We start from the raw sequence: 144,179 nt of genomic DNA on the forward strand, positions 1-144,179 counted from the left end.
TCAGACTTACATTTTAGTCTGGGACTAGGCTTAAGCCCTGTCTGTGAAACCGGGGGATAATGTTTTGGCAGCTAATCTATTGGTGATTAACATAAAATAAAGCTAAAAACTCTGTTTTGTCAGTGTTGCATAGTCTCATATAGCCTACTGAGAAATAAAGTTTAATAAATGCAAAACAATGAATCCAGCATATAAACAGGTGTCCTGGTTGAATTTTGGGGCGGGGCCACAAATCCGTGAGAGCAGTTTACAAACTGTGGGAACGGATTGCGAAAGCGTGCGCACGGATTATGAATTTGTGGGTACGGATTCAAAATCCGAGGGTACGGTTTACAAAATCTGAGCGCACGGATTGGAAATTCGTGGGCATGAATTGTTAAACCGAGGGAACAGTTTAAGAATTCGTGAGTACGGTTTATAAACTGAGGGAACGAATTGCAAAACCGTCCCCACGGATTAATTATTTTTCTTCTACAGGTGACGTAAGGGGCTCCGTACAAATCCTTTGTGGAACGTTCGCTGAAAAAATGTAGCTGGATTTTCGTCTAATGAGTTTAAATTAGAAAATGCCATTCCGCGAAGAATAACTTAAAGTTTTGAACGTTCGGAGAACATTCAGTACAAAACGTTCACAGCACATATTTTTCTTAGCTGGTTGAGTAATCGTTCAAGTGTGTGTCTGTACTCATCTGTCTTGATTGTAGATTATGTTCTCTTGTCTGCACACACTCGCGCTCTGGAGGCGGAACATGTGTGCGTTTCTCTCTGCGTTCAGAGCCGTTCAGCTTGATCCGGCTGGCGATCTTCCTATGAGTTTATCGTGATGGGATCTATGTTCATGAGGTGACTTTAGAAATAGGGACTGAACGCGTGCAGATGGAGAGGTTTGTGCTGCTGTCAGCGCTGCTGTGCGTTCAGACCTCCGTCAGCTCTCCAATCTCCACAGCTGCTCAAGCTCAGGTAAAATCGCCTATCCACCACTCATTCTGTTCTTATGGCCCAAAATTCAGATGTAGATAGCCTACGTTTAAATACGGAGAAGGACTGTAGAATGTTTTCTGACATAAATGGTGTTTTGCTTGCATTCCAGGTAAAAGTATAGCTAATAAAAACATATAGTGGGAACATTATTTCGTGTTTCTAAAACATTATAATGTCCAGTTTTCTTTTCGTGATTATAGCCTACCGATATTTGAATATTGCAGAAATGTTTTTACAGCGTTCTACTAACCTTTTCATTCAAAACATAACGTTCGTTTACAGTTTCATTTAATATTTAAACGTTAGAATATCTTTAGTTGTTGTTGTTGTCTTGAGTATAAAGTTAAGGTGAGACACTGCAGGTGAATAGGGTTCAAAAATGACTAATAGTTCTCACCTTACCCTGTTGATTGATTGCATTGATAATTGCATTTTTTGTATGACAAGTTTTCTAAAATGTTACGGTTAAATATGCAAATGAGGCATTATTTAATGGAACATGCGCTAATTTGCATAAATTTCTAGTATAGAACTGGATAAAGTCAGATTCAAAATTCTTGTTTAATTTTTTTGACATATTAGAGTCAAATGTTTTTACAGAGGGGATTTTGGGAATCTCATTTCGCCACAACATAATTCAGAAAAAACATGCAGATATATATTTTTACCATTTTTTTGGGGAAATAAAACGTTATATAAAATCAAGCAAATTATATATGAACAAATCCCGCTGTAAAAACCTTCAGGATATAGACAGGAATAAAAATGAAAAGTGTGGTGTGTGTAAGTGCTACTAGAGATTTATGGCTCAGTGTAGGAGAAAAAACTAATTTTGAGAAAACGGTCTTTAAAAATATGGGTTGTAATGGAAATCTAATGACACAAATAGATAAAGTGCCATAAAAGTCAAACTTAACAGTGTCTTTTGGGTGTTTTCTTTCCACTAGTCTGAAAATAAAAACGCTTTATGAAACTAAAAATCTCAAACTTGACAGGTGCATGATAATACAATGTTTTTGCCTGCAGTGTCTCCTCCTAAATGTTAAATAACATTTATTAGAACGTTTATAACTGTCAAGTACAAATAACATAAGGATGTTCTGAGAATTTAGTTCTAACAATACTTCTTTCAAAGTTATGACAGTCTATATCAAATATTGAGTGTTCCACAAGAACATTTGCTCCTATAACATTTAAATAACTTCTGAAAACCTGTAGTGACATACACTTCTATCGGCGCTACACCGCAGGATCCTGATGAGTTCTCTACAATCAGACATTGGTACAAACTGCTGGTTTGGTCTGGCCAGAGGAGAACTGGTCCCCCGACTGAGCCTGGTTTCTCCCAAGGTTTTTTTCTCCATTTCTGTCACCTGTGGATATCGTATACTATTTGAACTGAACTGGATGATGATGATATCACTGAATTCATTGATGAATTGCCTTTCACTGAAAATTGATTATTTACAATAATGCGTAACTTACACACTATTGTGCTGTTTAAATACTGTGCAGTTGCTTTGACACAATCTGTATTGTTAAAAGCGCTATAAAGGTGACTTGACTTGACTTCTAGGATATAGCCTGAATATAAAAGCATCTATGCCTCATTTAGGATTCCAGTGAATTTGTGCTTTTCAGAAAAGTCATGCTTTTAGTCATACAAAAGCATGCATACATTTTGGAGACATGTATTGTCCTGCTGTGCCTTCCAGCTATGGAAAATGAGCTGTTTGGTGGTCACAGCCATAAACTCTGAAATGATCCCACAGAAGCATTTTCATTGTGTGAGGACTGTCATTACATGCTCAACTATGCTTATATCTCCTGAACTGACAAACATTTACATGACAGTCGCACAATCAAACAGTAAATGCATCAACAGCCACTGATAATAATTGATGGTTTAAGTGTTAGACTTGTTCAAAGTCTAAACAATAATTCTGTACACTTGTTGCATTCTTAGGTTTTCTATAAAGTTGTTTCCATGACTTTAATTATGTATTTCCTCAGATCTGTCAACATATTCTGTACCTGTGACCTCCGGTTGAAATCTACACTACAGACAAATATGCAGTTTACATGCCAGTACCTGACAGAGACATTTCCTCTCATGCACAGAATCCAAAACTGATGTAAAGCAGAACATTTCCTTTCATTTATCCACAACCCATTGTTTGAAATGAGGCACTGACAGATATAAATTTACACATTCTCAAAATGTCACTGAAACAGCTTTTTCCCTTCTGGATGGTCATTCTTTATTCTAGTCTAGGGATTTCAGAACACAGTTAAGGCCATCTTCTAAAGCATTGCAGAGGCACGAAAGCCCATATCTTCCTACAGATCTTCCTGTTTCATGCAGGGAACAACAACTGCTTCTGACTAACTCAATCAGAGCTCATGTGGGTATTGGCTGCTGTTGTGTCTGTCTTACAAATGCTACTTAAGTCATTGTTTTGCAAGTCGTAAGTAAGTCTTGAGTCTTTGCATTCAAGTCCTGAGTCAAGACCCAAGCCAAGACAGGCAAGTCCAAGTCGAGTTGCAAGTCCTCAACTTTAAGCTACACTGTAAAAAATTTGCTGTAGTTCTGCAGCTGGTTGCCAGTAACTTACTGTAGATTTTTAATTTATGTTATTTACTGGCAACAGTTTGTTCAAAGTTAAATGAACATTAAACATTAACAAGTCTTTGTCTTTACAGAATAAAACTATAAAATAACAACCTACTGCAAAGCATTCTGGGAACCAGAAACCTTCATCAACCTTTTTCTGTTTTTTTCCTTCAGATTTTGGTTCCCAGAATGCTTTGCATGAGGCTGTTATTTTAGTTTTATTCTGTAAAGATAAAGACTTGTTAATGTTTAATGTTCAATTAACTTTGAACAAACTGTTGCCAGTAAATAGCATAAATTAAAATCTACAGTAAGTTACTGGCATCCAGCTGCCAGTAATACTGTAATTTCTACAGATTTTGTTTACAGTGTAAGCTTCAAGTAAGCAACAAGTCATTAGTGCTGTTTGCCCAAATTAGTGTCTCTTTATTCATTACTACAGTACATTTGAAGTCAATAATAGTCTAGGTATAATTATTAAAGATAGCCTATAATAATTAGTGGTGTTTCATTAAGGAATTATTCATTGTTTATGAACAAATATAGGCCTAAATGAATGAATAATTTGTTTTAAGTCCACTGTTTAATTTGTTAAAGATTTAGTGATTTTAATGAATCAGTTAAGTCAAATATTTAATAACTTGCTAATTCATTTATAATGAATTCATCTATTTCTTTAAAGACATGAAAGTAAGTGGCTGGTAAACAGGAAGAATAGAGTGAACTTTATATGTAGGCTATGTAGATATGTAGATATTTCATGTGTTTGACGTGAAAAATAAATCAAATTATGTTTGAAAGGTTTAGCCAATTATTAGGCTACTGCTGTATCAATATATATCGGCATTTCTTCGAATTATTAAGTGGTTTATAGTCATCATTTGTAATTAATTTAAATGTCTAAAACATTAAATATCCTAAACATTTTCTGAATAAAACAATAAAAGCGCTCACTTAGTAAAGTCCTTCTCTGGCTCAGTGTCAAAAGCTGCACTAATCATACAAGTGTGATCATACGCTTCAGTAACCAGCCTATATTGATCAAAACTTATTTTATTTTGTAGAAGGTAGGCCGTAAAGACTTGCCAAGTCTTAGGGTTGAAGTCCAAATCAAGTCTTGAGTCACTGCAGTCAAACTCTAAGTCGAGTCGCAAGTCTTCTTCGATTATGTCAAGTCAAAAGTCAACGAATTTGGGACTCGAGTCCACAACTCTGGTGGAAACAGTGTAAATGCCCTGATATATCACAGGGCTGATGGGAGTAATGATAACGTGTGTGTGTGCAGGGTTTTCTGGAGCGATATGGATACCTGCACCAGGAGAATGAATCTCACAGCTCAGCTGAAGTCCAGTCTGCCATCAGGTAAAGCTGTCATGTTTTTAACGCCATGCTTTAGTTGAGCTACAGGGCCTTTGGATTTTTTCAACTGTTGAAATGAACTAAGCAACGAGATGGCAGTATGAAACTAGATCTGTTGTGTTTTTGTTTGTTTTTCTGTTTGATCATAACTATATGGGTGTCAGTTCACTACCCATCGATATGCAAATGTAATTTAAGAAAATTCGATATTGAATTTCCATATGGGTGTTGCGATACACTAGTATTGGTGATAACCATATTTCGAAATGAAAATACATAGCGCTCAAGTGTAATTTATGTTTCATTTATACCTGACAATATTTTTTTCTAATTTTTTAAAAAGATTTATATAGGTTGTTATACAATATATCATTATTCCCCAGTTTCGCAGACAAGGCTTAAGCTAAGTCCTAGACTAAAATGAAATAATAATATTTTAATTTCTCAATAAAATAAAAGGATTTATATTTTAATCTCTCAATTAAATAATAGGATTAATATTTTAATCTCTCAAAAAAACTGAATTAATATTTTAATCTCTCTAGTTGATTAATTGGATTTATATATTAATCTCTTAACATAATAAATAATGAATCATATTGATCTATTCAGAGATTATTTTATTGAGAGATTAAAATATCAATTCAATATTATTAATATTTAAATCTCTCAATAAAATAATAGGATTAATATTTTAACCTTTCAATAAAACAATGGAATTAATATTTTGATCTCTCAGGTGTATAATAGAATTGATATATTAATCTCTCAAAATAATAAATCTATTTAGAGATTAAAATATCAACCCTATAGTTTTATTGAGAGATTAAAATATAAATCAATAAAACTTTAGAATTTATATTTTAATATCTCAATAAGACAACAGGACTGATATTTTAATCTGCACAGTCAATGTACATTGATATATGTCAACATGATAATATAATACCAACTATCAAAAGCACTGCGGTTGAATGATGTTAGTGTGAGCCATAGCACTAGTTCAGAGGAATCGTGTTAGTGGTGTGTGAAGTACTCTCTTGTGTTTCAGAGAGTTTCAGTGGTTGTCTCAGCTGCCCGTCACTGGAGGACTGGACAAGGTCACTCTGGAGAAGATGAGGTCGCCCCGCTGCGGGGTTCAGGACGCAGGAAGCCACAGTGCCTGGGGTCAAAGGGTCAGTAGCATCTTCACAGGACAACATCTACGAAAGAAGCGTTACGCTCAGACAGGTGAACACATTTCATCTATTTCAATGTTTATTTAGAAACATATCTAGAAGTGTTAGGAATACCCTAACCTTCTCATGTGTGCCATCAACAAAAAACTTTCAATGGACCATTTTTGTATTTCACAAAGTTGTCATAGTTGGGTAAAAATAGTGGTGAGTGGAACCTACTTCAGCAACAATTTGCTCCAACAGGAAAAAAAACAAAACAAGATAGTGTTTCCACAGTGAGGGAAAAAATTATCTGCTGATTTTGTACGTTTGGCCTCTGACAAAGAAATTACCAGTCTATAATTTCAATGGTAGGTTTATTTGAACAGTGAGAGACAGAATAACAACAAAAAATTTTTTTTCTCTTTTTAAAAAAGTTTGAAATTTGATTGGGAAGGATGTCTGAGCCAAGATTTGACGGTACATGGCCCTGTCTATTATCCCTTTGATGCGGTGCAGTTGTCCTGTCCCCTTAGCAGAAAAACACCCTAAAACACAATGTTTCTAGCTCCATGTTTGACGGTGGGGATGGTGTTCTTGGGGTCATAGGCAGCATTCCTCCTCCTCCAAACACGACGAGTTGTTTGGTGTCAAAGAGCTTGATTTTGGTCTCATCTGACCACAACACTTTCACCCAGTTCCCCTCTGAATCATTCAGATGTTTACTGGCAAACTTCAGACGGGCTGAACATGTGCTTTCTTGAGCATGGGTGTCCTTGTAGGCACTACAGGAGTTCAGTCCTTCATGGTGTATTGTGTTACCAATTGTTTTTTTGGCGACTATGGTCCCAGCTGCTTTGAGATCATTGACAAGATCCTTCCGTGTAGTTCTGGACCGATTCCTCACCGTTCTCCTGATCATTGAAACTTCACGAGGTGAGATCTTGCATGGAGCCCCAAACTGAGGGAGATTGACAGTTATTGTCACAAAATAATCGCACCAACTGTTGTCACCTTCTCACCAAGCTGCTTGGCGATGGTCTTGTAGCCCATTCCAGACTTGTGTAGGTCTACAATCTTGTCCTTAAAATCATTGGACAGCTCTTTGGTCTTGGCCATGGTGAAGAGTCTGGAATCTGATTGATTGATTGCTTCTGTGGACAGGTGTCTTTTTTTTAGATTAGGATTACTCCCTTTAAGAAAGAGCTCCTAATCTCCGGTATTTATCTGTATATTTATAAGGGATCAAATACTTACCACTCATTAAAATGCAAATAAATTTTAAACTTTTTTGAAATGCTTTTTTCTGCATTTTTTTGTTGTTTTGTCTGTCTCTCATTGTTCAAATAAACCTACCAATTAAATTATATACTGAGCATTTCTTTGTCAGTGGGCAAACGTACAAATTCAGCAGGGGATGAAATAATTTTTCCCTCACTGTGTGACTCTGCGAATCAGGAAAATAAATATTGAGATATTACATAGGTAAATCATAAAACACAAAGTACAGAGTTATAAATGTACATGAAAAAACAAACAAAAAACTGGTTAATAACTGTGGAAATGCGTTATTACATTTAAAATCCGAAGCAAATTGTTGTGTTCGGAAGGTCTATGAACTATTGCCTTAATAATTGCACTAAATAACATTGGTTTGTTTCGTCAGTTTTAATTAGTTTGTTCTCCAAATGGAAAATGTCTAATTCAGCCAATACATTCATCGAGACTAAATTTCTTGGGGTGCAATGCATGTGTCCCACAGACAAACACATGACACAGACACATGATTTACAGACCTCCTAAATATAACGCATGTTTCCTTTCTGAGTTGACTGAACCTCTCACTCTCGCCTGTGCCCAGCATGACAGAATCATAATGCTAGGTCACTTTAACATTCATGTTGATTCTGATTGTAATATTGCAAAAGACTTTTTGTCTGTTGAGGATTACTTCGATGTATCTCTGCATATCGATTTTCCCACGCATTCACGCTCTCATACCCTTGATTTGCTTTTCACTGTTGACAATGTTGGTGCTCGGGGTCATGAATTGGGCATCTCTGATCATAAACTTACTGTCTTTGGCTTTTCTCTCCCTCTTGTAAAACCAAATCTACCATATCTTACCGTAACCTGAAGTCTGTAACCATTGACAATTTTTCCGCTGCTATTGCTGCCTCCCCTCTCTTATCCGCACTCAACCTTCTGAGCCCTGATGAGATACTCTTAACCTATAATGAAACTCTTTGTAATGTTTTGGATGACCTTGCTCCACTAAAAACTAGAACTGTCCCTTCCGCTCACTCCTCTCCTTGGTTCACTCCTGAACTTAGAGTAAAGAAAGCTGAATGTAGGCGTCTTGAATGACTTTATAAAAAATCCTCCCTTGTAGTGATGCTATTGCTTTTTCAGATTCAGTAGTGGAATATGAAGAAGCACTTAACATTGCACGCTCTACCTAGATCTCTGTACACTTGATCCTATTCCAACATACTTACTCAAAAACCTTTTGCCTTCACTCATCCGAACTATTACTTGTATAATAAACAGACCTCTTGCCACTGGTTGTGTTCCACAAGACCTAAAAGTAGCTGTCATCACCCCAATTCTTAAAAAACCTGGTCTTGATAACACAGTTCTGAACAATTTTAGACCAATATCAAACCTCCCATTTGTTGCTAAAATACTTGAGAAGGTAGTTGCAGCACAATTGCAGTCTCATTTAGAGAAACACGATCTTTATGAGCAGTTTCAATCTGGTTTCCGTCTTTCTCATAGCACAAAAACGTCACTTTTAAAAGTGGTTAATGATCTCCTTCTGGTTTCTGATTCAGGTGCCCACAGTATCCTGGTTCTCCTGGATCTAAATGCAGCCTTTGATACTGTTTGCCACTCTGTACTTCTTGCCCGACTAGGTATCACTGGTGCTGCTCTTCAGTGGCTTACTTCATATCTATCGGATAGACAGCAATTCATAAGGATAGATAAGAATAGATCTCGCACTGTCACTATTTTCCATGGTGTCCCCCAAGGTTCTGTACTTGGTCCACTTTTTTTTTTTTTTTTACGTGCTGCCACTAGGGAAAATCATCAGACATCATGATCTCAATATTCATAGTTATGCTGATGATATTCAAATCTATTTTACGGTTTAACCCAACTCACTTTGTCCACCCCTTTCTATTGTTTCCTGTCTTCAAGAATTTAAAACCTGGATGTCAGATAACATCTTACAACTAAATGCAGATAAAACTGAAATCCTACTCATCGGTCATAAATCACAGCTTTCCTCCCAGCATGACATTTTCATAGATATCAATGGCATCCAGATTAGGCCCTCAACAACTATGCGAAATTTGGGAGTATTGTTTGACTCTGCGTTATGCTTTTATTTGCATATTCATCAGACTGTTAAATCATGCTTTTACCAGTCACGTAATATTGCTTGTATATGTCCCTTACTTAATTTTGGAGATGCTGAAACAATTATCCATGCTTTTATAACCTCCAGACTGGATTATTATAGCTCCTCACATAGCGGCTTACCTGCCAAAGCTATTAATCGCCTCCAAATGGCACAAAACTCTGCCGCTCGAGCTCTTACATCTAACAAAAAATCTGCACATATCACACCCATCCCCCACCAACTTCACTGGCTTCCTGTATCCAAACGTATTCAGTTCAAACTTAGTTTATAAGGCCTGTCATAGCCTCGCACCTCAATATCTAGCCGAGTTATATCTAGCCCAAGTATAAACTCTCTAAGATGGGTGGTAAGGCTTTTTGTGTTATAGGCCCTAAGCTATGGAATAAGCTGCCCCATAATATTCGGGGCTGCCTCCGCTTTCCAAATCTTTAAGTCTCATCTTAAAACTCATCTATTCACTATACCTACATAACTCTTTTCATTCTCTGCTCCACATTTTCCCACCTTCTGTCTGTATGTCACAGGGCCATTTCTTGACATAATTAATGTTCATCATATGATTGCATGACCTTTTGTTGTTAATTATCTATAGTTCTTTGTTGTCAACACTTGCTTGTCTGAATGTCCCCTCTGATTTTCTGATGTATCTTGTTTGCCAATTGCTTGTGTTATTTGTTTTTTGCTTGTATTATTTTGTAAAAGTGACCTTGGGTTCTTGAAAGGCACTATAAAAATCAAACATATTATTATTATCTTTGTTTATAAAAGAGCTATTATCCTACAAAGTAGATATATCAAGGACAAACTTTTAAATAGTTGAATGTACTTTAGGCTTCAACACACCAACCGCAGGAATGATGACAGTCAACAAATATAAAAAGATGAGCTCTTGACAGCACAACAAACAAATAACTAGACACCATTTCTTAAATAAAAATGCACTCTGAAATCTGTGTAGATCTGGTGAATGCTGCATTTGTAGAAGGTTAGTGTTCCAAGCAGGTGTTAGCTAGTATATTTAAACAAAAAAAAAGTAAATGTGTGAGACTACAGACGTTTCTGTATTTATACATTAATAATTTGATTTTGGTGCAATTTATTCTTAACTTTTTCAATGAAGCAGTGATGAAAACTGAAAGAATGCGTGCAGTTGCTTGTTTTGTTTTTTTTACTAAAAAATGTGATTTGATAAGAGGCAGACACAACATTTTCAGTCAAACTGTGGTTTGGTTTAACAATGTTTTCTCAGGAGTTGTGAGGTGATTCTGTTGCTGTTGGGTGGAGTGTCATTCTGAGCCTAATAATTACCGTCTACACTGAGCAAATGCACATCTATCAGCTTAAAACATCCACTTCTGAAAAGACCCTAAACACAACTCACACCTCACCTTATGTTTACACTGAGACTACAAGAGCAAAATACTCATTCACTGGAACATACTTGTCTGGTGTTTTCATCCAGGTCCAATGGCTTCAGTTAAAAGCTTCTCAAAGTGTTTATAAAGAACAATAAAATAGCAAATAGTCTTTAGTAAACATGTAAAATACAGAAAGTCATGAAGAAATAGATTGTTTACTAAAAGCAATCTGCTTATTGTTTTTTCTTCCCTTGAAATCAAATAATTTTTTTTAATCAACATCAATTTATGTTATATTTTTAATCAACTTATGTGATGATCTCTCAAATATTTCAGTTGTATTGAAAGTTCAACATTCAAGATGACTTTTATAAACTAGTGAAAGAAAGATAACTGCAGACATGGAGGAATATTAAGAATCGCCCCACCTCAAAAACGTTTATTTTCTTCTTCTGTTGTTATTTTGCACATTATCAACATATTAGTGCACTGCTGCCTCTCACTGCTTTATTAATGTTGTTGGTTCCTTTGTGGCTACTTGAATATTTTAAGTAAGCGTTACTCGAAGCAGTGAGTAAATTGTTTTACTTGCCTTGAGAGTAGCTGTAACTTAATAAAACCTAGTCAGTATAGCAACTAAATATTGGATTTTACAGTGTGGTTGAATCTTTTGGTTGACAGATATCTCAGATTATCAGGCAGGTGGACAGAGGATCAGTAATATGACTAACAGAGGCTACACCGGTGATATTTTTGGAGCTGCACTGTGTGTGTGTGTGTGTAATTTGGCAGGGGTATGAGAATCGTAAATTCAGACCTGTCACTTTGAAAACCCGCTAATACATCAGGAATGCAGCAGTGTTGCTCTGAGTATGTGTTCATGTCAGTACCTGAAGTCTGTAGTGAGCATAGGTTCATCATGAGATCATGTAGACGGGTTAACTAGTAGACTTATTAGTGAAGAAAACATTTCACACATTGTCAGTTAAATCATATGTTTGTTGTCAGTCACAATGTAAAGCACAACCTGTCTTATCTCTGTTGCATTTTGTACTTATATTCATTTTGATTAAATCTTGAAGATAATCTTTTAGATGATTGGCTATGTCAGGATTTTAGACAATTTTGAATGATCTTTCAAAGACAAAACTGTAAGCACACACTCTCTACAACAATATTTTTGCATTGCAAGAGGTTCTTCAAGTGATTTCAAAGACAAATAGATCAATGAACGAGAAAACACTTTCAAAACAACAAACTGAGATGATTTTTAAGTGTTATAAGTTTATAATTTTTTGGTTATACTATGCTCTAAAATATGAAGTAGGAATTATAATAGAGTAAAGCCATGCATGTTATCCTTCTGGCAGCAGTGTTATTATTGGAAGTCTGTAATTATGTTTGCTATATTAACAAAACCTCAGTCACATGTTGAGCTAATTTCTTACTTATCTTAGCTCTTGTCAGTTCAGGACGTTTTGGAGCGAATTCATCTAATTTTTGCAGAGTGTGTAAAATACATTGGATATAATTTTAATTATGTTTTTTTTAAAGCCGTCATAAATGTATAATATAAAATTAACTTTTAATTAAGTCTAAACTGGGGTTGAAAATATTCAGTAATATCATCAGATTAGAACTAAACTTTGTGATTTAGCAACAACAACACTGGTATAGAACTGAATTGAATCAATATTGAACTAAATTGAGCTGAATAACGACATTGATGCATTGATGTCATCTGTAGAGCTGCTTTTCGCTGAATTGAACTTCTTTTAAAATTGAACTTCACACTGTTATTGATCTGAACTGAATCAACACCGAACAGGCTTGAACTGAATAATGAACTGATAATGTAATTTTAGTGCTGCTTTACAGCAGAAATTGTATTTGCCTCATTTGAAGTTTGCATTTATTTTGTTACTGTCCGGTTTAATACTGTGAAGCTGCCTTTAAAAATCTGTATTGCATAAAGCATTATTAAAAGGTGACTTGACTATGAACATATATTAAATATAAGTAAATAATAATTATAGTAGTTATTAACTGTGTTTAATAGTGTTTAATAATAAACACACTAGCAACAGCATTGTTCTGGGTCTTTTTTGCACTATACTTTTTATTAACTTACATTTTTACGTCAAAATTGAACTAATTTGTTATCTTACAAATCTAAATGAAATGCAGCATCAGTTGAAATGTCATGATTAAACATTGGTTTGATACATGTCTGTACTTCCACAGGAGAGAAGTGGCACAAACGTCACCTGACGTATCGTATCATGAATTGGCCGCGTAATCTGTCTCCCAGTCAAGTGCATCTGGCGGTGAAGACGGCGTTCCAGCTCTGGAGTAATGTGTCCGGACTGATCTTCCTGGAGCTCCAGCATGGTGCCGCTGACATCCGGCTGGCCTTTTTTGAAGGAGAGCATAATGATGGGACAGGAAATGCATTTGATGGGCCAGGTGACACTTTTTCATTCTTTCTTAAAACAAATACATTAAATGAATTATTACATTAAAATTAAAGTGTTTTTATGCAATAATAATTGAACAGAAAGATTCAAATTAGAGGTTGACCGATATTGGATTTTACCGATACCGATAGCTAGGTTTGACCACACTGGCCGATACCGATTATTGAAACGATAGTTTTAAAGGAGAAGTCCGGTGTGATATTGACCTAAAGTGTATTGAATCATGATGCCGAGTGTGAACGTACCTTGCATATCTCATCTCGGTTTGTGTCCTGCAGTCCGAAATCTGGGGACAGTTCTCCAGCAATGTCTAATGAGTTTGGAGAACACATGACAAGAGATCAGAGACCATTCCTTCATACAGAATCTCTTTAGATTCTTGAGAATCTCTCTCTTCCCAGCTTCATGTTGGTGGTGCTTCTCTTCTATACAGGGTTCAGGTCAGGGAACTGGGACTGTCATGGTAGAAGCTTTATTCTGTGCTCAATGACATAATTTTGTGTTGATTTAGATGTTTGTTTTGGATCATTGTCCTGCTGGAAGATGCAACCATTATAAGATTTCCAACAGGGGCAGTCAGGTTTAGATTTTTTATCTGCTGGTATTTGATAGAATCCATGAAAACATGTATCTAAACAAGATGTCCAGGACCTACAACATTAAAGACCCAGCAGTATTTTTAACTGTGGGAATGGGGTACTTTTTCATCCCTGTCTGCACCAAAACCATCTGGATGGTTAGCTGCCAAAAAGCTAATTTTTAGATTTATCTGACCACAGAAGCCAGTGCTGTTTGAAGTTCAAATCATGTCTGACAAGTGAGTATGCATGTTTGTTTTTGGATGAGCAAGGAAGAACCCTCTGGAACAACATGTGATGTAGGGGCTGTTAGATAATTTTATTTTAGGCTTTCTGACCCCAACATAATAATATAATCCTCCATATAATCCTCTAAAGCAAGATGGCGGCTTCTCTCTCTCCCGACCAAACAGTGTTTTCGTGTTTTTCGTCCTGTAAGTCACCGGGTTTTTGTACGTCTTCCTCGCGTTTATCTGCCCTTGAGCGCGTTTATAGCTGAACATTTTTGCTCGACATCTGCAGAAACAGAGTTTTTAAGTTGAACTCTGTGGACGCTGAAGAGCTGAATGATCTGGGTCTGCTCCGGAGGCCTACTCAATCACCGACCTCCACTTCTGCCCACAATGGAGGCGCCTCAAGTGGTGTGAGAGGAAGCAGAAGAGGGGTAAGTGTGGAGGTATCAGATCTAGGCTAGCAGCTAGCCCACACAAACCCGCTATCCCTTCCATCGTTATGGCCAACGTACGCTCATTAGACAACAAACTGGACTACATCCGACTACTAAATTCATTTCAAAGGAATGTAAAGGACTGTTGTATTTTTGTGTTCACGGAAACATGGCTCAGCCTATCCCGGACCGTGCCATTCAGCTCGACCAGCTGACATGCTATCATACCGACAGGGTTGTCGTCACGGGGGGTAAGACCTGTGGTGGCGGATTTTGTATTTATATCAGTGACGCTTGGTGCCGCGATGCTGCAAATACTGCTCACCAGTGTTGGAATTTATGGTTATTAAGTGCCGGCCGTTCTATCTACCGAGGGAATATACAGCTATACTGCTGTGTGCTGTGTACATCCCTCCCACCTCCAACAACAACAGGAGTGAGGCACTATATGAACTGTATCAGCACATCAGTGAGCAGCAGACAGCCCACCCAGATGCTTTTCTCATCTAAGCTGGGGATTTCAATCATGCAGACTTAAAGATTGTTTTTCCAAAAATACAGCAACACATTGACTTTCCAACACGGGGAAATAACACACTGGACCTTGTTTACACCACCCAGAGAAGAGCTTACAAAAACCTTCCCCCTCCCCCACCTTGGCAACTCTGATCACAACACTGTTATGCTAATGCCCTCTGACAGACCGCTTGTTAAAGTCACCAAATCGGTTCGTAAGCAGTTCGTAAGTGTGGCCAGAGGGGTATTCAGAGGTTTTACAGGACTGCTTTACCACCACATACTGGAATATGTTTAAGCAGGCTACCACCTACAACAACACCACTGACCTCCAGGAGTACATAGAGACTGTTACAGCCTACATTAACAAATGCACTGAGGATGTAACTGTCACCAAAACCATCACTGTCCGTGCCAACCAAAAGCCATGGATGACAGGGAAGGTCTACAGGCTGCTGAAAGCTCGGAACGCTGCCTTCAGCGCTGGATGACGAGCCGAGCCTGAAGACGGCTAGGACCAACCTTTCCCGTGGCATCAGAGAGGCTAAGAGACAGTACTCCAGAGGAATATCTCTTCGCTTCAATGACAGCAGAGGCACACAGAGCATACAGACAATCACGGATTACAAGCCCCCTCCACAGACCTGTGACAGCACCATCTCCCTGCTGAACACCTTCTTTGAAGTGCAAAACAGCACCACAGCACAGAAGACCCCACCCCCTCCTGGTGACCAGGTGATGACTTTGTCCCCGGACAGTGTGAGGAGATCCCTCAGCAGGATCAACGCTCGCAAAGTTCCGGGTCCTGACAACATTCCTGGTCGTGTACTGAGAGACTGTGCAGTGGAACTCACTGATGTCTTCACAGACATCTTTAACATCTCACTCTCCCAGGCTGTCATCCCCACCTGTTTCAAAGCAACTACCATCATTCCAATCTCCTTCCTGCTTTAATGACTACCGTCCAGTTGCACTTACCCCCATCCTCATGAAGTGCTTTGAACGTCTAGTCAGCACATTAAGTCTGTCCTTCCCCCTTCACTGGACCCCTTTCAGTTTGCATATCGGCCCAACCGCTCGACCGATGATGCCATCTCCACTGCACTCCACTCTGCACTCACACATCTGGACAAAAAAGACTCATATGTCCGAATGCTGTTCATAGACTTTAGTTGAGCATTTAACACTATAATCCCCCAACAGCTCACACAAAAACTGATCCAGCTGGGGCTCAACACCTCACTGTATAACTGGCTGTTGGATTTCCTCACAGGAAGACCACAAACAGTACGGGTCGACAGTAACACAGTCAGCACTATCACTCTAAATACGGGGGCCCTTCAGGGATGTGTGCTGAGCCTCTTCATTCTGCTGACCCACGACTGCACACCGTCACACAGTTCCAACCTCTTCATCAAGTTTGCGGATGACACGACTGTGGTGGATCTCATTAGCAACAGGGATGAGACAAACTACAGAAGCAAGGTTGTTGTTGACTTCAGGAGAGTGCACACTCAGAATGCTCCTCTGACCATCAACGGTGCATATGTGGAGAGAGTGAGCAGCACCAAGTTCCTGGGTGTGCACATCACTGAGGATCTCTCCTGGACAAACAACACCACTGCACTGGCCAAGAAAGCACAGCAGCGTCTCTACTTCCTCCACAAACTAAGAAGAGCAAGAGCACCAACCCCCTTCATGTATACATTATACCGAGGAACCATCGAGAGCATCCTGTCTAGCAGCATCACTGTGTGGTTCGGAGCCTGCAATGTGTCCTGCCAAAAAAGTATCCAACGCATAGTCAGAGCAGCTGAGAGGATCATTGGTGTCCTTCTCCCTTCCCTCCAAAAAATCCCTATGCATAGCAGCCGATCCCACCCACCCAATGCAAAGCTTCTTCAGCCTGCTGCCATCAGGGAGGAGACTGTGGAGTCTCCAGGCCAGGACCAGCTGACTGAAGGACAGCTTCACCCATCAGGCTGTCAGGAAGCAAAACTATCTCCCTGCTCTGCCCCCACTCCCCATACTTCCCTCTTCTACCCCACAAACTTTCTGAACTCTGACACACACACACACACACACACACACACACACACACACTGACCTGCATCAGTCACTTTGTGCAGCATTGGTCTGCCATCTACCCCACACTACTCATAATACAGTTACAAGACTGCTCTTACACTTTTGCACATTTACAAGCTGTGTTGCACTATATTGTTTACATGGTTTGCACTCTCTACCATGTGCCCTTACTTGTATATTGTGTTTTTCATTTTATATATTATGTTTATTAGTATTTATTCATATATTTTTTTCATTCTACCTTTGTATTTAATGTTACTGTTTGTATTTAATGTCACTTGTATGCACCATGGGTCTGAGAGTAACGCAATTTAGATTCTCTGTATGTCCTGTACATGTGGCAGAATTGACAATAAAGTTGACTTTGATCCTTTGGAACAGAAAGTCATGGCTGGACAGTTTTATACTCCTAACCACCCTGGTGTGCTAAAAGAATTGTAATATTACTTGGAGTATACTTCAGATATATTTTACTTAGACAAATTCTTAGGGGTGCCAATAATAGTGGTCAACGTGAACTAGAGAAAAACATTTATTTTCAAAATAAGATATTCTCCCCAGTTTCCATCGTTTTGCTTCAATAAAAGGTTAGAATTTTTTTTTTAAATCTTCGAATAAAAGATCTAAAGGATAAATGATGCAGATTCATTTTCACAGTCACCTTTTTTCATATTTACCAATTTATTGATGATTCCATCGGGTTGGAGACTTTCCCACAGAGAACAACCAGACTTTCTCAACACCTAACCGCCTGCCAGCCCTCAGAAACCGCTTCTCAGTCCGCTACGGTGGCAGCTTGCTCTCCAGTAGCAGAACCCATGCAAGTTGATTCAACACGCTTATCCTGGTCTGAATATCAACGCAGAATCACACCCGAACTCTGTCTATATTGTGGAAAACCTTGTCATCTTCTATGGAACTGTCCCGTCAGACCCCCATACCAAGTGGTGAGTACTATCCAGACTATCAGACATTGAAACTGCTCATGTCACTTTGATTCCTGTGACCATTCATACTGATAAACAAACCCTATGTCTATCTGCATTGCTTGACTCAAGTGCATCCGGAAACTTGTCTAGACCTCTTTCAACTACCTCATCAACGCCATTGCCCTGAACTCGCAGTTAAAACCATACAAGGAAAACCACTTGGACGTGGGCGAATTCGCTACTCTTCACCATTTGTCACCCTACAAGTTGGATTATTTCACCAAGAACAGATTAAACTTCTGGTATTGGAGAATTCCACTGTTGACATAATCCTAGGACGCTGGGATCCATGTGACATCATCGGCTGGAGTAAGCATCGTTTGAAGAAATGTTTTACTCGCTTACCATCTCCAGTTTCTGTTCCTCTATCCATAACTTCCACCAAGATCGAGAGTCCGGACTTGGACAGTAAAGTAGAGATCCCAGCGGAGTACTTGGACTATTCGGATGTGTTCAGCAAGAAAGCTGCCACCCATCTTCCTCCACACTGGCCATGAGACTGTGCCATAGATCTGCTACCTGGTGCTCAACTACCAAAGGGACGCGTCTATCCATTGTCCAATCCGGAGCGCCAAGTAATGGAGGAGTACATCCTGGAGGCTCTAAAGCAGGGATTTATTCCACCATCCACCTCACCAGCTGCTTCCAGGTTCTTCTTCGTGGGCAAGAAGGATGGAGGTCTCCGCCCCTGTACCAACTACAAAAAGCTAAACTCCCAGATCATTCAACAGCCATTTCCTCTGCCAAACGTTCCTGCCACCTCTGTGGGGCTCGAATTTTCTCCAAGCTGGACCTGCGGAGTGCATACAACCTTGTTCGTATTCATGAGGAAGACGAGTGGAAAACGGTTTTTCATAACACCTACAGGCCACTACGAATATCTGGTAATGCCCTATGGTTTGTCCATCAGTCCCTCAGTCTTCCAAACGTTTATGAACGAGGTGTTCCGGGACTTTCTTCACAAATTTGTGGTTGTCTATATTGACAAATTTTTCATTTATTCCCGGAACCAGGCCGAACATTGCCAGCACGTCCGTCAGGTCCTCCAAGTTCTACGTCACCAACAACTCTGTCTGAAGCTGGATAAATGTGAGTTCCACCAAAAGGAGGTTCAGTTCCTGGGCTATAACATCAGCCACGAGGGAGTGCAGATGAACCAAGACAAGATGCAATCTATCCTGAATTGGCCCCAACCCAGTACAATAAAAGAACTTCAACGATTCCTCAGATTTACCAACTTTATTGTCGCTTCATCCAAAACTACAGCTTCATTACTGCACATCTGACCTCTCTACTATGTGGCCAACCCAAGCACCTTGTCTGGAACAACTCTGCCCACAAAGCTTTCCAACAACTTAAGAAGATCTTCAGCACTGCTTCTCTCCTATGTCATCCCGATCCAGACCGTCTCTTCTTAGTTGAGGTTGATGCATCTACCATCGGCGTCGAAGCTGATTTGTCACAAGAAGCTGGTGAATCCATTCTCCTCCATCCCTGTGCCTATTTCTTGAAGAAACTGTCTCCGACGGAGCAGACCTACGACGTAGGCAATCGTGAGTTACTCACCATCAAACTTGCCTTGGAAGAGTGGCGTCATTGGCTGGAAGGGGTTAACCATTTCCATGCTCCGCCGGAATGTCCAGAAGGTAAAGTCTACATATCCATCTCCCAACATCAAAACCTTCTAGACACAGTTCATCAATCTCCGGGCTCTGAACACCCAGTTATCAGACGGACCCTCTCGCTCATCCAACCTTGTTACTGGTGGTCCAGTATGAACCGAGATGTCATCAGGTACGTCCAAAGCGGCTCACTCTGTGCTACCACTAACACTCCTCATCATCTGCCTACAGGAAAGCTGGTTCCATTACCCATGCCACAAAGACCCTGGTCCCATCTCGGGGTAGACTTTGTGACGGATATTAAGGACTCCGAAGGTAACACCTGCGTGCTGGTAATAGTAGACCGTTTCTCGAAGGCCTGCAAGTTCATCTCCTTGTCAGGCCTACCTACGGCAATGGACACAGCTGAGCTACTATTCCAGCATGTATTCCGTCACTTTGGACCTGAGGCAGATAAACAAAGTTACATATCAGCTTCAGTCCCACCCAGGTACAGAAACCATCCCACATTTCATGTTTCACTCCTAAAACCCTATTTTCCCTCTGCCACAGACAACCCCGGAGCTGAAGCTGAGCCTCCTCCTCCTGAGATCCTTGATCAACCCTCAGTCTACATTGTTCGAGAGATTCTGGATTCACAACTTCCAGGTGGTCGCCTGGAATACCTTGTAGACTGGGAGGGGTACGGACCTGATGAGAGATCTTGGGTGACCAGAGACGACATCCTTGATCCCCAACTCCTGACGGATTTTCATCTGAGCCACAAAGAGTGTCCTGCCTCTCGTGGTCGAGGTCGCCCTCGACATCCGAGAGGGGCGTCAGGAGCCGCCCCTCGAGGAGGGGGTAATGTCAGAGTTCTACCACAGCTGGACACACAGACCACGCCCTCTGAAGACACATACACATGTTCACAATCACATGACTATTGATATCACCTGATCCCACTTACCACACCCCTATAAATACCTGGACTGTTCATTCAGCTAGTGTCTGGTCTACAGATCACTACCTCTGCATTCGCTGATCTCCATGACTGCCCTGGACTCTGTGTGTCTCCATCGATTCTGTTGGATTTGCTTACATGTGCATGTGAACTTCTCAGATAAGAATTCTCACCTCAGATCCTGCTGCATACTACTTACCATTCTGTCAATAAACTTACCGTTGCTGTTTTATACTTACCTCAGTCTCTGCCTCTATATATATTGTGACAAGGGCACTGTATATATGTTTAAAAAAATTACTATTTATGACAACACCTTTAAGAAACTTAAAAGATTCAAGGCTTTTAAATTAAGATTTAGGGCTGGAGCCCCAGAAGCCTCTGCCCACTCCATCTTTGTGGGATAGAATCATGTACCAACTCTCTTTTTGCAAAGTAATATCTAGTCTTTCATCTATAGAATACTGGAAGGGACATGAAAGCTGTGTGAAATAACTATTTATTCCTAATTTCTTTTTTCTGTTTAATAGGTGGTGCTCTGGCCCATGCGTTTTTCCCTTTCCGTGGTGAGGCTCATTTTGACAGGTCTGAACGCTGGACCCTGGGCGGTCTCAAAGGACACAACCTGTTCCTGGTGACAGCCCATGAAATTGGCCACACTCTGGGATTGGTGCATTCACCTGTCCGACATGCTCTAATGTCACCATACTATAAGAAGACGGGCTCGAATTCGCTGCTCAGCTGGGATGATATCACTGCTGTACAACAGCTGTATGGTAAACAAAATTCTAATTTCTTGTCTGAACTTCTGAAAAGCTTTTTTCATTTGGAATTTTGTAGGCTTTTAGCAGCAAAGAACAGGACACTGGCCTACAAATTCCATGCCATTCTGCTTTATGCAGTAAATTCCATTTTTATAGCTGGATTCCATCCATGTTCTCTACAAATCAGAGAGCCCTACAGGCACAGATAGACAATAAGACAATAAGAAAAACTCAAATTCAGTTAGAGGCTGGTAAAGCTGTCAGCTGTTTCTCAAGCATGTGTCAGACAGGTTTACACACGCCGCACAGAGTAAACCTCCACACCATGGGTCACCAAACTTGATCCTGGAGGGACGGTGTCCTGCAGAGTTTAGCTCCAACTTGCCTCAACACAGCTGCCTGGAAGTTTCAAGTATACCTGTTAAGACCTTGATTAGCTGGTTCAGGTGTGTTCGATTAGGGTTGGAGCTAAACTCTGTAGGGACAACGGCCCTCCAGGATCAAGTTTGGTGACCCCTGCTCCACACCATCTCCAGTGCATGAGAAGAGCCACATACCAGCGCTAGTGCCTGATCATAACTCAAAGAGTACATTTCAGTTTGCCAGGCAGATCTTTCTTTCAGCCTTCTAGGGAAAAAAAAATCTGATATGATTTGAAACCTTTCTTTTTGGGCATGTAGGTTGGAAAATGCTGGATAATCTGATAAAACATAAACCTTTGCTGTGGAATAAAGAATTAACTTTTACAAGTGATATCCAAATGATACTGTACAAACTGTATTTTCTATCCCCTTACCCTAACCCCACCCCTAAACCTACCAATCACAGAAATCTTTCTGCATTTTAAGATAAAAAAACCCTGTTTAGTATGTACAGTATTTAAGTTGCAATTGCTATGTCATTATGAACATCTGTGTCCTCATAAACCATGTGCACACACATGCTACACACAAAGTGCTTGTTGACAGCACCAATATATTACAGAGTTAACGTAGATCACTCTTTAGTAAAATGATACACTTTGCATGCATTCATCTTTAAAGCAGCAGAGGCCAACATGACTCCATGTAGATGGATCATCACAAAAAACACTTCTTCAGATATTATCTGCTTCTAACACAAATGTTTGTTTGGGTGTGTTCATGTTTATCAGAGGAAGCATTGTTGTTCTGCATTCTTCCACCACAACGGCAGACCTTTGTGTACAATAGTCATTTTATATCACAATAAAACATTTTTTTCTTGGAATTCTTAAAAAAAAGATCTTTCAGAATTTCAGGACGTAACTCAAAATTGTGAGTTTTTGCAATTCTGAGAAAAGGGCAAGATGATAACTCACAATTACGAGGTATAAAATCGCAATTTTGGGAAATAAGTCAAAATTGTGAAAGAAAAAAGACATGATTATCTTTTAATTTTTTTTATTTCATGGCAGAAACAAAAAGTCAGAATTGCGAGATCTAAATTCAAAATTCTGAAAAAGAAAGTCAGAATTATGAATGTACATCTCAGAATTATCAAAAAACGAGCTACCATCAGTTTTATTTTTTTTATTTTATTTCAGACAAGCTGAAATCATTGCATTACATATAAAGGAAAGACAAGAATGTCTCAGATTGAGCAATTGAGACGTTCTGTTGTTGAATGTCATAATGAACATAGCAGTCGTCATTTACTCCCGACATCTGAGCCACTGAAGACGCAGAGGATTAAAGTTACTTTCGTTTTTTGAAAAGAAAGTGCCTATCCCAATCACATATGTTCATGCAAATCTTTTGTGATGCAGCTTCACCCACAGCAGAAGTGAGTATAACGGTTTTAATGCATCTTTGCAAATGGCCTTTCTTAATAATATGATAGTTAGCAAGTTTTACACCTAAACGCGGCTAATTATCATTTAAAGGAACATGCAACAGAATAGCTCACTGTAAAAAAGGGCTGATTTAGACAAGGTAAAACATGCATCACATATTTTTGTTTTTGTTTTATTTAGTAATGTTTCCTGAGGTCACTCACAGTATGATGTTTCTAGTCTGTATTTTTGGTCTTTTATTTTTTAAAACACTCAGTTTTAGGGTTGTGTCCCCTTTTCTAACTCTAACACTGTTATGTCATGGTCACACTAAATTTCGAGCAAGTGAAATTTCTATAAACTCCACATTGGTATGACATTACTCTCTGTGGCATCTTTTAAAAATCATTCAAAATGTACAAATATGTAATCAACTTCACATTACTGCAATACTCTAATCCTGCAGAATTAATTTTATGTTCTTTTAATTCAGCCAAGAGGCCACATCGATCTTCTATTGGTCATGTGAAACAAATTTTCAAGTCAGAATTCACCAAACTTAGCAAAATTTCTGTCCTGCATTCACATGTGTCTGAATGGAAGTCAGTAGAAATGAAAAGTGTGGTGCTTTCATGATTGGGTCACATGTTTGTGTTATTCTGCATGTGTGTGCAGGTAAACCAATTGGGAATTCAGTGCAGCAGTTGGCGGGACGGGCTCTGAGATGGGCCATGCAGGATTGGCAGATTTCCCAAGACCCTAAAGAAGGTTTCCTGATACCCCGCTACTGCCAGGGGTTCTTTGATGCGGTCACCATGGGTAAAAACAAGAAGACATGCAAATTCTTCTGTCACTTATTGACATCAGTTTTTCTGGAGCAGTGTAAAGCTGTGTTTTTTCTGTAGATGAGAATGGGACAGTGCTGGTGTTTCAGGGCCATCGTTTCTGGACGGTGTCTAATGGCAGTGTGAGCGATCCTCTTCCTCTTCAGACGCGCTGGCCACAGATGTTGGCTATTGAAGCGGCTGCCTTCTCCCCACTCGACAAAAAACTCTATTTCTTTAAAGGTAGGCTAAACTTCAGACAGTGGTAACAGAAGTGTCATGGGTTTACTCAATTACAAAATCCTGTGTTTGCCGAAAAAGTGAGTGTGCATGTCTTTCTGTGATAGTACATTTCAGAAAATGTAAAAAATCTACTTTTATAAGGTTATTAATTAAAAAATCAGGCACTTTCGTCATTTCTTTTAGATTTTAAATCATGTTGTTTATGTAGAGACAGGCCCATGAGCCCCAGCTGCACTTAGCCATTAGTTGTACCACTGCTGTCAAGCTTCAAAAAGGGATTACTTAGTGCTGTTATGGTATCTTCTCAAGCCAGGAAATGATTTTGTACATGGAAAAGGTCCAAATTTTGTTCACAGAAAATCTCCCACTTTGCTTTGCTTTACTTTATATACCCACAAACTGTATTTACATTCAGGTAAAAGTGCACTCTGTGTCAATGACATATAAGGAGAAAAAGAAGTAAAAGCTTCATTGGCCCTCAGTGAATCGCTGTCGTCTGTGTGGCGCCTGCAGCTTAATGGGTTTAACTCATTGTGTGTACCATGAGCTCTCTGACTGGTCTGAGAAACACTTTCGCTGCAGATATTCCAGAAATTATGTCCTGTATTTCTGTCGACTGAACCAGAGATTAATCTTTCTTTTCAGTAAATTGGCCAAATGGGTTTGCAAAATGGTCTGAATTGGCTTGCAATTATTCAGACTGTTCTCTTGCTGAATCATCTGAAGTCAGTAAGTCATCAAGGGCACTCTCAGAGTGGATATTTAAAAATGATGTGATCCCCTGCTGATTTTATATGTTTGCCCACTGACAAAGATCAATCTATAATTTTATTCGTAGGTTTATTTGAACAGTGAGAGACAGAATAACAAGAAAATCCAGAAAAAAACGCATTTCAAAAAAGTTATAAAGTGATTTGCATTTTAATGAGTGAAATAAATATTTGACCCCTTCACAAAACATGCCTTAGTACTTGGTGGCTAAACCCTTTTTGGCAATCACAGATGTAGATGTTTATTGTAGTTGGCCACCAGGTTTGCACACATCTCAGGAGGGATTTTGTCCCACTCCTCTTTGTGGATCATCTCCAAGTCATTAAGGTTTCAAGGCTGGCGTTTGGCAACTTGAACCTTCAGATCTCACCACAGTTTTTCTATGGGATTAAAGTCTGGAGACTGGCTAGACCACTCCAGGACCTTAATGTGCTTCTTCTTGAGTCACTCCTTTGTTGCCTTGGCCGTGTGTTTAGGGTCATTGTCATGCTGGAATACCCATACACAACCTATTTTTTAATGCCCTGGCTGAGAGAAGGAGGTTCTCACCAAGATTTGACAGTAAATGGCCCTGTCCATCGTCCCTTTGATGCGGTGCAGTTGTCCTGTCCCCTTAGCAGAAAAACACCCCCAAAGCATAATGTTTCCAGCTCCAAGTTTGACGGTGAGGACAGTGTTCTTAGGGTCATAGGCAGCATTCCTCCTCCTCCAAACACGGCGAGTTAAGTTGAAGTTGATCAAGAGCTTGATTTTGGTCTCATCTGACCAAAACACTTTCACCCAGTTCTCCTCTGAATCATTCAGATGTTCATTGGCAAACTTCAGACGGGCCTGTACATGTGATTTCTTGAGCAGGGGACTTTTGCGGGCGCTGCAGGATTTCAGTCCTTCACGGTGTAGTGTGTTACCAATTGTTTTCTTGGTGACTATGGTCCCAGCTGCCTTGAGATCATTGACAAGATCCTCCTGTGTAGTTCCGGGCTGATTCCTCACTGTTCTCATGATCATTGAAACTCCACAAGGTGAGATCTTGCATGTAGCCCCAGACCGAGGGAGATTGACAGTTATTTTTGTGTCTCTTTCATTTGTGAATAGTCACACCGATTGTTAACACCTGTCAACACAAGGTGCTTGACGATGGTCTTGTAGCCTATTCCAGTCTTGTGTAGGTCTACAGTCTTGTCCCTGACATCCTTGGACAGCTCTTTGGTCTTGGCCATGGTGGAGAGTTTGATCTGATTGATTGCTTCTGTGGACAGTGCTCCTAATCATAGCTTATTACCTGTATAAAAGACATCTGAGAGCCAGCCAATCTTTGATTATCAAGTTATGATTTCGACTCACCGTCGCATAGGAATGCCAAAACGTTAGAAAAAGGCGGGGCCTATTTTACTAAAATGGCTATAACTCTTGAATAGAGTCAGATATCGTCACCAAACTCAGTATACATGTGTAAGAGCTCAATCTTTGGTCAAATCAAGAAATTTGCGGAGCTTGACCACTTGGTGGCACTATAAGAGGGAAAAAAAAACTAAAAACGGCTACAACTACACAACTGTTCGTCCAATCGCAGTATCTCTGTTCAATGTGGCATAAGGGTCTACGAGGACATTTGTGTATCTCAAAAAACATGGCCGCCATCGACCAATGCAGTTTGAGCACCTATTAGACAAGGTTATCGGAGGCTGATCAGAAAGAAACTCACTGGGCATGTTCAACTCATGGCCCTTAAGGTCTGCAAGAATTTTGAAATAAATCAGCCAATAGTTGGCACTAACAAGCTTTTATGGCTATGTAATCACATGGTGTTTCACACATCCACACAATATGCATATAATTTGATAGATCTCTTCATAACAAGCAACTTTGCCTCAAGAACTATTGCTGTCAATCAAAGTTTTGATTGCAGGGGATTAAATATTTTTTTTCCTCACTGTACATGCAAACAACTAAAACAAAAGGCTATCTTTTGATAAATGACTTTTGAGAAAATTCAGCCACTGCTATTGAAAAAGTGGCCATTCATACTTTCATTCATCCACTCAAAAAAAAAAAAAAGTGAAATCCTTGTTCTACCAAAATGTAATATGCACAGATGAAAATGAAAACTGAAAGTTGCCACTGTGTATGAGATGCATTTAGGATAGGACACAGCTATAAATATAATGCATACATTTTTGATTGAACAGCACAAGAGGGTTAAGATGCATATACTCCACTCATTTCCCTGATGATTTCTCCTGGCAGGACGGCGGGTCTGGCGTTACTCAGGCTCTGATCTGGACCCTGGATTCCCCATGAGGAGCCGTGATCTGGGTTTGCCGAATCACCCTGACTGTGCCTTCTTCTACCAGCCGCTGGGACGCATGGTGATCTTCAGAGGATCCCGATACTATGTCCTGAACCCAGAGTCTCTCAGCGTGGAGCCGTACTACCCTCGTGCCCTGCGGGACTGGAAGGGGCTTCCACGTGGGCTCAACGGGGCCTTGACCCGGCCGGACGGAAAGCTGTATTTCTTCAAAGATCAGCAGTACTGGAGGTTTGATCCTGGAAAGCTGTGGATCACTGCGACTGGACTGTGGACAGAGAGACTGCCGTGGATCGGCTGCCATACACCTCCATCATTACAGGGTAATGACATACTCTGACCAGCAGAGGGAGACCAGACTCACAATAATACACCACAGAAATCTCTTACTGTTGCAGTTTACAAATGCAACCAGAGATTTATGCTGAGTGCCAATGACCTCTAACATAATGACATTGCATTTTTGCAAAAAAAATCACAGTATTAAGTACATTTAAGCAGCTGAATATTAGCTAAATAAATAGTTTTTTAAATAATGTTACCAGAAAGATGTCACCCTTACCAAAAAGAAGTACTTCAAGTTTGTTATTAAGTATACATAAGTAAAGTTCAAGCATATTTGTATGTATACTTTATGTAGTAAGTATACAATTATCAGTGTACTAGTAGTATACTATTAACTGTACTATTTCAATACTCCTTGGGACTAAATTGTCCCACTTTCTAGTATATAAAAGTATACTTTAAGTATAACAGTAGTAAACTTCGAGTAAACAACTAGTTTACATCTATGTTTCTAGCTGGTTCTGCAAGTATACTAAAAGTGAACCTATAGGTATACTGGTTTACTAATTAAATACTTTTTTATGCATTTTAGTACACTTTGAAGTATAGTCTCAGTAAACTACTAGTTTAGTAGTGTTACACTGCAAGTATACTTGTAAGGTTTCTTAAGTTAACTTTACACCATATTATAAGTATACTAAGTATCTAAATATGTCCCTATTTAGATATTAATTTGTATAAATTTTGTTTTATGAATATCTGAACATACAAAACATCAAAAGAAAGAACGGGTGATCTGTTTGTAAACAAAAACATTTTATTCTCGCTTCATGTTTTTTTTTTCACAAACACTTGATTGTGGGTAAGTTTCATAAATAAAAATAAATAATTAAACAACATTTTGAACATTCAAAAAAAAAAAAAAAACTATAAAAAATTCATGATAATCAAAACGTTGATCAACACCCCAAAGCTTGACAGTCATTATTACCTCTTCGTGGGTTGAGATTTTATTCCATAACGTTACACAGTTTTCCATATCTGTGGTTTTGATGCTGTTTTATGTCTGATGATTGTGTTAGATTACATGTGGAAGCATCTGTTGTTTCGGTTTCTTCTTCACTTGTGTTTTGTTAATTCTGTACAGAAGATGTGTAACAATGAAAACACAGATTCTCAGAGCACAAGTAGAGCTCAAATATATTTAGACTTTTTCTAATTATAAGTCAAGTAAACTTAAATGTCATTTTAAGTATTTTTCTGAGAAGTATATAAAGCACATTTCTGAGAAGTACATAAAAAGTAGACTGAAAGTATACTTTTCTATTTTTTTTTTAAAGAAGCATACTAATAGCACACTTGAATAAACTTCTTTTTTGTAAGGGCAGTCAGAAATATATATATGTAGTCGAGTCAGTAGAAATTATATGTCTAAAAAATGTTTAACAGCATCAGCCAAATAACAAAAGTGCTGGGTTGAGTACCAATACCAACATCTATCTCAAATAAAATATTATCCTCAAATGCATCAGTCGCCATTACAGTTGTATTACATCCCTAAATTAAATATAGAGCTAGAAAAGCCAAAAACACACACAATAGGAATGTCACTAAAGCTTTTGTTTGCACAGAACTGAATGGCAAGGTTTACTATATTTTTAATGAAAATTAATATGTGATATTTTTGTTTTTGTTAACTTATTTAGAAAAGAATGTCAACCAAATAATTTAATATATACTTCGACTTGGGAAAATTTGTGTTTTAATAAAGCATGATGTTACTATTGTCTTATTAGAGGCATTGTTCATTTATTTATTTATTACATCATGTGTCTAGAGATTGCCATTAAATAAAAAGAAATGCCAAAGCAGTAATGTAAAATATTTTTACTATTTAAAATAAGTTTTCTCTTTGAATATATTTTAAAATGTAATTTATTCCTGTGACGCAAAGCTGCATTTTTAGCATCATTACTCCAATACATCAATATCAATACGTTTCTTATTATTATCAATATTCAGAACATTTTAATGCTTAAATAAATTAAAAATAGTCAAAAATTCTGAAATATTATTAGAATTTCAAATAATTATTTTCAGTTTGAATATATGCTAAAATATAATTTATTCCTGTGATCAAAGCTGAATTTTCAGCATCATTATTCATCTTCAGTGTCACATGATCCTTCAGAAATCATTCTAATATGCTGATTTGCTGCTCATGAAACGTTTTGTTTATTTATATGTTTTGTTTATTTATACATACATTTATAATGTTACAAAATATTTCAATTTCAGATAAGTGCTGTTCTTCTGAACTTTCTATTCATCAAAGAAACCTGAAAAATTATACTCAGCTGTTTTTATAATAATAATAATTATTATTATAATAATAAATGTTTGTTAAGCAGCAAATCAGAATATTAGAATGATTTCTGAAGGATCATGTGACTGGAGGAATGATGCTAAAATGTCAGCTTTGAAATCACAGGAATAAATTACATTTTAAAATATATTCAAATAGAAAGCAGTTATTTTAAATAGTAAAAATATTTCAAAATGTAACTGTTTTTACTGTACTTTGGATCAAATAAATGCAGGCTTTTAAAACGACTTACTATTAAAAAATCGTACTTTTAAAAAACTTGTGATTGGTAGTGTGTCATTTTTATTATTTTTATTATTTTAATATGTCGTGTTAAACTAAATATAAAGTGTGAAATGCTGCTGTGGCATCTAGCTGAATCAAAATGATGTCTTTTACTTCCGTTTATTCATTTTAGTTTTCTTAGTTTTAGTTAACTATAATAACTCTGACATGGAATGAATATGAAGTGAGGCTCCTTAGTGATTTAATACAAATCTGCAAGTATGAAGAGAAAAAAAATCACTCATGTATTCATATTTCAATTTCAATGCTTACTAAAAGACAACATAAGATGTGAGTTGGGGAAATACATCAAACTGGTCAGAAACAGTCCTGCTTCTGAGACTTCAAAATTGAATTGAATTTACAACAAAACAAATAAAAACAGTATATGTAATATTTAATGTGTTTAATGTGAAAGGAAAACTAAATGGAAAAAGTGCAATAAATAATATATAAATGATGTTATAAGATTATTGTTTTAAACACATTTATGATTTTACCAACAAGAAATGTTTGGGGGAATATTCGTTCTGTCCAATGAGTGTAAACATTCATTATGTCTGTCAGACTGAAGACATTTCAGCAGTAATGTGACCAAAAATATTTAAGAACCATCATATCTGAAATAAGACTTTTTAAGGCCTTTTATTAGGAAAAGGTTATTTAAGACATGAAATAAAAGAAGACGCAGAGAGTCTATTAAAGAGAATGAAACTCCAACTGATTTATTTCAGACGTCATTCATCATTTGACTACATAATTATTAAATTAATTTATTACCAACCTATATGACATTATTTTACAAGTAATAACTGTAAATACAAAGTACTATGTATTTAATACATTTCATAAAAATACATTGTCAAATATCAAAATACTGAGACACACTGCAAAAAAAAAAAAAAACCTTAGATTTTTTGTCTTGTTTCCAGCCAAAATCTTATATCAATTTCTAAAAATCTTTACATCAAGAAGGATCTTCTAGATGAGTAAAAAATATTGTCTTGGTATTAGAAAAAAACAAGTCAAAATTAAGTGCACTTCCTTGAAACAAGCAAAATAATCTGCCAATACGGTAAGAAAATTAATCTTGCTTTCTGTTTGAAATAAGATTTTTTTTTCTTACCCCATTGGCAGATTATTAACTTGTTCTAAGCAAAAACTCACTTCATTTTGACTTTTTTTTTTTTCTTTTTTTCCTGAAAACAAGAAAATAATTTTTACTCATCTAGAAAATCCTTCTTGATTTAAGATGTTTTAGATATTTTAGCTGTAAACAAGACATTTTTTTGCAGTGCAGTGCTGAGATAGTATTAGTACTACTAATAATTTAGTGGAAATACAACAATCAGTTCTGAGACAAATACAGTGCTTTCCCAGCAGACACCTTGATGTCAAATATTAGTCAAGACTTCATCAAGATGATGTAAAATAATTTTAAATTCAGTTTAGACAGTATAGGAAGTTAAATCCCACACTGAAATTGGTTTAAAGTATATGTAGGCCAATATGTTTGACGTTAAATTTACAGCAAATCAATGTTATGTCAAGTTTTTGATGTCAGTTTGATTATTTTGACTAATGTTTTGTCTTTTCCACATCAATTGCCCACTAGGTTGTGTCTGGAATAACATATTAACCTGCCTAACAGAGTTATGAAGCACCAGGATGATCATCTGCATTCGGCAGAATGTGATCAAGCAGCTAGTAAGCTATTATTGAAGTAGTATTCCTAGGACTAGTATTCCATTGCTTGAACAGAACATGTGTTGTGATTGAACTATCATCATCCAAGCATTGCATTATGTCTTTCCAATCTCACTAAAACACTAATCACAAAATGCTCATTTGTATTTGCTAATACTCCATTAAGCACTTATGGCGCTTTTATATGGTAAGAACTTAATATACTTCCTGACTGATCTGCAATCTGAATTATCTGGGCCAGACTCTTTCACTTGCTCTCAAAAGACAAACATTGTTAGAGTAACTCCTACTGTAAAGTGTATTTTGACAGAAATGTTGTAGCTCACTAGTCTTTTAGTCGTGTTTAGGCTGTTTTTTTTTTAACAAATACACAGTTTATTTGATAGAAACTGTATAATACTCTATGGAATGAGGTCCAAACTCTGGGATTCAAAATCTAAATTTGGAAATAAAAAGAACATTTGAGTAAGTAGTGAAAGAGTGTAAAAAGCAAAAGCATGTATAACAACAATGTGTCAAATAGTTTGAAAAATTTGCTGACAATTTCCTCACCTTCAGGCCATTTAAGATGTGGATGAGTTTGTTTCTTCATCAGATTTGGATAAAAGAAGCATTTAATCACTTGCTCACCAATGGACCCTCTGCAGTGAATGGGTGCCGTCAGAATGAGAGTCCAAACAGCTGATAAAAACATCACAATAATCCACAAGTAATCCACACCACTCCAGTCCATCAGTTAACATCTGGAGAAGACAAAAGCTGTGCATTTGTGAGAAACAAATCCACAATTTAGATGTTTTAACGGTTGCTTCTGGCTTAAATATTAGTTCATAATCCATAATAACATTTCCTCCAGTGAAAAAGTCCATCTCCTGTTTTCTCTCACATCGAAATCCACCCACATATTTGCTTAATTTTTTAGCCTGATTCAGACCAGACCACTTTTCTTTCACTGGAGGAAGCATTATATTATGGATTATGGATTTGTATTTTTGCCAGAATTCCTCAGTGTTAAAATATGTTAACTATGGATTTGTTTCTTCCAAACACATGGCTTTTGTCTTCTCCAGATGTTAACTGATGGACTGGAGTGGTGTGGATTATTGTGATGTTTTTATCAGCTGTTTGGACTCTCATTCTGACGGCACCCATTCACTGCAGAGGATCCATTGGTGAGCAAGTGATGTTATGCTACCTTTCTTCACATCTGAGGAAGAAACAAACTCATCTACATCTTGAACAAGTGAATTTTCAGCAAACTTTCATTTTTGGGTGAACTACTCCTTTTAAAGCTGAAGGGGACCAAATGCAATTCTGAAATTTAAATCAAATCCTTAACTCACTGAAATAATGTTGATCACAGAATTTGTATTGAGAAAGCTGTATTAAAATCCAAAATAGAGGCACTTTTATTTTCTTTTGAACCCCTCTGTGTATCCTATGCAAAAGATAAAATGCATTAGAGAATTCTAATAATTATTATTAACATTATGTAATCAACGTTGTGACGATCATGGATGAAAGTGACAGTATTGCTGTTTGATTCCCAGGGAGTGCATGAACCTATTAATTCACTGTAAGTAGATTTGTCAAATGCATTCATGTAAATGTGTGCTGCTTTTCCAATTGAGTAAGTGTGAACAGTCAGATGAAGAACTCGTCTACTTGTGCATGTTGATGCTGTGAAGCCTGTGTCTCTGCTAGGATGCTCTTTGCGCTCTCGTCAGAGATCCACCGTGCCTCATCCAGGCCTTGTTGCAGGTCTCTATACACAGTCTCCAGAGCAGACGCTCCTAAAGCGGCCTGTGGCTTCACAGCGCAACCCGTGTCCACATTCGTCTCCGGCTCCTCCTCTTCCAGCCGGAGGCGGGATAGGGAGGTTTCAGAGGTGATCGCAGGCTCGTACCAGTTCACCGACAGGCCTGCGGGGCTGCTGCGCTGGGACGAGTAACAAGAGCTTCCCGGAGGAGAGCTGCAGGTGCCGTCTGACCCAGCGCTCTCCCTGCCGCACGCGCCTGACCTCACGCTGCGGGGACAGCGGTCCTCAGCCTGATCCTTCAGATGGGAGTTCCTCCAGCAGGGAGAGGTGGAAGGGGGTCTGGCAACCGCACAGTTCCTCAGCAGCATCCTGGGACAGCTCAGAGGAAACGCAGACCTCAGGAATCCTTGGGCTTGAGCTGGGGCTTTCACCTGCGGAGAAAAGCCATGCTTTATTATTACTGCAAGTTCTGCAACCTTAATTTAATATTTAGGAAAATTCTATCAAATTTTGTGATGCTAGCACAAAAAATGCACAGATGTTAAAGAAAAAGTCTCCCTCAAAACCACCAGCCTCCCCCATTATGCATAGCGATAATCAGTCATTTTCATAAGAATTACTTTTTTTTAAGTTTTGGAAGAACTGAGCCTAAAATGAACAGCGATATGGAGGAAATCCGCAAGCGCTCAGCCATATGTCCGGGGAACTTCTCAAAGTCACCGAACAGCTGACAAAACTAATGCAAGTTATAGAAGAGGTGAAACAACTGAAAGACATGATAAGTGCAAAAGACAAAATAATCAATGAACTCGAGAGAAGGCTCGATAACATTGAACAACACATGCAAATGTAATAATTACTGGCCTGACTATTAAACCTCTGTCTTATGCGAAAGCTGTTGTAAGTGGAAGCAATGTCAGTGAGGATGCGGAGAAAGCTGATTTGCAAACACTGGAAAGGCAAGTTCTTCAATTTTTGACAGAGAAGGATATACGCGTGGATCCGAAAACCATCTCGGCGTGCCATACTCTACCACGCAAAGACAAGACGAGGCCTGCTATTGTCATGCGCTTCGTAAGTCGGAAATACAAAAATTTAATACTGAGCCAAGGAAAAAAGTTGAGAGGAATAGCGGTGTATCTGAATGAGCATCTAACGCAGAAAATGGCAAACATTGCAAGAGAAGCCCGCACCCTGCGGAAAACTGTAAAAATGAAGGCGAAACTAATGCAAGTTATAGAAGAGGTGAAAAAACTGAAAGACATAAGGTCAAAAGACAAAATAATCAATGACTTAAAGAATTCCTATAACGCTTTCATGACTATACTTATTAATTCATATGATAAAAATTGTAAACAAATCAAAATCCGTGCTCAAACTGCGAAAATATCCTTTGATAACCCTTGGATGACAAATGAGTTGAAAAAAATTATCAGTATAGAATGTTTCTTAAAAAAAAGAACAGAAGATGCAGAGTGCAGATATAAAAAGTATAAAAATAAAGTTGTATCGATTATAAGAAAACAAAAAAAGGATTATTACACCAAATTGATAGATAAAAGTAAAGGCAGTATCAAAAACACGTGGGGTGTAATAAATACAGTCTTGCATAAAGGCAAGGCCAAAATTACTAATCCTGATTTTATAACCAAGAACAACTCAGATATATATGCGACAGAAGTAATTGCAAATGAATTCAATAATTATTTTGCAAACATGGGCTCCAATTTAGTACAACACTTCCCAGATGAAAACACTGATTGTAGTATTATTCCACATAGTGTTAACAGCATTTTCCTTGAGAGCATACAAGCGAGTGAAATTCTGAAAATTGTGCATGAATTTGCAAATGAAAAGTCAAATGATTATACTGATATGAACATGTCTTTGATAAAGCAAATTATAGACGTCATTGTTGATCCTTTTACTTATATTTGTAATTTGTCATTCACTATAGGGAAATTTCCAGAACGTATGAAAATAGCCAAAGTGGTTCCACTTTTCAAAAAAGGAAACAAAAATGATGTTTCGAATTACAGACCCATATCTCTGCTACCACAGTTGTCTAAAATTTTAGAAAGATTATTTGTGTTTAGATTAAAAAAAATATGGATAAAAATAAAACGTTAAATAATCATCAATATGGATTTCGTTCTAATCATTCAACTGCAACAGCAATTTTGGAACTGGTAGAAGAAATAACCAATGCTATGGATAAGAAACATGTTACTGTAAGTGTCTTTGTGGACTTGCAAAAACCATTTGACACCTTAGATCATGAAATATTATTGAGTAAACTATATAAATATGGTATAAGAGGCAAAGCTCATCAGTGGGTCAAAAGCTATTTAAAAGAAATACAGCAGTTTGTTGAAATCAATAACACAAAATCAAAAAATTGTCAAATAACTTGTGGTGTACCCCAGGGATCGGTACTAGGTCCAGTACTTTTTCTTCTTTATGTGAATGATATTGCAAATGTTTCTAATTTACTAAAATGCATTTTGTTTGCGGATGATACTACTTTATTTTATGCTGGCAAAAATATAAATGACGTATTACAAGTTGTAGAGTATGAGTTTGGGAAAATCATGAGATGGTTTAACGCAAATAGTTTGTCTTTAAATATTAGTAAGACAAAATGTATGATTTTTAGTTGTACAAATAAGGATTTTGATGCAGCATTGTCAGAACAAGGAGTACAGATTGAAAGGCCCCATGAATTTAAATTTTAGGTGTTTTGATTGATAAAGTATGTTTGCTTGTAAGAAAATTTGCTTAGAATTTTTTTTCAGAAGTTTGCTTGGAAGTTCGTTCGGAAGAAAATTAGTTTGTTCGGAAGTTCATTTTGGTAGTTCATGCATAAGGATGGAAGGAAGTTCGGAGGTTTGTTCAGAAGTTCATAAGGAAGAAAGTAAGTTTGTTCAAAAGTTCATTTGGATGTTTGTTCATTCGGAAGGAAGTTAGTTTGTTCAGAAGTTCATTTGGAAGTTCGTTCATAAGGGTGGAAGGAAGTTCGGAGGTTTGTTCAGAAGTTCGTAAGGAAGTTAGTTTATTCGGAAGTTGGTTCAAAAGAAAGGAAGTTTGTTCAGAAGTCAGGAAGGAAGGAAGAAAGGAAGTTTGTTCGTAAGGACGTTCTGAGGTTTGTTCAGAAGGAACAAAGGAAGAAAAGTTCGTAAAGTTTGTTTGGAAGGATGTTTGTTCATTCGGGAAGATCATTCAGAAGTTCACTTGGAAGTTTGTTCGTTCATAAGGAAGTTTGTTCATAAGGAAAGCAGTTCATTTGGAAGTCCGTTCAGAAGTATGGAAGGAAGTTCGGAAGTTTGTTAAGAAGTATGTTCACTTGTAAGAAAGTTTGCTTGAAAGTTTGTTTGAAAGTTTATTTGGAAGTTCACTTGGAAGTTCATTCGGAAGTTCATTTAAAAGTTTGTTTATAAGGGTGGAAGGAAGTTTGGAGGTTCATTCAGAAGTTTTTTTGGAAGTTCGTTCATTTGTTAATAAGGTAGGAAGTTTGTTCATAAGTCAGAAGTGAAGAAAGGAAGGGAGAATGTTTTTTCGTAAAGTTTGTTTGAAAGGATGTTTGTTCATTCGGGAAGATTGTTAAGAAGTTTGCTTGGAGGTTTGTTTGGAAGTTCGTTCAGAAGGAAGTTTGTTCATAGGTAAGGAAGGAAGTTTGTTTGGAAGCCTGTTCAGAATTTTGGAAGGAAGTTTGGAAGTTTGTTTAGAAATACATTCGCCTGTAAGAAGGTTTGCTTGGAAGTTTGTTCAGAAGTTTGCTTGAAAGTTCATTTAGAAGGAAGTTTGTTTGGAAGCTCATTTGGAAGTTTGTTCATAAGGGTGGAAGGAAGTTCGGAGATTGGTTCAGAAGTTCATGAGGAAGGAAGTTCATTTGGAAGTCGGTTCAGAGGTTTGGAAGTTTGTTTAGCTTGTAAGAAAGTTTGCTTGAAAGTTTGTTCGAAAGTTCATTTGGAAGTTCATTCATAAGGGTGGAAGGAAGTTCGGATGTACGTTCAGAAGTTTGTAAGGAAGAAAGTTGGTTGGAAGTTTGTTCGTAAGAAAGGAAGTTTGGAAGTTCATTCAGAAGTTCACTTGGAAGGTCGTTCGTAAGTTTGTTCATTCAGAAGGAAGTTTGTTTAGAAGTTCACTTAAAAGTTTGTTTATAAAGGTGGAAGGAAGTTCAGAGGTCCATTCAGAAGTTTGTTCAAAAGGAAGGAATTTTGTTTGGAAGTTTGTTCATTTGTTAATAAGGTAGGAAGTTTGTTTGGACGTTTGTTCATAAGTTTGCTTAAAAGGAAGGAAGAAAGTTTTTAGTAAAGTTTGTTTGAAAGGATGTTTGTTCATTCGGGAAGATTGTTAAAAAGTTGCCTTCGAGGTTTGTTTGGAAGTTTGCTTGGAAGTTCGTTCAGAAGGAAGTTTGTTCGTAAGGAAGGAAGTTTGTTTGGAAGCCTGTTCAGAATTTTGGAAGGAAGTTCGGGAAGTTTGTTTAGAAATACATTCGCCAGTAAGAAGGTTTGTTTGGAAGTTTATTCAGAAGTTTGCTTGAAAGTTCATTTAGAAGGAAGCTAGCTTGTTCGGAAGTTCATTTGGAAGGTAGTTTGGAGGTTCATAAGGAAGAACATTTGTTCAGAAGTTTGTTTGTAAGTTCGTTCAGATATTCGCTTGGAAGTTCATTCATTCAGAAGAAAGTTAGTTTGTTTGGAAGTTCATTCAAAAGGAAGGAAGAAAGTTTGGATATTCGTTCATAAGGAAGGAAATTTGTTTGGAAGTTTGTTCATAAGACAGGAAGAAAGGAAGGAAGGAAGTTTGTTCGTAAGGCAGTTTGGCAGTTTGTTCAGAAGGAAGGAAGGAAGAAAATTTGTTCGTAAAAAAGGAAGTTTGAAAGTTCATTCAGAAGTTCACTTGGAAGGTCGTTCGTAAGTTTGTAAGTTTGTTCATTCAGAAGTTTGTTTGTTTAGAAGTTCACTTAAAAGTTTGTTTATAAGAGTGGAAGGAAGTTCAGAGGTTCATTCAGAAGTTTGTTCAAAAGGAAGGAATTTTGTTTGGAAGTTTGTTCATTTGTTAATAAGGTAGGAAGTTTGTTTGGACGTTTGTTCATAAATCAGGAAGGAAATGGAAGTTTGTTTGTTTGTAAGGAAGTTCAGAAGTTTGCTTAAAAGGAAGGAAGAAAGTTTTTAGTAAAGTTTGTTTGAAAGGATGTTTGTTCATTCGGGAAGATTGTTAAAAAGTTGCCTTCGAGGTTTGTTTGGAAGTTTGCTTGGAAGTTCGTTCAGAAGGAAGTTTGTTTGGAAGCCTGTTCAGAATTTTGGAAGTAAGTTCGGAAGTTTGTTTAGAAGTACATTAGCCTGTAAGAAGGTTTGCTTGGAAGTTTATTCAGAAGTTTGCTTGAAAGTTCATTTAGAAGGAAGCTAGCTTGTTCGGAAGTTCATTTGGAAGTTCGTTCATAAGATGGAAGGTAGTTTGGAGGTTCATAAGGAAGAAAATTTGTTCAGAAGTTTGTTTGGAAGTTCATTCAGAAGAAAGTTAGTTTGTTTGGAAGTTCATTCAAAAGGAAGGAAGAAAGTTTGGATATTTGTTCATAAGGAAGGAAGTTTGTTTGGAAGTTTGTTCATAAGACAGGAAGAAAGGAAGGAAGGAAGTTTGTTCGTAAGGCAGTTTGGCAGTTTGTTCAGAAGGAAGGAAGGAAGAAAGTTTGTTAGTAAATTTTGTTTGGAAGGATGTTTGTTCATTCAAGAAGATTGTTCAGAAGTTCTCTTAGAAAAGTTTGTTTGGAAGTTCGTTCAAAAGTTTGGAAGGAAGTTCAGATGTTTGTTCGCAAGGAAGGAAATTTGTTTGGAAATTTGCTTGCAAGTACATTCGGAAGTTTGTTCATAAGGAAAAAAGGAATAAAGTCTTTCCATTCAGAAGTATGGAAGGAAGTTTGGTCGGAAGGAAGGGAGGAATTGTATCTCACAATTGCAACTGTCATAACTGTAAGAAAAAAAGTCACTTTTTTAGTGGAAATAGGGTTACATACATTTTTTCTTCTTTTTACCTTAAAAATAATATTGTATAACAAGATAAATTTACAATATGGCATCCATGCCTATAGCCAGTGATGGTGTCCACATACGCATTCACACTAGTGAGTTTTAGCAAACTTTAGACAACAATCTGCTCAAAACTCCTGCTGAATATTAATGAGATGCCACATATGTCTGGTGAATGCAGTTGAACTGCTCTTAGATGCAGGATCTGGAGAAACACTCTGTGGATAGTTTCAGATTCCAGCAGTGTGGTGGAAAGTCATGTGGTGGAAAAGATGCGGTCATCTCCAGCAACACATGGAGGTCTAACACAGAGAGGGGCCTTCCAGTGGAGCTGTGGCTACAAGATCACTATAAATTAAAGCCTCCATCTATCCATGATTACTCTGTCAGTGCTGAGACATCATTACAGATATCACGGACTTGTGTGGCATAACACTGAACACACATCTGAACAACACAGATCAGGAAAATACAATAAGGGGAATACAAATAAATAAATGTTTATATAATGAACTTAAGGAAACAAGGGGATTGCTAGAAATAAAATAGAAATAAAGATAGTTCACACAAAACTGAAAATTCTGTCATCATTTACTTTAAACATGAACGACTTACTTTCCTCTGTGAAACACAAAAGAAGATATTTTGATCTCTTTTGTCTAAATGGTAACTTACCAACATTCTTCAAAATGTCTTGCTGTATTGTAAAATAGCTGCATTGTATAAAGTGCTGTAGAAATAAAGGTGATTTTGGACTAAGACTTATCTACTATGTAAAAGTTGAAAAAAAAACAGGATTTGCTTTAAAAAAAATACATGATAGGACCAATTGATTCTAAATTCAAAAGGCTTGAAACAAATAAAACACAGCCTATTTATACTTTGTAGATAAACCATGTGGTTCAAATGTGTAATACAACACAATCATACACTGATGATATTTTTCAGGGAATGCAGAGGCTTCTGTTGGCTTTGTGAAGGAAAAGAAAGACTTTTAAAGACCTTTTTAAGACCAGTCAAATAATAGAAAGGGGACAGAAATAAAATTGATCAAAATGTTTTTATGACTAGAAGAAAAAGAACAAATATTTGTCAATTGGGTCAGAAAAATGAAGTTGCTTTTCTTTTGAAAAGGTCTTTTTTCTGACCCTTAAAAATAAATTTCTCAGACTTCATGTCTTCATTTTGCATCTCAAGTTAATGTATCTTGAATTAAGGATGTTTAAATATTCATGCTAGAAAACAAGATAACAATTCTGAGGAAGATTTTAGAATTTTAGAAATATTATTTAACACCTTTTAAGGCCTTGATTTGTGGTGGGGTGAACTGAGACTTTTTAAGACCTTTTAAACCCAGCACTGACCTTGATATCAATTTGACATCAAATATTATTCAAGACTTGATCAAAATGCTGTAATATAATTTTATATTCAGTTGGGACGTCAGTTTCTTTCAGTGGTAATTAGGTGAAAAACCACACTGAAATATGTTTGATGTTCAGTTTACATCAAATCGACGTCATGTCAAATCTTTGATGTCAGTTTGATTTGCATATTTGACCTGTTTTATTTAGCTGAGATACAACTATTTGAAAATCTGGAATCTGAGGGTGCAAAAAAAATCACCTTAAAGTTGTCCAAATTTAGTTCTTAGCAATGCATATTACTAATCAAATAATTTTATTATTTATGTTAGAGAGAGATTTACCAAATATCTTTATGGAACATTATCATTACTTAATATCCAAATGATTTTTGGCATAAAAGAAAAATCGATAATTTTGACCCACACAATGGATTTTCGGTTATTGCTACCAATATACCCAAGGTCACATATATCTGCCAATACAGGACCAGAAACAAGTTTATTTCTCTGACCCCAGATGTTTGTTCTTGTTTTAGGCATATACTCACTTCATTTTGTCATTTCATTTTTGCCAAGACGCCATATTTTTATTTTGCATCTTGAGTAAATGTATCTTGATGCATCTTAAGGATGTTCAGATATGTACTGGAAAACAAAACAATGGCACTACATGCAACATTTATTGACATAACTTTTAACTAGAGCTCTTTTGAGGACTTAATTTGTGAAAAGGTTAAATTTTAACTTTAAACACTGTTTAAAGACCAAGTAAAGAAGATGTAATGAATAAATGAAAAGGGACACAAAGAAATTAATCAAAATTAAGTGAGTTTATGAACAAAACACAACTAAATGTCTGTGAATAGGGTGAGAAAAATGACAAAAATACTGAGGAAGATATTTTGCATTGCATGAACGTAAGACTTTCTGATTTAAGACCTTGTGAAAATGTAAATTAAGACTTTTAAAGGGGTCATTGGATGCAAAACTCACTGTTACATGTTTGAACATTGTGTGTTGGCAGTCTGTGAACACAACCACCCTACAATGATAAAATTCCACCCAGTGGTATTTTTTTAATCTTTAAAAGTACTATCCCCTTTTTAAAATTAGATCATTCTCAGCTTCTGTGGGTGTGACGACACACAGACAGAGGCCCCTCCCACGATAGTTGATTGACATGAGCGCCTTACCTTAGCCCCGCCCTCACCGAGCTGAAACAGTCCAACTCCGATTACTATTGTAATAATAAACCATAATAATGAACATAGCAGTCTTCATTTACTCCCGACATCTGAGCTGCTGAAGATGCAGAGGATTAATATTACTTTCGTTTTTGAAAGGACAGCACCAATCCCGATCTACATATGCGTCTATGTTCGTGTGAATCATTCGTGATGCAGCTTTACCCACAGCAGAAGTGAGTATAAAGGTTTTTTATACATCTTTGCAAATGGCCTTTCTTAATAATGTGCTAACTAGCAAGTTTCACAGCTAAACGTGGTTAAATGCGGCTAAAGTAAACATTACGGCTCATAATCCCATGCAGAGAGGGGCGGGGCGAGCAGAGCTCATTAGCATTTAAAGGAACATGCAACAGAATAGCTCACTCTAAAAAGGGCTGATTTTGACAAAGTATAAAGAGTGTTTTTTACACTACTATTGAGAAATTTTAACCAAAGTATGTTATGGACTTCGCATTAAGATTAAAGAATCATATCAACTTGTGGAAAATGGGCATCCAATGACCCCTTTAAGACCTGCACAAACCCTACTATGACTGTTCACTAAAAAAGTACACATAGAAACCAGAGCACATTTCCTGTGACCTACTTGAAAGAGCATCTTGTTTCCATCCAGGTCTTCGGTGTGCCATCGGCTGGCGCTGATGGGTGAGCAGGTGTTGGGCAGTAAGGGCACGAGCTGTCCGATCTCCCCTACCCTGAACTGCAGCACGGTGGAGTAACACGGCTCCACTCGCACCCCGGGCGCGAGCTGCTTGATGGCCAGCTGTAGGCTGAAGCCTGCTTCTGTGAGCAACGTAAACCAGCAAAAGCCCGTCTTCTGCTCCTCTGCCCTCCTCTGCAGCACCGTCTCATATAAACGCACAGTGTCCTCAAAGTTATCATAGGTGCTGTGCAAAGTCACCCGCACCACCTCCCCTCCGTAGTGCACCGGCCGCACGCCCCACAACGGCATCCCCGCGCCCAGGCTATAGAAGTCCCGGCTGGGCAGGAGGTAGGGCTTCAGCAGGGTGCTGGATGAGGTGCTCAGCTCTCCGCTGCTACAGCTCTCAGTGTGGTGGTACTGCCACGGCGGACACTGCAGGAAGTCCAGTACTCTGAGAATACGCTCCTCTCCATAGGACTCGTGTAAGAATATAGTGACGGCGTGTGAGGGGTGGCCAGCTGCAGGGCGCTGGTTAGCTCTGGTGTAGTCATGAACAGGACAGGCCCGCTCGGACACGTGGAAGAGGCGCAGACCGGGACGGACCCACTTGAGCAGGTGGTCCAGAGTGTGCTGGAGGAGCAGCGAGGCGCCGGGGTTGGTGAGCAGGTGCATGGTGAGCAGAAGGAGCTCCTGACCCGGGACGCCCGAGAGGTCAGCTGAACAAAGGGCAGAGAAAACGACAGACAAGGGGGTGAGAAAAAATCAAATCACAGATGGCAGAGCAAGCCTAATGGTTGATAGTACATGAAATAATGAAAATGGACTTACTGCTACTGCAGGACATTTTACTGCAGTCAGATCTACAAAAAAGAAAAAAACATACTTGTTATAATGGATGTAATGCTGTTTTAAATGATGTCCATAAAAAAGAGGTATCATTTGAAATATTACAGAGAATTTATCTAACGAATCATTTGAATTTTTCAAATTAAGACAACAAAACCAGTTTTTAAATTAAGATTTATACATAATCTGACAGTTGAATAAATACGTTTTTCAATGATATATGGTTTGTTAGGATAGAACAATATTTGGCATATTTGTCTATTTAAACAACTGGAATCTGAGGGTGACAAAAAAAATCTAAATACTGAGAAAATTGCCTTTAAAGTTGTCCAAATGAAGTTCTTAGCAATGCATATTACTAATCAAAAATTAAGTTTTGATATATTTACGGTAAGAAATTACAAAATATCTTCATGGAACATGATATTTACTTAATATCCTAATGATTTTTACCATAAAAGAAAAATCAGTAATTTTGACCCATACGATGTATTGTTGGCTATTGCTACAAATATACCCGTGATACTTAAGACTGGTTTTGTGGTCCAGGGTCACATATATTTAAATATGTCATCATACCATTGATACCATTGACTCTACAAGATATCGATATGATTCTAAAAATACAATTTATTTTATTTTAGTTGCTTAGGCAACTATTGCATCCGTTGGCTTTCTTCTTCTTCTTCTTCTTCTTCTTCTTCTGCTCTGGAAGTCTATGGCAGCCCATAGAACTACTTGTAGGAAAGTTATGAAATTTGGCACACAGTCTCTAACCCAAACTCTCTAGCGCCACCACTTTCATTCATGTTTATGCTAATAACTTTTGAACCATAAGATCTAGAATAAGAAGAATTTTTTTTTTTCTGAATCCTTGGCTCATGCTGAGTTGACTCCAAAATTTTAAATTCGTAAGGTCAAGTTTTTTTTTTGAAAACTAGACAGTTTATCTGATTTTCACCAAAATTACCTCAGATCATCTTTAGACCATGCTGGCAAAAAGTTATGGAATTCAAGTTGATTAGTCAAACTGTTCTCGAATAACGCACAAACGAACCTGATGAAGAGCTTGCAAAAATGGATGTGAGGCTATATCTCCATAACGGTTTGGCATATTGAGACCAAACTTGGTTTGTGTTATAAAAAACATGACATGAGGCTACCTTCACAGTTTCAGCACAGCGCCACCTAGTGGTCAAGAGATATGAAAATGGCTGTTTTTGCTTATAATTGGGTTTGGCCAAAAATCACAAAGCTCGGTCTCTTTAGATTTTAGATTTGGAGGAGCATGCCAAGTCAAGCCATACCTAATTTGTGCATGTCAGTCATTTTGAATGTTGGCCATTTTGAATTTTGTCGTAAAATGCTATATTTTATGAACGCATCACAGTATCATTCCGAAACTTGTTATGTGTCTCCGGCACCATGCTCTGTTAGCACTCAAAATGTTTGGGTTATAAAAATTAAAAAGAAATAAAAAAAATGCTAATAACATTTGATTAAATCAGCCAATTGTAATGAATTGTAATGCCTACTGTAATGTAGTGATATATTCTCAATTTATTGCCTGGGTTTTGCCATAGTCAACCAAACTTCCGGCCCTCCATTTTTATTTATGTTGAAAACCTAATTTTTCGAACTCCTCCTAGACTATTGGTCCAATTTTCACCAAATCTGTCTCCGATCATTTTCAGACCATACTGACAAAAAGTTAAGGATTTCTTGTCAGTATTTGAGACAGTTATTGTTTAACCCTGCTCCTGGAGACCCACTCTCCTGGAAAGTTTATTTCCAACCTGCTGCAGCACACCTGATTGCAATTTTCAAGCCTGAACGTCCTGACCGCCATTTTGATTTATGTTTTGATTTATGATTTATGTAGTGCCTGGCCCCTCAATTGCTGTGTGTTGCATATTTAGATTTTGATTTCAGTGCAACATACGTGTTTCATAAAATATTCTATTAAAATTAAACATTCTGACCTATCCTTGTTAATATATATCCCTTTAACTGATATCTCTAGGGTACGGTTGAGGTAATGATGATAGGGAAAATATCTATCAAAAGGAAGAGATGAGAGAGCACTCTTTCCACAGCTATACTCATCTCTGTGTCTGCTGTTTCCATGGAGGGATGGGAATTTCCAGTTTTTGTAGTTTACAAACTACAGTCAGTCACACAGAAGGGAGATTGGTGCTGGTCAGTCATCAGATAATAGGGTCAAACAAGCAATCAAGGAAGCAGGGATGAAACCATAAAGTTGTTGTGAACAGGGTAGAGGGTAAAGAACAGAAATATAGCAAAATATATGAGATATGCAGAAATGTTTATTTATAATAATTATCCAAATCAAGCGTGACCATATGGTTGATATGTCAATAAAAAACACGGTAAAGCATATGCATTGCCATACTGCGATATATATTATACAGACACTTAAAATATTTATATATATATATTTTAACTTTGTGGACCCTGAAGGTTATAAGATGTATCCAAGAGACTAATAAAGGTAAAGGAATGTTTATTAATGCAAAATAACTCATGAAATAGTTCTCTGAATTTAAAATGATATTTACCATGGACTGACATCTCAACCGTACAGTGGAGTTTTGTAAAAAACATAATTCGAAAAAAAAGTGCTTGAGGCTATTTATTAGATGTCTACTAATTAGAATTTTTAAAAATCATAAGCTCCTTTTAGGGGTGAAAGTGAATTAATTTATTTTAAATGATTAAAAACGTCTTGCTAAAATGGGTAAAACCTTTTAGTGGCAAAAGATTTAAAATGACAATTAATTAGTATTTTGTGGAAAACATGCTCTGGAGTATTTAATCTATGATTCTGGTTATAAATATGCCTGACAAGATTTTTTTTTTTTTTGGTCATCAGCTTGGTTTATTCTATAAGCAAAAGTGCTATTGTAACCTAAAGATCCTTAAACTTATGTATTTTCATTCACATCCCTAAAGAGAATTTATTTCTTTAATGGTTATAGTCAGTGTTGGGGAAAATTACTTTTAAAAGTAATGCATTACAATTTTAAGTTACTTCCGAAAAAAGTAACTAATTACCTTACTTAGTTACTTTTTATTGAAAGTAATGCGTTACGTTACTTTTGCTTTACTTTTTGAATCTGGGCAGGGCTTGCTTGTTTGTTTTTAATATAAAAAGTTCTATTTTTGGCAAATGTAAAAGCTATTTCACACCAAAAGCCTTAGGCTTAGAGAAAAGTAAATTGACGTCTGTACAGTAGACCGCAGAAGAAAAAATGTCAACTCTTCAGCAATAAAAAAAGGAAAACAAATGTTAGATTATCCAGAGTAATTTTTGCTTATTAGTATGGATGAATTGGATCATAGGTCGGCAGCAAAGACATTGCTTAATAAAATGGGATTAAATACATAAAGGGTAGGCTATTTGTATTATTTAACATATTTAATTATAGCAGGTTTGATTTGAACTGTGTTTTTATTCATTTTGAAGAACACTGTATCTGTTTTTTGAGTAAGTGAGATGAATTAATGCATGTTCACATTTATTCTAGAACTAAAGTAACATCTTACTCACAATTTCTCTCAACATGGGAACAGGAGAGCTTTTAATCAATAAATGAGGGAAAAAACGAACTGGCCTAACTTATTTGAAAAGTAACTCAGATATTTTCTTGTCAATTAAAGAGTAATGCGTTACTTTAGTTACTTGTAAAAACTATTATTACTAAATTGCGTTACTTGTTATGCGTTACCCCCAACACTGTTTATAGTCCTTCACCACTTGGTAGGTTGCATACAAATAAATAATAAATAGCTGTCTGATTTAGATTATGTATCTTAATCCACATTCAGTGGCGCGTATTTGAAGATCAAAAGTTGTTTGTAATGTTACAGTGTATCGTTTGTTGCTTACGTCATAAAGCTTTCGGCACTCACTGTTACTATGTTTCTCCCCCTTAGAGACGCAAACAAAAGTGAGCTGATGTTTAGCTTTTCCCGCTAACTCACCCCGCGGTCTCCGCGCCCGAGTCCGCCGTCTCATCCTCCGTTCTGCTACTCGTGAAGCGAAGCGGTTGTCGGAGCATAATCTGCCTTTACTTGAGGGCAAAAGGCGCTTTGAACATGCTTCAGATCTTCGCTTTGGCTCGCGGTATAAACCCCGTTTGCTTTCGCTGGAGTCCAGTTGACGCTGACTGACGTCACTTCATCCTCTATAATTTATGATGATGATCAGAGGGACTCTAAAACTAAGAATCTGAAATATCAATGGAAAAGCTTTTTTAGATCGAGTCTAGAAGTGTCTTTCGGGAACACCGCTGAAAAATGAGGAGTCGGGGGAAGGGCTTTCCTCCCCTCTCTAAAGAGGACAATAAGAGTCGAGGGGCCTGAACCCCAGCAGATGGCTGTCATCAGACCCGTGTGGGACACACACTTTAAACAAGAATCTTCTCAAGTGCTATGCAGTGCTGAACAATGGAGATTTTAAATGTACAAAAAAACTGAGCAATGTGTATTGCATGCCTACATGTTAATACATCAGTCATGAAAACCAATTCTGTATCAAAAACAAAGCACAATTCTTTCTATCATTCTGCAAAATGTGCATTTTTATTTGAAATTTAATATTTCAACCTTATTTTCTTGCATAAATTCATTTGAGTATAATTAAATAGTTACACTCAGGACTTTACAGACAAAAATGTTGCATTGAAACTCCTTACACATTATTTTTTAACTTTATTGAAACTTGCAATATTTCATCTGTGTCATTTAAGAAAAAAACAAAAACATGAATTCTTTGTTAATTGGCTTTTGTTCTGTCAGCAAGGCTTTAATATTTTTACTATTTGTAAAATGTTTACATTTTCCACCTGATAGCACCATTTTCTCAGCTTTGGCCTTTTGATTAAACACTTAACTAAAACTGTAATAACTTGTACTGCAAAAAATTAATAAAAAAAATAGATCATTGGTTTTAGTATTAATATTATTAAAAAATAAACAAACTGGCATATTAAGGGTAAAAAGGGACATCTCTTTGTCAGGCTGGAATTGGAAAGGGTCCTCAAACCAGAATAGTATCATTGTTTATGTAACCGGCGTAGACTTGTCCTGGAAAGAAATAACTGTGAAACAACAGCCAAACCTTTTAATTAGAAAAAGGTATATCCTTTTGGCCAATAATGTATTGAAAAAAAAAGTCTGTCATTTATTCATCCCCCATTCCTTTCCAAAATACTTTTATTTTCTTATCATTTTTAGTCCAAAAAAATCATAAAGACATTGTAAAAGTAATCCATAGGATGCAAGAAATTTAATCCAACTCTTCTGAAGAGACACGATTAGTTTATATGGTGAACAAACTTAATTTAACCTTTTATTCTCATGTATAAACGCTGATTAATATGGGGACAAAAGGCATTATTATAAGATACAAACTCTGAATTTTCTTCTGAATTCTGAGTTTATATCTTTAATTCTGCTTTTTTGTTCCACCACGAAGTGAAAAAAACAAAAACATAACTGCAACTTTTTTCAACTCACAATTTTGTTTGTATCTTAATTCGGAACGTGTTTTGCAAGAAAAAGAGTTGTGAGGAAATAAATTGCAGTTACATTTTTATTTTTTATTTTTTATCTGTGGCAGAAGCAGGCTACCATAGATTAGTGCTTGACACAAGAGAACAAATATCACTGTTTTCTGTGGAAGCTCAAAAGAGCTTGGGCTACACTGAGAGAATGTCTCAGTTTACACATGTAACCATGGATCCCTGCGAATGGGAACGAGACACTGCATCCTCTAGTGGACACTATAGGGAATGACTCTGGCATGACTGCTGTCTGAAGCATTCGTCTAAACATGACAATAAATTTGACATTGGCCAGTGACAGCCTATGATGTCAGTGCTAGTGCAACCATGAATATAAAAGGGCACCTTCTGAAAACATCATCTACTTCATGTCTGAAGGAGATGTGCACAAGAATACCTGAAGCATGGCAAGGAGATGCAGCGTCTCGTTCCACTTCTAATGGTTACATCAATAACCTGAGACGTTCCCTTTCGAATGGAGCATCCTCTAGAGCAGTGGTTCTAAATGGTTTTAAATGGCAAAAACAGCAAACAAACTAAGCAAAAGCGACAGTCCTTCAGGTGCGTTTAGTGTTTGAATTCACTCACTCATATTCATTCACTCCTTAGTGAACTGTATGAGTGGACTAATGTAGGGAATAGTGGATAGGGGGCGATTTCAGATACAGCCCTTGTCTTACTATAGGGAGATGAGAGAGTCTGTATTACTTACTGTTGGAGAAAGTGTAATGGCTAACTTGGATCACATGTCTCTTAATTACCAATTACATTACAACCTTGACATCATTGAATTTCAGTCAGAGTTGTACGACACTCAGTAGCCGTTTACGGATACCATAGGAATGAATATGAAGTGCTGTAAGCTGAATTCCACCAGTTGCAAAAAGTCAGTGATTTCTTTTATAAAACAGATTTTTTTAATTTTAAACTCTAGAAGTATTGTTTAGAGTAAAACATGTTTAAGATTAGCATATAGGCTGTCAATTCATTAAATGATAAGTTGTTTCCTCTAAAAAGCTCTTTATTCAGCGTAGTGAAGCCTCTCCTCTATTGACGTCCATAAAAAAAAATGGCCTATGGTCTCCTAAACAGCTTAATAGCTCTGCCTAGGAGGAGCTCTGAGGCCTCAGCAAGAAGACTCTCTGCCTGACAGATTTCAAAGAGCAAAGACTTCCTGGTCATCCCTGCTGAAAAAAAAAAAAAAAAAAAAAAACCCTTAAAAAAAAGTAGCTGTTTTTTTTAAGACCAGCCAATCAGCCTAGGCTGGTTTTAGCTGTTTTTTCAGCAGGGATAACCAGGAGGTCTTTGTCCTTTGAGATCTGCCAGGCACTTTTACTAAGTTGTTAGGCTCTCTGCAAGCCTCTTTGGCTACTGCCTATACAGAGGATTATTACAGAGGTTAGACCAGCCTGACCAGGCTGGGAAAGTGGCCAAAGCCCCTCTAAAACCAGCCTGCTGACCAGCTATGACCAGCTAAAACCAGTCTGGTTGACCAGCTAAAACCAGCCACCCAGCCTAGGGATGACTCCTAGAGTGAGATGAAACCTAGTTGTGCCTTACACTTGGGAGAGCTTCCAACAACTTGGAACTGCCATCCCAGTGGAGCTCTGGGAAATGGAGGTCTCGGAGGTCGACTCTCTATAATGAGAGGAGATCTAACTACACTTCACCCAAAAGACAGTTAGCTAAGGAGGCTCACAGAGAGTCTATCAACTTCACTATACTAATAAAACATTTGATCAAAAGGCTCTCAGAAGGCCATATATCTTGGATAAAAATGGAGCTCAGGGCCCTAAGACAAAAAGGAGACCTAGCGATGCCCCCAAAGGGACAAGCTCCAGAAACGGAGGCTCCAATAAAAATGCCTCTCAACCAAAAGGAGGCCTAACTACTTCAAGGTAAGTTTCAAAACCTCAGATTACAACGGTACACTTACAATAAAACCCAATCAGAAAGGCCAGTTAGACCTCAGTCAAGTAGTGCCTAAATCAGGTGTTCTGTTCTGTCCTGCGAGATCCATTCTCCTGCAGAGTTTAGCTCCAACCCTATTCAAACACACCTGAACAAGTTAATCAAGGCCTTTAGGATAACTAGAAAGTTACAGGCAGGTGAGTTCGATCAAGGTTGGAGCTAAACTCTGCAAGAAAATGGATCTTGCGGGCCAGAGTTGAGAACCCCTGGCCTAAATCATCACAGGTTCAGGCCTCAGGACATAATAAAAGATGTGTTGGAAGCTTCTAGAGGCACACTCCACCCAACCTCAGCTGAGAGCGCTTACACTGCATCACTTCCTCCACAAGTCCTGTTTTCCTCCTCATGGCATTGTGTCTCCTTTGCACCCTACTCCTTGAAGGAGGCAACACTCACATTCAGGGCCCGTCTTCGTCAAACTCCTTGACAAAAAGGACAAACAAGAATGGAGCCTAAGGAAGGCAACTAAGTACAATTGGCTAGGCAACTGTACTTAGTTAGCCTCCATTCTTGTTTGTCCTTTTTTTTCCCAAGAGAATTTGACAAAGACGGGCCCTGAATGTGTGTTGCCGTAGCTCTAAGAATGGAGGCCTCAGCATGACGACTTTCTAAAGCGAGAGGAAGCCTAACTACATTCAATGCTCAGGACAGCTTCAAGGAAGCTCACAGGGAGCCTAATAACCTGGCATATATATTCAATGACAGAGGCCTTAACATAACTCTATAAAGTGAAAGGAGGCCTAACTATGCCCTATGCCAAGAAGAGGGCACACAGAGACCCTAACAGCTTGATACTGCTGCCCAGGTAGAGCTCTGAGGCCTCGGAAGGAAGACTCTCTTTAGCGAGAGGCAACCTCTGTAATAATAGACAGTAAATTCTCATATAGCAGTGCATCCTCATCACCCACTGAGGAATAAGAAAGATCCATACCTTTCTCGAACTCTTCGGTGAGATCCACCTAAGAGTCATCAGCCGTACTTGCCTCAGCCATAGCAGGTCCTGATCCGTGAGTTGAGGATGGCTGTCCGAATTCTCTTGACAAAAAGGGACAAACAAGAGTGAAGCTTCTCCAAGGACAAACCATCGGAATGCATGCATTCAGCCCCTTCAAAGGAGTATGCATGCTTCTCGCCCATGCAAATAACACACAGGTCATGTGAATAGTCAAGTGTCAGATACCGCTGATACGCATAAAAACACCATCTGAAACACTAAGCACTAGCGCAATCCATAGATTGTCAGTAGGCAATATATCCCATTTGGAACGAAGCGATAATAGAAACTTCTGAGGCAAGTTGAAGCTAAACTCTGCAGGACAGTGGCCCTCCAGGACCAAGTTTGGCCATCCCTATCCTACCTACAAGGCTCCTCCATTGAGGAAATCAGAACAAAGACAAACAGTCTGACCCAAAACGGCCAATCCTTTTATTTTTTTTTCTGTATTTTTCTACATTTAATGATGAAAACAAGGCCCTGTACAGTTCACTTCAGCATTGAGTACAATAACAATTATTTTACAATTTATACACATTGAAATATAATAATGCTGAAAACACAAACTGCGCCCCATCCCTGTTTAAACTGCTCTCAAAGGACCCATCAAAATAAAACAGTTTTAAGTAATCTTTTACAATTGGCCATGTTAGACATGAAAAAAAAAAAAAAAAAAAAAAAAAAGCAGCAAGGGAAAAAAGACAGCCAAACCACCATATTATATGCTGTGTAAGTGTTCCTCCATCAGTCTTCAGTAAAAGCATGCTTTGAATCAAACGTTACACCTCTCTGTCACTCAGATACACATTTGACAATCCTACAGGTAAAGCACTGATGGCAAAAACCTGTACATCCAATAATGTGCCACAGAGGCACAAACACACTTACACAGATATAAGAAAACAAGTCAAGAGAATTTCATGATATGAATTTTTGTAATGATATCCAATGTTGGGAAATTATGCTGCTTACGGTATTAATTTGCTTGTAGGATTGAGGACACACACATACACACACAAAGAAAAAAAAAAAAAAAATCACTTCTCTCATAGAGACCAAGACCTTCTGTAAAAGTGTTGAATCTAATCCAGTGGAAAGCCGTGCGGGAATCGAAAAGAACAATTTAAAACAAGTTCATTAGAAGATGAGAGGTTTCTTCTCAGTTTATTCCCAGTACGAATGACAACAAAGGCAAAAAGGGCATAAAATAAAATAACATCCCATGTGAGGTGTGTAACAAAGTCCCAAAACATCGCTCGCTCACTCTCACTCTCACTCGCTCTTTCATGCCAGATTTAATTGCGCTCCTTGTTCATGCTACGTATGTGTACACTTTGCGATCTTCTGGTGTTCTTGCCAAGTATTCTCTCTCGATAAGTCCTTCAATACGCTTTTTAATGACCACAGGACTGGGGAGGAATCGTGCCCTCAGCTGCTGGGTTACCTAAAGGATAAAAACAGACAAGATCAAACTGGAGCTCTATAAACAACAGTCCAAAGAAACAAGAAAAACATTTGTAAATAAACTGATTTTGAATTTTATTTTTAAGTAGCACTCCCAGTCCCTCATAAACATCACTATTTTCAAATAATGTCTTTAAGTCTGGCTGAATTGTGGCTATTTCCACAAAATACGAGTCTCGTACCTCTGCTACTAGAACATTGTGCTGCATCTTCTTTCTGGACTTCATGATCCGAACGATGGCCGCCTCAATCTCGTGTTTCCTGTCATCATCCACTTTCTGTCGTGTCTCCTTCCTCTCGGGGTCTGATTCTCCCTGTTTGGCTGCAACTGTGGGGATGTAAAAACACAGAGGTTAGTTAAAAAATATAGTCTAAATTAACTAGGAGAATTACTGAAAAGTAGCATTAGTGTAAGTCTAAAAGATGCTGTGATATTGAGGTGTATAATGATACACATAATCCTGAAATACTGTATTTATAAGGAAAATTTAAATAAAGATTAAATATGTATTGGTAGAATAATCAGTTTCATAATAATTTCGAATTTTAAAGACTGTTAAATAAAGGTACTTCTTACAAAAATCATTAACAAATGTGACCCTGGAACACAAAAACCAGTCTTAAGAAGCACAGGTATAAAAATACATTGCATGGGTCAAAATTATCGATTTTCCTTTTATGCCAAAAATCATTAGGATATTAAGTAAAGTTCATGTTCGATTAAGATATTTTGTAAGTTTCATACTGTCAATATATCAACACTTAATTTTTGATAAGCAATTTGCATTGCTAAGAACTTCAATTGGACAAATTTAAAGGTTATTTTCTCTATTTTTTTGCATCCTCAGATTCCAGTTTTTTAAACAGTTGTATCTAAGGCAAATATTGTCCTATCCTAACAAACCATACATCAATGGAAAGCTTATGACTAGTTTTGTGGTCCAGGGTCAGAATGGGCCTTTCACACCAAAAATTATTGAATATGTGTCAGGCTGAAAGAAATGCAAATTAACGCTTGTACAATAGAGGACGCAAGACTAACATCAGAAGCTGCATTCTGGAAATCAGAAGAATAGGATGCAAGGAAATCAAGTTCAAAACAGCAGAAATCAGTGTCTGTCTTTTAAAAAGCGTTATAAATGTGGATTTTACTATCAGCATAATCCAAGTGAATTATTTCTGAATCCCTTTTTTCCATGAATCAGACTGGATGTTCTAAGGAAGAAATGTCAAGCATTTTCAAAAGTGATTTTTAATTTATGTGAAAAGTGCACGATTTAAATAGGCCTTTTCTAAACTTTCCAATCTCTAAGAACCCTTGAGAGAGATTTCTGTAGGATCATGTAACACTTGCTTTTACAAGAATAAATAAAATCTTAAAATACATGAAAAGGTTATTTTTAAACTACAGTAATATTTCACAGTATTATTGTTTTTGGCTGTACATATATATTTTTTTATCAAATGTAGGCAGCCATGGTGTTGAGGAGTCTCCAGGATTGGCTATACAGTGGTCCAAGGTAATAGCTTCTATAGATGGCTTTATTTTAATTGCAAACAATTTCAAAGATAAATGCTGAATTGTATTTGTATGGGTTTTCATTATTGCTGAACATCAAGTTCTACAGCATCAGTCAAAATGATGGTTACCTGTTTGAATCTTGACTCTGTGCAGTCTAGAGGTGAACTGGTCATTGACAGTGAAGACGTGGCCGCTCTCGATCTCTTTAGACTTGGGTTCTTTCGTGAGGACTCGCTGTGTGGGCTTTCCACAGGCCAGAGACTGCAGCGCCCGCACCAGCTCTCTCTCTGGGATATCCGTCTCCTGCTGAATCTCCTGTCAAGTGTGGAAAAACAACAAGGACATGTGTGAGAAGTACAGCAATAGAACTATAAGTGAAGGCCAGTACAACTGATGTCTATTCTTGTACCTCTATAATTTCCCCCCCAATTTTTTTCTCTAATTTCTGGGAATAAAATTAGTAATTATAGCCATTTAGCATTATAGTACACTTTACTCCTAAAGAGGGCATAGTAGTACCTAAATGTTACATTTTAGTATGTTTTTCAAAAGTACCACTCCATTGACAGCTGAAAGTCAGAACTCAACTCCACATTATCAAATTAAACTTTCAATTCAACAACATTCAAAACAACATTCACCTGAACCCGTTAATTTGTGTCACATTTAGCTGTGCCTTGTATATGGTGTGTTTGGTGATGTTTCTTGCTCTGTCAGCTTTCCATTTGAACAGAGCCCTCAGTTATTTTTCCCCAATTTGAAGTGTATTTTGCACATTCATTTTCATGATAAAAATGTGATAAAATTACAGGCTCTGTACAAATTGTTCAATTGAATTAAATTTCAGAACTTTCAAGGCACTACTTTTTGCATTTCAAAGACTATACTCAGAGATCTCATTTATCAAACTAATTTTCAATTGTGTTTAAACAGGGTTCCTGCAGATTTGAACAAGTGAAATTTAAGACTTTTTAAGACCTTTTTAATACCACCTTATATGAAATTTAAGACCTAAACCTGTAATGGAAATAGATATTATATTACATGCATACATGTAATATTTAATGTGTTTAATGTAAAAAGTAAACAAAATTTCATGGCTGTCATAAATTAAATTTATTACTATGATATACAGTGAACTTTTCATATCAGCAGATACTATTCCACACAAACTATCCCCATAAAAGTACCACTAGAAATATCTGATGTAAAAAACTTTTACTTTCGAAATGTATGCATTACCTTTGAAATTTATTTTATGAATTTATCAATAAATTCTAAATGGCTGTTAGCAGTGAGATCACATAATTTACACAGCAAAATTAAAAGTGAGATTAATGTTTTAAATACATTTATTGATTTATAAATATATAAATTAGAAATGTTGGGTGTGGGGGCATACTTTTAAACACACTGAACTACCAGCAGGTGGCGGTAAGTCACTTCATGAGCGAGTTATTTCAACTGATTCGACCAAACGCTGAATCAGAGCAAAACGTTGCTAGGAGAATGCTTCTGCTGCGATCCTTGTTTGGAACTATTTTCGTTGGTGAAACAGAATATTTTGTCTAATATGTAAGTAACTACTTGACTAACTACTTGTTTATTGAGCTAAAATTAATGTAACATTTGTAATTGTGAGAATTTTCAGCAAAAAGCTCACTTGGTATATTACTGAACTATATCATGTTATAAATAAACTATACATTTTAAATTTTTACCTCAGTGTGTTTCTTTAGAGTGCTGTTACATTCATTTGTTTTAAAGTATGTCACAAATAGACCAGAAATACACTATCCATTATCAATTTCTGTTTACGTTGAATGTATTAAAATAGAAATCTTTCTTGCTTTTCGATGCTTCGCTGGTTGTTTTTGTCACTTCAGTTTTAATCAGGCGGTTTGTTCGGTCGGGCAAGTAAAAAAAAAAAACATTTTAAAAGTATCTCGAAGGCTGGCGGTCAGCTAGCTCAACCTATATTTATTATTATTATTGAGAACATTATATACAGAAAAAGGTAGTTTGACCTGTATTCTGCTACTGCGATTCTGTCTGAAGACGCAGTAACTTCCACAGAGGGAGAAAAAAAATCTACAGATGTTAGCAACTGGCCTTAGCCAAGCCCTATATTCAGTTTTTTCAAGCCAAGTATCGCTAAACTTGCACTTCCCCATAGCTAAAAAGTTAAATCCATTTTATTTCTGTGGTACAATCCGAGAGAGACTCGCGCCATTAACAGAAAGCTGATTGGCTATTGCATGTTGGTCTCATTTGTAGTTTAAATACAGCAAATTATATTTGGAATAGTGAACTAAAGAACTACAACACCACGGAAACAACAAAAAGAGAATTTAAATGAGCATTAGAGGTAGCGTTACATGGACATCGGAAAAATAAGACCTGTGTAAAATTATTTAAGACCTATAACAGCGAATTTAAGACTTTTTAAGGCCTAAAATTTAGATTTTTAAATTTAAGACTTTTAAAGACTTTTTAAGACCCCGCGGGAACCCTGTCAAACCAAACTGAGATTTATGCAGCATCTGAAAGTTGAATATATAAGCTTTCCATTGATGTATGGTTTTTATGAGGATAGTACAATATTTGGCCGAAACCATTTAAAAATCTGGAATTTGAGGGTGCAAAAACAAAAAAAAACAAAAAAAAGAAAAATGCTATCAAACTAATAAAAATGTAGGTTTTGATATATTTACAGTGGGGAGTTTACAAAATATCTTCATGGAACATGATCTTTACTTAAAGATAACATACATAATATATGTATAGCATTTTTGACCCATACAATGTATTGCTGGCTATTACTACAATTATACCTGTGCTACTTAAGACTGGTTTTGTGGTCCAGGGTCACAAATAGATAAAAATATACTAATAAACAAAGCGGTATAAATAATGTGCAGCACATGCAAGGTATGCAACTTTAAATATGGGAACATTAACATAATTTAACAGCATAGAAGCAAGGATGAATTTGAAAAGAGCTATTAAATTGTCCATTACACTGCAAACTGATGATTTGTTCGCAGCAAAACTATTGTTCATATTTCAAAGTTATGTACAGCAAACATGTTTTTCTAAAGCTAAGAAATTACCCAAACTTCACAAAACGTGACACGAGTGAAGTACCTCAAATGTGGATTTGTCTCGGTTGTTAAAAAGCATGAGGATTGTCATCTGGAATGTGGAAACCTGTAAGATGTGTTTCCTGGTATTAGAGCCTGTAACCTGAGCCCCACCGACCATATCTGAGCCATCCTCCTGATAGGAAACACAAATCAGATCGTCACAGGTTAGATTGGTAAGATATGTAAATTCTTTTGACAGTTTGTGATGGCTTGTTACCTTTTTGATTGGCCCATAGAAGGTGGCATTGAGGTCTGCTGAACCCATGTGATGCTGCAATGTGAGCTGCCGACCGCTGTGCTTGGCTAAATAAAATCTGCAATCAAGGAGTCAAGAGTGGCTGTGAAGACACTACACAAAAACTCTTGAAAAGAGTTTGAAAGTCAAACTTCTTCTCAAACGAGTTTACCAAAAAAATACAACAATCAACACCTTCTAAAGACCTCGAAAGCATGTCTTGGTGAAGGGGGGATGCTACATTTGGGCGTCGCTGACTGTGTTGGCCAGTATCCTGTCGTTAAAACCCTCACCGTGAGGTCGACACCACCTAAAGACACCTGAGAAGAAAACACAATTAAACACCATTCAAACTGTCCACTCTAATTACTACACAGTCTAACACTTGCCAAGTTTCCAACCAGTTTTTGCGATGATTTGTTATAAAAAAAAAAGAATATGTCTCCAGCCTTTTTCCATCCAACTGGCATTTTGCCAATAAAATGGTGTACATGATAACCTCATCCCGAAAAAAAAAAAAAAATTGTCGCATAAGTTTTGGTGTTTCGCAAAAAAAGTTGCCCTGTGAGATGTTTCCATTCATAATTTCACCTAGTGTGCAAATATCGTAGACTTGTAGCCTGTTCTTTATCCATTTGAAACAAAACTTTATCATACAGGTTATTATTTAATTGTAGCCTATAGGCCTACATAAAATGATTTTTTTTAACAAGTGTTATTTTTTTGTAATTGGGTCTATAGACTATTTGGATACTTCAGCATCAAGTAATATTCATAAACAGGCGCAGTTACATTATTATTATTTTTCTGATTAAATTTATTAGACTGCATTGGAAACAGGAATGGTAATTTCTGTTATTTTATTTCTCCAAACTAACAATCAACGGTTGTTAAGCCATTATTAACCGTTAACAGACAAGATTATGTTAAATTACAATTAAATTACGTGGCTGTGATCCAATAAAATACCTATTTGTTTTCCAGGGATTCATTTTATACATGTAAAAGACAGCATTAACAACAAAACGTGAGGATTCACATGGTCACATCAAGCATTTCTTCGAACAAAGAAAAACATAATAAAGCTATATATAAAATAAATAAATAGGTTTATAGGTGAAATATATATTTTTCTAAATAATTAATAAATTAACAAATCGAAAGAAAAAAATAAAATAAAAGTAGCAGCCTATATGAAGATTTGTTTCATTTTTGTGATGCACTCACAGCGGCATACTGTTTGTTTCTGTCATTAAAAACAAAAATAAATAATTGTTTTTAGAAGTACCTATTGTAAGTTATTTCTACATTTATAAGGGAAAAAAAATGAAATAAGTTAAGCATTAGGCTCCTAACTGGACAACGCAGCGTGTTTATTGTCGTATTAAAATACAGCCAGCCAAACATATTGAAAATCCAAGCTATTTTACTTCCCATAACTCCACAACAAATCCTTTAAATTTAACGGTAGAACAGAACTGAGAACAAAACAAGAATGAAAATATAAACTACCAAGCCAAAACAAATAAATGTAACATTTTGTAGTTATTGTACAAAATGAATACATTTAAACTTGCAACGTATTAAAGAAATTACAATTGTATTGAGATGTGTATTTGAACTTGTCTTTTTCTTACCATAGGCCTATATAAACTAATAATTTTAGATACAATCTAATAATATAAATGATTTAGTGCACTACAGAGAAACGGTGCTTTAAAGTGAGAAACACCACAAACACAGATGCTGCCTATTGGCTAATTTTGTCCACATTTTTTTGCGTTAAAGCCCTTTTTCTCAACAATATCTGTTTCCACACTAATTTTTGTGACATTTAAACTATCGACAGGGCTCTGCAGCCCATTACAAAGGTAAAAATAAAATTCCCCTGTCAATCACTTTAAGGAGTCAAATATCACCTCGTAATGGGAAGGCTATTCTTTTAAATCAGATTATGTGATTATTGGTTATAATGTGCTCCTATATCTTTTAAATTAGGAGCATAAGTGCTCCTAAACAGAGAAGTAAACATAGAGCCCTGATCGACATTGAATTTGTGTGCTAAACATTTTGTCAACACTTGACAAACTTTATCGATAAATGGAAATTCCATCAACTAAATTCTGAAGTGCTAAATATTTTTTCGCCAAAAAATCCTTGGATGGAAACCTGGCTTCTGCTGTAATTTGCAGCAGTAGCTGAAGCGCTAATAGACTTATTCTGGTTAAGTACCATCTGCATCTCACCCCTGTCGACGTAAGGTGCTGCCGAAACTCATCCATGGTTGTGTTTGAGATGCTCATGTCCCTGAACATGCCTTCCAGTTTAGATGTGAACTGACAGCCACACTCCGTCTGTGGGACGAGAAACATAAAGCAAATAAGACAAACACAGTATTACGGCACGTTGAGACTCCACTCTGTGAAGCAGCAGATCTTGCCTTCAGCTTTGAGATCATGTTTTTCTCTGAGTCATCAGACACGCTCTTGTTGGTGAGGAGTCTTCTGGCCAAGTGCTGCTTGTAGTAGCGCTCAAACACGTCCTTCTCCTGCATGAACCTGAACAGCACCATGGCTTTATCCAAAATCGACTCTACCTCCTGCTCCGTCAGCTAAATCAGAGACAAACAAACATATGCTTTAGATCAACTACTGAATTCCTATATCTAGTCAAATCCGAAATTATTCATACCCCTGGCAAACTCTGACTTAAAGTTACTTTTATTCAACCAAGTTTTTTTTTATTAGAAATGACAGACGTCCCCCAGAAGATAAGATGATGTACAAGAGGAATCATTGTGGAAAAAATTATTACTCATCTCATTTGCATTTGAACAAAAATTTCCAAAATTATTCAAACCCTTTTCAATAACCAATAGAAAAGCCTTTATTGGCTATTACAGCAACCAAACACTTCCTATAATTGCTGACCAGCTTTTTGCATGTCTCCACTGGTGTTTTTGAGATTTTTCACAGTGCGGAACATCTTGTATTTTTATAATACTACTTTGCACTGTAGCCACAGGAACTTCAAAACATTTAGATATGGTCTTATAGCCCTTTCCTGACTTGTGAGCAGCCACAATGCACAGCCGCAGGTCCTCAGTGAGCTCCTTTGTCTTGGCCATGACTGTCCACAAACCAACAGCAGAGAGCTTGTGTTTTTCACCTGTTGAGTTGATTAAAACAGCTGTTCCCAATGAATCAGGGTCATTAGGATGCTTTACAACAGCTTGGACTATTTGGAATGGTATAGAACTTTGGATTTTCCCATAGACTGTGACAGTTTGCAAAGGGTATGAATACTTTTGGACATGTCACTTTTTATTCAAATGTAAATAAAAGATGAGTAATATTTTTTCCCACAATGATGCCTCTTGTACATCGTCTTATTATCTTTTCAGAGAAGCCTGTGTCATTTCCAGTCAAAAAAACTTGCTGGTTGAATAAAAGTAATTTTAAGTCAGAATTTGCCAGGGGTATGAATAATTTCGGGCTTGCTTGACTGTATGTATTCTTGATTTAATATCTACAAAAAAAAAAAACATTCTTCACTTTCAGTTATTCACAATCTATACTAAATAATCAATGTTAGGATTTTAAGAACTAATAATGGATTGCACACCTGAAGATTGAAAATAAAAAAATATAGAGCCGTATTTTCTATACAGGTCCGGAGCACAATCATGTGACTAGAGAAAACAACTCACTCCTTTCACTCCTTTTTTCAGCTTATCATCAATGAAGAGCGAGAGATACTCGGGTGAACGAGAGTTCAGGTTCAAGAAATACTCAAAGTCCCCTGCAATGGTCTGCTTGAATAAACGGTCGTTGTTGAAGGACTCTTGCAAGAAGCGATCAAACCGTGACTTCAGATCTAGAAGACCCTAAAGAAAGGAAGAGAGAAAGAGGGGGGTTTCAACATAACAATCTTTCCCACATCTCATGTGTTTTGTGAGTTAGAAATGATCCTGGTACCTGGATGTAGTCAACTGGGTTCTTGCCTTCTCCTTCCTCAGACACCAGAGCTTTGCCCTGCTCCCTCAGATAGGAGCTCATACACTCACACATCGTCTTCAGGCCATTCGGCACCCTGCTGAACAACTTGTACATGCAGGCCAGATCTGCACACACAGATAAACACACACAAGCATGAATATTATCTCTATAATATCATGAAAACACTTCCAAACCACTCAAGTCAATTAATAATCTTTGATTTAATGTTCACTGAATGTTTCATTAAATTAATTTAAATACATTTAATTTATCAAATGCGTTTTTCCTTTGATTGTGATAAATCAAAATTTATTTTGACCTTTTATGATTAATACATATTAAGCTGCAAAGACAGTTCTTTCAGAAACGTGTTTTTCCAAAGTCACAGCTATGAATACATTACCATGTGACTGGTCATGTATTTCGTGTTCTGCCTAGTGTAGCAAACTAAAAAAGGTCCATTGTGAATAGTGTGGTGATGCATGAAGTACTGCACGCAGAAATTACTTTCAAACTGGGCAATTTTACCATAATGATTTCATTAATCGTTATTTTTATCATTGATAAACAAGCCACAGAACAGCGGAATGGGAAAAATTATGAAACAAGTTTTAACTTGAGCACCACATTTTTTTTAAAAGATGCAAGATGCGAGCATGATATGCGAACTTGTCTGTCAAGAGCATGTTTACATAGAAAAACCTATGAAAAAGCAATGCAGTGAATTGCAAAAACCTGTAAAGAACTATTGCTATTTGTTTGACATTTCATTTTCGCATGATAGTCACAGGCTGAAATTTGCTGGTATTTTCTTTGTTTTTACAAAACATTTAATAGGGATGCACCGAAATTAAAATTCTTGGAAGAAGCCAAACAAAATTAGACACTGGGCCAAAGGCTGATTACCAAACACGGTTTTTCGGGGTTTTCCCCCCGTGTATTTTGCCATTTTTTTTTTTTTTTACCATTGCATATATTAAGTAGCCACTATTGGCTTTTTACAGTTTTGTCTTGCTTTTCAAAAAAAAAAAAAAAAATAAATTACAAAACAACAAGTTAAAAATATGTAACACTGAACATTTTTACATTCTAGTAGACATTATAGCCATTGTGCCAACAAAGCACAATTTAACTTAAAATTAATATTCTTTGGCCATTTTTAAGACCCCCTTCTTGAATCAGGCATTTGTTTTTAATGTACAAATAAATGCAACCTTGTTGAGCAAAGGAGAATGATGAATAGAGCTGATGTAATTATTGTTATCATTATTTTTGTCTTACTTTTTATTTTATTTTACAGAACAACAGTAAAATTACAATACTAACATTTATGAACGTTGACTTTTATTTTGGCGGAAAGCCACCAGAAGACCTCAGCACTACTTTTTGCTGACAGCAGCAGATTTATGAATGATTTTTATCACGCAGATTTTGCTTGCGCTTTGGACTTTGAACCCTGGCTAAGGAGCTGGTGCAGCGCTGTCAAAATAAATATAATGCATGCGTGTTTTAGACAACATAACGTTCTGTAGCTTGTTTACTAATGGTTTAAGGCCATTTGGCGATTTCAGCCCTAATACAGTAACCAGCCCTTTCTCTTCTCATGGAAGACATGCGATGTGATACTAAACAGTCTCTCGCTGTCGGTGCTTGTAATGATATTTGCGTGTTCCTCGGGCAGTTTCTAAACGCTTCCACACTGCCCAAATGTTTGCTGCATTAGTGCGCACCTCTATTTGATCATGTCACGTTGTTCGGTATAATTTATTCAGCCTTTTCGCTTATTCGAATAATTTTGGTTGCCGAACATTCGGTGCATCCCCAATTTTTATAATTGAAAAACTATGTAACTATGTAAAAGCAACGCAGTGAATTGCAAAAACCTGTAAAGAACGATTGCCATTTGTCTGACATTTCATTTTTGCATGATGGTCACAGGCTGAAATCTGCTGGTACATTTACTGTTAATAATACTCTACTGGTGTAAGACATTTTGACTTTGAGTTGACCTCTAAAACTCAAACGTTTACATTTTGGCTAAGAAATGATGAGTATTTTTTTTTTATTATATTATTTTTGAGCATATAGGACATGTTTTAGGCACGCTTTGACAACAATTTCATGCATCCTTTCTGCAAAGATATTAACAAATTAATTTGTTTTGCATTTACACCAGGGTCAGAAATTTATGAGGGCTTGTGGCAAAAATGCCACCAAAATTAATAAAAATGTCCCATAGTTTCAAGACAAAGGGGCAAAATGCCCCAGCACAATTAAACAAATGTATTACGGCTGTCACAATTAAAATGAAATGTGAAAATGAATAAAAAGTGTCAATTCCTATACCTGGAATACTATACCTACAGGACTAAGAAATATTACATCTTTGCTTCTTTCTCTGAATTCATACAAGGGAAGTTATTGGATAATCAAACATGTCTTCATAATTTGAAGTAGTGTTTTTTTTGCTTGCTTCTGGTTTTGTATGTACATTTTTTTTTACTTTTTCTTGTTTACTTATGTTAATTAATGTGCTTTGTCCTGTTTAAAATAATAATAAAGAAAATAAAAAAATAAACAAAATAAATTTACTAAATTTGGTTTAGATTTGGTCACACTTTCTCAGATTGTTTTAATGCAGTATTTTGTGCAGCGGTGAGCCTTATAACCAATCAAACGTGTTTCGATTGAACTTAGGAATGCATTGGCCAATCAGAGGCACTTAAATTAGTCAGTGCTGAAAACACCAGAACTGTTGGTAAGTGCAAATGCTCGCCAATTCTCTCATCATATACAACACAGCTGTAATAATGAATGACTGATAGGAGGAAAGTGCACCTTCTGTCTTTCCATTCTTGAGCATGTGCACCAGGCCCGAGTTCTCCATCTCTACGATGGTCTTCATGTGTTTGGAGATCAGCTCTCTCTCCACCACCTTCACAATCGGCTCCTCCGTTGTTTTATCCAGGCAGTGTATCACTCGCTCGATCTCCTCGTTTATCCGTGCCTCTACTTTCTTTATGTACACGCTCGCACTGTTTTCGGCTAAAAACTTTTGACTTTCCATCTAAAAAAAGAAAAAGAGAGACATATATTGAAAAAAAGAAACAAATGAACAAGTTTAAACTAAAACAATAAAATACTTGAAAGAAAACATCACATTAATGCTCAAATTAAAAATGATAGCTTTACAAACCTGAAAGAATTCAGCAGACATTTCTAAGAACGGGGCCTCAAAATCCTCTTCATAAACAGACCGTCCTTCCAAGCCCAAAATCATTAACATCTGGCACGCGTTACGAATGGCACCCCTGAACGAAGACAAACACTTATTACAATATACACCACAAAAGCTACCCTACTTACTATAAGCAGCAAATTAGGAGTTCATTAAGGCAAAAGTTTGTGTTCCCTAATGTGAAGTGTTACCAGGGTTTCTACAAATATGAACAAGTAAAATTTAAGACTTTTTAAAGGAACACTCCACTTTTTTTGGAAATAGGCTCATTCTCCAACTCCCTTCGAGTTAATAAATGGAGTTTTACCGTTTTGAAATCCATTCAGCCGTTCTTCTGTTCTGGCGATATCACTTTTAACACAGCTTAGAATAGATCATTGTCCAGTCTTCCTTCCTTCCGAAGTCATTTTTCGGACTTGTTGATAAGCTGTTATCTTCATTTTTGTGGGGTAATAAACATCCCAGAATTCGTAAAGTATTCCTTCAGAGGCATAAGGCAGAGGGGGGTATGGCTTTACCCAACCTGTTGTATTATTACTGGGCAGCAAATCTACAAAAAATAGTTTACTGGGTTCAAAGGCCAGATGTTGATTGGTGCCAACCAGAAATGAATGCCTGTATATCAACTTCACTTACTGCATTAGTTACTTCAAAGCTTCCCCTCTCGCCTAAACAACACTCCTCATGTCCTATTGTAATCTCCACCTTAAAAATTTGGTCACAATTTCGACAAAATTTCAATCTGACAGACTTCACTCTTTATAGTCCCATCTGCAATAATCATGTTTTTCTCCCAGCCAAATTAGATCCTGTCTTTGTCCAGTGGCAGAGGGCAGGATTAAGTAAATTCAGTGATCTTTACATAGACGGAACTTTTGCCACATTTGATGCTCTTTCCACCAAGTTTAATTTACAGCGCTCCCACCTTTTCCGCTATCTTCAGATTCGCCATTTTATTCGTACCATCAGTCCATGTTTTCCTAACTTACCTCCAAAAAAGGGAATAGATATCATTCTACAAATTCCCACACACTGTAGAGGTCTCATTTCAAAAATATACAATAGTATCACATCATTTAATAAAGTGACGCTCGATAAGATCAGAGCAGACTGGGTAGAAGAACTTGGAATAAATATCTCCGATGCAACCTGGGATGAGGCACTATATAGAGTAAACGGGTCAACTTCATGTGCTCGCCTTGGCTTAATTCAGTTCAAGGTTCTTCATCGAACCCATTATAGCAGAGCCAGACTCTCTAGGATCTATTCTAACGTCAGTGAAACATGTGAACGTTGTCATATAGCTAAGGCTGATCTGACTCATATGTTTTGGTCCTGTAATAAGTTGTATAATTTTTGGACTACGATATTTCAAACTCTATCTGAAGCTTTTAGCAAAGATATCCAACCTAATGCTGAAATGGCTATATTTGGAGTTCCGGGGGAGGGCTCATTAATGACAAATAAAATTAAAAATGTGATTGCTTTTTCAACTCTCCTTGCCCGGAGAAAAATCCTGTTAGAGTGGAAATCAGCACATCCACCCAAAGCCTCCTCCTGGATGAAGGACCTGATTCTATTCCTTAAGTTGGAAAAGATAAAGTATTGTGTTAGAGGGTCAACCCAAAAATTCTATGAAGCGTGGGCCCCTCTATTATCTTATTTTGAGAAACTTGCAGTTCTCCCACAAGATTAAAAAAAAAAAAAAAAGGGCAAATAGCCTACTTGTACTGTCTTGGTGTCCACCTTTCCTCTTAGTGATTTGTTTTTTATTTGCTTTTTTTTTTTTTCTCCATCTATTTTTCTTTATCTTTATGTATTTATTTATTTTGTATTACAGTATTATTTTAACCTTGTATATATTTTCATACCTGTAACTCTTTGTATAACATTTGAGGTGTGCTTCTCACTCACCAGTTTATTTTCATTATATATTTAATTTATTTTTTCATATTGGCAGCACGATGGGGATGGGTGGGGGGAAAGAAAATAAGAAAAATGTTGTATGTTGATTATCTGATCATTGTTCATTTCTTCAAATAAAAACATGTTAAAAAAAAAAAGAATAGATCATTGAATCCTATTAGACCAATATAGCAATGTGTTCAAAATGACGGCCGAGTTTCGATATTTGTCCTATTTAAAACTTAACTCTTCTGTAGTTATATCGTGTACTAATTCCGGTGGAAAATGTAAAGCTGTGATTTTTGTTGGTGTAAGCCATTTTTTCTAAAGCAATATTTTCAGTGTTCAATTAGCTTTTACATACTTTAATCTGCATTTTTATTTACCTTTATAAAGGCCCATTTTTTACACTTTTAAAATGTATGCATCACATTTTATGTTAAATGATTACAATTTATCAATAAAAAAGGAAAAAAATCTGTCCAATGATTGTAAAAAGTCATTAGGTCCATCATACTTAAGATATTTAAGCGGTAATGTGAACAAAAATATATCTGATTTTAAGACATTTTAAGACTTTTTATTAGGAAAAAAATATTATTTAAGACATTGTAAGACTTTTTAAGGACCTGCGGATACCCTGTGTTACCAATGATTGTTATTACCTTTTATTTAAGCTTTTTGAATTAGACTTGAGATAAATGAAATGGCAGTGGTATGTTTCATTGTAAGGGAAATAATGTTGCTTCTGTTATTTATTTACTCTTCTGTTGGTCATGACTTACTTAATTCTGTGAAACACAAAAAATATTTTGAGAGATGTCTTGAGGTATGGAGTCTTAATAAAATACTAATAAACAGCCAATATTCTAACAATATGCATACTAATAAGCATGGGCGACATTAGGGGGGGGCAAGGGGGGGCAGTTGCCCCCCCTGTGGTTAGTCATGGAATCCTCGACAGCCCCGCTGCAACTGCTTTAGCCAAGCTTAGGCTCGGTTGTACTTGGGAACTAGACGGTGCTATATAACCCTCAAACGAAAGCAAAGCAATTGAAGATCTGGCAAACTATCCAACGTGTTTTTGCAGCGTTGAGCAATGTAGTCAATCACAGACATATCTGTTGTTTCCGAACAATTAGAAACACTTGTCAGAATTCACTCACTGCTGAAAGCGCCTGATCGGTTTTTATTAAGTGCCGTTTTGTGCGCTCGTGAATCATCTTGAGTGTAGATGCGATGTAAATAAAATATTAATTGTGTAGTTTAGAGAGCTTTATTAATTATAACGGAATTTTGTTAGATCTCTATGAAATTTTAGTGATAATAAGGGGAGCGTGCTTTGCACTTTCCAGGCTATAATCCATTTAGAATTTGTATGAAACTTTCGTTTTTCGGCACATGCAAGCTGATATGTTTTGGGAGTGACATTTGCATATTTACGCTGGGTTTATTCTCGAAATAACGGTGAAGCAATAGACGGGATAAAAATATATTTTCCCCTTCTCCCAAAACAACTTACTGTTTCAGCTATAAAATAGTTCAGTTTTGTATGTAATGGCAAAATGTTTATATTTAGTTTCGTTTTTTATTTAGCTAATTTAGAAAAACGCTTGGAGCATTTTTTATTCGTTAAATATATATATATTTACCGAACAGCGCCCAGCGGAAGACTGATCATAGTCTGTTTGATCAGTTTGCCTTCTCAAATCATCACAATTGCCTAAAATGAAATCTATAGATATAAAACAGTTCAAGTATAAAACAATGGTAGTTTAAACGTTACAAATAAATGTGCGCTATATGCGCATAGTTTGTGCAGAAAGTGGAAGCTAAAGCTTGCAGGACATCGAGGCACCAGCGCGATCACTTGCATTTTTTTCATTGGAAGCAATTTAAAATTATCCGTCATTTTTGCTCACAAAGTACGAGTAATACATCGAAAAAAACGTTACAGCATTTTTATAAAACAAGGAAAACAAAAATTATGTGCTTTCTGCCGTCTGGTTCTTGAACAGGAGTGCTTAACAAAATGAAGCGAAATGCATGCCTCACAGACATAATAAATACATTTATAGAAAGCTTTAAATTATTACTTAACGAAATAAAACAAATCAAAAGCACAAACTCTTTCATGTAATCCGTAAAGATAAATTTCTCTCTAAAGGCGCGTCCAAAAAGGAGATTGCGAGTCAGGATCTTTGCGACACGGACTCAGAATACACAAAATAATTAATAAATAATTCATTTATGTCCTTACTCTTTCCTCGACACATTCATTGTTATTTATTTTTGCCGGTGCTTGGGGCGAGTTTTAGCCTATTGTGTGCGCTTGAACGTGGATTCAGTTGCGCTAAAGCACACTAAACGGTGTCTTGAGTCGGTCTCAAAAGTGAAAGCGAAAGTGAAGTTTCGTGTTGTTTCCACCAGCGCGGCATTTTTTTTCTTCACCATAATTGATGGATGTCTAAATTATGAAAATAAGGAGAAGCCTAAAACAGGCCCGATGCGGCCCGGGTCTGAACTATGACGTGAAAATTGGCCCGAAGCCGTAGCCCTGGGGTGTAAAAAAAAGTCAGGGCCCATCGGCCCGGGCTGAAGTGCAGCGCTTTAATTGACTGCTTTGATGGGCTGCAATACCCTAGGGCACTGTTTTAATGCTTACATCTGATTTTTTTTTCTTGCCCCCCCTGACTCAAGAGTCAAATGTCGCCCATGCTAATAAGTGACTAGTTAACAGTAAATAGTGTTTCCTAATCCAGAGTGTTACCAAATCATTAACTACAAGTAAAGACAGAAACTAGCTATTTTGTCTTTTAATAGCACAAAACTGATTTGACAAGATTTTTTGTAGAATTTCTCAGTGCTTTTTACACCCAAGCTCATTCAAAACTCAAATCTTGCTATCCAGAGGAACAAACCATGGAAAAGAAAAGCAAGCACTTACAAAGCACATATGAGGATTTGGCCAAAGAACTGGCATTAATATGTGAACACCAGGGTTTGATAAATAAAAAAAAAAATGTAGCAACATAAACTGCTGTATTGTTGAGATGAAGTCTTTATATCTGTTATGACACCCTAACAAAATAAAGACACCCACCTGTCCACCACCTCTCCTTTCCTTTCACGGGCAATCATGTCTAGTAAGGTCTGCCTCAGATGGTCCCGAATGCAGCCGTAACGAACCACCTGATCTCTGAAGATGATGAGACCTAGATTATAGACGTTCTCTACGTTATTCTGCTGAACATACACCCGGTCCTGTGCAAAAACAGAATAGGAGACAGAGAGAAAGATGAAGCAAATAAAGGAAATAAAGCTACTCAAGCAACAATCCATTTGGTGTGAAACATAATACACAACCACACAGAAGAAAAAAAAAAAAAACTAAAATATATATTTGAAATAGGGCTGTCGTGATTTATTGATTCTAATCGACTATTCAATTTTGAAAAATCCTCAAATCCCCATTTCATTTTGCCCGTGTTGACTAACCCGCAAAATACCGGAAATGGCACATTTCACGGACAAGAATTCATTAAAAGGCATTATTAGACTGTTTTCCAACAATGCATTTTATATAAAACCCATTTAAAAGTCATAATTAAGAATAATTGTGAATTCACAAATGCTACAAATCAGTAAAAAAAAAATATATGCAATGCAGGTTTAATATATGTGCATCAATTCGTGTGCATGTACACGTGTAGGGTTACATATGTGCATCTCACAGAAGCTCCGTTCACAGGAACTGTCATCATTTACATGTGGAGCATCTTAAACTCCATCACTGCATGTTGTTGTGAGTTTGGGTTTATTATAACGTTCATCTGGGAAGGTAAAGTGAACCATTTCATCTGATTTGTAAGGTAAATCGTTTATAAACCTATGCAAACTCAGAAGTGTTCATCACGATTTCAAAATAAAAGTTTAAACCCTCACTCTGAGTTTACACTTTTTGATGTCCACATATTCGTCAAATTACTGCGGTTATAGCATTTCTGTGGTAAAGATATGGCCAAATATTAAAGATTAAGTGGACACTTGAATTAAATGTGGTTTAGTCGATATTAAATAAGGATTAGATCGCCAGTAATGTATAAAAACAATCGCCTGCAGGCTTTTGTTGTAATGCGTAATGTACATTAGCTCTATTGTTTATAATACATTATGCATTTCAACAGTTTTGTGCAATAAACCCATATGATTTCTTGCTTTTGGTTTTTTATTTGAACTATTATTGCATCCAAGCTATTATGTATGTATTTTAAGTAATTGTATTGTTCACTTACTACCAGAAAAAAGCTTAATTATAATTATAGGGTCCTATGAAATCCATTAAAATTTTTCTATACTGTTTTAATGGTTGAATTTCTTTTTTTGTTTTTGTTTGTTTTTTTATCAAAAAGCCTGTCTAAATAATTGAGTTTTACAGTTTTACTTTTACCAAATTCCTTTCCATTACTTTTCTGGATTCAATTTTAATGGTTCCATTAAAATGTAATAATCAAAAACATCTGCAATTAATTGATTTTATTAAAATAAAATGTTCTTAAGTAAAATTAAGTTGATTTTTTTTTGTGGGAAATTAGTCGTCTAGATTAATCGATATAAAAATAGTCATTAAGGGCAGCCCTAATTTGAAATATATTTGAAGAAATGCCAGTGCTTGCAAGACAGCAAAATAAAAGCTAAAGTTTTAGGCATTTGTTCTCCACATAATATAATATAAAACTTGATGGTAACTTGTAGGTTAGTTTAATCAAAATACATACATACATAGATAAACACATGTAGAGCATCCAAGTCACAAGTTTATGTAAAAATATGTTCTTAACAATAAATATGATTAAATATGATTCAACGCATAGCTGCATTAATTTCGTAACTTACCTGCCACCCTAATTAAAAAAAGTTTAGTAAACTACACAAATTCATGAAGTGAGCAAACGATGTCTCAAAATGTCTTGTGCACTCCAAAGGAGGCCATGAGGTTTTGAAATGACATAAGAGTGGGAAAATGATGACTTCATTTGTATTTTTATCCCTTTAACGCTCCCCTGCTAAAAGATGCAGATGCACTCACTGACCTCCAAATCTCCAGCAACTATTTAAATGGCAATTATAAAATGCAGATAAGCAGAATGATTGAGTCATATCAACCCAGCAATGCCTTGCAAGCCCTGTAATAAACTACCACTCAAAAATCAATCAATATACAATGAAAGGTTGTCATTCGGACTCACCATGTACATCAAGATGTCTCTGATCATCACCATAGCCGTCTGGTGGTCATTCCAGGCTTGATTCAGTGTTTGCAGAAAGTTGTTATTCAAGGAGTTTAACACATCCTCTCGTACCTTTTAACAGACAAAAACTGGGCGTAAGTACTGGATAAACAATGCTTCCTGCTAATTCAGATCAAGTCAGCAATTAGAAACCCAGCTTGGTGCAAACAGTTAACAAAATGCTCGTTATTTGCAAACTATTTGTTGAGGCCAGACAAATGTAAAGATATTCATTTGAACAAATGGCTGTCAATGTGTCTCTGCAGACCAACACAGACATTCACCATTAATGCAAGTTTTTTCTAATCTCTTTTTTGTTAAGGGACAGTGAATAGGAGAAGGAAAAATATGAAAATGTCTCTCTTCACCATAGTGAATGCAGAAATCTGAACTGCTTTTTGAAAACATTTAAATAAGTGTCAGAAACTAAGGATGATATCTGTTGATACTAGAAGTTAGGTGGTTATGCTGCCAAATGTTTAAGCTACAGTATAGACAGTCTCAGAAAATATGATAATGTGCAATATTACACAATTTGATGCACTAATGCATTCGTAAACATTTCAGGTAGGCCTACATGTCAGTTTTTCTGGAGGAAAAAATCTCTCACAACTGATGCTGTAAACTACTGAGAAACCTTTAATTTGGTACACTATTATAATATAAAAGGTTCAAACTGATGACTATTATAAAACTATTATAAAATACACTATTATATACTCAAACTATCATATTGAACTATATTCAAAGATTGATGTGGTTTGAAATTTATTAAAGGGGTCCTATTATGCTTTTTCACTTTTTGAACTTTTGCCAGTGTGTGGTGTGTATGTTTGGGCATAAAAAACAAATACAAAGTTACAAATCTCAAAGTCCACTCCAAAGGGAGATATTTAGTTTTTAAAAAGCCCCTTTTCAAGAACTACAACGAACGACTCGTTTGGACTACAGCGTTTGTTTTCCGGATGCAATGATGTCACAACACGGTATCCAGCCTACTGAAATTCAATTCGTTGACGGGTGGGGGATTCGCCTTATCGCCTAACTTTACCCATGTAATATGGACAGCCGCTTTTGGGATGCTACAGCGAGCCGTAGGTCGGCTCGTTTAAACGCAGCTTTAACTAAAGGTTCACGAACTGCTCCGAGTAGCCGTGCTGAAGCAACGCCATTCACGTGTGTTGTACAAAGGGTCCAAACCATAGACTGTAAAAAATATGGACGTAGTATCCGTGACGTCACCCGTAGGATTCTGAAGCGCTATTTTGAAGCCTGTTGTGGGCGGGATTCGGCCGTCGCCATCTTAGAATCGCGTCACTCCCGGATAATCAAAAATGGGCAAAAAGGCGGGACGTGGGTGGAGCTGGTTGCTGAAACCACGCCCGCCTAGCGCGACAGTGGCGACAGCAGCGGCAATCCCCCTGTCACTCAAGTGGCCACGCCCTTAATTATGCTGAACTTTAAGGCTTAATATAACTTAAACGGATGAGTTATAAAAAAATTCACCCCCCTCACAGTTGACATGAAGGGCAAAACTAGCTATATAGACCAAAACCATTTTTTTGAACCAGGCTGTAAACATACTTTTTTCTGCTGTAAAGTTGGGCATTTTAACATGGGGAGTCAATGGGACTGACTCTCTTTTGCAGCCAGTCTCTAGCGGCCAGTCGATGAATTGCATTTTAAGACACTTCCGTGTTGGTTTCAATAGAGAGAGCGGGAGGTTGCCCCTTGGTCCAAACACACGCAGATCAGCGGCTGATGTAAACACGAACTAGCACATGTCTACACCGCGCCGTAGACATGCGCAGTGTGTGGTAAGAGATTTATTTATCATACAGTGTAGATAGCTTCACTAGCCTTATGGTTTCAGGCGTGCAAATAATAAATACATTAGCACAATAATGATAATACGATAGGACCAACAATAGCGTAATATTTACTCACCCTTTATGCATCCTAGGTGTATATGACTTGCTTCTTTCAGACGAATGCAATCGGAGTTATATTAAATAAATTCTGGTACTCATAGAACAGCATAGACTGAAAATAAGTCGATCCATAATAAAAAAAATGCCTTACATGGCTCCGGGGCGGTCGGCAAAAGCCTCCTTTAGCGATCAGATGTGTTTGTGTAAAAAAAAAAAATATATATATATATATATATATAAAAACTAATCGAGCCGTTTGTGCCAGCCTGGGGAGAAAGATATTGTAATAATGTAAATTATGTGAAAAATAATGCGTTTTTCGAACAACTAAGCATGTGAGCATGTTCAAGTACACCTCAAAAACAAATTGAAGACTTTTTAAAGGAGCATAATAGGACCCCTTTAAATGTGCTTGGGGAAAAAAATGACCAGAATAAAAATGTGCCTAATAATTATGCACACACTATACTGTATCTCTCAACATACCCTCTGCTATTCATTCATTTCAGGCTATAACTTTTTATTAAAGTGAGAAAATTATGTCACTTGAACTGAATCAGCTAAAGCCATCTGTCACGCCACATTTAAGAGCGTCAAAATGCCATTTGTTGTTTGATTTTCATGATAAAACAGACTGAATTCAGGGTCAGTTTTACAGAACAGAACCTGCATTTATTGCACTGTTTTTATAACAAAGCATTAAAATAAGATTGCATTAATGCGCTATTACTGTATTATTATTACCTAAATTCAACATTAGAAACATTTTCTTCATGTACTATATTGCCAAAAGTACTGGGACACTTAAATGTATATAATAGGGTATTGTGTGCTTCCAATTTTATAGCAACAGTTTGGACAGGACCCTTTTCTATTCTAACATGACAATGCATCTCTGTATAAAGCAAGGTTCAAAAAGAAACTTAATTCAGTCAGTGAGGAAGAACCTGACTGATATGGTAAAACCAAGTTCTAATCCCAGCTGAACACCTCTGGTGTGACTTTAAATGCAGACCTTGAGCCAAAAACTCATCACCGGACACCAATGACTTGTACATTCACTATAGAGACCACCTTCATTAGAACAGAAAGGGCACTTCTAAAACTGTGGCAACAATAATGGAAACATAATTAATGTAAATAAAAAGTGCCTTTTTATCTCTGTTGTTGTTTTGAAAGTGTCAAAAACGACTAGCTATATGTACAAGTCATTGGTAATTGGTGATGAGTTTTTGGCTCAAGGTCTGCATTTAAAGTCACACCAGAGGTGTTAGGCTGGCTTTCTACAGACCAGTCAAGTTCTTCCACACTGACTGAATCAATCATTTTATTTTGAAATTTGCTTTACACACAGAAGCACCGTCATGTTAGAATAGAAGAGGGTCATGTCCATGTTGCTACAAAATTAAAATCATACAATACCCTAGAATATCATTATATGCTTAACATTAAGATTTCTTCTTACGGAAATGACTAAAGTAGTCAAACCTGTTCACTAGAAGTGGGTGTCTCAATACTTTTGGCAATACAGTATATTGTGTTTTCTGTCCCATTGATTGACATGATATAATAGTGTATCATCAGCTGATTTAAACAATTGTCAAGTCTATAATAGTGCTGATATAGTGCTTAATGGCAGATTCACTGGTGCACCCCTATCTGAAACAAAAAGTGCACCTACGGACAGAAAGTGAATTTGTGCTTTCATTCTGCCTTTTTCTCCCACATTGGTCTAAACAGACAAACTGCACAAAACATTAAGCAGGTTTACATACAAGTTCTTGAGCCGATTATGCTTAATAAGCCGAAAACGCATGTGGCCATGTAAACGCAGTAACCCATTTTCTTTTCATTTCTAAGGTCATTTACGGTCTAAGCATAAATCGGTCGACACAGGCAGTTTTTTGCCTCTTACCCTGACTTTGCACGGCATATAAATGCAATAACCCACTTATTGAAGTGCGCATGTGCAATACGTAAGAGGAACACATCGATAGTGCAGATTTAAGCGCATCTAGACAGAGCATACATTTTGCTGTAAAGAAAATAGGAAATGTGACCATGGACTAGGGCTGGGCGATTAATCGAAAAATAATCGAAATCGACATTCAGAACCTATAATCGTTAAAATTTTTCCAGGAAGATTATTTCAATTACTTTCCCTTTAAAAAACACAAGCGCTCCGTTACGTTATTCCGCCGACATGTCGATGGAGAGCTTAAACAGTATTTATACAGTAAAAAGTATTTACAGGATATACAAGAGTAATTTTATTTAGAGGAGATACTGCTTATTTTCTACTTTTAATATGAAAAACATTTAAAATTATTTATTTTGTTTCCAATAGTGCAAGTTATTTATTTTCACTAATTTAAGAAAAATGTGACTTTTCGTTTTAAGCAATGCTTGCTTTAATTTCAGTTGTTCAACACTGATGTTCAATTAATAATCATAGATCGTAGATAGTGTGTTTCCTTCAATTATTTTAAAATCAAGTAATGCACCCTTCATCCAAAAATCTCTCGCTTGTAATATGTGAACATATTTACTGTACAAAACTTGTCAGTGAACTATGAGGGCAAAAAAATAATTATTATATAAATATAATTAAATATAATTTTATTAATAAATAAAATAATCGTTCATTAATCGTAATCGGGTTAAAATGTTCAATTAATCGAGATTTTGATTCTAAGCCAAATTGCCCAGCCCTACCATGGACCACAAAACCAGTCATATGGTTAAATTTTACAAAACTGAGATTTATACATCACATGAAAGCTCAATAAATAAGCTTTCTATTGATATATAGTTTGTTAGGATAGGACAATATTTGGCCGAGATACATCTATTTGAAAATCTGAAATCTAAGGGTGCAAAGAAATCAAAATACTGAGAAAATCACCTTTAAAGTTGTCCAAATTAAGTTCTTAACAATGCATATTACTAATCAAAAATTACATTTTGATAGGTTTACAGTAGGAATTTTACAAAATATCTTCATGAAACATGATCTTTACTTAATATCCTAATGATTTTTGACATAAAAGAAAAATCAATAATTTTGACCCATACAAAGTATTTTTGGCTATTGCTACAAATAAACCCCAGCGACTTAAGACTGGATTTGTGGTCCAGGGTCACATATATAACAGAAGTAGATTCTTATGATTCATAAAATGAAAAAAGTGTTCTCATCTTGTACAGCAGAAGTAGAAGTGATTCAGTCACAACGCTGCATTTATACAGTAACTGCATGAGAGGATAATATGCACTGTAAGATTCATGCTGGCATGTCGCAAGCTTCATTTAACATCACAACTGACAAACACATGGAATACTCAGAGACACCAGATTTATTAATAAAGTCGCGTAAACGCAGCGTAGTTGCAATGTCAGGATACTGATGCACATGTAAACGGGGAAACCTGGTTATTTTAATAAGCTGATATTTGTGATTTATCAGCTTACCGGTGTGCATGTAAATAAGCTCATTCATGTTGGTATGAACCAGCCTTTACTTGAAAATCACTAGGGTTGTTCCGATTCCGATACTAGTATCGGAAATGCCGCCGATACCACAAAAAATCTAGCATCGGAATCGGCGAGTACTTGAACCCATGTACCGATCCGATACCATTTTCTTAAGATACAAATTATTCCCGCTAGCAAATCAGAAGCCAGTTCTTCTTCGCGGCTCAGAATGCAAACAGTGTTGCCACAAGCAACCACTGTTTAGAGCAGCGAAGAAGAAATACAAATGTGCTAGCAGTTTGTCCGCTAAAACGGCGGCATGTCTCATATGTAGGGCTTTATGATTTCTGCGATGCGGAAAACACGGACGGAATCGCAGAATCCAGTCAAAATGGAATTTACAGTTTAACGCGGAACGTCACGGAATTTGTCAAAGTTTGATGCATTAATCAAAGGTAGTTCATTACACTTAAATCGAATCGTGACGTGGACTAATATTAAGCCAAAAACCGACTGTTTAAATATGAATTAATGCGTGGTTCTGTGTTAATGAATTGTACAGGCGCGTGGTTAGCCCTTCAGTGTAATTTTTCGACGTGCAGGGTCCTCCTCTACATTAAATAAGAAACCCTGGGCATCAATAAGCTGACACAAAAGGCACTGGGAATTGTATAATCATGATTAAAATATATATTGGGTAATAATATTGCCAATATTGCATATATATCGGGTGAGATTTTTCAATGCAAAGTAGGGATGCTCATTTCGGTTAATTTTCCTGACCGACAACCGCTGCTCGTTATCCGAACATTAACCGTTAACTGATAAAATTTGAATAATAAATTAGTTTAAAATAAAAATAGAATGCACGAGTATCTGTGATGATACATTAAAAATACAAGCAAATGTTTTATTTTAACGTGCAAACAGCAGCATACAGTGCAACATAAAAAACTGTATTGACATATAACTTAAATTATCACGCATCAGCAGCGGTTCTGAGAACAGAGAAAATCTGAATGAAAAAAAAGAATAATATAAATAGGCCTACACTAAATATGTATAAATTAAATAACTACCTAATTAAGATGACAAAACTAAAACACACTGAATCCTTTTATGCGCTTTGAAGAACTGTACCGGTCTTATTCTTCTCGTCGGACATAAAAATATATAGCAGGCCAGCCAATACCTCAGTGTGCCTAGTTTTTAACATGTCCACATGCTATACGGATAGGCAGGACCGCTGCCTGTTAACTCTTAGATCCGCGAAAAAAACACCATCACAAAAACCCTTTCAATTTGCGGTTCGGGACTTCCATCCACTGTCATATGCGTGAGGAGAAGCGCGTGTTTTACAGCGTTCAGCAATAGCCAATCACAGACATGTATGTTGATTTGATTATCACTGTGGCCAATCAGAGGAGGCTATGTTACAATCCACTCACCAACCAAAGTGCCGGTTTCAGTTTTGCTGAAACTACACTTTCACGAACTCTCTTATTAAAACAAAGAAAGTGTTGGCATTATATAAATAAGAGATTAATTGTGCAGTGTAAAGGTTATTTTATTACTTTTTAATAACTTTATGAGATTGCGATGAACTACTCTAAGATGAGTGATAGCTTTCCAGTGATTGTAACGGGAGCGCCTATTGCGCACTTTCTAGACTATAATTCATTCAGAATTTGAATACATTCACTCACGGATTCACTCTCTAATAACCCAATATCGCCTCTTGCCATTGAGTTGCATATACTACATCTGTTTACTAAGTAAAGGTGAAGCGAAATATGTCTGTACAGCCACACTGCACGTGTCGACACGCGCGCGTGAGTAAACAGATAACTTACAAATAGCATTATTTCTTTCACCATGCAGCAAACGTTAAAAAAAAAAAGAATAGAAAAAAACCCTTTTAAACCGTTTAACTGATAGTAATAATCGGTTAAAATTCTTACTGTCGGTTAACGGTTAAACGGTCAATATGAGCATCCCTAATGCAAAGTCACAGCAGTTTTATTTATATCACACTATTTACACACTTACTAACACATAACCCAACCCCTGCCCCTAAATCTAACCATTTGTCAATAAAACAGAGATATAACAGGCAGATAATACTACAATCGCAATTTGTTAAAAAAAATGAATATTCCAAGTCTTCCGAGGCAAAACGATTGATTTGTGAGAGGAACAGACACGGTCTGTGCCTTGTGACCGATTACATCATGCTAATTTCGGAGAGTAAAGCCCCGGTCACACTAGACTTTGAGCAAGCGAAATTCCTTCGGATGCTGCTGCAATGGTCGTGATATGACGTCATGCTATGCAGCTTCTTTTTAAAAAGTTAAATTCAGCACATGACACTAATAATACATTTAAATGTAAAAACATACAATCTATTACACTTTACCGCAGTGCTGCAGTTTTAAATGTTTAAATTAAAGGTTCTTTTCATTCAGCTAGAGGTCATGCTGTGACGTATCGATCTCCTGTTGGTCACACAGAGTCATGTGATGCGAATTCATTGGTCAGAGTTCACCAAACTTCAACTTTCAGACGCAGCGAAATGCGATAATATTTCACACAGGCTTGCGTTTCCGGTCTAACGCATTCGCATGCGTATGAATGGAAGTCAATGGAACGAAAAGTGCAGTGTGACCGCACCTTAACTTTTTAAATGAGATGTGAGCATGTTAACGAAGCAGGATCATTTTCAGCGATTAAAACCTTATGTTTTACTCTCTTCTCCGCATAAAAATATCGTATGGCTTCAGAAGACTTGTTTGTAATGCTTTTATACTGCTTGTTTGTGGTCAGTTTTTGCAATAAATTCCTGTGACTGTAATTATATGTGGGTAGATTTAGGGTAGGGGTGGGTTTAGATGTTCCAATCATTACATTATTTATGTGTTTTACAAATGCACGCAAACCATTAAATTAAGGCAATCAACTGTAAACAATGGAGGATCCTGCGCGTCAAAAACGACGCTAGAGGGGTACCTTGAGCATCAAAATGCAATGCCAAATATGTGACGACTTGAGAGTGAGACCGTGTTGGATGTCCCTGTCCACTGAATTTGTGTTGGACAGAGCATCCTCTGGGAACGCATGAACTAAAGCATCTACCAAACACATAAGTGTACATGTAACATACTGGCGTTCAACTGTGGAAAAGCACAGAATGGTTTCAGGTTAGACAATGTCACCCTCACTGTGGAGAAAAGGTACGCCAGAGACGTCTGGTTCTTACTTTGTTGATGAGATGTTCTGTGACCACCTCCCTCAGGCCTGTGTAGAGCTTCTCTCCGTGCTTGTGCAGTACCATGGTGTAGGCGTTCCTGTAGAGCTCCTCAAAGCTCAGCCCACTGTTGTTCTTCCTCTGAATCTCCTGGATGGCATTCTTCAAGAGATCCCAGATGTTGTTGACATACTTCTCATCCATGGTCATCTGAGATAAAACAGAGAGAAGAGCGAAAACCATTAATGGGGGAAAGGTGATACATGAAGCTTTCAACTGTTTGACACAATGAAGGTTACCAAAATTCAAAAGTTATGCACTCTTTTTACCACAGCATCAGTACATGTTGGCTTACAGAAGCAGTAGCTTACTCTACATGACCGTTTACACCAAGGACGATAACTACACTCTTAAAAAGAAAGGTTTTTTTTTTAAGAGCGACTGCCATAGAAGAACCCGTTTTAATTTCCTCAAAGAACTTTTCAGTAAACAGTTCTTAAAATAAACATTTTTTCTTAGTGTGAAGAGCATTTTGATAATCTAAAGATAATCTTTTTCCACTGTAAAGAACCTTTTGTGGAATGAAAACTTTCCAAGAATGTTTCTTTGTGGAACCTTTTATGCCAATAAATAACCTTTATTTTTATCAGTGTATGACAGCTGTAAAAATTTAATAATAGTCAGCTATAGCAGTAGCAACACAGTATATCATTGGAATCACTTTCGAAATGATTATATTTTTCCCCAGCTAATTAACAATAATCCATAAGGCTTCAAAGATGACAAAACTGCAGCTCACGATTATTATAAACAGAATGTTATTGTGCATTGGTGTGGACTGTGGTTGCTAATATAGCTATCATTCAGGTATGAATGGTTATTAAAACTTTATAGTTATAGTTATGATACAGTTATCATCCTTAGCAGGAACAGACTTTTACTGTGGCTCAGCATAACTGAACTGCAAACTGGTTAGATTGGTTAAACGATCAATTTAAACTTAATTACACTAAGCCAAGCTGAAAAAAAGTGAGAATGTAATTCATTACATAAGATATATCAGACAATGTGTCCTTTACATTAAAGAAACACCATTTTCAAACAAAACATACCACAAAGAGAACATTAGCTTTGAAATTAAATAAAATCAGCTACACCGACTAAAATGCAGAAAGAAATGATTGTGCATTTTGTGCTTATCAATCAGCCATAGCGAAAGTTACTTTTAAAAGTAATGCATTAAAATATTAAGCTACTCTCTAAATAAGTAACTAATTACGTTACTTAATATGGAAAGTAATGCATTACATTACTTTTGCTTTATTTTTTAAATCTGGGCAGGGCTTGCTTGTTTGTTTTAATATAAATAGTTATTTTTTTGCAAATGGCTCAGGCTTAGAGAAAAGTAAATTCATGTGTGTACAGCAGACCGCAGAAGAACAAATGTCAACTCTTTAGCAATAAAAAAGGAAAACAAATGTTAGATTAATATCCAGAGTAATTTTTGCTTATTAGTACGGATGAATTGGATCATCGAAGGTCAGCAGCAAAGACATCGGTTAATAAAATGGGATTAAATACATAAAGGATATTTATATTATTTAACATTTAATTATTGCAGGTTTGCGTTGAATTTCAGTGCTTTTATTCATTTTGAAGAACACTGTATCTTTTTTTTTTTTTAGTGAGTGAGATGAATTAATGCATGTTCACATTTATTCTAGAACTAAAGTAACATCTTACTCACGATTTCTCTCAACATGGGGACAGGAGAGCTTTTAATCAATAAATGGGGGGAAAAGTAACTCAGACATTTTCTTGTCAATTAATTACTAGTAACTTGGAAAAAGTACTATTATAAAGTAACTTGCGTTACTTGTAATGCGTTACCCCCAACACTGAATATGATAAACCCTGCAAGGAAATCTGTGTGAACTTTAGGAATAGCAGATGAAGACTCAAAAGTTAGTTCTAAGAAAATATACAGCACTATTCAGTATTTGTTTGATCAGAGAACACTCTTTTGATGTTGTATGACACTCACACATGGCATCTTACTATACCCCTAGACTACTAAGGCAAAGCAAGTTAAACAGTATATAATAAAGGGAAGCTGTCTCAATTTTTGAGCAACTTAACGCTTATCCTGGCTTGTTCTGGATATTTGCTTGACACAAAAATCATGCAGCTCAACAAATGTGATTCAGAACCAGAGTTGCCTGACCATGGGAATGATTCATCATTTTCTCAGAGTCCCATTTTCCACAAAAAACCCATCATATCAGAGATGGTCATGGTTTTACAGCTGACAAGCCAATCTCAATGCCCTTTGTATTGCAGTATATTTGCAATAAGGGGTTAGGGTATATTTAGATCAGTACAGTTGTAATTGTTATATATATATCCACATTAAAACTCTCCAACAGCTTTAGTGCTACAGAACTCGTTTCTTCGCAGGCAATAACTTAACGTGTCATGTGTGACAACAAACATACAAACAGTAACGTTACATGTATGACGCAAAACGTCGTCACAGACAAACCGACCTCCCACAAACAACGTTACTCGAACAAATGTTTTGATCACTGACTAATTGTACATGCTCACTAAAGGACCCACTAGAGTGAAATCAGTGTATTTGGCTCAATGCGCATTTATTTGTGCTCATCTGCTGCTGTTAAACAGGTTAGCCAGCTAGCAGGCTAACGTTAGCTGACTTGTCATTAGTATTCAAGTTGAGGTAACGTTAAAAAGCAACGCAAGAGCTTCTAAACCTAGGCCAGGCAGCTACCTCTTTAATGGTCTATTCGCTTATTTGTGGGATTTGGGAAAACACAGAGGCGGTGTAAAGGGATTTGTTCACACAGGCCTGTCTGCTCGAATCCCCGGAGCTCGAGTGACCGTCTCGCCGGCTCTGAGCGCTCATACTCACAGGAAAGGCTCGTATCCTCATCTTGGTGTCTTTTTTAGTGCCCCCTTTGCTGAGATTTGACATGTCTGGCTTATTCCCCGCTGTTGTCTCCTTTCACATGAAAGTCTTCCCTGACAAAAGACGGGGAATACGTATAATGAGGCAGCGCTGAGCCCCCGCTTGACCTTCTTTACGAGTCTCACTCTTCGGACTTGTTGACAAGCGCTTCGCGTACTGCTACTTTTCGGGCTCCAAGAGATGGCGGACGCGCAAATCTCACAGATTCTCAACGCCGAGCTAACTCACGCGAGATCTTATTCATCATATTTACAGAGTCTTAAATATCCTTCGGATTATCTAGAATATATCCAAGCTTGAGTACTTTCGAAACGAGTAACTTGAGGAATAACTGTGTTGCAGCTAAAGTAAATGTTATTGGCTGATAACTGTTTCCTGTACGTCAAAAAGTCTTCCCGAAGGAGGCGCTTGACGGCTCAGGGGCCTATCTTCCGTTGAGTCATATATTCAAATATAATGACAGTTTGTCTTATTCGAGAGATTAGTGTACATTTATTATTTATGTTTTAAAACTTAAATTCTTCCCCTCAGCAATAGCTATTAAACTAATCAATTCAAATTTTAATTGTATTAACACAAACGATTCTAATTGGTCCACCCGCGCTGAGAAATGTAACACCTGTCACGTGACAGTCTGTCATCGGAGACGATAATGAATACTAACGATATGACACTTTAATAGCCATTATTTGAGAACACAGTGAAATAGGACTATTATTACTATTATAAATTATTGTAGATATTATAAAGCCATGACTGACCAATCAGAGACAATGTCCGGGCTGCGTTAATATACTTGTGGCTGTTACTTTTTTCTCTCTTTCAAAAACAAATATACAAAGACGCAAGTATACATCATGGAGGGTGAAACATTAAATTAATTTACAAATAACATTTTTTTAAATATTAGAGACGTTTTTATTCTTTTCTTGTTTCTAGTAATTGAAATCAATGAGTCATAAAATATATTAAGATCTTCACAGAAAAAATTAAAAGAGGGAGTAATAGACATATTGGCTTTATGTACATGAATCATCACCTTTAAAGTGTTATCAACTACCTCTCATCTAGTGTTGCAATTCAAAAAAAGGATCATAGATTCAACTATTTTAATTATTTTACTATATATTTTAAAAACCAACATAGATACCTGCTTCCAAAAGTCTTAAGAATATTTACAGTTACAAAATAAGTTTTCTAAATTAGAAAATGAACATTTAGGTGAGACATCTTTTCTAAACTTGTTAATGGAAGTGTTACGTACCTGTGCAATATCTTACCTGTGCAAAATAAATTTCCAGTAAAAATATATTAGATGCAATCATATTTTTTCAGTAGAAGGTATGTGAAAGAATTGTTTCCACTTATGAGTGCTTTTGGGTAACAGTTGACATCTCGAGTAAGACATTTTCAAAATGCATGAGGTAAAGCAGACAACACAAATTCCCATAGTATGAATGTGGAGAGAAATTATGTTTAAAGACTATTTTCCATGCTTCTAACGATTGCTTATGAAAGTTTGATAATTTTATGGAAAGCTTACTGTATCTTTTTTTTCAGATACTTTTTATTGTTTCAAAACATTAAGAAAAAAATGTGTTACACACAGGTATGTGCCAAAAAATTAGAATATCGAGTGTAAATCCATTTTTTTCAGTAATTTGTTTCAAATAGTGAAACATGATTTGTTCACTACACATAAAGTGAAATATTTCAAGCCTTTGTTTGTTTCAATTTTGATGATTATGGATTAAAGATAAAAAAATAAAAAAAATCCAGTATTTCACAAAATTAGAATATTTCATGTGACCAATAAAAAATGATCTTAAACACATGTTGGCCATCTGAAAAGTGTGTTAATGTACTGTATTATGTCCTCAGTATTTTGTTGGGCCTCCTTTTGCACTAATTCCAGCATCAAGGCGGCGATCAGCCTTTGACACAGTTGAGGTGTTATGGTAGCCCATGTTGCTTTGATATTGGCCTTCAGCTCGTCTGCATTTCGGGGTCTCTGTTCCCTCATCTTCCTTTTGACAATACCCCAGAGGTTTTCAATGGGGTTTAAGTCAGGCGAGTTTGCCGGCCAATCAAGTACAGTTATTCCATGGCTATTAAACCAGCTACTGGTAGTTTTGGCTTTGTGGGCAGGTGCCAAATCCTGCTGGAAAATAAAATCATCATCTCCAAAAAGCTTGTCGGCAGCAGGAAGCACGAAGTGCTCTAAAATTTCCTGGTATACAGCTGCGTTGGCTGTGGACTTGATAAAAGACAATGGACCCACACCAGCAGATGACATGCTCCCCAAACCATCACTGACTGTGGAAACTTCACACTGGACTTTAAGCAGCTTGACTGTTGTGCCTCTCCGCTCTTCCTCCAGAATCTGGGACCTTGATTTCCAAACGAAATACAAAATTAGCTTTCATCTGAAAACTTGAGACTGGACTTGGGACCACTGAGCAACAGACCAGTACTTTTTTCTCCTTAGCCCAGCACAGACGCTTCTGACGTTGTTTTTGGTTCAGGAGTGGCTTGACACATGGAATTGTCCGGCTGTAGCCGCTGTCATGCAGACGTCTGTATGTGGTGGTTCTTGATGCACTGACACCAGTCTCAGTCCACTCCTTATGAAGCTCCTCCAGATTTCTGAACCGCCCTTGCTTGACAATCCTGTCTACGGTCATCCGTCACTTGTGCAACTTTTCCAGCCACATTTTTCCCTTCCTTTTAACACTCTGTTAATATACTTCGATACTGCACTCTGTGAGCATCCAGCTTTTTTGCAATTGCCTTTTGAGACTTTTCCTCCTTATGGAGGGTGTCAATGATGGTCTTCTGCACAAAAGTGAAGTCAGCAGTCTTCCCCATGATTCTGAAGCCTACTAAGCCAGACTGAGATAATTTTACAAGTACTGCTCACTGCAGAGCCAAATGGCCTCCAGCTCCACCTCTCTTGATGTCCAGCTCCACCTCTGAGTGAACAAATGGGTGGAGTTAGGTTAGGGATAGGGTAAGGGGTAGGGTTAGGGTGTGGTTAGGTGTCTATCTCCACCCATTACCTCCAGCAAGGGGGAGTTGGAGCTCCAGCTCGGAGGAAACCTTTGCAGGTGTTTTGCGTTAATTAGATTGGGACACAAGGAGCCTACAATGTTGAACTTTGTCATGATATTCTAATTTTGTGAAATACTGGATTTGTTTTTTTTTGTCTTTAATCCATAATCATCAAAACTGAAACAAATAAAACCTTGAAATATTTCACTTTGTGTGTAGTAAACTAATATAACATACAAGTTTCACTTTTTGAAACAAATTATTGAAATAAATGGACTTTCCCTCAATATTCAAATTTTTTTGGCACATACCTGTATATACTGTATGAGTAACCAAATACCAACCAAAAAACACCCACCCTGTCCCCAACAGAGCCATAAGAATATATACACATATGCAAAAAAATAAAAATAAAATAAAAAGGGCAATTTTGTAAAATACATTTAGACAATAACAGTTCAACACATATAAATTCCAATGAAAGTGAAAAATATATTAAAATAGGTCATAACAAACATAATTCACGTATTAACACAGTCAACTGTCATTAAACACTTGAGTATGATCACATTATTTGGTGTTACTCAACAGTCAGTCCCAAATCTTGTAAAATGTGTGCATTTTTGGTTTGATTAAGTTAGTCTTTCCATTGCTATACAATAAGACATTTCCTTAATCCAGAGTGACAAAGATGGACCATGAATACTTTTCCAGTGAATGGCAATCAAGCGTTTCGCATGCAATACACACAGGTTTACAAACTTCTGTAAGTTTACTGTATTTGAAGTCACACGATAGTAGAAAAAATAACCCACCACACTTTAAAAAAAACAAAAAACAGATATAAAACCATACAGATGTACTCTGGGCTAAGCAATGTTTAATCCAATTGATTTTAAATATAAAATTAAGAGTACTAAAATCAAGGACAACTCTCTAATAAAAGTTCTAATAAAAGTTTTTTTTTTTTTCACATATTCAGTTCTGCTTTTTCTAAATAAACTTAAATAAAGCCCTGTTGATATCTGAGCACATTTTAGGGTTGGCATTTAGAGATTTAAGCCTTGGAGAGTAGAACACGTCTTTTCTACCTACTTCTTGTATATTTGATGCAAACAAAAAATTTTATATCAGGTATTATATTACAATTTTTTTTTTTCTGTCAAGGAACAAGACGTTGTTCTGAGAAACGTTAGGTTCATGTCAGTGACCAATGACACTACAATGGAATATATTTTAAATAATTATTATAAAATACATTTTTTTTTGAGAAATAATACAATTAAGGTATAAAGGTACTAGGGACCAACAAAACCAACAAACAAACAAAAAATAAAAATAGTTTACACAAGCACAGAGGAAAACTTTAAACATAAGGGCAGGTCTGTCCTTCAACCACAGCTGTTTCAACAGAATTGCAAGTTACCAAAATGTCTATTCAAGACAGTCTGAGGGTTAGATTTTTTGCTGAAATGCGACTTTGAGGTGTCTAAATGGCCAGTTAAGTATTTAAAATTTCACAAACAAATTTTGTGTTATTGGAAATTGATATTCACCCCAAATTTCACACCGCACAACTCTACCTTGTGGAAGAACAGAACCATTACATTAAATAGAAAGACAGTATTCAAACAACAGTGGTATGAAAAAAAGGTTTTATATGTTGTAGATTTATTAGATAAAGCTGGTCAATTTATTTAACATAATTCATTAATGGAGAAATTTGAGATTAAATGTTCCTTTAGAGAATTTAATACTCAAAATATGTGTAAAGCCATCCCTACTTCTTTGAAAACAATTAATAAAAAACACCCTCACTTGTTCAAATATATTAGTTAAATTGGAGGAATACATATTGGGGACAAAAATGTAGGAACAAAGTTATACGGAATGTATTAAAAAAGTTATTTTCAGACTTCAATACACCTTAAAATATAAAACATTTTGATAAGGAAGTATTTAAAAATACATTTTGTAATTATTTTAAATGGCCAATTCTACCTAAAATGAAGGATATTCAGTTTAGAATGAACAATGTTTATCCGGCTTCTGACATTTTACGGAAAAGATTACATTATGAGGTAGATCTCTTTTTTTTTTTTGTGTGTGTGTTTAGAGGTGCCTGAAACCATTGAACATTTTTTTTCTTGTCCAGTCACATTACAGTTTTGGCATGATATCTACAGCTGGCTAAATTGATCTTAGTAATGATATTTCATCCAAAGTGTTGGTTTATGCAGATGTTTTTTCCAAAAAGATGTCATTGATGTAAACATTATTGTTACAATACATAAAAGTAAGTGAAATAACAGTAAACTCAAAAAAATTAATGTAAAAAATACATAGAATCTTTAAAACACTTATCCAAAGATAATCAACCCTTTTGTGAATTGTATAAAACCATGTATGAGTCTCTTTCATTTTAAGAATGGTAAGATTTTGTATATTTATTTATTTATTTATTTATTTATCCTTGCAACCCTGGGGAAAGTGTCTATTTTTCATATGCATATTTGTTGCTGTTGTAAATTGACATTATGCAATAAAACACTCAGGAATTTTTTGGCTGACTGACAGAGAGACTGGAACAGAACAGCGCCCTCTTCTGTCAGTCAACCACAGCTGAACCTCCAATAACCGCCGACAGGTGGCGCCACAATAAAGTCAATAAGAAGACAAAAAGGATAATTCTTTGTCTTTTTCACATACACTACCGTTCAAAAGTTTGTGGTTGGGTAAGATTTATTTAAGTCACTTATTGTAACTAAGGCAGCATTTATTAAATACAAACAGGTATATACATATACACATATATAGGCTATATATATATATATATATATATATATATATATATATATATATATATATATATATATATATATATATATATACATACGTGTGTATGAAAACAGTGTTTTCTATTTTAATATATTTAGTAAAATGTAATTTATTCCCTGATGCCAAAGCTAAACTTTCAGTATCACTACTCCAGTCTTCAGCCTGGTTCTCGTGTAAGCATGCTGAAAGGTGAGGATGCTTTCAAAAAGTCAAAAATAGATTTAATTTATAATTTAATTTCTATATTAACCACCCTTTGCGTTTAAAGCAGCTTTTGCATACACTTGCACATAGTTTTTTTATGTATGGCTTTTAACTTTTTATTCAAATGAATCAACTGAATTTAATTCTAATTAAGAAAGCTTGAATAAAAACGTAATTTTAGACATGTTTTAAAGCTTTACATATTATATTTACATGCATGTATTTATATCCATTTTTATTCATAATTGCTCATGTGTAATGTCGGTTTAATCTATCACTTTACTCACATTTAAATGGTCCATATCTCATACACAGAATAAAACCTGCAAGGCACATTTTAATGAGAAAAATCTAATTTGAAATTTAAAAATTTACTACGAACAGATTTTGTGTGGCGAGTCAGCAGAGGGTCTTTAATGTCTCGGTAGGGTCACGAGCTCTCATTCATGCTGGAGTGCGGCTCGTGCTGCTTCTCATGTAACTCTGGAGCGGTCCTGCACATTCGAGATTTTGTTAATCGTCCATGTAGAAAAACTATAGTTTGTTGCTGGATGGAGCGATATTGCTGTTTTTTATTAAGCATGATGTTCCTGGAGGTGATTGGTTTATCCATGGATTATATAAAGAGACAATAATTCATTTTCATATGCTCAAGGAAAACAACAAGACAGAGAAATGGTAAGCAAATGTCAATTTTATTTAACTAAATGCCATGTATTTTGCTTTTTTGGTGGTGTGTATACAGTATACAATTGAGTGCGCATAATCGATAATCCTCACAAAGTGTAATTCAAAATACGGGAAAAAAAAAAAAAACGGTGAAAAACCAATACGGAAATTCCTTCATATTAATATAGTAGGTACACTTGACCTATTTTTCCTTTTTTTTTTTTTTTTGCTGTTTACAAAACTTTACATCCCCATGGCTTTTAATAGTGGTGCATCCCTTACAAAAATTAACTATGGTTTTACTACAAAAAATAAATAAATAAAAAACAAGGTTACTAGTTAAACCATGGTAACCATAAATTATTGCACTTTTACTATAATAAAACCATGATTATTCTTTCGTCTGTCTCTCGGTTGTCTAAAAAAATGGGCAGAATATGCTGGAAAAAAATGGAGAGGATTTTTGTTTAGGACAGTGAACACCTTCACTCAGGAAAAAAGGGGGGTGGATGCGGATAATGCACATCTATCACAAAACATACAAACAATCACTGATTATTATGGAAGCTACAAGTTATAATAAAAACCAATGGGATCTAACTGCTCTGGGTTACTAACATAACCTTGGTTCCCTGCGATAAGGGAATGAGCGTTGCATTGCACACTTATGGGGGAACTCCCCTGCTGAAAAAACCAGCATATGCTGTTTTTTTCAGCAGGGTCCTGTTTACTCTGAATATTGAAGCCTGATTTGTTCACATTCGTGTAGCTGCATGAACAAATGGCACTTCAATCCACTAAAAAGGGGTGGGAGCGCCATTTCTGCAAAATCTTTTGACTGATAGTGTCAGTCATCGACCAAGGTTACGTTAGTAACTGGAACATTTTCTTTCGAACGGATTCTCCCGTTGCGTTGTATGCTTATGGGGAGCCCATCCAATAGCGCTGTGCTATAAGCAAGTGAAGAACAAAGATGCTTAGCCCCGCAATGAGGGCTATAAAATCTAAGATGGTGGCTCAGTCAGACGCAATGGCTACTCCGGGGTTAAAGATGGTGCTTTTTTTATCTTTTAATCTCATTTCTTCGATTCCAAATAGTCTTACTTTACCGCAACATGGCTAAACTACAACATCCCGGACTCACATGCTAATCTGCTACAGAGTTGATAGAGATTCATCACTGTCTGGTAAGACTTGTGGAGGTGGCAAATGTGTGGCAATGCTGTAGTAGTATCAAAACTGTTCAAGGCTGGTGGTTTATGAGTTTATGTTTGTGAAGTGTTGACCGTTCTGTCTGCTAAGGGAGTTAACAGCCATTATCATTGTCGCCATTATCATTCCCCCATGTGCCAATGCTAAGGATGCGCTTCACAAACTGTACAGCTTTATCAGCAAACCACAAACCCTGATGGCTTTTTGATCATAGCTGGTGACTTAACCACTCAAACTTCAAGAGAGTTTTGCCAACATGTAAACTCTTCAACAAGGGGAAACCACACACTAGACATTGTTTATACAAAATCTCTGTTTTGCCAACTCCAGCATACAAACCACTGATCAAACTTGCCAAACCAGTTAAAAAACACATCACAGTATGGCCAGATTATGCTACCTCAGCAATGAAGGACTGCTTTCAGCACACAGACTGGATCATGCTCAAAAACAATATGCTCAAAAATCAACAAACACTTTAGTGACCCCAAAGACACTCAGACTCTGTGGCAAACCATTCAGACCATCACTGACTACAAACCCCTGCACAGGCCAGTGATGATGACACATCCCTCCTGGATGCACTAAACCACTTCTATTCACAGTTTGAGATGCAGAACGACACATCTGCACAAAAACTACACAAATCTCTCAGCAGACGTAAGGAAGACCCTTGTCCTGGATTAACCAATGAAAGGCTGAGGGCCCTGACAACAAACTTGGCTTTGTACTGGCAGCTGACAGATGTCCGAACAGATAATTTTAACACCTTGCTGAGCCAGGCAGTCATCCCTACATGTCTTTAATCCACCACCATAATTCCAGTACCAAAGAAGTCACCTGCATCCTGCCTGAATGACTATCGTCCCATAGCACTGACCTCTATAATGATAAAGTGCTTTGAGAGGTTAGTCAAGCAATACATCATGTCCAGACTTCCAAACAAGCTGGACCAATTCCAGTTTGCATACCATCCAAACCGTTCTATGGACGATGCAATATCCTCCACCCTCCACCTGGTTTATATTAGAATGTTGTTAATTGACTTCAGCACAGCATTCAACACAATAACCCCTCAGCAGCTTATCAACAAAGCTATACCTGCTGGGCCTTAACACCTCCCTCTAAAATTGGATCCTGGCTTTTTAACTAGAAGAAATTACTCAGTCCATGTCAGCCAGTCATGCCTCTCTCGGAGTTGGCTCAGTCGAATTGGCCAAGGGGCTGTGATAGCAGCTGGATCAAATCTGTGAACCAAGTCTGATTCCTCCAGAGTCTCCATTGTCTCCATTGAAGCTGCATTGTTCCAGGACAGTATGTCTGCTCCCTGGTTCAGTCTGCCCGGCATGTGAACTGCTCTCAGTGAGAGTAGTTTACACTGTGCCAATAAGAGGAGGCATCTCATCATCCTGTAAAGGCAATGTGACCTGACATTGCCTTGGTGACCAGGAGCCAAACAGTCATCCCCAACCCATGTTGGATGCATCTGTTGTGACCACGTTCCTTCTAGGGGGGGGGGTCAGTCCCAATGGAACGCCTGTTTGAAATAGGTGGGGGGCCTTCCAAGAAGCCACAGTTCTGACGCAGAGGTTTACCTTGAGTCAAAGACGTCATGGGACGGTATCAAGGCTTTAAGCCAAAATTGGAGGACCGCATACAGAATCACAGAGGAGGTGGCTAACATGAGGCCAAGCATCCTTTGGAAAACTGAGGGGATGAGAAGTCCTGAATCAGAATGATGCCACTAGCCGCTGAATTTTCAGTGAGCTAAGCCTGCATCTGGGCTGAATTGATAATTGTCCCCAGGAAGACGACTTGCTGGCTGGGAGTCAGAGACCTCTTAGCTAAATTGACTTTCATCCCAAGACACTCCAGGTGGCTGAGCGTAGTTTGTGCACTGATGTGACTAACATGAGCCGATCATTGAGGTAACTCAAATCAGGAGTCTGAGATCAAGGATGGGCCAGAGTCTGCTATCTTTCTTGGGAATGAGGAAATAGTGGCTGTAAAAGCCTGACTCACATTTGTAGTAATGAAAAGAGGAACAGTGCTCTTTTAATTATGTGAGTGGTAGTATGCTTGAACAGAGCTTCCATCGCCCAGATCTAAGCAGGGCGGATGGAGAGCAAGTGCAAGACTTTTTTTAAGCCAGTCTGGCCTTGGCAGGACCTGGCCCTCTCCTCTTCCTCTCTGCGTTGAGATCAGAATGGCTGCTGTGGCTCAGAGTCCTATGTTACTCTGGAGTGGGGTCCTTGGCTGTTGGAAAACAGGTAGCGTTTAGCCGTTTTAAGAGCACTGTTGGAGCCCATGCTCAGACTTGAGCTGATGCTAGGCTGAAGATGGTGCAGGCTTTTAGGCTGCCAGAAGGATAGAGCCTTTTGGTGACTTGAACCAGTCGCTGAGCTGGAGTGTTTCAGCAGGAAGTGGTGCATAGCCCACAATGATTTCTTTGCTGCCCTGAAATGCTCTGCAAATCCATCCACTGCAGGGCAAAACTGTCCAATGGGGGAAATGGGAATCGAGGAAGGTGACCTTGTCAACGTCCTTGATATCTGTTAAGTTCAACCAAACAGGGCGCTCCATCTTTGGCAAGAAGATTGTTGATGCCATTTGATGCATCCTGTATGCAGGTACCACTCGTCTAAGCAGCTGCTGGTTCTTCAAGAACTGACCAGGTCCAAGATGAGATCTTCCACGATTTTTGTAACAAATCAAACTAGGTTGTTGTCCAAGCTGGTTTATGTTGAATCCTTAAGGGTAAGGGTGTTAAGGGTCTTCACCGCAACACACCCACTCCTTTGCATCTGAAGTTGTCAGCAACATGGAGTCATTGGCAACAGCTTCCTCCTCAGATGGACCGAAGAAACTCAAGCCACTCGCAGCAGATGAGGGGCGCTGATCCTCATGTGTGGCAAGTTGAGGCATTGCAGGTAGAGTGAAGCACATCAGAATCAGAATGAGCTTTGGTATGTTTGAGGTATGTTTACACATACTAGGAATTTGTTGTAGTGACAGAAGCTCCACAGTGCAACAGAATGACAGTGACAAGACAAGACACAGATTATAAAGTTTGGAAAGAAACTGTTCCTGTGCCTGGTCGTTCTGGTGCTCAGTGCTCTGTAGTGCCTATCAGATATGGGAACAGTTCAATTAGCGAGTGTGCTGGATGGTCCAGAGTGATTTTGCCGGCCCTTTTGCGCACTCTGGATAAGTACAGATCCTGAAGAGTAGGGAAGGTTGCACCAATGATATGCTCAGTAGTCCGGACGTAGTCTTCTGAGGTCAGAATTGGTAGCTGAGCTGAACCAGATGGTAATAGATGTGCAGAGGACAGATTCATTGATGGCAAAGTAAAACTGTTTTGGCAGTTCCTGTGTCAGATTGAGCTTCCTAAGCTGGCGGAGGAAGTACAGCCTCTGCTGGGCCTTTTGCACAATAGAGTCTATATGAATGTCCCACTTCTGGTCCTGAGAGATGGTGTTGCCGAGGAACCTGAATGACTCCACTATTTTTACAGTGCTGTCCATGATGGTGAGTGGGGGGATAGTAGGGGGGTTTCTCCTGAAGTCTATGATCATCTCCACAGTTTTGAGCATGTTGAGCTCCAGGTTATTCTGACTGCACTAGACAGCCAGCTCTTTAACCTCCTTTCTGTAAGCAGACTCCCACACTGGACTTGAGTTGACTCAAGCCTAATAATTCAGTCCTATTGCCCTGCTGTTTCTTCCTCTGAGGCTCCTGGGAGGGAATAAACGGGAGAGCAAACAAAGGATGACCACCTTCATGAAAAAAGTGATCTGCAAGCGAAGGAGGGCAAGACTCATGCTCTCGCAATAAGAGGACTCTGTCTTTAGAGTCCAGTTAGATGATTTTCATCCTGAAGGAGAAAGTTCTGATGAAAGGATGCTCAGAGCCGACAGACCCATTTATTCATGCATGTTCATGAACATAAACAAATCGGGTTTCAGTATACAGAATAAACAGGAGTTTCCCCCATAAGAGTACAATGCAACTGGCGACACTGTTTTAAAGGGAACTTAGAACATGACAATTTGTGTCAATTAAGTTATGTGAACTAAATTATGGCAGTAAATAACAAGCAAATGCACTTTTCATGGTCAGTGATATTTTTTATTGATTCTGCAATAGGTATGCAAACTTATGCACCCAACTTTAAAAATAAAATATTTCTTCCAACCTGACATTATGAAAAATAGTCAAAGTCCGAGTCTACCTTGATTATAGTTTACAGTTCCCTGAATATGACATGACAGTTGTTGAAGACATATTTTTCTAATTTAAGACGTTTTGGAGTTAAATATTTAAAACCAACATACAAAACCACTTGCAGAGAATTCACACATTGTGTAACAACGTTTGATTCCAAAAATTTAAATATAGCCTTTGTGACAGCTAGTATGGGTCTTATGTATTATTTTTACAAATGTTAATTCAATCTTCAATATTAGCCACAAAACATATCAAATGGCTAAATGTGTTTAACTTTAATGTCCAGTATGGATTCATCAACACATGTTTGAAGTCTCTAGTGATTGACAAATTTGGAGAAGAGACATGGGACAAACTCAGGTGAGCATCTATAACACTCCTATGAATTACTTGATTATTTTACACTGATTATTCAAAATATGCTGTTTATGTTTGTTTAAAGTGCCCCTATTATGCCATGTTAAAGGTAGTTAATATTGTTGTAATAGTCTCTTAAAACAGGTTTACATGTATGCAAGTTCAAAAAACACTTCAGTTTTCTCAAAAATTAGATTTAATTTTACCCCGTTTCTAAATGATTCGTAAACGACTCGTGTGAAGCAGTTCGAAGAATCAGTCTCTCTAAACCCCTCCTTTCAGTGAGCCCTCACCGCTGTGATTGGTCAGATGGTGCAGTCCTTTTGGATTGGTCTACCGCTTCAGCGCAAAACGAAACGCCCATTGGCATAACTGAATGACAGCTGCGGAGACCTGTTAATGCATAGAAAAGATAGCCTCGATTTTACCCTATCAATTCGAGCCGGAGTCTGACGATGAAACGGTTGAAGTGGCACATCGACAAGAAACTGTTTTGCAAGCACGACTGGAGCAGGACTTTTCTCAGTGGGTGTCATATTATAACTGTGGAAAGTGCTTGCAATTTGCTTTTGTAAGCGAACCGGGCACACCTCTACGTTGTGAACTTCAACACTGTAACGTACAACCCATAACACTGCGTTAAGCCATCGTTTATCATTATCATTACTTAAACTAATAAGGCAGACAGACAGTCAAGCTGCATCAATCACAATTTTTATACTACATTGCACTCACAGCTGAACAACAGAACTACAGAAACGCAAGTTAGCCGCTTACCAAGACATGTGCGGGGTTGTTACACACCAACGTACACAAAGACGTATTTTGAACGATCGCTAGAAAATACAATCATCAATTATTAATCATACTTACAGGTAGAAGTTCAGAGGAGCAAGCCGGTCCAAATAAACTGGGCACTGATCCATTTTTTAAAACCAAGTGTTTGGTGAATCTCGCGTTGTAACGTTACTCCCCAAGACTGGAAAAACAGTCATCAGTAAAATGACGCGAACACAACACAAGATTGGCATTGGACTGCTGAGGTGTTGAAAAAATTAATGTTAACCACTCATTCTTGATAGTTTCATCTTTCGGAAGGGCATATAAAACAAATTCACTCTCACAGCGCAGGGCGTCTTCTTGACATGATGTAACGTTAATCCACGTGAAAATGGTAGGCCTACTGTTTGTGGGCGGGCAAGTTGTTTGCGAAATTGAACGTGGGCGGACATTAAGCAAATGTGTAGCTCGTGACGTGTGGCCGTTACAGAAAAAAGATTCGAATTGCTGACGACTCGTTTAGGCGAATGTGAGCCGACTCTTTTTTTTGTTAGACAAAAACTTCATTTATAGTGCACTGTCGGCGTCACAACTTTGCAGATAGTTTATGTTCACATACAGCTACATGACACACTACATGAAATATCATATTTGAAAAGGCATAATAGGGGCACTTTAACTGAAATGTGTGTGGAGAAATATAATTTTGATGGGATTTTTGCAGGGATGCAGCAAGGGTTCAAGACACTTTCATGACTTATGAAGTGTACACAGATAACATCACCATGCAGTTAGTGACAGAGGCCTGCAAGATGCTTGGTAAAGCACATTTACTGCTTAAGCCTTTGGTTTGATTTTCAGAGCAGCCAGTATTTTATTAAAAGTGCATTGTTTATTCTTTACTGATGTGTATTTTCTTTGTTTATTCAAAGAGCTTGAGCAAAGTGTGGTGTTGGGTCTGTTTGGAGAATATTTTTTCGAATTCTGCAAAAGGGCCGGATATGATCATATGTTGCGCACCCTTGGAGGAAATCTGTTTGAGTTTATGGAGAATCTGGATGCTCTGCATGGCTATCTCTCTCTTTCCTACAAGGTCGAGTGAGCAGGACATTATTATTCTCATCATAACCATCTTGAGGAGAATTTCGATCAAAGACTCTGTTTCATAATTTATTTGTTAATCCAGAATGAATTAAGCACTTTTGATGTGCCAAATAAGACCTTTCTTTCTTACTCAATAATACTTTTTCTAAATTTGTGATTCATTCATTCATTCATTCATACATTCAGAATCAGTTATAAATATTTATTCTTGTGATTATCTTGTGAAAAGAACTACAACACATCTAGAGCAAGCTATCTTATGCACAAACAAAATCTATAGCAAATCTGTGCTGTCTCTATTTTGTTTTAGGAAATGAATGCACCATCATTCCGTGTAGAAAAAAACAATGACGGCACCTTGCTGTTACACTATTACTCAGACCGACGAGGTCTTGGTCATATCGTCCCTGGTAAACAATTGCTGATCTGTCCAGCTATCTATGTGAATAAGCATATATATTACAATCAAAAGTATATATAATAAATAATCAGGAAGTAATCACATTTTTAATGCTGTAGGTATCATTGGAGCTGTAGCCAAAGACTTCTTCAACAGCAAGATAAAGATGGAAATTGTGAACCAGATCGAGGAAGTCGAGAGGATGGGAAAAAAAGAGCATGTTGTTTTCCTCATCACCCAGAGCCCAGTGTTTTTAGACAAAGTATGCAATGAAAATGCTTTCTCACAAACTCTACACAACCAGGTTATTTGTGGGGTATTTTGGAGTTTTGGGTATATGTTGTATCATCATACTGTTATTATTTCACAGTTTACAGTTTCACAGCATTACAGACTGTTGAGAATTAGGGGTTTGCTTGGGTTTATGCAGTCTAGTGAAAAAAAAAAAAAAAAACACCTAACGCTGTTTTCTTTCCAGGACTTTTCTGAAAGGTCCCTGCAGAAAAAATCTCTAAATCATGTAGAGAAACACAACTGGGGCACAGCCAGAAACTCGGTACATCCAGAAGAGGGTAAAGATGAAATATAAGTTGTTTTAGGAAGAACATGTTGTATACACTCTTAAAAAATCACAATGCCATAGAAGAACCTTTTTTGTCTAAATGGTGCCATAAATAACCTTGAATATCTGAAGAACCTTACTGTTTCAGTCATCCTTTTTAGTCAATGACTTTGCTCAGTTATTTCTCATGTTGTCTGAATGACTTGCTATCAGCAAAATTCTTACATTTTCTAAACAATTTAGAACAATTTAGTTCTTCCTGAGATTAATTTTGGAGTAAAAATTCATTTAAAATGTGATATTTCTGGGTGTTTGTATTGGGGATTAATTAGATTTTTCTTTCCACATCAGTTAAAACTTCTCAGGGATTTGAGCCTGTGTATCCAGATAGTCTGTGCATCGATCTGAAGACATTTTGCGGTGCCTTCCCTTTCCACATTGTTTTTGATGAAGAAGTAAGGGGTGAATGAGGATAAAATTATCAAATTAAATATTTGAAATCGTTACATTCATTATATACTTAATTGTGTAAAGTTGCCAGTTGTGGCAGATGTATTGATGATATGAGTGAGGACCAAACCCTTCTTTCAGAGTTTGAAAGCATTGTATTTAAAATTGTCTCTATTGCTGAGTGATGAATGCTTCAAACATTGTTGCATCATCGCTCTTTTCTTCTTTTACTCAATGCATCCTTTCAGCTCCAGGTCAGACAGTCAGGGGTGACTGTTCAGAGAATAGTACCAGGGTTGCAGACCAGGTGCGGCCAACTGGATCGGTATTTCACCATCCAGCATCCACAGGTGACTTTCAACATCTGCAGCATCCGCAAGTTCATTAATAGCCATTTTGTTTTGCGGACACGAAGAGACAGAATGCCTATGGCTTGGAAAGAGCGACCCATGCTAGCACTGAGAGGTGAGAATTCTACACAAAAATCTATAGAAATTATAGTAGTAGAACACTGTAAATAGCTTTTGCGAGTCCTAGAACATCTGGTTATCAACCCTGTTCCTGGAGACTCCCTAACAGTGTACACTATACTATTGTAACACTGTATTATGAAAGTCTTTAGGTCTTCAGGAATCTCTAACATGGGTGTTTTTGATTAGGGATACATACAAAATGTTCACAGCTGGGGGAGCTCCAGGAACAGAGTTGCAATGCATTCTGAACTACACTCAAAAAAATAATTCGGTCTAAAAATAAACTTTATGTAATTCAATTAAATGCTAATTTTCCATGTATTTGGATTACATAGTTTTAATATAAACATATCAATAAACTTAATGTGATTCATATGCATCAGTGATACGTGAATGAAACAGGTAAGGTTTATGTAATTATTCCCAGTGTTAAACAAGCACTGCTCAGTGTTCATGTGTTTCCACACTACAGAGTGTTCAAGTAGCATTGACACAGTGTTGGAGTTAATGAGATCATTATGTGATGATTGATCATTAATGATGAACACCTGCTGAATCATCAATGGAAAGAGAAACACAAGAACTATAGCTGACTTCAGCCACAGCCTTCAAATCAACTGAAAATCAACTCAAATAAAACAATACATTAAACCTCTCAAGATCTGATTCAACAACTCCACAAACAGATTGACCAGCTTCACTCATTACTAACCAGACTGTCTTCTGTCAGACTTCTAGAGAAGCTCTTATTGAGAATTAATAGACGTGTAGATGTTTTGTTTCATGTGAAATCACCATCAATGAGAGCAGGGTTTCCTTTGGTTGGGCTCTTGACCCGTCACATGCTGGGTTTAATGTTGTGCTGATAGCTTTTGTTGAACTTAAATCAAACATGTTGAGCTTGGCCAACAAAGTATAAAAAAAAAAAAGTATGGGGATCTGTTAGTGTGTTAATTTCTTTTGAAGTTTATTTGTTGCATAGATGGATGTTGTGTTACTTTAATATTAGGCCTACTTACAGCTTTACATTTATGTGTTGTATAAATCATATTAGCTGAATCATTTTATCATACTTTGTGTGCTAAAAGTTTTCATCTGTTTCTTTCTAAAGACCACAGACATGATGAATCAGCATATGAATCTCAACAATGGTGATAATCAACAAAATGTTCAGATACATCTCTGAACATCTTAAAACAAGCTATTAAAAAGTCTCAACAAAAAAGGAAGCATAAAAACAATTATTAATAATTAATAATTAATAATCTGACAATTCCACTGCATTGTTTATTCATGTTGCAATGCATGCTGGGATACATGGGAGGGTCTTTTACCAAACTTGTACCCAGCATGCATTGCAACATGACACATATTGTTGACCGTCACCATTGTTGAGATTCATATACAGATTCTTGATGTTTTTGGATTGGAAGGTGATACAGATGAAAACTTTTTGAGCACAAAATGAAATACAAAGTATCTAATCTTCGTGTCTCATGAAAATCAGTTACTTGTTAAGTTATAGAGACTGCTATAACAATACAACACCCATCAAATCATAACTTTGAAAGAATCTGGAGGTTTGACTAACTTTTTTTCTTCTTTGACTTTGGTGGCAAAGCTTTATATGTTTTATATTCACACAATAAAAGCTACCACCACTGACACCAGCATGTGACGGGTCAAGATCCCAACCAAAGGAACCCCTGGTCTCATTGATGGTGATTTCACATGAAACAAAACATCTACACGTTTGTTAGTTCTCAATAAGAGCTTCTCTAGAAGTCTGACAGAAGACAATCTGGTTAGTAATGAGTGAAGCTGGTCAATCTGTTTGTGGAGTTGTTGAATCAGATCTTGAGAGGTTTAATGTATTGTTTTATTTGAGTTGATTTCCTCTAAGGCTGTGGTTGAAGTCAGCTGTAGTTCTTGTGTTTCTCTTTCCATTGATGATTCATCAGGTGTTCATCATTAATGATCAATCATCACATAATGATCTCCTTAACTCCAACACTGTGTCAATGCTACTTGAACACTCTGTAGTGTGGAAACACATGAACACTGAGCAGTGCTTGTTTAACACTGGGAATAATTACATAAACCTTACCTGTTTCATTCACGTATCACTGATGCATATAAATCACATTAAGTTTATTAATATGTTTATATTAAAACTATGTAATCCAAATACATGGAAAATTAGCATTTAATTGAATTACATAAAGTTTATTTTTAGACCGAATTATTTTTTTGAGTGTATCAGCTTTCTGAATAATTGCATAGATGCCTTTTAGCCTAACCCTACATAGAGTACAGTCTGTATGTTTGACTATTTTATATTATATTTATGTTTCAGATTTATATATACACTTTTAATGCATTTAATTGTAAAATAATTTCTTGCATTAATTAATTTTCAGTGCCATGCTAAAAAAAAAAAAACACCCTCTCAAAAACAAAAAAACAAACAATCAGTATCAACAAAATCCACTTTACCATGTATCAAATAACATTTACAATGCAGTTACATAAAAATGTCATGAGATGAAAGTTTTAAATATAACAATTTTGAGAAGAAGTATGAAATTATATTATTATATATAAAAATTAGCTATCAGTAGGTAAATTTCATACCCGAATAATTCAATTATTGAATCATTAATTCAAACAATTTGTTTAAACCGGCTGATTCCTTCAAACTGCCTGATTCGTTCATGAATAAAGCAAGTGACCAAAGTCTTTACGAAATAGTCACTGAATCATTGACTCACCTGATTTGTTAAAAAATGCTGATTCATTCAAGAACGAAACAGTTATGCAACTTCTGCTTTGTTTGAAACCATTTTTGTTAGCAAAATAGAGCAAACACAGTCACAATTGCTTACCTGTGTTATGTAACTATATTGACTATATAATAAAAACAAGAACTTATACCAGGACAATCCACATCTGGAAATTTGAGGGCATTTTTATAAATTTAGCTTGCATCCCTTTTGAAAAAAAAACAAAAAAAAAAAAACAGCATATGCTGGTGAGGTAGGTTTTGATGATGGGATGCTGGTTTAAGCTGATCCTTTGCTGGTCCTTTGTTGGTTTATGCTGGGGCCGAATTCACAAAACATTCTTAAGAAGAATTTTCTTCTTAACTGCCATTTTCTTCTTGTTTTTTAAAATAAGAAAAAAGTTAAGAATATTTTGTATTCCCAAAAAAAAATCGTCTTAAGAATATTCTTATCTTTTTACTTAAGATTGTTCTTAAGACAAAAATTAAGAAAATTCAAATTCTTGAAAAGAATCTTCTTAAAAACCATCGTAAATAACTTCTTAAAGTTAGGATAGCCAGAGACTTGTCTTAAATCCCAAATAGTAAGAATTATTTAAGTAATTTATTGGTTTATTTCAAATTAACTGTTAAATGTAAGCATTGCAACACTACTAGCTACATATAATACATATTAGGACTATTAATAGAGATGAGCATGAGTTCGCTGAAGTGACAGCAATGACTGATAATGTAAACAATGATCGGTCATGATTAGCCAGTGTATGACCCTACTTTTTGCAGACATCAAAACTTAGTAGCAACTCTACAAAATCGAGTCAGATAGGGAGATTTGATTAAACATTTTTTATTTTACTTGGCCGATAAATATGACATAATCTTTGGCCGTATTTAGCGCATATGAATGCGCAGGACGTGTTTGCTGTAGCAGCTCACACACATACCGGAAGCGTTCATTCGGACGAGGGAACAAAAACAACACAAAAGTGAATAAAACTGATCGCCAAAGCTTAAGACAGACCCTTTAAAAGTAACGGTTCAAAAATATGGCGCATTAAAAACATGAAGCCGAGCGCCAGTCAAGTTCGTGATGAAAACGTGCGTGCTTATGATTATTAGGATAATCTGCAGAAACCGCAAAAAGACGTTGAAGTGTTTATAAATAAATTTTCAGCCATGTATTCACTCAGAAAAAAATTACGATGTTCTTAAGAACATATTTGTTATTTTTCAAGAATTGCACTTAATAACATTCTTACGAACTTCTTAGAATTTATCTTAAGAAATTTCTTAATTGATTTCTTAAGAAAATATTCGTGAATCCGGTCCCTGGTCCTCAGCTGGTTTATGCTGGTCCTTAGCTGGTTTATACTGGTACTTGACCAGCAACATGACCAGCTAAGGACCAGCATAAACTAGCTAAAGACCAGCATAAACCACCAAAGGACCAGCATAAACCAGCAAAGGACCAGCAAAGGATCAGCTTAAACCAGCATCCCATCATCAAAACCTACCTAACCAGAATATGCTGTTTTTTTCAAGAGGGATTTCTGACCTTCATGCCAATGCCAGACTAGAATGTTGTTATGCAGCATCACGTGATCAGCTGCTGAATTCAAATCTGTTTTGGCACTTTTGCTGGCGCTGAGCCAGATCGGACGTGCTGAGTGCTTGTCATATAATCACAACTATTAAGTGTTTTCAACCATATAATGCGTATTTTAGGTTTCAGGCATTTAAATACACATACGTACTAGCAAAACCATACATTTATAGTTAGTAAAATACACACTGATGTCTATGGAAGCGGCAATAATGATCCTTACAAATATAATCTGACAACATATTTTATTGATATCATATACAGATTGTGTAGGTAACTATAAAGTTTACTCTGCTCTTCTCCCTGCTCACCAGAGACTTACTTTAATGACGCGTCACCATGGAAACAGTAAAGCGAAACATTCTAAAATAACGGTCGCCTAAAAAAACTCACCCTTGGGGGTCAGATAGAATATTTTAAACTCACGTGTGAAAGGGTTAATGGAGGGCTATTGCCTTTTGCCGATTTACGTGTTACTTGTGGTGGCTATTTAACATTCAAAGCTTCCCTCTTTGTTTTTGCCTCTCTTCTTATCTTTTCTTGCTTCCTTTTCCCAGGACAAATGTTATGGATGCCTCCATTGCGTTGTATGCTGTACCTAGCTTCACCGTTACTTCGCAGCTTGCAGGAGCTGGAGGAGCACTGCATGCACCTCTCTGATATTGCTCCACATGATGCTACACGTGACCTGATCCTGCTCAACCAGCAGCGCCTGGCAGAGATGGAGCTCTCCAACCAGCTAGAACGGAAAAAGGAAGAGCTGCATCAGCTCTCAAAACACCTTGAGGAGGAAAAGAAGAAGACAGAGAATCTGCTCTATGCCATGTTGCCAAAACATGTGGCCAACCAGCTGAAAGAGGGCAAGAGAGTGGAGGCAGGTGAATCAAATAGAGTGATGAATGGTTAGGAGAGCAGACTATGCAATAAGTATGGTTTCTTTGAGACAGTAAAAGCATATCTCACACTGTACCACTTTACTGTTGTCAAGTAAATCTAGGCAGTTATTCCATTCAAATTCTTAAACCTAATGTATACTTTGGCCATTAGCGTTACGCAACAGTCTGCGCACTGTCCACTTGATGTCATTGGGAGGGTATGTGGACATCCATGCACAAGGTAAATGTTCTTAGTTTAGTTCCCTTCCGGGAACTCGAGCCGCGTCTAGAAACGCTATGGGGAACGCCATTGGCGGGCCGCACTCTGAATCATGTCTTACAACCAATGAAATGACGGGAGTGACGTCACAGGCGCGATGACGTCATCGACCAGGAAGTATAAAGCACGTGCGTTTGACGCCCGCGGCAGCTTTTGTCATTCAGCGAGAGCGCTCTGTGTCTGTCTGTCTGCCATTTCTGCTGTTTTTTGTGCCAGTTTGCACACCTTTTATTTGAGTAGAATGGCTTCAAAACAACCTAAAAAGAGTTTGGTGGCTGTTAAGAGGCATAGAAGGTGTGTTCCTCCCTGCCAACGTTTCATAGTTGGTGGGGATACACACAGTCTATGCGTGGTGTGTTTGGGAGCGGAGCATGCACAGTCAGCCCTCGAAAAGGCTGACTGTCCGCAGTGTGAACGTTTACCGCTGCGGTTGCTTCGTTCCCGGAAAGCCCTCTTCGAGGAGGGGGCTTTCATTAGCGTGCCTCGCGGGTCCGGCCCCGCTTCCGCCGAGGCGGAGCGGCGTCGCCACTCGTGGGGCTCGCAGCTCGACCTGCTGGAGGGTTTGGAGACGGGTGACCCCCTATCTCCTCCCTCACTCAGCGGCGCGAGCGATCTCCTTCTGGATGAGGAAGCCCGCACCGCGGCCTCTTCCCCCCCAGAGGAGATCCCAGAGCTCCACATATCTTCCTCCGAGGAGGTTGATGTGGATATTGAGAGCCTGGAGGAAACACCACAGCCACCCCGTACGCCTCACTACGAGGAGCTCGTGGAGGTGCTGACTAATGCGGTAGCCAAACTAAACATCTCATGGCCCGCTGAACAAACTCATGAGCCGCAGGCAAGCAGACTAGATGATCGCTTCCTGCGGACAAAGTCAGCACCCCCCACACGGAGCCTTCCCTTCTTCCCTGATCTTCATAAAGAAGTTTCTAGATCATGGGGGAAGCCGTACTCTTTCCGTCTCTACCACCCCACTGAGAGCTATGCTAACGTGGGGGGTGCGGGGGAGTACGGTTATAGGGCGATGCCACGGGTCGAACAGACGCTTGCGGGCTATCTGGCACCCGGTTCGGCATCGTCCCTGAAGGCTCCGTCCTTGCCCACCCAGCCACTCAAAAACACCTCTATCATGGTGGGCAAGGCTTATACGGCAGCAGGTCAGGCTGGTTCATGTCTTCACACCATGGCCATCCTTCAGGCCTACCAGGCTGATCTGCTGAAGGAGTTTAACGACGGCGAGGAGGTTAATATATCAGAGATGCGGCGCACAGCAGACCTCGCCCTCCGCGCCACCAAGGAGACCGCCCGTGCAGTGGGCAGGTCTATGGCAGCCCTGGTGGCCGCGGAGAGACATCTCTGGTTGTCCCTGTCCGCACTAAAAGCCAAGGACAGGGCAACGCTCCTGGACGCCCCAATAGAGCCCGGCTCCGGCCTCTTCGGTGCCTCGGTGGACACAGTTGTCGCCAGGCACCAGGAGGCCAGGAAGCAGGCAGCGGCGTTCAGGACATACCTCCCTCGCCGTGTTTACTCCTCTGAGGCTGCTGGACGGGAGCAGCCTCAGCCGTCAACGAGCTCCTCGTACAGAGAGGCACAGAAACAGAGCGTTGCCGCTCGCGCTCCTCCGGTCGGCAGACCCAGAGGACGGGGCCAGCAACGCTCTAAGCCGAGGGCCTCTAACAAAAGGCCTGACCTGAGGGTCGTCCTCCAGTCGAAGAGGTCCTCGGCTAAACGGCCCTGACGGTTATGGCCCAGGGCCAATGAGGGCAGCCCCTCTCGAGGGGGTCTATTCGGCGCCACTCAGTGTGGCCACCGAACCCCCTCGCGGCCCTCAGGAGATCTGTCAGCTAACCCTGCCAGCGTTACAGGGCGCGGCAATCTCCCACGAACATCATCTAGCTGTTCCGCCCGGAAACGTAGCGGCCCTAGAGAGTTCGCAACCCCCACGGGGCTCCTTAGAGAAACTAGTTCAGGAGCTCCCTGCCAGTTCGCTGCTTCAGGTCCCAGAGCTAGTTCCTCAAACAAATCCAGAAGCCAGTCTCGAGAGGCTGGTTCCCTTAGTAGATTTTCTGGCAGCGTGGAAACTACTGCCGAATGTCTCCACATGGGTCCTGCAGACTGTAGAGAAGGGTTACTGCATTCAGTTCGGCGCCAAGCCGCCACCCTTCAGCGGGGTATTTCCAACCGTAGTGAACCCCGAGCAGGGTCTGGTAATGGAACAAGAAGTAGAAACTCTTCTAAGGAAGGAGGCCATCGAGGTGGTCCCTCCTCAAGACAGAGAATCCGGGTTCTACAGCCGGTACTTCATAGTTCCCAAGAAGGATGGAGGGCTCCGGCCCATCTTAGATCTCAGGCAATTGAACCGCTCAGTAAAGAGACTGAAGTTCAAGATGCTCACTATCAAGCAGGTAGTGTCACAAATCAGGTCCGAGGACTGGTTTGTCACGATAGATCTAAAAGACGCGTATTTTCACGTCTCCATCCTTCCTCAACACAGGAAGTTCCTCAGGTTCGCTTTCAGGGGCGAAGCTTACCAATACAGAGTACTTCCTTTCGGCCTAGCTCTCTCTCCCCGTACTTTCACAAAGTGTGTGGATGCTGCTCTGGCTCCTCTGCGACTCCAGGGCATCCGCATACTCAACTACATAGACGACTGGCTCATCCTAGCCAGCTCAGAGCAGTTAGCGGTTCAACATCGAGGTGTTGTTCTCGCTCACATGAAAGAATTAGGGTTGAGACTCAACGCCAAGAAAAGTGTACTTTCTCCATTACAGAGGACCACTTACTTAGGCGTGGTGTGGGATTCGACCATGATGCAGGCACGTATGTCTCCTGCTCGGATCGAGTCGATCCTTACTGCAGCAAATGCGGTCAAGCTAGGCCAGTCACTCACTGTCAAACAGTTCCAAGTACTGTTAGGTCTTATGGCAGCCGCATCCAACGTGATACCTTTTGGACTGCTGCACATGAGACCACTACAGTGGTGGCTCAAAACCAGGGGGTTCTCCCCGAGGGGAAACCCATTCCGCAAGATCAAGGTCACGCGGCGCTGCCTACGTGCCTTGGCTATGTGGAAGAAACCCTGGTTCCTCTCTCAGGGTCCAGTTCTGGGAACTCCGTGTCGCCGTGTTACACTAGCGACGGACGCATCCCTCACTGGATGGGGAGCGGTCATGAGTGGCCGCTCAGCCCAAGGCCTGTGGAGCCCTCATCTTCTCTCATGGCACATAAATCGCCTAGAGATGTTAGCTGTGTTCCAGGCCCTGAAGTGTTTCCTTCCAGACCTAAGAAACCGCCACGTGTTGGTCCGTACAGACAGCACTGCGGTAGTGTACTATATAAACCATCAAGGAGGGACCCGCTCACGCCCCTTGTTCAAGCTGGCGTACCGGATCCTCCTGTGGTCTCAAGGAAAGCTTCTCTCCCTGAGAGCAGTCCACATTCCTGGACATCTGAATGTGGGAGCAGACGTCCTGTCGAGGCAGGGGCCGAGGCCCGGGGAATGGATGCTTCACCCAGCAGTGGTGAAGCAGATCTGGAGAAAATTTGGCCAGGCTCAGGTGGACCTCTTCGCGACTCGAGAGACATCGCAATGTCCCCTCTGGTACTCTCTAGTTCCTCCAGCTCCTCTCGGACTGGACGCTATGGTACAGACGTGGCCGAGGCTTCGTCTGTACGCCTTTCCCCCGATCGCTCTGCTCCCAGGAGTTCTGGAAAGAGTGCGCCGGTTCCAAGTACGGCTGCTGCTAATAGCCCCGTATTGGCCGGCCCAAGTATGGTTTCCGAACCTAGTCTCCCTCCTCGACGGCTCTCCATGGGAGATTCCCGTCAGGAAGGACCTCCTGTCTCAGGCTGGGGGCGCAATTTGCCACCCCCACCCAGAGAGGTGGAAGTTATGGGTGTGGCCCCTGAGGGGGCACAACTCATAGAAGCTGGTCTCTCAACCGAGGTTGTTGAGACCCTTCTCCAATCCAGAGCTCCCTCTACGAGGAAACTTTATGGCCTTAAGTGAAACCTGTTTGTTAAATGGTGTTACGAACACCGCTTCGACCCAGTCAACTGCCCAGTTGGTACAGTTCTGGAGTTCCTACAAACTCGCCTTTCCGCAGGGCTAGCTCACTCCACCCTGAAGGTATACGTGGCGGCTATATCGGCCTTCCTCGCCCCTCTCGGTGGCCTCTCAGTGGGCAAAAACCCCCTGGTCATTCGTTTCCTCCGCGCTGCACTCAGGTTGAGGCCTCGAGTGCAGCCAAGGGTTCCCACGTGGGACCTGGCTGTCGTGCTAGAAGCTCTATGCAAGCCTCCTTTCGAGCCCATAGAGGAGATATCAGACTGCGTGCTTACCATTAAGACAGCGCTCCTGATAGCCCTTACCTCTCTAAAGAGAGTAGGGGACCTTCAGGCCCTCTCAGTGGCCCCTTCTCACTTAGACTTTGCCCCTGGTATGGCCAAAGCCTTTCTTTACCCAAGAGTTGGGTACGTACCGAAGGTCCCGTCCCTAGCACCTCAGCCTATAACGCTGCAAGCGTTCTATCCTCCTCCGTTCCTGGAGCCAGATCACAGGAAGTTTAATTGCATGTGCCCAGTCAGAGCATTAGATGCTTACGTCCACAGAGCTGCCCTGTGGCGTAAAACAGAACAGCTGTTTGTCTGTTATGGCCCTCCAAAGAAGGGCCACCCATCTGCTAAAACCACTATCAGTAGATGGATCATTGATGCCATATCGACTGCCTACGAGTCTTCCGGTCTCCCATCACCGATCGGAGTCAAGGCTCACTCTACTCGAGGCCTCTCTGCCTCGAAAGCTCTGACGGCAGGTGTCCCCATCCAGGACATCTGCAATGCTGCGGGTTGGTCTTCGCCCCTGACATTTGTCAGGTTTTATCAAATCGACCTCAGAGCCACTCCAGGCTCCTCCGTACTGGACTCTAGCCAGTAAGCCATTAATATCAGCCATCTCCCTAGCCAGGAGGAGACTTCTCAAGGCGCATTCTTTTAGTTAAAAGAAGAGAAGTCGTTACTCGCCACACCCTCCTCGTGTGCCTGAGGGCCGAGGAGTGGTTTCAGGATCCTTAGTCCCCCCTGTGCTGGTCACTTCCAGACAAGGGACTACTATTCCCCGAGAGCCTGAGGGCCGGGGACCATGTCACCTTCTGTCAGTAGAAATCTAGACAAAGGTTCTTTCTCTCAAGCCCTGGTAGGTCCACCAGGCAGAACTTACTCAGTCCCTCTTGCTCTGGCATATCCCCAGACAAAGGACTAAGACTCCTCGAGTGCCCGAGGGCCGAGGAGTATCTCTCTAGCGCTTACGGTCTTTCAAATTAGGACGTAAGCCGAGTAGAAGGTCTGCTCATATCCTCGTGTGCTCGAGAGCCGAGGATCATACAACCCTCTTGTCCGCGGAATGCTAGACAATGGTCCATTTCCCTCGCGTGCTGGCAAATTTCCCAGACCGGGTGTAATTCGGTCCCTCTGGTTTCTGGCTTTCTCCAGACCACGGACTAAGACTCCTCGTCTGCCTTCAAATAAGGCCGAGGAGTGCCTCCTGCACTGGTTGGCTACCAGGCAGAGGCCCATACTGTCCTCCCCGTGTGCCCGAGGGCCGGGGATTGCAGTGTCCTGTTGTCCGCATAAGGCTAGACAAAGGCTTATCTTCTCGCGTCCTGGCGGAGTACCAGGCCGAGCCTTGAGTCCCTCTTGCTCTGGCAGAACCCCAGACAAAGGACTACCCTCTCCTCGTGAGCCCGAGGGCCGAGGAGTACCTCTCGTTCTGGCTGGCGACCAGACAGAGGCGGACCACCTGGCTGAGGTCCACTTCTCCCTTTGCAAGCAAAGGTCGAGAACCCTATCCTCGTGAGCCTGAGGGCCGAGGATCCTTTCACCATCTTGTCCGTAGAATACTAGACAATGGTTTATCTTCCTCGCGTTCTGGCATCTACCAGACCGGGTGTAATTCGGTCCCTCTGGTTTCTGGCATTTTCCCAGACCAAGGACTAAGACTCCTCGTCTGCCTTCAAACAAGGCCGAGGAGTGCCTCCTGCACTGGCTGGCTACCAGGCAGAGGCCCATACTGTCCTCCCCGTGTGCCCGAGGGCCGGGGACTGCAGTGTCCTGTTGTCCGCATAAGGCTAGACAAAGGCTTATCTTCTCGCGTCCTGGCAGAGCACCAGGCCGAGCCTTGGGTCCCTCTTGTTCTGGCAGAACCCCAGACAAAGGACTACCCTTTCCTCGTGAGCCCGAGGGCCGAGGAATACTCCTGAGGTCAATCTTACTATCCTCGTGGGTCCGAGGACCGAGGATCTCTCCCACTTGTCCGTACAGACAGTGGTCATTTCAGTCCCTCTTGTGCTGGCTGTTCCCAGACAACGGACTAAGACTCTGCGTGTGCCTGAGGGCCGCCGAGTACCTCTCGCTCTGGCTGGCGACCAGACAGAGGAAGACTACCTTTTCCTCGTGTGCCCGAGGGCCGAGGACTATAGGGCCTCTTTTGTCCGCGGAAGGCTAGACAAGGGCTCTTTTTCTTCCATCCTGCTCAAAAGACACAGCGCAGGCTTTGGAAATTATGGGGGCGTTGGTAGTCTCGTTCCCCATAGCGTTTCTAGACGCGGCTCGAGTTCCCGGAAGGGAACGTCTCGGGTTACGTATGTAACCTAGTTCCCTGAGGGAACGAGACGCCGCGTCTCGAACCATAATTCCCGCACCCTGCGGCGCTCGCTTCATTCCTAAAGAGCTGCCGCGGGCGTCAAACGCACGTGCTTTATACTTCCTGGTCGATGACGTCATCGCGCCTGTGACGTCACTCCCGTCATTTCATTGGTTGTAAGACATGATTCAGAGTGCGGCCCGCCAATGGCGTTCCCCATAGCGTTTCTAGACGCGGCGTCTCGTTCCCTCAGGGAACTAGGTTACATACGTAACCCGAGACGTTTTCTTTGAGAGCCGTTCAGACACAGCTGTGTGCAAGATGGAACTGAACGCGGAAAATGAAGTAAACCAAGGCCCGGGCTGGGCAACTTCAGTCCTGGAGGGTCACTGTCCTGCAGAGTTTAGCTCCAACCATAATTAAACACACCTGAACAGGCTAATCAAAGTCTTCAAGACCACTAAAAAGCAGAGAAGTTGAAGCATTTGTCTACTTGCAGATTTTATTTAAACAGCAAGATAATCCAGGAACACAAGAATCCGATTATCCAACTGTAAACATGGTAGCTTAGCAAAGAAATGGCAAGACATCTGACATTAACCTAAAAGAGGTAGTCTATGAATGCACAGAGGAAATGAGGAACTAAACAATAAACAGGTGAGAACTAAGGTTTACGGTTCTTTATTTTCACATATACATTACTTACATGTGATGTCTTGGGCCATGGTGGTGCCTCCAAACCAGGCGGTGATGCTCCTTGTGAGAGGATTCTCCACCAAAGTATAGAAAGCCCTAAGCAGTGGAAGACCTTCTAACTGGTCAGGTGTCATATGTGGTAGAGATGCAGCAAGCTGTTTGTGTGTTGTCCAGGAGAGATCTTCCAAAAGATTGTTTTCAAGGTATTTGAAGATGTGTATCTACTCAACTGTGGCCATGTTTTTCACCTGGGGTCTGTAGTTCCTCATCTGCCTTCTCCCATTACTGATGATCCTTAGTCTTGGTGACATTCCAAGGAGAGGTTGTTAGTGTGACACCATGTGGAAAGGACACCCACTTTTTTGATGTTTGCCTTTTCATTGTTATTAGAGATAAGACCACTGTGATGCTGTCAGAGTTTACATTTTCATTATTTGTTGTTTGGTCAAGGAGTTAATGTTATAAAAGGAGTAAAGCAGAGGACTGAGAACACAGACTTGGGGGGCCTGGGGGACAGGAGGACAAAAGGGAAAAATGTGGGAACGACACATTGGTTGAGGGAGAGGGTAATACTTCAAACATAGGAAGTAAAAAACTGGTGGAACAGGAGACCACAGTGGCAGAGTCAGTGGAGGAGAACACCATAAGTGGAATTGATGGAGCTGGAGACCACCACGACTAAGCAAGAGACCACCACAGCATTGGCAAGGGAGTAAAAGAGGTGGTGCCACTTTGGGGCTCATGGATTGAGGTGATAAGCCTGAAGACTAATGGATCTGACTGGGACTCTGTGGTCGAGCTGGTAAAGCCAGAGACCCCGGCTGAGCAGAAGGGTGAGGAAGAACAATGGTCCCAGGTGAAGCGATTCTGATGCATAGAAACGGTAGTGAAGGAAGTGATAGAGTTATTACTTTTCATACCAGCATATTAGGTCACTATTTCAGCATGTTATAAGGGTTTCATTGAAACTACATCTGCACCCATAAGTTGCAACTGAATTTAGCGTTATGATGTAAAATTAATATTGAAAAGCTAAAAATGGCCCCGGGATGTGAATAAAGGCCTCTTGTAGCAAATCGATCTGTATTTGTACGAAAAATATCCATATTTAAAAGGCAATAATCACTTTAATCTAGCTTGTGCCAACTGGTCATACCCTGAAAGCAGATTCCAGGCGGATGACATAATACATTGGTTTTGCGCGTACACTGCACAGAATTGACAAGCGCAAATGCTGCGTGGAGAGATGAAAACAAACCAACAGTCACAGATTAGAAGTTCAAAATGAGGTTTTGTAAAGGAAAATGTCAGAGGTTTTGTTATGGATGGATGCACTTTATTAGACTTGTTTTGGACTGATGAAGAGAAACACTCGCCTATGCCATTCTAAACCCTGGAAGTGGCAGGATAATTTTTTAATATAACTCTGATTGGACATTTTTGGGTGAACTTACCCTTTCAGTGTGTGCTATGAATAAAGCCAATGGCTGTTGGGATATAAGTACTCTCAGTTGAAATGGAGAAGCTTGGACCTGTAAACAGTATTCAATATGTGAGACACATATTTGTAGAAGAACTCATAACTCTTTATTCATTTTTGCCTTACCTGGGATCACATAGTCAAATCTTGACTCGAGTGCTTTTCTTCTAGGTGAGTTTGAAGAGTGCACAATCCTCTTCAGTGATGTGGTGACATTCACGAACATCTGCTCCGAGTGCGAACCCATCCAGATTGTCTCCATGCTCAATTCCATGTACCTGAGGTTTGACCGTCTTACCACTGTACACAGTGTTTACAAGGTGAGCCTTAGTCTTGAGGATTTTTCTTGTGTCAAATGTAATACTATTGCTTTTAATTAGTTATAACATGTTCTGCAGGTTGAGACAATTGGAGATGCTTACATGGTCGTAGGTGGTGTACCAATTCCGATGTCAAGTCACACTGAGCGTGTGGCCAACTTCGCCCTGGGCATGATCATAGCTGCAAAAGAGGTCACTAACCCTGTGACTGGTGGCCCTATTCAGGTGATTTTGCGATATATGTTACCATTTTTTTTAAAAATTGAGATTAATACATAATCTAAATAATTAGGCATCAAGCTGAATAAATGTACCTGTAAATAAACTGTACCTCCTTTCCTGAAATTGCCATTTTCAAGTGTTTTGGGGTTTGGAAAAGAGTTTGAATTGATTGTAGTTTTGTGTCCTAGATCCGGGTGGGCTTGCACAGTGGACCAGTCTTGGCAGGGGTGGTTGGTGAGAAGATGCCTCGGTACTGTTTGTTTGGAGACACAGTTAACACGGCCTCCCGCATGGAGAGTCATGGACTGCCTGACAAAATCCACCTCAGTCCCAGTGTTTATCAGTGAGAAGCGTGAAAATATGTCCTCTGTCTCAGTTACTTCAAATAATCTCTGTTTGGCACTGTATACTATATATAAACATTAAGTTGACTTTATATGAGAATCTTGACCTAAATCTCTTTGGCTGATTTCTTATAACCAGTGCTCTAAGAAATAAAGGCTATCAGATGGAGGAGCGTGGAGAGATAGAGGTAAAAGGTAAAGGAAGAATGCGCACCTACTTCCTGCAGAGGAACCTAAAAGTCACAGAGAGTGAGATCATGGGACTTTTGGTGCGCAATGCTGACAATGAAAGGAAGATGAATCATTCTACACGAGATTGTGCTTCACAGCTACCTCACTATAGGCCAGCATTAAAAGGTCGGTTAATTGTTTCTTCATTATTTGGTTACCAGTTATTTTGTGTCCCACTACACATTCTTTGGCCCAAAGTGTACTTTGCATGACGCAAATTTTGCCACCAGAATAGTATGTGTGTACTTTATGTGCATCCCTAGAATTTTTGTAACCACAATGACACAGGCTTCTCCCAAAAGATAATAAGATGATGTACAAGAGGCATCATTGTGGGAAAAATATTTTTCAGCTTTTATTTACATTTGAACAAAAAGTGGCATGTCTAAAATTATTCACACCCTTTGCAAACTGTCACAGTCTATGGGAAAATCCAAAGTTATATACCATTGCAAATAGTCCAATCTGTTGTAAAGCATCCTAATTACCCTGATTCATTGGGAACAGCTGTTTTAATCAACTCAACAGGTGAAAAACAGAAGCTCTCTGCTGTTGGTTTGTGGACAGTCATGGCTAAAACAAAGGAGCTCACTGAGGACCTGCGGCTGCGCATTGTGGCTGCTCACAAGTCAGGAAAGACCATATCTAAATGTTTTGAAGTTCCAGTGGCTACAGTCCAAAGTATTATTAAAAAATACAAGACGTTCCGCACTGTGAAAAATCTCATGAGGACGTGGTCGGAAGCCAAAAGTGACACCTGTGCTGGCCAGGAGGATAGTGAGAGAGGTAAAAAACAATCCAAGAATCACCACCAAGGCCATCCTGATGAATCTGGGGGTATTTTTCAGCCGGTGGACCAGGGAACCTAATCACAGTAAACGGCACCATGAAAAAGGAGCAATACATCAAAATTCAACATCAGGCAGTCTGCAGAGAAACTTGGCCTTGGGCACCAGTGGACATTTCAGCACGACAATGACCCAAAACACACAGGAAAAGTGGTGAAGAAATGGTTAGCAGACAAAAACATTAACGTTTTGCAGTGGCCCAGCCAGAGTCCTGACGTAAATCCAATTGAGAATCTGTGGAGGGAGCTAAAGATCAGAGTGATGGCAAGAAGACCCTCCAACCTGAAAGAGTTGGAGCTCATCGCTAAAGATGAAAGGGCAAAAATACCAGTGGAGACATGGAAAAAGCTGCTCAGCAATTATAGGAAGCGTTTGATTGCTGTAATAGCCAATAAAGGCTTTTCTATTGATTATTGAGAAGGGTATGTATAATTTTGGACATGCCACTTTGTTCAAATGTAATTAAAAAGATAAATAAATAAATAAATAAATAAATAAATAAAAGTAAGTTTTTCCACAATGATGCCTCTTGTACATCATCTTATTATCTTCTGGGAGACGTCTGTGCCATTTCTAAAGAAATTTTTTTTTTGCTGGTTGAATAAAGGTAACTAAGTCCGAATTTGCCAGGGGTATGAATAATTTCGGGCTTGAGTGTAACTGTCTTCTGTTTTCCTTCTCTCTATTGCTCTCTCTCTCTCTCAAAGCTACCCAGAGACCACAGAAAAGAGAGAGTTTTCCGTTGGTACCAATGAAATATGGAGATAGTCCAACAGAGAGCAAACCTCCCACACAATCTACTGAACCTCAGCACAGCACAATAACAGGTAACACAATGCAATAAAGTAGAAATAAAAAACGCAATGCAGTCTTTTTTATTTAAAAAGTAAGTTTTATTGATAACAAATGTATGCACTGACATAGCTTATACTATTGACTGCTCTGTTCACTAACAGGTAAACCACGAGATTCAGAGAGTTACGGGAGTCTCTACAGTGAGGACGAGCCCTCTGAGCTCACAAAGGACAGCACACCCAACAAGACTGAAAATAAGAAACCTTCAGTTCATGAACGCAGCAGACATGTTCACACTAGGTTCTGCTTGTTATTCTGACCTGCTTCTTGAGCCCAGATGTATCCAGTATGTTACACTGTAACTCTAAAAAGTTTAATATAATGGCATGATATTAAAGGGTTACTCCACCCCAAAATTAAACTTTTGTCATTATTTGCTTACCCCCATGTCGTTCTAAACCCGTAAAAGCTTTGATTGTCTTTGGAAACCCAATTTAAGATGTTTGACCATTGACTGCCAGGTAAATACCACTGTCAAGGCCCAGAAAAGTATGAAAGATGTCATCAAAATTGTCCATCTGCCATCAGTGGTTTAACCGTAATTTTACAAAACTACGAGAATACTTTTTGTATGCAAAGAAAACAAAAATAACGACGTTAGGAAGAGACGATTTGTTGAATAAAGTCAGTATTTTTGTTTTCTTTGCATACTTTTCTGGGTCTTGACAGTGGTATTTAGCTGGCAGTCAATGGAACAGTTACAAACCTCCTATTTTTTAAAATTGTGTTTCAAAGACAAACGAAGCTTTTACAGGTTTGGAACTACTAGGGGGTAAGTGATTAATGACAAAAAAAAAAAAAATTAATATGGAAAATGACTGTCTGAGGCAAGCTGGCCATGTACTAAATTATTTTCTACACCTCAAACAGTCTGTAAAGTAAATATATATATATTTTTAGCCTTTAGCTGTGAATATTTTCCCTTAACTAATTTCACTAATTAGGGGCTTTGTTTCACCTTTACATTAAACCGGAAAGCGAAACCTAAAAGAAATGTCAACCCCTGAGCAATAATTGATTTCAGGTGTGTAAAAGATTTTCAGGACTGCAGCCTCGAAGACTCTGGACTGTCACCCTTGATACTTTGTGCAGATGTGTCCTTATCTTAACTGAATAATAATAATAATAATAATAATAATAATAATAATAATAATAATAAGTAAACCTTCCTTTGGCTTCTTTCTCTTTCTTGTAGCAAAAGTGTCACTGCTTTAATACATTTTAAAATGATTTAATAACATTTCTACAGGTTTGCAGGTTTAGCGACAGTTCATCCAAAAATGAAAATTTGGTTATCATTTACTCAGTTGTTCTAAGCCTGTATTAGGTACTTTCTTCTGTTGAGCACAAAAGAAGATATTTTAGAAGATGTTGGTAACTACAATAGCCACTATAAATGACTATGAATTAATTGTTATTGTCGACTACACTTTAAAATATGATATGTTGGCTTTACTTAGAAAAAGTGAGGAAACCGATTGCACTAAAAAACTAAGTAAAGTAAAATAGGAATAGTATGTTCTACTGACACATGTTTAGTTTGTATAGTTTACTTACACAAGAGTTCTAGTAACTAAAAAAGAACTGTAGGGGGTACTTGATTCTTTACTTTAGGTTTACTCTTGACTCCCAGAGTGCTTTGCGACATGAATAAATTATGCAATTTCTTTGTTTTGTTGTTTTTATTGGCCAATTTTATTTGCTGGCTTATGTCAGTAGTAGCACAACAAAAATAGCAAATAAAATGGTTATTGTAACAATTAATAAAAATAAACAAAATTGAATTGTTTCCATTGTGATTCACTTGCTGAATGTTAAAGTCTGCTTGTAGCTTGAGAATATTACCACAAATTAAAGAACTGCATCAACCCAATAAAAAGCTTCTCAAGGTTTTTATAAAGAACATTAAAATAGTAAAGAATCATTAGTAAACATGTAAAATACAGCTAATGAGATATACATCTAATGATTTAATTAGAAGATAATTTGCATTCTAAAAGCAAACTACTTATAATTTTTCTCCTCTTGAAATCAAACTACTCTGATTTCATAATGAATTGCTGCATCAATAGGAAGGGAGTTTTAATAAAGTAAATAAAGTTCCAAAGGGAACACTAATCACTATAATGGCAAATTAATTTATTTAACAACATTTATGAACTCAGTTTATGTGATCTCAAATATTCTTCTGTTGTTATTTTGCACATTAGCAATATATTAGTGCACTGCCTTAGTTGGTTCCTTTATGGCTACTTGAATATTTTAAGTAAACGTTACTTGAAGCAGTAAGTGAATAGTTTTACTTGCCTTGAAAGTAGCTCTAACTTAATAAAACCTAGTCAGTATAGCAACTAAGTAAAGATAACTAACTATATCTAAGGTAAACTATTGGATTTTACAGTGCATTCTTCAAAATATCTTCCTTTGGTTTTGGACAACTTGAGAATGAGTAAACGATATTGGGTGGACTATTGCATTAAATCATTTCTGTTATGTTAAAATGAAGCAAGCTAACACTGAATAAAATAGTGGAAGATTTGGTGGAGAGTTAAACTCAAACTGATGCAAATAAGTAGTGTTCATCATTCAAAGCACTATGAAATATCAATTACACCTCGGTATAGTGAGCAGGAAGTGCATGTCTCCACTGGTTCTTCACACATGCAGACACCCGATCCAATGCCGGAGCGGGACTGACAGGTCATCGGACAAGAGCATGAGATGACTTGAGTTTCTTCAGCTGGATGAATTTGAGAAACCAAATCTGTAACAGGAGTCAAGGCGTTGAGGTCAGGTGTGGGTATTAATTCACCACAGCACTCCACTAAAAATGTGTCGGGACCGCATTAGAGCACTTCCTCTTTGTCAGCAGCACAAGCATCCGTTTTGTGGGTCTTGCGGGTGTCTGTTTTTCCCACCATTAGTATGGACTTCACGAGTCTGTTTCCTCTATCGCTTGAAGTTCACAGGTGCTTTTTTCAGACAGGTGCTCGGCCAGTACAGGTCGATTGGTGTAAATGTCATCCACTGGCAACAGGAAAGTTACCGTCTTGACTTTGGCTCTATAATGATAAATATAACAATTAGCAAGTGATTTATTAATTCCTACACTCTTAAAAAAATTAAGGTACTTGAAAAGGTTCTTCAAGCGATGCCATAGAAGAACCATTTTTGGTTCCACAAAGAACCAAAAGGTTTCTTTAAAGAACCATCTCTTTCTTACCTTTTTATAATCTGAAGAACCTTCTTTCACCACAAAGAACCTTTTGTGAAACAGATGTTAAAGCTTCTTTATGGAACCATTTAGACCAAAAATTTTCTTCTATGGCATCACGAAGCACCTTTATTTTAAAATGGGAATAGTCTCAATTGTAGTGTAAAAAAACACCCTTTTACCTTGTCAAAATGATCTCTACAAAATATCAGCTCATTTTATCGCATGGGCCCTTTAAATTCAAATGAGCTTTGCTCGCCCCACCCCTCTCTGCTGTGGGATTACGAGCTGTAATGTTTACTTTAGCCGCATTTAGCCACGTTTATCGGCGAAACTTACCAACAAGCACATTATTAAGGAAGGCCATTTGCAAAGATGCATAAAAAACCTGTATACTCACTTCTGCTGTCGGTGAAGCTGCATCAGGAATGATTCACATGAACATAGACGCATATGTAGATCAGGATCAGCGCTTTCCTTTTAAAAACGAAATTAACTTTGTCCTCTGCCTCTTAAGCGGCTCAGATGTCGGAAATAAATGACGCCTGCTATGCTCATTATTGCATCCAACAACAGAACACCTCAAACGCTCAATTAGAGTCTTCCTCTGCACCTGAGTTACACAATGGCGACACAATGGCGATCGTATTTGGATTGTTTCAGCTCGGTGAGGGCGGGGCTAAGGTAAGGCGCTCATGTCAATCAACTGTGTTTCGTCACAACGACAAGAAGCTGAGTATGACCTGATTTTAAAAAGGGAACATTTCTTTTAAAGATTCAAAAAATACCACTGGGTGGATTTTTATCATTGCAGGGTGGTTGTGTACACAAACTGCCAACCCACATTAATGTTCAAACAACATGTAAAAGTTAGTTTTTGCATCCGATGTCCTCTTTAAGAGTGTGGTTAATAATTCATTTTGAGTAAAGCCTAACTCACCTGTTTTTGTTGACGTACTCCTGGAGGGAATGTCTGTTGGTTAATTTCTCCATGTCTGGTTTAGCATAGGCACTAGAAGGACGCCCGTGTGAACCGTCATGTAGTTTTGACCATTTGTTGTTCACAGTCTCCTCATATCGTCTCGGCTTGTACAAAATCTCATTCTTTCGAGAGCTTCCGTTCATGGAGCTTGAGGATATGGAGTATCTTCGCACAGTCATAATAATGTTTTCTGCAGGAATAAAGCAAAAAGGCATGTATTATAGGGGAGAGTGGGGTAAGATGAGCCATTTTTTTTACTTTTGTTCCTCAGGGCAGAAGTACAATGAAAGTATTTCAAGTAATTTCAGAATGTTTCGTATCATTTTAAATTATCTGAATGTATCTAAAAATATGACTTCTTATAAAAAAAAAAATTTGTGTGGCTCAACTTGCTCCAGGTTAGGGTAAGTTGACCCAAGTTGGGGTTAAGATGAACCATCTGTGTGAAAACTGACCATATGACTTAATCTGATTCAAACCTATGCAGAATTTGAAAGATATTTCCTCTTCAAATAACCCTTTTAAAAACTTTAAAATTTTTTACAAACAGCCATATATCTTTTCTTAAAGCTAAATTAAACAAAATAAAACCTAATTGTTTGCATTTCTGAAACAATGTGTTAAACCTTTTAACCTTCCGAAAAGCAGACCAAACAGAGTTTGTTGAATAAAAACAATACAAAAAACAAAACTGAATGGGAATAAAGGAATAAATGTTACTGAAACTAAGAAGCATTTCAGTCGAAAGATTCTTGGCATGGTACCTTTTCTGCAATGTCAAACTCTTTTGCAATGTCAATGTAATGTTGCTGGAAGATACAAGGCGAAAGAGGATCTAGATGCAGTAGTTTATTGGGAATCCGTGACAAAACAATAAAATCCAGAGGGAACAGGAACTCAGACCAGGGCAGAGACAACTATTACACATTTAACAACTGACAAACCACAGAGGAAACACAAGGACTATTTATACACAAGACAGAGGTAATGAACTAATTGTTAACCATAGAAACTAACAGGGGAGTGGGTGTGGCAATGAGTGTCCATGACAACAAATGAGGAAGCACAGAGGCAGGGAAGCAGTAAACAATGAGACACAAAAACAATAGACAACAACAATAGTCCTTAAAACACAGACACAGAACACACACAGACCGGGATTATGACATAGCCCCCCCTCAAACGCAAGTCCGGGGGAGGTGGGGGGGTGGCGTGGGAGCTTAGGCAGAACAGGGGGCGGGCTGGGGGGCCAGGTCCATGAGGTAAGACAAACAGGGGACTGAAGCAGACCGAGACACCAGGGCAGAGGCGGCCAGATGGATCAGGGGCCCACCAGGGCGACGCAGAAGCCCACCGGGGCAGAGCAGAAGGAGCAGAAGCCCACCAGGGCAGAGTAGAAGCCAACCAGGGCAGAGCAGATGGAGCAGGAGCCCCCCAGGGCGGAGCAGAAGGAGCAGGAGCCCACCAGGACGGAGCAGAAGGAGCAGGAGCCCACCAGGCCAGAGCAGAAGCCCACCAGGGCGGAGCAGAAGGAGTAGAAGCCCACCAGGGCGGAGCAGAAGGAGCAGGAGCCCACCAGGGCAGAGCAGAAGGAGCAGGAGCCCACCAGGGCAGAGGAGAAGGAGCAGGAGCCCACCAGAGCGGAGCAGAAGGAGCAGGAGCCCACCAGGGCAGAGCAGAAGCCCACCAGAGCGGAGCAGAAGGAGCAGGAGCCCACCAGGGTGGAGCAGAAGGAGCAGAAGCCCACCAGAGCGGAGCAGAAGGAGCAGGAGCCCACCAGGGCAGAGCAGAAGCCCACCAGAGCGGAGCAGAAGGAGCAGGAGCCCACCAGGGCAGAGCAGAAGCCCACCAGAGCGGAGCAGAAGGAGCAGGAGCCCACCAGGGCAGAGCAGAAGCCCACCAGAGCAGAGCAGAGCAGAAGGAGCAGGAGCCCACCAAGGCGGAGCAGAAGGAGCAGAAGCCCAATAGGGCGGAGCAGAAGCCCACCAGGGCGGAGCAGAAGCCCACCAGGGCGGAGCAGAAGGAGCAGGAGCCCACCAGGGCGGAGCAGAAGGAGCAGAAGCCCAATAGGGCGGAGCAGAAGGAGCAGGAGCCCACCAGGGCAGAGCAGAAGCCCACCAGAGCGGAGCAGAAGGAGCAGGAGCCCACCAGGGCGGAGCAGAAGGAGCAGAAGCCCAATAGGGCGGAGCAGAAGCCCACCAGGGCGGAGCAGAAGCCCACCAGGGCGGAGCAGAAGGAGCAGGAGCCCACCAGGGTGGAGCAGAAGGAGCAGGAGTCCACCAGGGCGGAGCAGAAGCCCACCAGGGCGGAGCAGAAGGAGCAGAAGCCCACCAGGGCGGAGCAGAAGCCCACCAGGGCAGAGCAGAAGGAGCAGGAGCCCACCAGGGCGGAGCAGAAGGAGCAGGAGCCCACCAGGGCAGAGCAGAAGGAGCAGGAGTCCACCAGGGCGGAGCAGAAGGAGCAGGAGCCCACCAGGGCGGAGCAGAAGGAGCAGGAGTCCACCAGGGCGGAGCAGAAGCCCACCAGGGCGGAGCAGAAGGAGCAGAAGCCCACCAGGGTGGAGCAGAAGGAGCAGGAGCCCACCAGGGCGGAGCAGAAGCCCACCAGGGCGGAGCAGAAGGAGCAGGAGCCCACCAGGGCGGAGCAGGAGCCCACCAGGGCGGCGCAGACGGAACAGAAGCCCACCAGGGCGGAGCAGACAGAGCAGGAGCCCACCAGGTCGGAGCAGAAGCCCACCAGGGCGGAGCAGAAGGAGCAGAAGGAGCAGGAGTCCACCAGGGCGGAGCAGAAGCCCACCAGGGCGGAGCAGAAGCCCACCAGGGCAGAGCAGAAGGAGCAGGAGCCCACCAGGGCGGAGCAGAAGGAGCAGGAGTCCACCAGGGCGGAGCAGAAGGAGCAGGAGCCCACCAGGGCGGAGCAGAAGGAGCAGGAGTCCACCAGGGCGGAGCAGAAGCCCACCAGGGCGGAGCAGAAGGAGCAGAAGCCCACCAGGGCGGAGCAGAAGGAGCAGGAGCCCACCAGGGCGGAGCAGAAGCCCACCAGGGCGGAGCAGAAGGAGCAGGAGCCCACCAGGGCGGAGCAGAAGCCCACCAGGGCGGAGCAGAAGGAGCAGGAGCCCACCAGGGCGGAGCAGGAGCCCACCAGGGCGGCGCAGACGGAGCAGAAGCCCACCAGGGCGGAGCAGAAGGAGCAGGAGCCCACCAGGGCGGCGCAGACGGAACAGAAGCCCACCAGGGCGGAGCAGACAGAGCAGGAGCCCTCCAGGGCGGAACAGGAGGTGCAGAAGTCCTCCAGGGCGGAACAGGAAGCGCAGGAGCCCTCCAGGGCGGAACAGGAGGCGCAGAAGTCCTCCAGGGCGGAACAGGAGGCGCAGATGTCCTCCAGGGCGGAACAGGAGGCGCAGAAGTCCTCCAGGGCGGGATAGACAGCCGCGTCATGGACTGGGAGCTGGGGAGAGCAGAGACAGAGGAGACAGACAGAGCAAGGAGAGAAGCTGAGAGTTCATGGGAACACGCTGCCTCCATAGCCGTGACAGGGTAGACAGGGAGCCTAGGCGGAGCAGGCAGAGCAAGGAGCCTTGAAGGTGCAGGCAGAGCAGGAAGCCTTGGTGGTGCAGGCCAGATCAGGGAGCCTTGAATGAATGAATGAATGAATGAATGAATGATGCATTTATATAGCGCTTTCATTGTGTATTGCCGTACACCCAAAGCGCTTTACAATCATATAGGGGATCTCTCCTCAACCATCACCAGTGTGCAGCATCCACTTGGATGATGCGTCGGCAGCCACAGTACAACGGCGCCGGTGCGCTCACCACACACCAGCTACAGGTGGAGAGGAGAGAGTTATGGAGCCAATTCAATGAATGGGGATTATTAGGAGGCCATGATTGACTAGGGCCAATGGAGGGAATTTGGCCAGGACAGGGAGCCTTGGCGGTGCAGGCAGAGCAGGGAACTCCGCTATGCACGCCACCTCCGAAAGAGGTATAGGCGTAGCGGACATGTGGACAGATGAGGCCTCTGAGACGCAGTGTGCAGCCCACACACTCAAAATGGCGATGGCTATCGTGGGCAGTGCGGTGGTTAATGGAAGGCCCATCGGGTTTGTGGGCATGTGGCTTGGGAGCGTTGGCTCTGCGTGGCTTGGGAGTGAAGGAACAGCTGTGACTTGATTTGGTGTGGCTGGGGAAGCTATGACTTGACAGGACGTGACTGGTATAGTTGTTGGCTTGGCTGACGTAGTTTTAGCAGATGCTGGTTTGGCTGATGTAGCATTAGCAGTCGCTGGCTTGGCTGGTGCTGATAGTAAGAGACCGACTGATCGAGCTGACAGCAGTGGTGGGTCCTCCAAGCTTGATATTAGCCTCTGATAAGTCACGAGAATGTGAGGGTGTGATGTAGCAACCACCATTTCATTAGTAATTTTGGGCATGGCGGTCATCTTGGGTGCAGGCTTGGGCATGGTGGCCATCTTTGCGACAGGCTCTGGGGTGGCGGCGGCCATCTTTGCGACAGGCTCTGGCGAGGCGGCGGCCATCTTTGCGACAGGCTCTGGCGTGGCGGCGGCCATCTTTGCGACAGGCTCTGGCGTGGTGGCCATCTTAGCAGCAGGCTCTGGCGTGGCGGCCATCTTTGCAGCAGGCTCTGGCGTGGCGGCCATCTTTGCAGCAGGCTCTGGCGTGGCAGCCATCTTTGCAGCAGGCTCTGGCGTGGCAGCCATCTTAGCAGCAGGCTTTGGCATGGCGACCATCTTTGCAGCAGGCTCTGGCATGGCGGCCATCTTTGCAGCAGGCTCTGGCGTGGCGGCCATCTTTGCAGCAGGCTCTGGCGTGGCAGCCATCTTTGCAGCAGGCTCTGGCGTGGCGGCCATCTTTGCAGCAGGCTCTGGCGTGGCAGCCATCTTTGCAGCAGGCTCTGGCGTGGCGGCCATCTTTGCAGCAGGCTCTGGCGTGGCAGCCATCTTTGCAGCAGGCTCTGGCGTGGCGGCCATCCTGACAATTTTTTGGGGGACCCCTCCATTTTGGCCTAGTTTTGAGTAGCATTTGGGTGGGTTTTGTTGTGAAGACTGTGACACTTAGTGTTTTTGTCCTGTGAAAATGGAGCTTTTTGAAGACTCTCTGCCAAATGAATAAGTTTTCACACTGTAGTGTAAATTGTGAAAACTTTGAAAATTATGACATATGTTTTGTCACATATTGAATCGATAGATTTGTTTATACCAAAGTGTCGCTAAAGATATGTTAGTTTGTACAATCTTCACTTGTTACTTTGGACCACAAAACCAGTCATAAGAGTCAATTGTTTTGGAACTGCGATGTATACATCATCTGAAAGGTGAATAAAGTATGCTTTCCTTTGATGTATGGCTTGTCAGGATTGAACAATATTTGATTGACTCGAGATACAACTATTTGAAAATCTGAAATCTGAGGGTGCAAAAAAAAAATCACAGTACTGAGAAAATCGCCTTTATAGTTGTCCAAATGAAGTTCTTAGCAATGCATATTACTAATTAAAAATTAGGGATTTGATATATTTATGGCAGGAAATTTGCAAAATATCTTGATGGAAAACGATAATTTTGACCCATACGATATATTTTTGACTACTGTATACAAATGCTACTTAAGATTGGTTTTGTGCTCCAGGGTCACATATTAAGTTGCTGCATAGATGACAGATTTTTTTTTTCTTGCAGCAAAACAGAACAATTTTAATTTTAGAATGGTGATTGAGTGCGACCTGGACGCATCAGAACACGGTGAGACTATAATAACATGAGAACATTATTTCATCTGGTCTCTCAGTATTGTCTCTGTGAGCTTTAATGCATTATGTTTTACACAAGTGCAATAAGATGATTTAAATGTAATAATTTGAGCATTTTCTTTTTGAAATGAAAACATAATTTTCAGATGGATTAATGTAATGTAATGTAGATGCTGCCTAGGTATATGGACCAATTGTCACTTGCTTATTAGTATGCATATACTATACTAGCATATTGGTTGCACATATTTTCTGCATGACCATATTATACATCCTTAACCACAGTCCATACCTAAACTAAACAACTACCTGCAACTACCTAACAATTAATAAGCAGTAATTGGGAATTTATTGAGCTTAAGGCGAGACACTGCAGGTGAAATGGGTAAAGAAATTAACTAATAGTTATCACCTTACTGACTCAGTTGATTGATTACATTGATAATACATTGCAAACATTTTTGTATTACAAGTTCTAAAATGTTAGGTTTAAATATGCAAATGATCCATTATTGAATTAAATATGCGCTAATTCGCATACATTTCTAGTACAAAAATCTTAACACTGGATAAAGTCAGCTTCAAAATTCTTGTTTAATTTTTTTGACATATTAAAGTCAAATGTTTTAACAGAGGGGATTTTGGGAATCTCATTTTGTCACTCCATAATTCAGAAAATACAATAAAGTAAAATTAAATAATTTTACAGTTCTTTGGGGAATAAAATGTTGTATAAAATCAAGAAAATTATATATGAACAAATCCCTCTGTAAAAACCTTCAGGATATAGACAGGAATAAAAATGTAAAGTTTGGTGCGTGTAAGTGTTTGGAGATTTAAGGCTCAGTGTAGGAGAAAAAAAAACGCATTTTGAGAAACGCCTTTAAAAATAAGTATTGTAATTGAAATCTATTGACACAAATAAATAAAGTTTACTTAAGAGTTAACAGTGTCTTTTTGGTGATTTTTTTCCCCATTTGTCTGAAAAGACACTTTATGAAACACCAAAAAGCTCAAACTCTCAAACTGAATATATTTTTGCCTGCATAGTCTCCCCTTAAGGCGAGATACAGGTGAATAGGGTAAAAAAATTAACTAATAGTTATCACCTTACTTACTCACTTTATTGATTACATTGATAATTGCAAACATTTTTGTATTACAAGTTCTAAAATGTTATGTTAAATATGCAAATGATCCATTATTGAATGAAATATGCACTAATTTGCATACATTTCTAGTACAAAAATCTAAAAACTAGATGAAGTAAGTTTCAAAATTCTTATTTAATTTTTTTGACATATTAAAGTCAAATGTTTTTACAGAGGGGATTTTGGGAATCTCATTTTGTCATGCCATAATTCAGAAAATACTTGGAACAGGAAGAAAACAATATATAATTTTTTTTTTACAGTTTTTGGGGAATAAAAAAAGCAAATTATATATGAACAAATCCTTCTGTAAAAACATTCAGGATATAGTCAGGAATAAAAATGTAAAGTTTGGTGTGTGTAAGTGTTTGGAGATTTAAGGCTCAGTGTAGGAGAAAAAACGCATTTTGAGAAACGCCTTTAAAAATAAGTATTGTAATTGAAATCTATTGACACAAATAAATAAAGTTTACTTAAGAGTTAACAATGTCTTTTTGGTGTTTTTTTTCCCCATTTGTCTAAAAAAAGATACTTTATGAAACACCAAAAAGCTCAAACTCTCAAACTGAAGATATTTTTGCCTGCATAGTCTCCCCTTAAGGCGAGATACAGGTGAATAGGGTAAAAAAATTAACCACTAGTCTGAAAAAACACTTTATGAAAAACCAAAAAGCCCATAATCTCAAACTTGACAGGTGCATTTGCCTGCAGTGTCTCCCCTTAAAGTCAGTTAATAGTTAGTTAATATTGAGAACTTGACCTTAAAATAAAGTGCGACCATATTTACCTTTGTATTGTCCTTCAAATTGTGGTGCAGACACGTTTCGTCTCAGGCTGGCGTGGGTCGAGTTGTCCTGTGACCCGTCCTTCTGCTTCACCGAGTCCAAAGCTGAAGCCGGCCGGTCGAGCTGCCCCCGAAGCGCTTTGTTTTCGCTCTCCAGCTTTATGATCTCATTCTGCATTTCTGAGATGACCTGCGCGAAGCTGCGTCCGCTCTCCATGCTTCCAGACTATCCGTCCATTCGAGTGCAGCATGAAGAGTCCTGTTTCCACCCCTTATACCGGACCTCTCCCACAGCGTCTTTCAATCTCAGTCCAAATCTTGTCCCGGGGAGATTATGTCGCCTTTCACCACTTATACAGCTGAAAGCGTTCGGGTGGTTGGCCCTTCGGGCCTCATGACCATGTTTAATTAATTACAGACAGAGTGTTGGGTTTCCATCACTAGGCTTTGCCTGGAATAGCGCATATAGAGGTAAAATAACCATACCGAGGAAACTAAATAGACACTGAACACTTGGCTGCAAGAACATCTTGATTAATTTTCTTTCTCTGAGAGGACAAATGCAATTAAGTTGTCATCGGACTGAGATGAAGATGTGCGATAGATTCATTGGTAACTGATGCGCCTCCCTAGGAGCTTAAAAAATTCATCAGGTCAGTCAACAAGAAGCAACAAATCTAGGATGGAAAAGTTCTCCATAAGCATGTCCTTATTACATGTCCTCTTCCTGTCAGTCTGAAGAGTAGAAGTAACAACTGCCAGATGACACCTGATTTAAATAACTATTTTGATGGTCTAATATTTATAGCTTTATAGATTTTCACATAATGTCTAAAAGGTTTCATTTTTGCACATGAAGACTGTAGTTACATATTTATTACAACTAAACCAGTCAGTATCTAAATATGTCCATTCATACTCAATCTGTTTTCAATTCTAGGAGGCTTGCCAATATTATATACTAAATAAATAAGAATATTTAGCAGAAACAACAGACATCAACATGTTGTACACCTCTGAAAAGAGAGGAAGAGCCATCCAGTGAAAACCAACCACAATCATAGAGTAATTACCTGTAATTATCAACCTTAAAGAAATGTTTGTGTTATTCATACGCCATTATCCAGCGTCATTATGAGCTCCAATGAATATGCATTTGGCAAAGCAGCATGAAACAGAGGTTAAGGATATTGCCCTTTAGTTACAGCACAGGCACAAGAATAAAGAATACGGCGTTTGAGTCTAACAAAGAATTCATTCTAACGAATACACATCAAATAAAAGTGCACAACAGATCATACAATAGAGAAAATTACAGAAAATTGCCCTAATATACATACGCACAAAATATCTAAGCTCAGGATGCAGTTGTCGATGCTTTAATGTTTTTTTTTCTGTCTTCTTCACACTGTGATCACAATTTAATCAAAGACAACATCCTAATAGTTTAAAACATTTCCAAATTTGACAAACAAGAAATTCTGTACTTGTTTTTTTTTTGTGTTTTCGCACATAAGCAAATACATAACATTGTAATAAAGTAAGATCTACAATGGTTTGTTTTTGTTTTCTCTTTGCCATAGTGCATTGCCACAGACATATATGTTTGATATTGAATACCAAAACATTGTCTCTGTGTTGTTAACAGAAATGAGCCATCTGATTCTCCGGTGTGCACACTAGACTCTGAATCATGCATGAAGCTGTCTGTGTGGGAGAGAAACCCTATCACCCAAACACTGCTCTCCATGACTTGAAATGTGTGCCCTGAGTGAGTGCATGGTTGGGATGACAACAGCTGATTATTGGGAGGCAACCATTCAAAACAAAATTAGGCACCATTAGTATTTATTTTACAGTAAAATAAACTCAAACCACACATAAATTACTCAAAACTGTTTTACAACTCTAAAAATATATAACAATATTTCGACAGCACAAACTATGCTTCCTACTCTTCGTTATAATGGACCCTGAAACCTAAATAAAATTCTATACAGATCACATTCTTCTAAATAACAAAACAAATTAACAATAAATAAATTTGTTCTTGTGGGATGAAATTTGAAATTTAAACCTGTGACACTGTAATCGGTTTGTACATTCAACAACTGTATTCCTAATATTTTCTATTTTATCACAAAATAAATAAATAAAAATCATAAGGTCATTACTACTAAGCTGTTCTGGAATATTCCGTTTGGGCTACATGATTATTTGTTAAACATGCCACTGTACCAAATAATAACCTATGATTGTTATGCTTATTTTCTATAAATTCATGGAGATGCTTGAACCGGCAGACTAAATTAAGTTAAACTAAATTATTTTTATCAATTACCATTTTCACTGCAAAAAATGCTTTTCTTACTTAGATTTTTTTTCTTCTTTCCAGCCAAAATATCTAAAAATTCTTAAATCATGAAGGATTTTCTAAATTAGTAAAAATTATTTTCTTATGTTTTCAGAACAAAACAAAATTCTTAAATCAAGAAGGATTTTCTAGAAGAGTAAAAATTATTGTCTTGTTTTCAGAACAAAACAAGTCAAAATTAAGTGCATTTTTGCCTGAAACAAGCTAAATAATCTGCCAAATGGCAAATAATATTGTTTTGAAATAAGTTTTTTTTTTTTTTTGCTTACCCCACTGGCAGATAATTTAGCTTGTTCTAAGCAAAAAAAAAAAAAACTTATTTCAAAACAATATTATTTTTCTTACCCCATTGGCAGATTATTTAGCTTGTTTCAGGCAAAAATGCACTTAATTTTGACTTGTTTTGTTCTGAAAACAAGACAATAATTTTTACTCTTCTAGAAAATCCTTCTTGATTTAAGAATTTTTAGATTGATTTAAGAATTTTTAAATATTCTGGTTGGAATCGAGACAAAAAAAAAAATCTAAGTAAGAAAAGCTTTTTTTTTTTTTTTTGTGGCGTTGAGTGTTTATCTTTCCATGCAACGTGGAATACTGCTAGTTACCTTTCCAGAGAAAAATAAGTAATTAAATTTTTTTTCAGTGTATCACCACTCTGTAAGATTTCAGTGCCATCAGTTGACATTATTAAATCTAAAGTATGATTATGATAATGTCAGCATCCTGACATGTTATCTAACCAATATAGAATTTCTAAAAATTAGGATGTCTATAAATGCAAAAAAATGCTTTTCTTACTTATATTTTTTGTCTTGTTTCCAGCCAAAATATCAAAAAAATGCTTAAATCAAGACAGATTTTCTAGACGAGTAAAAATTATTTTATTGTTTTTAGAAAAAAACAAGTCAAAATTAAGTGAATTTTTGCTTAGAACAAGCAAAATAATCTGGGTAAGCCAATTGGGTAAGAAAAAAAATCTTATTTCAAACTGAAAAGAAGATTTTTTCTTTTCTTAAAAGAACAATACATGATTTAAAGACAAAACTATAGGTTTCTTAGCATTTTATAGATGGCTAGGTATCACATTGTGACAGTCATGTTTATATTTATAGCTCACCCTTTGTAAACCATTATAATAAGTGCTGAAAATTAAAAACTAAAATCACTTTAGTAAAAGTAACGAAAAAAGTAACAATTCTAAATTAATTATAATTAAATACACACTTACTACATATAAACAAGCCTCGCTAAAGTAGCTCTCAGATAGGTCCTTCAAGGTATCTTGGAGAGGTGAGGTGTCCAAGTCACAACATCTAACTATTGGAGTACCTCAGGGCTCAGTTCTTGGACCAGTTCTCTTCTCTGTCTACATGGCATCACTAGGTTCTGTCATTCAGAAACATGGCTTTTCATATCACTGCTATGCTGATGACACTCAACCCTACCTCTCATTTCATCCTGATGATCCAAAGATAGCTGCTCGCATCTCAGCTTGACTAACAGACATTTCTTGCTGAATGAAGGACCATCATCTTCAACTCAACCTTGCCAAGTCAGAACAGCTTGTGTTTCCATCAAACCCATCGCTTCATCACATACCATTCAGTTAGGTACATCAACCATAACTCCATCAAAACAGCCAAAAACTTTGGAGTTGTAATTGATGATCAGCTGACTTTCTCTGCCCGGTCCTGCCGATTTGCTTCATTCAACATTAAGAAAAAAAAAAATTTTTCAGAACATGCTTCACAACTCATTGTTCAAGCTCTTGTTCTGTCTAGGCTGGACTATTGCAATGCTCTCTTGGCAGCTCTTCCAGCCAGTTCTATCAAACCTTTATAATTGATCCAGAATGTGGCTGCAAGATAAATTTTTAACAAGCCAAAAAGAACGCACATCACACCTCTCTTCATCAATTTGCACTGGCTACCAATAGCTGCTCACATAAAATTCAAGGCATTTATGTTTGCAGCACTGGCTCTGCACCCCTTTACTTAAATTCATTACTTCAGACTTATGCGCCTCTAGAGGCTTGCGTTCTGCAAGTGAACAGCGCGTTATTGTGTCATCCCAAAGAGGCACAAAATCACTTTCACTGACTTTTACTTTAAACGGCCCTTTTAGTGAAATGAACTCAATCTGAACAGCTGAGTCCTTCTTCAAGAATCAGCTAAAAACACATCTCTTCCGTCTTTATTTGACCCTCTAACTCCAGCACTCTCTATTCTATTTCTATTTTTATTCTTTAAAAAAACATTCTCTCTTTTTAGTTTTTATTTATTATACAATTAACAAAAAAACTATTCTGATTTTTCTTACAGTTTTTTACAGACGCTAGGACACATTTCTCAAGACTTAGGTCACTTTTGCAAAACTCTTCACACAATTCTCCTAACCGACTTTCAGCTTGGCAAAGCAGTTCATTTCACATTCAAAATGCACTCCAACTACCAAAACACTTTATTCAGGTCTCAAATAAACTCATTCTTCCAGAACACTAGCAAAGGTTGACAGCCGACAAACACACTTTGTCACCCACAAAACAATGAGCTAAAAAACACTAACAACATGTAGCATTACACAGTGTTTTCTTGTGTAAAACAAGGACACATCTCTGTTTATAACTGCAATATATATTGTTTATAACTACAATATATGTTACTGGAATGAATCAGACATGATGCAGAATTTGTCAATATTTTATGTTGTTTATTTATTTTTTATTTTTTTTTTGCACTAAGTAATTCCAAAATACAAGAATTTGTATTCACACCATCCACTGATACAGATACAATAGTAATGCTAATCTACTCACATTTTTAGATTTGAAATATGTTTCAATAAAATATTGCTGTTGAACTTTGCTGTCTTATTCAGTTTCGCATTATGTTATTGTTTTGAACATAAGTTTAACAGTTTTGAAAACAGTATGTAAGCACGTGCAAAATGTCCTGTACGCACAAAGATTTTTGGCAGTTGTTGTGTCTGAGTGAGAAAAGAATGCATGAAATTTGAGAGATGTAGTTATTGAATGCATTTTGTGCCAAAACAATGATAATTGATCCTCAGTTTAGCCCACATAGACTTCTGTTGTGCTCACTGTGTGAAGAGTTTTGCAAAAGTGACCCAAGTATTGAGAAATGTGTCCTTGCGTCTGTAAAAAACTGTAAACCTGGCAACCCTGAGCAGAGACCCTGGTATCCGAGGCCTCAAGCACATTGTCCCTAGTAATGGTTTTACGAATGACATGACATGAAACACAATATTTCTAACATATTTTTTCAGTACTTCGGTATTTCTTCAGTGTTTATTCACAAATAATGACTTATAAACATTACTAAGAATTAGTCGGAAGTGTCTAAACTTTGTCCATACCAAAACCTATGGCAGGGCTTAACAAAAGCATAGATCACCTGGACCTGTGACTGCTGGTTAAGAATAGAGCTGAACAGCATGTTTTAGTAAATGTTGACAATAGTGTTGTCTGCTCATTTCCTAAATGCTCTGATTGATTCAGTCATCACACATTGCCACCCTATATGCACATTTTACAGAGACTGAAGAGCTCAGTGATTATCTGTAATTTGTAGGGTGAGTTTCTTTTGTATCTGCAGAAGGGAAGGAAATGAACAAAGCACAGCTGGGTAAAAGCTCCTCCTCAGGAAAACGGTTTTGGGTGCAATGCCAGTGATGATTTTTGACAAACACAGTCAATCTGGAAATGCTATTTAAACATGAATAGAATTACTAGTACAAAATAAAGCATCTGTGTATTTTGTCATTACATTACTACTGATTTTTTAATTTCTTTATTGTACTATAAATAATTATTTAAGAGACTGACTATCATATTGAGAAGCTAGGCCTTCAGCTGGGACAAAAATACAGTGACTGAAATCTCAATGCTATATTAAGAGTAACATATAAGTTATGTAATCAGATTACTTTCCTCAAGTAACTAATAAAGAATTGAATTACAAAAAAAGAGCAAGACCAGTTTAAGTGACAAAAGGTAAAGCAAAAGTAACACTTTTCATAAAAACTAAGTAATTCAATTACATTTTTATGTGGTAACGTAATATTGTAATGCATTATTTAATTTCATTTATTTTATTTTTTTAAAAAAAATTTCCATAACAAAAAATACTGAGGCAATGCTTGTCAAATGAACATGCATGTTTGTTACATTCACTGGGTCTCTGCTACAAATGAACATATCTTCAGTTCAGCTCTATGGACTGCCAATCCACTTGACAGTTTGATTGTTTATACATACAGAGGATAAATGGCATTTTAATTTTAGAGCAAGTCAGGCCTCCCAATGACTTTTTTTGTATTTCTTGTGATCAGCACAGCCCCTTGATGTGAGTATGAGGTCTCAGCAGAATAAAAACAAAGGCACTTCCCATATAGCTGGGCATAAACTAAGAGCTGTTGAATATGGAGGTGTGGTGTTTTATGATGTAAAAGAACAAAGCAAAAACTAAATCCTAACAACAGTCTTTGATGTCAGTGAGCCTGGAAGAACAGGTCAATGACTCAATTTCTCCTTCGGTTGCCTTTTACCGCCATCTAGCGGTCATATTCAGAAACAGCGAATACATCTTCCCTCCACTACTTCAGTAACTAAACACTTTTCATATTATACAATCAAACAGCTGGCAGTCTAAAGTCTTGAATTCCTCACAAATGAAATTTAATTATCCCTTACCAAAAAGAAGTATACTTAAAGTTTATTTACAGTTCAAATATATTTTAAGTATACTTTATGTAGTAAGTATACAAATAACAGTGTACTAGTAGTATGCTTGTAAGTGTACAATTTCAATACTCGTTGGGACTAAATGTGCCCACTTTCTAGTATATAAAAGTATAGTTTAAGTATAACAGTAGTAAACTTTGAGTACACAACAGTTTACATCTGTGTTTTCAGTTTGTACTGTAAGAAGACCAAAAGTGAACTTATAGGTATACTGATAGTTTACTTATTAAATACTTTTTTTGTGCATTTTTTGTACAGTTTGCTGGTTATTACTATAAAATGAAACCCGATAGGGAGACCAAAATAAATGAAATAATAATTATATTTTTTTCTTTAAAAAAAAAACATAAATTCAAAAACCAACAAGAAAAAGGTCTAATAGATCAAAATGAAAAAAGTTTACAAAAAGCCAATCCAAAATGTGAATCTAAAAGGTAACTCCAAAAAGTTCCAAAAAAAAGTGCAAATAACAAGAGAACTCTACCTGTTACACTAAGTAGATCCCAGAGAAGTCCAGAAGAGGCACAAGAACAAGACATGAGAATGACAGAAACATGTTAAACACTGAGCAAAAATCTGAGGAACAGAGTCATTTAAATAAACACACAAGAAAGAAGACATGTGAAAGATTCAAATATGGTCATGCTTATGTGATAAAGAGTTTCAGCATCCTTTATACAAGATTTACCCATGTTATAGTTATTTCAGTCATGGCAACTCTCAGAAAGGATTGTAAAATCTTTATTAATGTAAATTAGAATGTGCATATGTTTAGTCTTGGTGGACTAGATCTGCTACGCTGCTGCTGATCATAAAAGCTGCTGCTGCTGCTAGAAAGAGAGGAAGATCCCCCCAACAGCAGAACTTTGTGCAATCAAATGATCTATTATGCTTTTCTTTTGGTACACCATGGTGAGATCGAAAGAGCTGTCTGGGGCCTTCAGAAAATAGGTTGTAGAAGCTTATGAGTCTGAAAAACAGGATTTAAAAAGATCTCAAAAAAGATTTTGAAATCAGCCATTCCACTGTCCAGAAAACACTGTCAACGTGCCCAGGTCTGGCCGTCCAAGCAAGTTCACCCTGAGAGCAGATCGCAAGATGCTAAAAGATGTCACCAAAAACCCTAAAATGACAACACAGGACCTATAGCAGGCTCCTGCTACTGTTGATATGAATGTGCATGCCTCTAAAATCAGAAAGAGACTACACAAGTTTAACTTTCATGTTAAGGTGTGCAAGGAGGAAACCCCTGCTCTCTAAGAAAAACACAAAGGCCAGACTGAAGTTTGCCAGAGAGAATGTAGACAAAGACCAGGACTTCTAGAATAATGTCCTTTGGACAGCTCCAAAATTGAATTATTTGGATACTGCAACAGAAGACGTGTTTTTTTTTTTTTTTTTTTTTTGGCTTAAACCAAATACAGCATTGCAGGAAAGGAACCTCATACCAACTGTGAAACATGGAGGTGGAAGTGTCCTGGTTTGGGGCTTTGCTGCAGTAGGTCCTGGCCAGCTCACCATCACAGAATCCACCATGAATTCTATGGTGTATCAGGGGGTGCTTGAGGAACGTGAGACCATCTGTAAAAAAATTAAAGCTGAAGCGGAACTGGACCCTACAACATGACAACGAGCCAAAACATACCAGTAAATCCACCAAGAACTGGCTGAAAACTAAGAAATGTAGAGTACTGGAATGTCAGAGTCAAAGCCTAGATCTGTGGGGTGACTTGAAACAGGCTATACATGCAAGAAACCAGCTGAAAGAACTGTAAGTTGAGGAGCAAACTTTCCTCAGACCGATTTCAGAGACTGGTAGATGGCTAAAAGAAGCGTCTCACTGAAGTTATTTCAGTCAAAGGGGGTAACACTTGCTATTAGTGGGCAGAGTATTCTTACTTTTTCCTCAGAATACACATTTTTGTTGAAATCATTTGTTTAAGTAAAACAAGGTTATTTTTTTGTTGTTTACTTGCAATAAAATCACTTTCTTTTCCAGACAAAAATAAAAACAAGATTAACCAGTGATATGTAAAGATTTCTTAATAAAGAACAGAAAATTGAATAGGGTGTCCTAATTTTTTCACATGACTGTAACTGTGTATCATCGGTGTAACAATGGAAGGAAATTCCAAAGCGCCTGATGACTTTGCCAAATGGGAGCATGTAAAGAATGAATAAAATAGGTCAGAGAATTGATACCTACAGCATGTGAATGGGACCTTGAGCTTCCCATTGATACAAATCAGATCTGTCTGTGAGGTATGACTCTAACCAGCGCAAAAATGTTGTTGTGTTTGAGGTGGTCCTGAAGGTGGCTGGCAACTCCTCTCAGCAGAACCTTAGAAAGAAATGACTGGTTGGATACGGGCCTATAGTTAGCAAGCATTTAAGGATCCAAGGTGGGTTTCTTGAGTAATGACCTAATTATGGCTGTTTTTAGGGCAGACGGTGCGTGGACATACTAAAGGGATTGGTTAATTATCATGGTGATAAAGGGACTGATGACAGAAATATTTGCTTTCACCAGAGGTGTAGGAAAGGGGTTGAGGGCACAGGAAGAGGATCTCAAACCCCAAATGGTATTCTCAACCTCATTTAGATTGACTTCTGGGAAGCAGGAAAGCAGCTTTGAAATACTGGACTGCAGGGAGGCAGTTACTCCCTAAAACATAGTTATTGTTTATGGAAAGTAATGCGTTTCGGTTCTTTTGCATGACTTTTTATAATCTGTTATTGGGCTTGCTTGTTGTTGTTGTTTTTTTTTATAAAGATGTCATATTTTTGGCAAATGTAAAAAGCCTTTCACATCGAAATTCAAATGAATACCCTGCAGGAAGAAAATGTAAATTCAAAAAGCTCAAACAAACCTCTCACCTGTGCTTCAGGCGAGCTGTCAGGCAATACATGGGAAAACAAAGTAACTGGCATTGCTTACTCAGATATTTTCCTGTAAATTAAAAAGCAATGTCAGTGTCGATAGCCTTGTGGGCAGTCCACCGACATATGGCACATTTGTACTTCAGGTGTCCCGAGTTCAAATCCTACCTCTTGGACCTTTCCTGGTCCTACCCCACTCTCTCTCCAACTTAATTCCTGTCACATCTCAACTGTCCTATTCAGGGTACTATTTGTTAAAAAAATAAAATAAAATAAAAAACAGAGGGGGGATGCTTTTGAAAACTTTTTTTGTCTGTCCATAGGCAGAGGTTGACAAAACTGTTAGTGTAATCTGATAACAACGCACATTATATACCTGTTTTTTTAAGGCAAGAACTAGATAATGAGTTTCACCTCATGAAATGTTTTTATGAAGGAAACTGTCTAACATTGTAAGGTAGGCCTAATAATTGCAATGATTTTATTTCAAACCTTATATATGGAGTGAGCAAAGTATCAACAGAGCTTTTTTGAAACTCCGAATCAGTAAACCCCTGCATCGCAAAATGATTCACTGTTTCGAAACGTGAATCATTGTGATTCAAAACAGGACTTCAGTGCGCTAATCACAATTCAAGCACGTATTGTCAATCATTTGATTCAAAACAGGACTTCAATGCGCGTATCCCGAATCATTTGATTCAAAACGAAAGTTCAATGCGTGAATCATTTGATTCAGAACGGGACTTAAATGCATGCATTGCAAATCATTTGATTCAGAACAGGACTTTAAAGCATGTATTGTGAATTATTTGATTCAGAACAGGACTTCAGTGTGTGTATCGAAAATCATTCGATTCATAATGGAACTTCAATGCGTGTATCGTGAATAATTTGATTCAGAACAGGACTTTAGGTGAGGCTTGGATCTACATGCAGCTTAACTTTTCTTTATTTAAGCAAAATATCAAAGATCACAACTTGGGATCTTACAGAAGGTAAACAAGCCAGCTCTGTAAACATAACACAATGGTTAAGTCAATACCGGACCCGGAACTGAGAAAACTGAGGGAATAAATACGCGAGGATCTAAAGAAGACACCGATGATGAGCTTCATCAGAAACAATGTAAACAAATTAGCATGTGAGAACTAAGCAAATAGTAAATAACACACAAATAAAGAGTTCAAGGAAATGAAACTGAAGCCAAAAACAAATGTATGTTTGACAATCAAGCAACCAGAGCAATACTCAAAATGTAACATGACCACTAGATCTTCTAAAACGTCTCATTGATTCCTACAGTAGAGGCAACAACAGCCATAGACTCACAGTCTATCCAGTTAGGGGTATTGTGAAAATGTAGCGCTTTCTACAGTCCGGAGTGGAACTTGAACCCCTGGCTCTGAAGTTTGCGGCAGACTTGGATTCCGTTTTTGCTCCTGGACTGCTAAAATGCAAATAATGGTAAGTACTACACCACCCACCACAAGCAGCACTGTGCCTATCCAGCCAGTGTAGATCGCTGGTCCGAAGTCCCGAGTCAATACGGCGTTGGCTTTCGAAGAGGTTAAATGTGTAGTCCAGGAAATCACCACCAGTAAAACCAGTCCACTCACAACAAACATGGGCCCGGAGGCTATTTTAAAGGCTATGTTCTTAGGATACCGTATCCAGCCGATAGGGTAAACTGCAATGGCAAGAGCTCCCAATACTATTGACGTGATGACGAGGATTTTCCAGGTGTTAAAGTGCTCGGTTAGATTCAGCAGAGACTGATAGAAGTTGCAGTGAAGTCTGCCGGTGGTGTGGTGTTGCCAGTTCAGCCAAACTCCATCCCAGTACAATGGAAGTCTTGTTGTGATGTTTTCCACCTCTCCGGTTACGTTCCACATGGGTAGAAATTTTGTAAGGATAGAGCAGAACCAGCCCGTACCGGCCAGCCCCAAAATAGCAAACTCTATCCTAATATTCATGTCTGTGTTTATTCAGCAGCGCCGAGCTGAACTATTTCTCACAGCATGGAGACTCACTTTACTGCATTCCAGCTGTGGGTGGAGAGACACACTGCGGTTGAAACGTGGAGGATCCCTTTGTGTTTTTGCCATGGTTTCATAACAAATCCCTCTCTTTCCTCAAACGATGAGTCATGAAAAGGGAGCTGTTAAATGTGCCGTACTGACAAGCTTCAGAGCATTACTGAGACAATAAAAGTCCTTGAAACTATTTGTTTCCTGGATTTGGGATTGTTCCCATACAGACATGTTATTCATGACTTATCCTATATCAAACATACATGTACTATATTGAAGTTGTGTATTGGTTTGGAAGGAAATGCCTTTCATTCCAGAGGTTAATAAAAATATTTGTTACACTTTATTTTAATAGTCCGCTACAGTTAAGTAACTTTGCAACAAAGAAGTATTAGTAGACTGTTATGATAGGTTTAGAGTTAGTAGTTCAGTTGCTAACAAGCATTGTTCAATACTGAAGCCACATTTCCAAAACTGTTCACACATTCAGTGATACAGAAGTCTATGCGGAACCTACTGTGAATCATGTTTTCATTGCTTTCAGACAAAATGCATGCAATGACCACATTTTTCATCCACAAACGCTTTTGTCATTCATACTCCACAACTGGAAAAACACTATTCATTTTAATGATTATTCCAAACACAACTAAATGCAATTTCAGCTGAAAGCTAAGCCAGGTTTTTAGTCTTCTTCTACTTCCTTCCGTTTTTGGTTATCTTTCTTTTTAGGTTATCTTTTGATTTGGAATGATTTTGTTTGGAAACATGGATCAGGGAAGACACATTGGTGGGGAAAATGAGTGGCAGAGAGAGGGAGGAGTACAACTGAAACAAGCTTATTTTGAGACCTATATGAATTGTTAGTGAGTTTTGAAGGTGAGAAAAACTATTAACTATTAAAGTATTAACACAGCACAAGTTGACATGTACTTACAAAGTCACAAAATAAAGTGTTAGCAGATATTACAGTTTTTTACGATTGCTTAGGCACGATTTTAAAAACAAGGCTCATTTGGTCAAAACCCTGCACACAATTCACACATCAACACACACAAGTCGCAGAACATCTCAGATCTTTTGCAAAATGAAACACTTACAGTTTTTTACAGACGCTAGGACACATTTCTCAATACTAGGTCACTTTTGCAAAACTCTTCACACAGTGAGCACAACAGAAGTCTATGTGGGCTAAACTGAGGATCAGTTATCATTGTTTTGGCACAAAATGCATTCAATGACTACATCTCTCAAATTTCATGAATTCTTTTCTCACTCAGACACAACAACTGACAAAAATCTGTGTACGTACAGGACATTTTGCACGTGCTTACATACTGTTTTCAAAACTGTTAAACTTATGTTCAAAACAATAACATAATGCAAAACTGAATAGTTTTTTTACAATCGTTTTTGCACTAATAACAGAACCGTAATGTCATTTTTCAAAACTCTAGACACATAAATCACAACCAATGATCAAAATGCACATTTTTCAAATGCTTGGATACAATACATATAAGCCAAAGATCATTTGTTCATTGAACTTAAATCACCTGTTCAAAATGACACAACTGAACATCAAAGTATTACTATTTCAAAATGCAACTCACACATTACATCTGAGATGAGTGTGCGTTCATTTCATTACAAAGATTGAACTATCAGTTGATACATCTGCTTAAAATGATAAGTAACTGTTGCATTACCCTTGAAGCATAGCTT

At 38.5% G+C, this 144,179-nt stretch overlaps 5 protein-coding genes across 6 annotated transcripts; 2 read left to right on the forward strand and 3 right to left on the reverse strand.

The window, feature by feature from the left end:
• The first annotated feature begins 876 nt into the window (after positions 1-876).
• On the forward strand, positions 877-28,122 carry mmp28 (matrix metallopeptidase 28). Its single transcript, XM_073817411.1, has 8 exons — positions 877-954; positions 4,881-4,957; positions 6,006-6,184; positions 13,141-13,362; positions 21,307-21,552; positions 24,008-24,151; positions 24,238-24,399; positions 27,418-28,122. The coding sequence occupies exons 1-8, from the start codon at positions 877-879 to the stop codon at positions 27,816-27,818; spliced, it is 1,509 nt and encodes a 502-aa protein (XP_073673512.1). The 3' UTR covers positions 27,819-28,122.
• Positions 28,123-33,592: 5,470 nt separating this feature from the next.
• Positions 33,593-48,262, reverse strand: fam124b (family with sequence similarity 124B). Its single transcript, XM_073818300.1, has 4 exons — positions 48,013-48,262; positions 43,990-44,021; positions 43,105-43,877; positions 33,593-34,310 (listed from the first exon to the last, which is right to left on the reverse strand). Exons 1-4 carry the CDS (start codon positions 48,087-48,089, stop codon positions 33,765-33,767), a joined length of 1,428 nt encoding a protein of 475 aa, XP_073674401.1. The 5' UTR covers positions 48,090-48,262; the 3' UTR covers positions 33,593-33,764.
• A 4,701-nt stretch (positions 48,263-52,963) lies between these two features.
• On the reverse strand, positions 52,964-85,294 carry cul3b (cullin 3b). 2 transcript variants are annotated; one of them, XM_073817487.1, is made up of 16 exons: positions 84,941-85,291; positions 82,021-82,218; positions 73,318-73,431; positions 71,172-71,332; positions 66,122-66,236; positions 65,764-65,992; positions 62,905-63,050; positions 62,637-62,813; positions 61,368-61,538; positions 61,174-61,281; positions 59,123-59,247; positions 58,910-59,006; positions 58,694-58,825; positions 55,675-55,861; positions 54,207-54,352; positions 52,964-54,004 (listed from the first exon to the last, which is right to left on the reverse strand). In XM_073817487.1, exons 1-16 carry the CDS (start codon positions 85,001-85,003, stop codon positions 53,873-53,875), a joined length of 2,301 nt encoding a protein of 766 aa, XP_073673588.1. In that variant the 5' UTR covers positions 85,004-85,291; the 3' UTR covers positions 52,964-53,872. The 2 variants fall into 2 exon arrangements, with proteins under 2 accessions (XP_073673588.1, XP_073673587.1); XM_073817486.1 differs by having other exon boundaries at positions 58,694-59,006; positions 84,941-85,294.
• A 12,199-nt stretch (positions 85,295-97,493) lies between these two features.
• Positions 97,494-118,762, forward strand: LOC141284436 (guanylate cyclase soluble subunit beta-2-like). Its single transcript, XM_073817412.1, has 14 exons — positions 97,494-97,561; positions 99,063-99,157; positions 99,271-99,431; positions 99,753-99,852; positions 99,962-100,104; positions 100,770-100,859; positions 101,103-101,319; positions 106,270-106,590; positions 115,855-116,003; positions 116,082-116,228; positions 116,414-116,568; positions 116,709-116,887; positions 118,356-118,475; positions 118,605-118,762. Exons 2-14 carry the CDS (start codon positions 99,091-99,093, stop codon positions 118,760-118,762), a joined length of 2,007 nt encoding a protein of 668 aa, XP_073673513.1. The 5' UTR covers positions 97,494-97,561; positions 99,063-99,090.
• Positions 118,763-141,347: 22,585 nt separating this feature from the next.
• Positions 141,348-142,480, reverse strand: LOC141285471 (claudin-4-like). The gene has a single exon (XM_073818479.1). It carries the CDS (start codon positions 142,395-142,397, stop codon positions 141,765-141,767), a length of 633 nt encoding a protein of 210 aa, XP_073674580.1. The 5' UTR covers positions 142,398-142,480; the 3' UTR covers positions 141,348-141,764.
• Positions 142,481-144,179: the final 1,699 nt, after the last annotated feature.

The sequence above is a fragment of the Garra rufa genome, chromosome 14 (genome assembly GCF_049309525.1).
Source record: "Garra rufa chromosome 14, GarRuf1.0, whole genome shotgun sequence".
Taxonomy (NCBI): domain Eukaryota; kingdom Metazoa; phylum Chordata; class Actinopteri; order Cypriniformes; family Cyprinidae; genus Garra; species Garra rufa.

What these genes read in the sequence shown, in the direction of transcription:
- cul3b (XM_073817486.1), bottom strand. Translation starts at nt 85,003, where the DNA reads ATGTCAAATCTCAGCAAAGGGGGCACTAAAAAAGACACCAAGATGAGG. An exon ending in CAAGAATGGAAAGACAGAAG is followed by an intron (nt 63,051 to 65,763) that starts GTGCACTTTCCT and finishes CTGTGTGTGCAG; the next exon opens with ATCTGGCCTGCATGTACAAG. An exon ending in ACCCAGTTGACTACATCCAG is followed by an intron (nt 62,814 to 62,904) that starts GTACCAGGATCA and finishes TCCTTTCTTTAG; the next exon opens with GGTCTTCTAGATCTGAAGTC.
- LOC141285471 (XM_073818479.1), bottom strand. Translation starts at nt 142,397, where the DNA reads ATGAATATTAGGATAGAGTTTGCTATTTTGGGGCTGGCCGGTACGGGC.
- mmp28 (XM_073817411.1), top strand. Translation starts at nt 877, where the DNA reads ATGGAGAGGTTTGTGCTGCTGTCAGCGCTGCTGTGCGTTCAGACCTCC. An exon ending in TGCTGTACAACAGCTGTATG is followed by an intron (nt 21,553 to 24,007) that starts GTAAACAAAATT and finishes ATGTGTGTGCAG; the next exon opens with GTAAACCAATTGGGAATTCA. An exon ending in CTTTGATGCGGTCACCATGG is followed by an intron (nt 24,152 to 24,237) that starts GTAAAAACAAGA and finishes TTTTTTCTGTAG; the next exon opens with ATGAGAATGGGACAGTGCTG.
- fam124b (XM_073818300.1), bottom strand. Translation starts at nt 48,089, where the DNA reads ATGCTCCGACAACCGCTTCGCTTCACGAGTAGCAGAACGGAGGATGAG. An exon ending in TCGGGCGCGGAGACCGCGGG is followed by an intron (nt 44,022 to 48,012) that starts GTGAGTTAGCGG and finishes TCTTTTTTGTAG; the next exon opens with ATCTGACTGCAGTAAAATGT. An exon ending in TAAAATGTCCTGCAGTAGCA is followed by an intron (nt 43,878 to 43,989) that starts GTAAGTCCATTT and finishes CCCTTTGTTCAG; the next exon opens with CTGACCTCTCGGGCGTCCCG.
- LOC141284436 (XM_073817412.1), top strand. Translation starts at nt 99,091, where the DNA reads ATGACTTATGAAGTGTACACAGATAACATCACCATGCAGTTAGTGACA. An exon ending in ACCCATGCTAGCACTGAGAG is followed by an intron (nt 101,320 to 106,269) that starts GTGAGAATTCTA and finishes TCCTTTTCCCAG; the next exon opens with GACAAATGTTATGGATGCCT. An exon ending in GAATCATTCTACACGAGATT is followed by an intron (nt 116,888 to 118,355) that starts GTGCTTCACAGC and finishes TCTCTCTCAAAG; the next exon opens with CTACCCAGAGACCACAGAAA.